Source organism: Xiphias gladius, chromosome 3, assembly GCF_016859285.1.
Source record: "Xiphias gladius isolate SHS-SW01 ecotype Sanya breed wild chromosome 3, ASM1685928v1, whole genome shotgun sequence".
Lineage (NCBI taxonomy): Eukaryota > Metazoa > Chordata > Actinopteri > Istiophoriformes > Xiphiidae > Xiphias > Xiphias gladius.
In genome coordinates, this window is record NC_053402.1 from 380,164 (window position 1) to 517,509 (window position 137,346).

Below are 137,346 nucleotides of genomic sequence, written 5' to 3' on the forward strand. Positions count from 1 at the left end.
TTGACGAACACATGCAAATAAAAGAGACTACTACACACACATAGACACACACAGACTCATACTAACAATGGAAACACACCATGGTCACTCCCCGGAGGGCATTTTAGTCACAGGGCATCATTATGTGTTCACTTTTCCTTCACCACAGGAGCCACAGGTTTGTCATTGAGCAATAAGGGAGGAAGAAGAGAGGATGAACAGAGGGGTAAAGTAAACACTGTGAAAGATGAAAGAAGGAGGAAAACAACCTACAAAACTATACAACTACATAAGTCGTGTGGAATGACCCATATGAGCTTTTTCTGATGGGTTTCTATCAGCAAGACGCCATCATTTGTTACAAATGGCACAGAAACTACTTGGTAGAGGTTACAGAAGGATCACGGCTTATGGAGACAGAATGCAAACAGCTGCAAATATGATGATCGATTATTGGTTAATCCCTGTTAATAATTAAATAAATCAAAATATATTAAGCATCTATGTAGAAAATGAGGGAAGAGCGGTGCAAACTGAAAGAGAATAAACCTTGGTTTGGTGTAACAACTGGTTAAATCACAAGGTGGGGCATCTGTACACCTGTAAAGCCGTACACAGGGAGTAAACAGCCACTTACACTGCACTCCAAGGATGAGTTACCAGTTCGTCAGCGACTCCTTCAACATAAAGTGAGACTGTAAATCCCACTGAGTTTTTGTCTGTTGGCTAACCAACATCAAAACAAAAGTCCATGAACATGAACATGAGGAGGAGGTGGAAAAAATGCGCTGAAAGCTGTGTTGAGTGGAGTAAAAACGAGAAGGGAAGAGAGCTAGAGGTGACAAATTCATCAGTGTGGCAGTGATCATGGCCAGGAATAAGCCAGCGCTGGATTAGAGAACAGACTCAGAGCTGCAGGCTTTAACACGACAACAACAAACAACACCAAAGCCTCATCCTGCTGGTTTACACCCCCTCTTCCTTCCCTCCGCACCCTCTCATTTCTCCATTCTCCATTTCTCTGCGCTCTGCTATCAATATCTCCTCTATCTGACTCTCCCTCTTTCTCTCTCCTCCTCTCCGTCCCTTTATTATAACCCAACAGCGTGGGCTCGGACTATTATGGAATACTGTGATTGCTGGCTACATTTAGACTGTGAGAGGAGGAGAGGGGGAGGTAAAATAGAGAAAAAGAGAAGGAATGAAAGACAAAGATAGAGATGGAGTGAGATTAAAAAAAACGTGTACGACCTTTCATGTAAAGCTAGTCAGCTTTGGGGCGTTAATAAAGCAGAACAAGGTGTGTGTGTGTGTGTGTGTGTGTGTGTGTCTGACCTTGCAATGCCGCATTAAATCTGCCCCTATACAATAAAAGGGCAAGGACTGGGAGCAGTTGAGAGGAGAGGAGAGGAGAGGAGGGAAGGGGAGGGGAGGGGAGATGAGAAGAGGGGAGAGGAGATGAGAGGAGGGGAGGAGAGAGGTTTGGTTTTTAAAAATCCCTTTATTAAACCATTACCAGGAGAAGACATGATCATTGTCACTTCACCACCCAAGATCAAAAGGGGAAAACAAAAAGAAATAAGAAAACACCAGTGTTTCTCTGATCAAAAATTAACAAACCCCGTGTACAACCATCCACTGGAGATCTGCTGTTTGCTTTTCAACGGGCAGCTTGTACAGGGACCGCCAGCTGCCTTTCGGGGAAGCGTGTGGACCCAAAAGAATCAGTCCATCTCGAATCCTTCACCCCTGCCAGAGATTACAGGTTCAGAACCTTTACGCAGATTTGATAGACTGCTTTTTTCTCCACAGCCTGAAACTCATCCAGGTGGGGGGTTGTGAACGATAGCAGCTGACCTCCTCCTTCCTGCCACTCCCCCACAGCTGGGGTGATAGACGGAGAGGGGAAACTGTACTCACAGCCTTCGCTCCACTGGTCATACAGAGTACCGTCTCCTGCGAATGCTCTCAGGGTTTGTGGCAGGGCAGCACAGACTTCCTTCACCATTCTGTTGATCAGCCTGGTAGTGGTGATGTTGCTCTTCATCCCAGGGCGTCCACATATGTTGTCATCACCTTCATCAGATGTCCCAGTTTGGTGCAGCCCACCTATCTGAGACTGGTTCGCAGGCTGGCAGACTGCAATGTTTGGGTCTTTATAAGGTTGTTGAAAAACAAAGGTTCCTCAAACAACCACATGCCTGGAGTCTCATTTGCATCATGTGCTATCTTAAAAAACTGCCATGCCTGCAGTACAGAGCTGTAACAAGGTGTTAGTCCAGTGAGGTCCACAGTCCCGGGTTGAAGGAGGAAAAGCTGTTTATCATAGCCCAATCGCCCAGCTCTCCTCAGCAGCAGACGAGCTGTATCGAATCAGCTTGGGCCACAGTTGTACAGTATTCTTTGCGCAGTCCGAAGTCTAAATGAGGCAATTTTGGACTGGATGTTGATCAGCCCCTGCTCCCCTCCAACCACAGGCAGGCAGAGGGCTGCTGCCTGGACCCAGTGGTAGCCAGACCAGAAGAAGTCCAGGATGGCTTTCTGAATGTCCTCTATCAGGCCTCCTGTTGGTGTAATAGCAATGAGTCTGTGCCAGAGAGTCAAGGCAACCAAGTTATTGGCAACCAGAATCCTTCCCCTATATGAAAACTGGGGTAGCAACCATTTCCATTTAGACAACCTTAGCTCCCTCTCAGTTCTTTTTTTGAAAGCCCTTGCTGCCCAAAAATACTCCCAACACTTTCAGCCCCCTCCTTCCCCCACTCAAGTCCTCCAATGGCTCAATAGCTAAGCTATATAGTTGACCTGAGATAGGACAACCCTGTCTTATCCCTCGCTCTACAGGGATTGGCCGACTCAGCCCTGTCCCCATCTTCACCATACATTGAGCACCATTATACATAAACCAACCCAGGCCAGAAAACCATGACCAATACCAAAAGCCCTAAGTGCAGAAAAAAATACGAGCGATCCAACCAGTCAAAAGCTTTCTCCTGGTCCAAAGAGACAATACCACAATTAACATTATAGTATTTACACACAAGAATAACATCTCATATAAGAACAATGTTGTCTATGATTGTCCTTTCAGGTACACAATAAGTTTGGTCTGTGTGTATTATTTCCAGGATGTCCCTGAGTCTGTTTGTTTAGGCTCTGGAAAGCACTTTACAGTCTCTACAGAGGAGGGTAACTGGCCTCCAGTTCTTAAGTAAGGCCAGGCCTCCTTTCTTGGGTAGCAGGGAAAGCACTGCTCGCTGACAAAAGACTGGGAGGGATCCTGTTCTGAGACACTCCAACAAAACACCATGTAAATCAGGTCCTGTGGTATTCCAGAAATGCTTATAAAAGTCACTGGAGAGACCATCAGTCCCTGGTGCCTGTCCTGAGGCCATCTGGTTAACGGCAACCGTCAACTCCTCCAGAGTCAGCTCACAGTCCAGAGCAGCTTTCTCTGCTGGGCCCTAGTTGAGGAAGCCCTTCCAGGAGCTCCTCGTGGCACTCCATGCTGCATCGCTCTGCACCAAAGAGGCCAGCGTAAATCTGTTGCATGGTTCTTCATCTCGCCCGGACTAGTGGTCACTCTGTCTCCTGGCGGCCTAAGGCAGGTCATCTGCTTCCCTTGTTCCACCAATCTCTCCAGATTGAAAAAGAAGGAGCTTGAAGCATCCATATCCTTTAGCTGGAGGAAGCGGGACCGGACAAGGGCTCACTTCACTCTCTCCTGCAGGAAGGAGCTAAACTCCAATCTTTTCTTGTGCAGCAGTTGAGCTGTATTGGGTTCTGAGTCTCTATGCAACCCCTCTTAAATGTTTCTAATGTTGGCTTCAAGTTCCTGAAATGCTGCCTTAATCATAGCAGTGGAATGGGAGGTGTACCACTGGCAATAAACACAGATTTGTGCCTTACCAATCTCCCACCACAGTTTCAACAAACTAAAATCAGTTTTTTAAATTTCCCACTGCTCGTAAAAGTGCTCAAAGCACTGGCAGAAAGTACTGTCTTGCAGGAGTTTATTGTTAAAAATCCAGCAGGATGTAACCCTTTCACCTGGAGAAATGATCAGGTCTATGCTGACTAGGTGGTGGTCAGTGAATCTATCTGGGCTTATGTTACCATAGACTAGTCTGGTGCTAAGACTTTGTGTGTGTCGAGCAGATCCAGTCCTGTTATGATGCTGTTTAGGCTCTGAGATGTCTGTCGGTGGGTTTCCTCACTTGTCCTTACCACAGTAAAGTCTACAGTACAGTTGAAATCCCAACCAATGATGAATTGATCCTGATGGTGATTCCTTAGCTTGCGGTTGCTCTAAACAGAACAGCTACCCCTGTGCTAAAGTTAGTGCCATGGCTAAGGGCATAAAAACCCCTCCACCATAATCCCCAATCTACCTCATCCGTTGGATTAGTATGTGTCTCTTGTAAAAACAACACATCAATCTTCTCTGAGAAGAAACTTCAGAAATTAAAGCCTTTTTGTGCCTGTCTCTCCCTATACTCCACGGGCCCACTCGCCACCTCGGCATGTTTGTTTGTAACCGACATCTCCACACTCTAAACATTTCAACTGTCCTGAGCTGGCATAAACAATATAGTAGCCATCACCATGCTTTACTCCGAAAGACACCTCTAGTGTTTGTGTAGGTGAGTCCAGGAACATGAACTCCTGCTGCCTCAGAGACTGAACATGCTTCAGTTTGGGATCCTTACCCCCCCAAACTCACTGTTTAAAATCCGCTGGCAAATTTACCAAACCTAGGGAGCTTTTTCTCTAACAACTTGTTATGTACAAACGGCGGATACGGTAATCCGTGTCGAGGGAACTGACAGCAAGGAGACCTGCACAAAAGTCCCCTTGATAAAACACGCCATTCTCAATCAGATGATGAACATGAGGCTCATCTTTCAAGAACACAACCGCTGCTGTGGTCATTCTTGATGCAAAAGATAATTTATCGTGTCCTACCTGTTCACCTACAGCCAACAGAACCTCTTCCACGGTTATGTTACTATCTGGCAGGACTATCCTTACCCCCTGCCGGATGGACGCAGGTGGCATCTCAGAGGACGCCATCCCTCCCGAAAACCACCTGACAAAACCACTCAGCAAACACTCAATGAAACTATTAAGAAAAAGCTTACCTGATCATGTACTCAGACAGACGAAGAATACACTGGAAAATCCAGAAACCGGTACAGAAAACAATTGGATGCGCCACTCGCACGTCCACCACCCTCACTCATGCTCACACCACAAACAGGAAATGGGAGGAGGGGAGAGGAGGGGACTGTTGTGTCCCAGTTTTATTTTGACCTCTATCTGTCTGTCTGTCCCTCTTCTCCCCGATGACACCACACACATTATGTAAAGTTCCAGAAAGGCCTTTTGATGCCCGGGACGGTCAGTGAGCTGTTTCCCCTGCGGCATGCAGCCTCCCTGGGCATGACTCATAGTGAACACCCCCCTTTCAAACCACCACCACTACTCCTCCTCCTCCTCCTCCTCCCTCTTCTACCAAGGGTCCTCCACTCCCCCTCATTCTCCAATCCAGCTTTCTCCTCTGCCCATCCTCTACCACTCTCATCTCACCCTCTTCTCCTCTTTCTAATCCTGTCTTCATTCTTACGGCCCTGCTGTGCTATCTCTTTCCTCCTCCTGCTCCTGCACCCCTTTTTCTTCTACTTCTTTTCCCCACTCTCTCTCATTCTTGTCTTGCTGCTCTCTCCATCATCCTCTTATTCCATCCCGGTTGGCCTGTAAACTCCCATTTCCTCTCCTCTTAGTTGCTTTTTTGGTGCCCCTCTCTGTCATCCTCTTACTCCCTTTCCGAGCAGTGCTGTGTTATCTCCCGCTTTCAGGCTGGAAATTGGCTCTGGAAGACAGCCAGCACTAGGTTAACCCCTCCCCACACACAAACACACACACACACACACACACACATACACACACACACACACACACAAACATAAACACAAACACACACATTTACATGCATACAACAAATCAAACACAATAATGCAAACACCTAGCACGAGTGCATGTTCGCAAACAAGCAAACATACATGGGCAAATTACCGTTCGCTAAGCCCAGATACACTTGGCTACCATTGCTACGCCTTCCATTCTCACACATCACGTATAAAGAGCCGAAGTGGAACACACACTTCCAGGTTCTGCTCCAGAAGCAAGAACAGTACAGTACATGTACACCACCTCCACATGTGCAGCTAGTTGCTAAGCTATGATTAGACATTTGCTGTTCAGGGCAGGGGTTAGCGAACAGTCAATTAGGGAAATGTAATCACTCGCACACAATTTAAACATGCACACACACATTCACTTACACGTGACCCTGACATCAACGGTCCCTGAACTATCAGAGCGTCCCATTCAGCAGAGGGACTCTCAGAACAGACTCCTAATATAGCTCATAAACCAGGCTGGCTGCACTGTATCAACACTGGATCTCTGAATCACTGCATGTGTGTGTGTGTGTGTGTGTGTGTGTGTGTGTGTGTGTGTGTGTGTGTATGAGTGTGTAGATGCAAAAATGAGTCTGCTAGCTGGTGTGTATCACTGATTATTGTGCAGATCAATTACCCAGCAGTAAATTACCCTGCCACTATAACCACATGATTACCAAAGACACAATCGACAGCGGAGTCTTTGTGCAGGCGTGTGTTTGCAGGGGTATGTCTTTGCATATTGACTGAAGCATCAAATTAATCTGACAGACAGACATAGATAGATAGATAGATAGTCTGAATGAGATAGATGCTAGATAGATAGATAGATAGATAGATAGATAGATAGATAGATAGACTGAATGATAGATAGACAGATAGATGGATAAATAGATAGATAGTTGGATAGACCAAAAGAATAAAAAGAAAGGTAAAGAGTAAAACAGAGCAAAAAAAACAAAACTATATTCATCAGTCAATATATTCCAAATATCATCAGGAAATCTTCACATTTGAAAAGCTAGAATTGTAAAAAAAAGCTAGAATGTTTTTTATTTTTGTCTTCTGCTTTTGTTGCAGATTAATTTTTGTCAATCAAAGAATCAATTTACTGACTAATCATTTCATTAATCTAATTGTTTGGTAATATCTACAACTAAATATGTACAAAAGACTGAAGCAAAATGGTTAGGAAATGTAAATGCTAGATGTAGCAGAACAGAGGCACAAGTAGTGATGAGTCATAAAGTCAGTAGAAGTAGTTTCTACGGTACAACATACTTATCTAACACTAGCTAACATTAGCCACCATGTGCTACTGGTCATACCAGACCGAGTGAGGCTGTAGCAGCTAAACCCCGGTGTGTATTGAATTGAGCAGGGCTTTTTTTTATTGCCTAAGAATTCAACTTTTTATTTCTTTTTGAAGACTGTGTTATTTCTATTTTGAAAAGTTACATAGTGTAGCTTTAAGTCTAGAACTTAACTGTGGCAGTGTTGACTAGATATACATTTTGCATATATGGAGAAGAATATATTGACACAGTCTGTACCACGGCCAAAAGGGCCCTGGGGCCGAAATGAGACTTTGAGCCCTGTTCCTCCAACGTGTTGTGAATTGTGCATGGATCCTGTTGAGATTGAATACCCATCATGTTAAGAGCTCACGGCAGACTACACACAACAGCTTTGTGATGTTTTGCCCAGAGCCTGAAAATCCACCCCATGCTCCGAAGCTGAAGTCTGACCCCGCTCACGGTTTATTGTGCGTCAGTCAGTTTGTGGCAATTTTTTAAAAGTGAATTTATGTAATTTATTATAGTACAATAGCAGCCTTGAGGCCCTTATCACTTCAGTTTAATATTTTGTATTTTAGTGGTGCATATTACTAAGCAATTAAAATTACTTCAAGACCATCAAACTACCACACACTAAAAATATAAACCTTCGGGACCTCCAAAGTTGTGGAGCCACGGGGAAGGTTCCCATTTTGTCCAGTTGGTAATCCAGCCCGAGTGTGATGTTATATAAAATGATACGAGGCCATAAGGTTTTGGAATACGAAACTCCCAGGCACAGATGCACACAAGTATTAATGTTGTTGCTGTTTTCTCTCCTCGAAAGCTTAGTTTGTGCAGAAAGGAGGTGATATATAGACAGCGTGATAGAGGAGTGTATCAGAGCAATAACTGACCTGAATAGTTTAATACAAAAATAACATGCTCGGTCCAAAAAAAAAAAAAAAAATGCATCTCAAAATAGCAAAAGTCTGGTGTTAAAATTAACAGAGAATGTGGGAGAGTGAGAAAGCCTAAGTTTAGGAGAGCTTTGATGTGCAAGATGGTGCATCCTTCTCAGGGTGTAAATGTCAGGTTTCTAACAGAGAACGCCCAGGGAGAAAGTCTAACCCTGTGTGTGTATGTGAGGAGAAGCAACATGTACGCACACACAGTGAGGTCCTGGTATGGATCTACTCCAGTTGGATACTGGTACACACAGGGCTATTTCTGTCTGACTGCTGGGAAACAAGGACACAAATGGATAGATGAAGATTGAGGGAAGGAAGGAAGGAGGGATGGAGGAGGACATGGATGAACTGAAAGAGGAAGGACAGAATGACATGGAAGCAGAAGAGAAGTGGAGATTAAAGCCCGATATCGAAGCATTTAACGGTGTTGCATTTAAACACCAATGAATTATTTCCACCAGCATTTTGAGACTTTGTTTCAACTACAGTAAATAACATGACCGACACAGTGGCCTGCTGTTCTGATTGATAGTGACACTTTAAATAGATGTACATACTGTATCAACGGCAAAGCTGAGCCTGTCAGAGCTGAGACCCTCCGATATGACGTTTCTACCTAAAAATATCAGAAGCAGCCCTAAAAAGCCCAAATTGGCCAAATCGTGTCTCAGAACAAAAATTAGGTCAGAAGGGAGGGATAGAGAGACATGGACATTTATGGTGGCATATACAGAGAGGTGGGTGAAAAAGAGGAAGGAGGAGAGTGTTATAGAGAGCAGGAAGGAAAGGGTATTTATGGGAGATGAGGTTTTTCAGGAGTTACAGTCATTGAAGGAGCGGTAGAAAAAAGTTTCCAGCCATGCTAGCAGCTCTGTGTGGTTGAACGGAGGAACAGTGGTGCTTTGAGCTAAATGCTAGCGTCAACATGCTAACATGCTCACAGTAACAGTGATAACACACTGATGTTGAGCAGGTATAACGTTGACCACGTTTTACTATCTTTTTTTTAATTCAACCCATCCAATAGTTATTGAGATATTCAAAACAAAAATGTCAACCTAAGAGAGGATCACCAAAGTCATTGAGGTACATCCTCTGGGGACCATGAAGCCACTCCTAAGGGCCAGGTAAAAACCATTAAAGGAGGAACTGCATTGCCCATAGAATAGCTCACACAAATTCACTGTAATGTGCATTTCCACGACATGTAGTCCGTCAGTCCAACGAGAGAGTGATGTCACACTCGCCATTCTGCTGCTCTGTGTTTTCTTTTTTTACAGAACAACTGTTTTCCAGTAGCTTCTGCTTTGCCTTTTTTAAAAAACATTATTAAGGTACCGTCAACAAAAGTCAAAACACCTTGCAGCTGCTTCACACTAAAAGCATGAAGAGAGCACATAGTTATATTTTTATCACAAGAGCTACAAGAGGAAAGGCTGCACCCTGTCTCCGTAAATTGATTTCTCAAAAGTGGACAGCGTGTCCATCCCAGTCGGATCTTTGTCAGATTTAAAAAAGCAAAGGCTTTTGATGTGACACATCTGTGTTGCCTCTTATTGACAAAAGATCAACAGCAATCCAAAAACACAGCCCAGCAGAAGCGATTGGGGAGGATTACTGAATGAAAACGGTATTTATGTCAAAGCAGAGCACCTCGCAGCAGCAGGGTGGTGAGTGTGAGGCGACCCTGCTGTCGTACTGAGGGAATTTACTTAGAACTGACTCTAGACAGGAGGACAGGAGGTAAACAAGTGTTGAGTAGGCAGTTACAGCAAACACCATCAACAGCTAATTACAATGGGAGCAGATGAGAAGACAGATGTCTTCATAAAATATGATATAAAACAGGAGACTTAACATTTGAGACATGAGAGGGAAAACAAACAGGTCTGATCTGAAAATTTTGATGACACACAGTGATCTCTCTCCCTCACACACAGACACACAAACACACCTATCCATTACAGAGCAAGGGGATACATTTACAATCACAGGAAGCCGATCCCACAGACACAGAACCACCAACCTCCCCCTGGGTCTGAACCTGATCCAACAGAGTCAAGTCCAGGCCTACATAACACTGCTCTTTCTCTCTACTGCATTATTTACTTTACTCTCATATATAGTCATTTAATACTTACTGCAAAAAATACATCTAGGTATCTGTAGCATGCTGAGTGCACACATACAGATAGCCTCGTTCAACAGTAGCTCTTTTCCTACCTCAATTTTAACCATACCACCAACATTTGGGTTGCAATCCCATGTCTCACTTTTCACTGCCCTTATTTCAACAAAACCAGTGTCTCAAGGTGAAAGAAAAACATGTCTGTAGATGAATATTAAGCCATTATTTTTGAGATTCAGAGTTGATGCAGGCCACATGAGAGGTAGGATCCTGCCAACATAATCACAGTGCAGTTATTGTTTCCTTTTGTCTGAGCTGAGATCTGAGGAACAAAACATGTGGACAAAGCCTTTTTCATCTTATATAATTACTACAGTTTACACTTGAAAAATTATTATCACATACAAGTGCTAATGTGGACAAATGTGGCGATACCTAGAATTCTTCTCAGCTAGAATTATATTCTGTAATATTCAAATAGAAGTCACTTTTGGGATGCAGAATATCTTGTTTAGGAAGTTTATCTTTAGAGCCCCCATGTGTTGGAGAGGAGAGGAGTGAAGAGGAGAAGAAAGGAGGATGTGATAGGCTCTGAGAAAACTGTATGTAGAGTCCACTGGGGCATGAAATGAACTGATATCATGCAGAGTCAGCAGCAGCCCCCTAATCCACTGCCAAAGATGAACCCTCAGAGAGAGCTACGCGTTGAGTGAGACAGTTAAAGGGGAAAAAACACAAGCAGAGGTTGATGTTTCTCCTCCAAATGGATGGAGGAGAGAAATGTTGAGGTGCTGCAGGTGCATGAACACACAACTCTGAACTGATAATGTTCTGCACACCTCTTATGATGGTCACCCATTTGGCACTTTTGAGTTATAGAGGATAACATATATAGATCATAAATGTTGCCCCCCCCCCATGTGTTGGATCACATGACTACTTGCATGTGACAGGGGTCACTCAAAGTTATGAACCTACAGAGAGTCATCACCCAAATCAGCAGTTTTTAAGCTAATTGTTTTGATTTTTCACCCCCAAATTTAGGCTACTGTTTTGGTTGGTTTTGGTTCTCATACCATCATTTGTGACCAGCTGTTTTCAGTGAAAAAGCTCTATAAACACACCCACTGTCTGCCACCTACTCAGCAGCAACCAGCATGTCAGAGACCAGCTGGTGAACATAGTGGAGCATTTAGCAGCTAAAGAGCCAGATGTTTCCTTCAGCAGCTGGTGGAGACCAAAACAAGAGCTAAAAGAGAGGGACTACAGGATTTAGATTTGACAGAAGAACAGTAACAGGTCTCCAAATGAAATGTCACTCTGTAACTGTTAGATGTGTCAATAGGAAACTTTATGCTAACAAGTTGAACCATATCAACTTTAATGGTGATAACAGGTCAGTGCTGTGTTCACAGCTGGTTTCTGCTGCCCCCAAGTGGCCCAAAAATTTGGTATTCCAGGGTCAAGCTTTGCATTTTAGTTGAGCCAGAATCCTATACTGTATTTTACATTGTCACAACTTTTAACGGTCACTTCTCTAAAGGTAGAGTAACTCAAGTTTGTACATTGTACCCACTTGGAAGTTTTGCCTTCAGATAAGGCTTGATTTTTAACTCTATTTAATTTGTCACAATTAAAGTAGAGACATAGCTGGTCCCTTTTAGCTTATTCCCTTTCACTGTCACAGTTTTGGTTGCACTGCTGGCAGCCACCTTCAGAACGGGGAAAGTGCCCACTATTATGTTACCCATGGTTTAAGCGACTGATATAAAAAGACAGCAGGGAGTGGTTGAAGTGGATCGCTAGCTTCTTCATGACTTGCACTGTTGTCATTTTGATCAGAGAGAAGAACGTGAAACTATTTGAGATACATGTAAAAAAGACGCATAACAGACATCCTATATTCCCACTACACTGATTTAATGAGAAAAACTGGGTTGATTTATTATCACTGACAATGAGTTTTTACGGTGTAAAGGAGTCTGGTATAAAGTACACATGGAGTGAACTCTGAAAGTTTTAAGGTGCTGCCGACGCCGCTACAATAAAATGTCATTGTGACTTTTAATGAGAGATTTTTATGCCTAAATGCAGCTTTATGATATTTTCTTTTTGCATTTTTATGTATATACTGAACTACTTTATGGGCCTCTCTGCGCCTTGACACAAACAGAGAGAAATTTTAAAGAGCCTGGAATCCAAAGATGAGCGTCTGACTTTCTCATTGGACTTTTTTCAGCGGTGAATGTTAAGGAAGCAGGCTTTTAAGCTGATATATCCTGAGTTTAAAGACCACACTGGATCTTTGAAACCCAACTGCTCTCTTTCTTTCATTCTCCCTCTCTCTGAATTTTCAGCCTATTAAATGTCTCTTTGTATCTCGCCTATTCATACCCTTTAACCAATGGAAAGCGTTGGACTGTTTCTCCGACAGAGACAAAGTGTGTGTGTGTGTGTGTGTGTGTGTGTTAGATTGTCATAACAGAGCTGTCCCAGTTTTTTCTGTGCAGTGAGTGCACTGATGTGATTTTACCAGTTTAGAAACTAGATGCACTGCTTGTGTGTGTGTGTGTGTGTGTGTGTGTGTGTGTGTGTGTGTGTGTGTGTGTGTGTGTGTGTGTGTGTGTGTGTGTGTGCGTGTGTGAAAGAGAGGGAAAGAGAAAAAGAGAGAGAGCGAGAGTTCAGTATGTGAGTGTGACATGGCGATAGAGAGAGGAAGAGAGACTATGAGGACTAGAGTGGTGTGTGTGTGTGTGTGTGTGTGTGGTAGAGTTACACGAAGAACAATAGCCTTATTGTACCTGTGTCTACAGCTATTGTCTCCCTTGTGACGATAGTCGAGCTCTGCACTGAGCCGATTTGCCTCTTCCTCTATATAACATATCATTTTTAACGTTTGTGATATATTAAGATATTTTCTTCAACAAGAATAACGTTAGAAATTTCTGAAACATGTTACACATGTGAGCTCTACTGCGACTTGAGCATCGCAGGTTTCCCCCAGCATATTAAAGCTGGATATTATCAATGTTGTCATTTACTGCCCAACAACTGTTAGGCAATTTAAATAAATAAATAAATAAAAATTTGAAGCATTCGAGTGTCTATAGCATTTTCAAATGTAGCATAGCATGGCACAGCACAGGTTGTTTTCCTGTTCTGTCAACATATTGGCCCCATTTCCACCTGGTTTTAACAGGCGATCTGTACCTGGATACGTTACCTGCATAATGACATCCAATCCATGGACCTTGGCATGTACACCGGCTATTAATAAGTGTTCTCTTTATCTTGGTTCTGCCATATAGTGATTGGATCTCAATTTGCAACTTAGATATGGAGGGCTGGCGAATTTGTCAACAAACATGGTGCATCCCACGTTACTCCTAAGGGAAGCAATGCTGCTGTATGGGCTCTACTTGTTTTTCCTTTGCTGAGGAAGGATTGGGCATCATTTTTTAATGACTTTTTGTGAGGGAAGACTTGATTTCTAAAGAACGTGGTCACACTGTAAAGACTGTATAACGACTGTTGTAACAACCAGTCTGACAGCTCCTGAATCCAACAGTATATACAGCAGCTCAAGGCAGACAGCCGTCCACTCCCTGTCAAAAGGGAGTTTCTCCTCTCTACTGTCAAGTGCTTGCTCGTGGTGGAACTGTTGGGTTTCTGTCTCTAACATTGTCAGGGCGTTGACCTGACTCTGTAAAGTCCCTTGATATAATGTGTGTTATGATTTAGTGCTATATCAATAAACTGAATTGAAGTGAATTCCAATCTACACCTAGTTGAGATCACAGTGTGACTCAGACCCCCTTCAGCTGTGCCCTGACCCACTCAATTGTATTCTGATCACAATGCAATACCTTGCATTAACATGCATTTTTTATTAAGCTGAAAGGATTCACGTGGTACTGTAATGCCAGCTGTTAATGGGGTCATATTTAGAGAAGTCTTTCATTAGAGCTTCCTTGCCTGAGAAATCCCATGTCTTTCAAATTTCACATCCAAATAATGTTGATATTGTTGTTGAATCGATAGCCATGTAAAAAATCCAATCTAAGATGACACCATCAGGATCAGGGTTGCTAACATTGCCAACGAGACGACAAGTTCATACAGTTTACTGTATTAAAAAGAGGTATATGTACCAACAACTCCTGCATCATAACTGTCTGCAAATGTTTCCTCTTCTGTGGAGCAGTTTACACTCTGACAGAGGCAGTTAAATAAAACACAGCTAAAATACAGCTGTTCCCTCAAAAGTCTGTACTGTCGAGACAGCTTGCTATTGTGCAACAGTGCAAATTTACAGTACAAAGTCGAAGTGGATCGGAAATAATCTTGGATATTTACTCTGCCCAACAAGTGAATCCATTAATCAGTACAGTTCCATTGGAACGAACTGAATGCCGTGAAGTTACACCATTTTAAAAGCTTGTGAGACCAGGCCTTTACGCCTGCTCCCTCCTCCAATAATTTCTGTTGGATCCCCAAACTCCTCTCCTTCTCCTCCCACTCTGTCGAGGGTTTCCCTTATAGTGGAGGCACCTCGCCTCAACTGATATAAAGAAGTCACTCCATTAACTTCAGAACAACGAGGGAAAGCGCTGCAGTCATACCTAGAGTACCTGCAGAGGGAGGTGGCATCCGTATACAACCCCTCTCAGCTGACTCCTCTCAGTGCAAAGGAGAGGATTGCTCAAGATCCAAGAGCAAGGTCCTCTCAGGTCACTAAAGCCCTCAATCCTTCACTCTGATCCTCATGGAGAACTTCTCATCTCAGCGACTTTTATCTGCAGTCTCTGGGGTGGTCTCTCCCCGAAACTCATGACCAAAGGCAAGGTTCGAGAGCTCTGCTCTGTAACTCACCTTTCTCCTCACCACCACGGTCCAATACATCATCACAGACTATCACTGCAGCCGATTAAAGTAATGTTATTTATGTTTTTCATTTTAGACCACTTCATAAACCAAATTAAAGAAAGAAAGCTGATGAAACTACAAAAAGGTAGAAAAAGTAAACAGGAAATTAAGGTTTCTGTTTTATACTACTAGTACTGTTAAGCATTAACTTGACTTTGCCTGCAGCATAGAAACCCGTCTGTGCATGGTGAGATTTCTCTCCTGACATTTTAATGATCCATAGACTTGTTATGTTGCATCTTTGTGCAGGAAAACACAGCCAAAGGAACTAAATAATGAAAGAAAAAAATGAATGAACAGAAATTAGAGCTGGGATCTACAACTGCACTGAATTGAACTCAACCTACCAAAACTGCACCATCCCCCAACCCATCTTGGTACTTGGGCCTGCAACCATAGCAGCATGCGGAGAGGGCCCAGGGTTCCCTCACTGTGGTGGGGGTGAGAGAAAAAGAGAGAGAGAGAAGAAAGCAAAGAAAAAGAGATGATGCACACTAAGATAAAAGTCACGAGATCAAGAGTGATTAGGAAAGTGTGTGTGAGCAGGAATTTCTTTTATCCAATCCCATGAGGGTTGAGGGAGATATTTGGATGAATGAGAGATTAGAGGAGAGGAGTTAGGTAAGGAGGGAGGAGGGAGGGGAAGAAGACAGGAGGAAGAGCCAGATGAGAGTCAAACTGTAAAAGGCAAATGAGGCGAGCAAAGGATGAGAAGAGAGGGAGGGAGGGAAGAGGGGGAGGGATGAAAAGGATGGATGATGGATGCAGAGATGAAAGGGATGGACAGCAGGAAGGGAGGGAGATGTGTTGGGAGGGCCAGGAACGACAGAATGGGATGAGTAGAAAGATGAGAAGGGATGAGAGAAGCTGGTGAAAAATGATAAATGAGAAGAAAGAGAGAAAAAACGTGATGGAGGGATGATGATGGTGGTGGTGAAAATTATTGTTATTAGAGAGAGAGAATGAAAAAAGAGAAAAAAGAGGAAAAAGATTCTGAATGTATAATAGCCAGGGGGCCAGCAGGTCTGCTGTGCTAATCTGTATTGTCAGATTATAGTGTAATCCCATGATAAAACACACACACACACACACACACACACACACACACACACACACAGTGCGCAGGGCTAAAGTGTCTGACTGGACCCTGTGCTGCTGAACTGGAATAACCATCAGGGACCCAGAAATGTCCTACTCGGCACTGCGTGCTTGTTTCCATGGTGATGGCTCCAGAAAGAGGGAGAGAGATAGAAAGAGAAAAAGAGAGAGGAGAGGGAGAGCAGGACAGTGAGGAAAGATAAGGTAGGAAGAGAGGGGGGAGGGGTGGAAAAAATTGAAAGAAGACTAATACACACACATACACCGTACATGCTGATTGGTGTTAATATTGTAAATGGACTGCACTTATATAGTGACCCCTCAAAGCACTTTACACTACACGCCACATTCACCCAATTACACGTTCACGTTCATGTTTCACATTCATGCAGCGCTTTTCTATACGCACACACGATCACACGCCCATGATACATCTGGGGCAATTTGGGGTTCAGTATCTTGCCCAAGGACACTTCAACATGCGGACTGGAGCAGCTGGGGATCAAACCAACAACCTTCCGGTTAGTGGATGACCCGCTCTAGCTGCCCCTGTGTATGCATGCACACACACTTAGCAGACACAGGCATGCAGAGCCAAACCACATGTTCTGCATGTGTTGAACAGCTGCATACAACCAGCACATTCGCCAGAACATACGAGCAGCGGTGCTCATTGGCTCTTGGATGCCACTACTTCGCCACCATTGGCTGACACACTGCAAAACAACTGTCTGATTGGCCTGGAGTAACGCACACCCACTGTAGCAGAGGGATCAAAGGAAAGGAGTAAACCTAAAACGGATTTTAGTATCATGCTATATGAACACACACACACTCGCTGCACTGAGCTCAGGTCTGCTCACACTTTTGACACTCAGGCGCAAAATCCTCAAAGTATTAATCATTATGAAGTCTGCTTGCCTGAAAGTGTTATGTTTGTGAACCATCATTTCTCATGTTGTATGGTTACTATATATGGAAAGCGAAACTTTCCCTGGTTTTATATCGCCTCTTTCTGCAGTCTGTGCTGGGAATTTACCCTGACTATGCTTTGATTTTGGACTTAAAGCAAAGCCCACTTCTCGTTTCTTTGCGCTTTGGACTCTCACAGCAATAAGACAGCGAGTCTCCAGCCATGCGAGCAGCTCTGTGAGGCTCTGGTACTACAGTCGTACTTTTGAGCTAAATGCTTACAGCAGGTATACCGTTTACCATGTTAAACATCTTAGTATAACGTGTTAACATGCTAACATTTGAATGGCACTTAGGAAAAAACTACAGATGAGGCTGATGTGAATGTCATCACTTTTGCACGTTTGATCATAAACCTGGAGTTTTGGATGAATAAAAATCTTAAACCTCTTGGTAATCCCACCAGTACTCAGGGACAGTCGAGGGATCACCAGAGTCATTGGACTACATCCTCTGGGCACTATGAATGTCGGTACAAAATCTGTTGTCAGTCCATCTACTATTTATTGAGATATTTTACTGACTAAGAGAAAATTCTGACCTGCTGGTCTGCAAGAAACAAATCACCAAAATCATTATAATTTATCCTCAAGAGACCTTGAATGTCTGCAGCAAATTTCATGGCTCTCCTTCCAATGGTTCTCAAGATATTTCACTCTGAACCACAAATGCTGACGTCATGGTGGCACTAGAGAAAAAGTCAGGGAATCACCAAAGTCCTCTGGAGACCACGAATGTCTCAATCCGTATGATAGTGGTGGACCGAGTGGTGGACTGACCGACTGTCAGATGCAATCCCTAAAGCCGTGCCGCTAGCGTGGCTAGAAACACACGTATGCGGATGTTCATATGAATGTATTATGAAGGAGTTGTATGGACAAATGCACAAAAAAATACATTTGCATCCATCCTGTTATTCTGTTATTCTGTTATTCGCAGTCCAGGAACCAACCATTAGACACACTAAGCTGCAGTCACATGCACCCTTAACCCACAAACACATGCTCTTTCCCCGGGCAGAAAGAGAGGCACCTTTTATCCAGATGAGCCATCTGGATAAAAGGTGTGCTATGACCAGAATCTGGTCTGGGACCTGTTCCGCATGTGTGCTTTTTCAACATCCCCTCCTCCCTCTCTCCCATGCTGTCTTTTCACTGAAATACAATGCAAAAAGAAAAAGTAAAAAAAGAGAAGGAGGCAGCTATTGCTTTGGTGGAATCTTCCAGAATCCCTTCTTTCCTGTTGTCACCGCGAGACGTCCAGATCCTGGCCCAGTTCGACATGACTAATCACCCTCACCGGCTCTGTGACAGCCACACACTGCCAGCCAGACTGATTCATTGGGCAGCCAGAGACGAACAGCGGGTGGGGAGGTGGGGGCAGAAGAAACAGAAAGAGATGTACAGAGAAAAAAGGTGGATGCAGGCAGTGCAGACCACAGACACTCTGGGAATTTATGATGTGTGCAACCACACTAACAAATGCAAATGTTACCAGTCCCCGGAACATATGTGACAACGTGCGCTTTTTCACGTAGTATTTGTCATTTTGGCCTGTCTTTGCTTAAACATGGCTCACCAGAGCTCAGCACAGGGAAGAATATAACCCCAGCCTTGGTTTTTCACTGTTACAATCAATGTTTCGGCAGAGTGTGTAGATTCCTATTCATCATGTAGGATACAAAAATGTTTTTTTACTTAACCTGCTCTCTTGTACTTTCAACCTGCCATAACCTTGCAGCATTAATCAGACATCCAATACACAATCCATACATTCTCTTGTTTTACAATCATGACACTCTACTCCACTAAATTCATGTGGCTTGATGTATTCAGTGCTTACTTAACTTAAATGTAATCAATTCAAGTGTGAATTTAAACAAGACTAAGAGTCTCTAGCCATGCTAGCAGCTCTGTGAAGCTGCACCTGGCCACAGTGGTGCTTTCAGCTAAACGCTAACATCAGCATGCTAACACGCTCACCGCGACCACGGTGCTAACATGCTGATGTTGAGCAGGTTCACCATCATAGTTTAGCGTGTTAGCATGCTAACATTAATTTATAGGTATTTGGTCATAACCCCAACTATGAGTGTTAAATACATTTCACTCAAAACCACAAATGTGAACCTTATGGTGGTTTTTAGCACTGCATGTGAAATGTAGCAGGGTAGGTGCATAGATAGATAGATGATAGATAGAGAGATAGATAGATAGATAAATAGAGTGATGATAGATTGATAGACAGATAGATAGAGAGAGATAGATAGAAAGATAGATAAATAGATAGAGAGATAGATAGATTGATAAATAGACGATAGATTGATAGACAGATAGATAAATAGATAGAGATAGACAGATATATGATAGATAGATAGATGATAGACTATTAGATAGATAGATAGATAGATAGATAGATAGATGATAGATTGAATGATAGATGATGAGACTGAAATAAGTACAGAGTTATTAATCACTGTGTGTGTGTGTGTGTGTGTGTGTGTGTGTGTGTGTGTGTGTGTGTGTGTGTGTGTGTGTGTGTGCGCGCGCAATGGATCACATGTGTTAGCATGAGGTCGGTGGTGATTTAGCAAGCGAACAGAGATGCTTCAGTTGAGTGTGACACACTAAAAACACCAAGGGCAAGATTCACTCTGCATACAACTTTCCATTCTCTCTGCACTATTTTATCCTCCTTGTAGTTTGATTTGTTACTTTTTCCATTCTGTCTGTCTTTCTTTCATCTCTTTGTTCTTTCATGAAGAACGGGAGACTGGCGGCTTCACACTCACTCAATATGCTCAAGTTTTCCCAGCTGCTCCAAGGATTGGGTTCAGATGGTCTGCAAGTCTTTCAGTCACAAGTTCATCATCTCTAACCATCAGTCTATATGCATATTTTAGAAGAGTTCGACCTTGCTGGAAAAAAAATGTGACCCAGATATCTGCCTCCAGATCAGCAGGAGAGGCTTCCTCACAGCCAAAGAGACAACACAAGGAACGGCTGAAATATTTCTGAGTTAGCTGAAGTCCAGGCCTGAGTCAACAGCTTCATATCCTGCTTTCAACATTACACTTATTCACTACCAATGGACGCTCATGTACCCTCTCATGAGCGTCCATTGGTAGTGGTTAAGGTTGTGATAACACGACCTTAACATGAACGGTACATTACACCACGTGCTACTGCTAAAACACGGTGTTAGGAAGGATCTGATGCTCCAGTTTAAATAATTCATAGTACATTGTAAACACTGGAGATTCATACAAATAAAGTCACCTTCCCACGGTTTCATGTTTCTCAGAAAAAGTAGAAGTGGCACAATAACAAAGCACATTTCATACTATACAATAATGCTACCAATGTTTGGAATTTTTGTTCCTTTCTCAACCCTGTGGAGCTGCTTTCCCGGCAACAGTAAAGCACTGACCAGCGTCCATTACAATATGTCTACATTTAAATTAATCAGGTCTGTGTCAGAAAAAAAGAAAAAAACACTTTAATGAATGAAACTGCATTTTTTTTCAGTAGTCGTGTTCACCATAGAACTTCTCCGCAGCAGCAACTGCTGTAGCTGACACACCTGCCGCCAGGCTGCTGCAATGGTGCTCCACCCCGAAGAGGACTCGTCAGTGAGGTCCTGCAGCGCTTATGCAGCACAGCTGAGTTCTACAGTCATTATCGGTGCATGACTCAGGTGCTGGGGCTCCTCTTTTAAAAGGGACTGAGGAAGGCAAATATTCACACTGCTGACTTTTATGAGATGGAAAAGCATCCAGCCGGATCAGGCAGAGAGAGACCGGGAGTTAACGGCAGTTAAAGGGACAAAATAGAGGAAAAAGGGGAACGGATCTGGGTCAGAATAGTATTTCATGACCTTCAGAAAGTAGGTAGAGTCAAAGCTGGGTTTGGATGAATTTGCACGTACATGTGAACCTTTGTACACACACAATATCACACACACACACACACACACACACACACACATTTAGTTCAAACTGTAATAGCATGTTAGGAGGTCAGATACATTATATGGAACCTTTTGTAAATCTGCAACTGTGTGGGCAACGATCCAGGATCAAACATCTGTTCAGCCGCTGGATCACTAGCCTATGTATGGGGACGGACACACGCACACACACACACATACACGCTAGGCCGGACTCAACATCTGTGCTGTTGGCCAGTCCTTTCTGGTCTGTGATCGCTTCCTCCTGTATGAGGATGCACACACATGCGATATGAAAGATGCGGTTGTGCTGATATTTTGTTACACCAGATGGTGACGTTAGTGCATACAGAAGTATTAATGGATCGCTAGCTTTTATAGAGCTGGAGCCACAGAGGTGGGACCACACAGCCCATGTCTAGGATAATCATTTCACAGATGCATCTGTCACAATCACTGTTTGGGGGAAACAGCCTGAAACCGATATTTGGAATTTAAAGAATGTGGAGGCTAATGGCTTTTTTTTCAGTCTCTCCAAAACCACAAGAAGAAAAGTGTAAGGAATGGATTAAACAGTGTGTTTACCGGCTCAAATGTAAGCTAAAATGATTAGCATCATTACAATCAAGTCCTGAAAACTAGCTTACTACCTACAGTAGCCGAGTGTTACCTTCAATGACGACAGCAGGTCTTCTACAACCAACTAGTACGTCCGCTGTACAGTGAGACGGTCCAGGATGCTATCACAGTCTAGGTAACACCAGCAACTCTGTCCTGCTCGTAGTTAGAGCTGCAGAGTTTACACTCTAGCAACACCACCGTTAGCCAAAGTAGCGTTAGCTACGTATTGGCAAAACACACTGGTTAGCTCTCACCCTGACAGTCTTTACTCCTGAAATGTTAAAGATTCCCTCCATGATCATTTGGGACTGATATATATTACCTAGTTTCTAATTCTTCAAAATAGATTTACTCCTCCCTCACTGAAAAATCCAGAATTAAAGAATATACAAATGTTTTTTGTTTCAGAAGTTTAATATGAGACACAAGATGGACAATAATGATCAAAGTGCATTATATGCTTCAAGTTTCCACATCACACTGTGTAGGCTGCACACGGGGCCACGGCTGGCCCAGAAGTGGCCCAGCCGTGCAGCCACATCTTTCGTACCTTAACTGGATTTGTGACCATGATGTTTATACGCATCCTAAACTGAGACTGAAGATGAGGAGAAAGAGAGAAACTTTCCGCCTTCAGCAGAATATTGTGAGAACAGCCTCCTGGTGTCAAACTCTGCACATACACCATCAAGGTCAAACGTCCACAGGAAGGAACAATAAGCAAAATGAACTTTTCGAGAGGAGGGGGACTTTAAAAATGAAAAGATACAGTTTGCAAATATGGTCAAGTAGCTTAAAAGCCAAATCAAGTTTTTTTAGAATCAAGTAAAAGTCTGATCTAAAAATTTTCCTCATCATACATGATACTTGGCCCAACTAGCTCTAAACTGCAATACAAAAACAAAGCAGTTTCTTTATTTACCTTTCCTCTACATGGGTCATCCACTGGTGACGATGCTAACTTTTTTTCCGGGACATTCAGTTTAAGCCTCAGTCTTCTAGCACGATATCATGTACGTGACCATGAAATGCATACTTAATACCTTTTTCATTTTTACAGGCTTCCTAATTTAAAACAAGACAGCAGGAAACATGAAAAAAGTCCACGTTTTAAACTTAAGGAGTTAACAGCAGCTTATTTATTTAGCTAGCTACAACTGATTTAAGCCGGAAAAATCAGCGGCCATCTGCTAGAGATGAGAAGAGTCGATTATCCACCCACTGGTGCTGGGCAGAAATTTGTAGAAGTTAGGGATCAGTTTAGACTACTCTCTGTACTGTACTGTAGCAGAAGACATGTTTTAATCTTTCTTTAAAAACAAAGCACTAAAGTAGCGTAGATTGCACAGCAACGTTAACCCGCCAAATATTCTCCCACATATCAAAGTCCTAAGGGTGTGTCAGTGTACGGCTCTTTTGGCCAGGCCGTGAGCCCACACCCGTAAAAATTCCGTCACAGCCCTTTTTTTAGTGGCCTCTCGCATAGCAAGAGCCCCAGCACCCATTCAGAAAGTCCCAAGGCGATGCTAAATGTATTCACTGTCGGCGTAGAGCAGAACGTTTTTAAAGGATTCTCACGGAGGATACAGTAAAACCTTGTCCAGACCGTGTTAGTTTAAGTTTAGGAGCTGAGTCTGAAAAATGCACAATTTCCTGCCGTTATTAGCTGCTCAAACATTAATTTGAGGCAGCAGGAATAAACTCAGGGTTATGAATTACGGGATGTTGCAGGCTAACTCACACATACAGCTACTGTATTAGTTGTATAAAAATTCTCAAATGACAAATGGCTCAGATCTCTGTTGTTTTTTTCTTTTCTCTTTCTCATACCTTTGAGATTCAACTCTAATGTTTGCAGAGAATTTTGCCAGCATGCTCTATGTATGTAGCACTGTATACAGTATGTGTGATTGAGTGTGTGTGTGTGAGAGAGAGAGACAGCGAGAGAGAGAGATATAGACAGAGAGAGAGAGTGTGAAAACTTTTGTCCTCTGTCTACAATGCTTAACTTCAACTTGAACAATTATAACAAACACACACACATCATTAATTTAAATTCCAACAGCCTGTACCTCTCTGTGCCAGTCCTATGATGGTGGGGAGAAATTTGTGTGTGTGTGTGTGTGTGTGTGTGTATAAGCCAGTGCAGTAGGTGGGTAATGCCACCTCTATAATCGGTGCTGATTGAGCAGGGGTGGTTCCACCCCGCTGCCCTTCTCATTTTGTGGGTGGTCTTTAGATCCAGATTAAACCACTTAGTCCCCTTCCCATCTCATCCTGTTAATCTGCACTGTAGCTACAATAGAATAGAATAGAACAGGTGTACCATTACCTGTCATATCACACTTCACGGATGATAGAGCACTTGTCCTTTTTTATTTCGGCCCCACCTTCGGGCTGGTCTTCTCTCCTTATTACCACCTCTACCCCCCATCTGCATTTCGTTTCTTTTCCTTTGCTGTGCTTTCTCTCTCTTCTGCAAATCACTTTTCTTCATCCTTTCCTTTTCCTTTCTCTGCTTCCCTTCCCTAACCTTTCCCATTCTTTCCTTTCCTTGCTGGGGGACTGTCAGGGAAGGAAAGTCATCTGTACACTCTTTTGCTTGTTTGTCCTTCCCTTTCTTCTTATTTTCTGTCCTTCACTTTAATGTCTTTCTTTGTACTTACCTTTCCTTGTATTTACTTTACTTTCTTGTTGTTTCCTTTCTTCTCTTCCTTTTCCTTCCTTTTCCTTCTTCCATATCCAAGCGTTTGCTTCCTCCCATCTCCTTATCTCCCCCGTGCTCCCTTCTTCTCCCTGAACTTGCCACTGACCCATTAAACTATGTGGATGTTATTTTTGGTGCAGCGCATCGTGCAGGAGAGTCAGTGTGCGTGTGTATGAGAGAGAGAGGGAGAAGCCTGATGTGTGCGCAGCAGTTGACAATCAGAATAAAAGTGAGGTGGAGTTGTTCAGCTATCCCTCCGTTTCATCACCTCGTTCCCTCGTTCTCTCTTTCGTCATTTTCAGCCTTTCATCACCCCTCCTCCATCTGTTCCAGTCCCTCGTCAAAAAACATCTTTCCCTCCTCTTCTGACTACAAATACCCTTCACACTTTTCCTTTCTTTTCCTGCCCAACTCCTCTCGCCATTCCCTGTTTTCCTCAAAGAAAAAAATCCATCCCCTCTCCCTCTCCCACATCTGTTCTGTAATTCAATCATGGAGGCAGCCAGCAGCAGCAGGAGAAGTGACTGATGATGTTTTGGAGGAAGATGTAGTGAACTCAGCTGGCCAATCCTCCACTCTCTCAATATTATCATTTGTAATTCAGTTTTCAAGATAAAACTCAGAACCTATAATACTGCCGCACCTTTTTGCCTTTATACATCTGTCCATATATGTATGTATGCAATAAAAACGTTCAGTTATGACATAACAATCACCTTGTCAAGGCACTCTGATGATATGAGGGACACACTTTCATCATGTCGTTTACAACTTCTTCTCAACCAAAAAGTTGGTCAAAAATGGACCATTTTGGAGAAAGGTGCTAGTCTTTGTGTTACGACACCTCTTAATTCATGTTCAATTAAAAATGACTGCCCAATACTGATAATCTGAGCTACGCTGAAACTGAAACACAAGTGAATCTATGGCATTCAACCAGCTTTGAATCACAGTGCATCGCATCATTATTATATCACTTAGCAAAGTAGTCTGCTCATTTAAGTACAGTGTTAAGGTACCTACTTTACTTGAGTAATTCCATGTGATACTACTTTGTTCTTCTACTTCACTACATTTCAGAGGGAAAACATGTACTTGTTACTCTATTACATGAGCCTGACAGCTTTCGTTAGTTGCTAGTTACTTAGCTTTTTTACTAACACGTACAGTCTGAGCTTAGAATTATCTTCGAAAGTATGACACAATGTTATAGATTAAAACCGAGAGTATATAATGTAGTTCAAAAAAGCTTCACATTCTTTAGCTACAATATTAAAATGCTGTGTATATGTTCATGCATCAGCAATAACAATCCACTGCCATTATAGGTAATAATACAACACTGTAAAGGGGCGTTCTGCCTGCATACTGAGTACTTTCACTTTTGGTGCTTAGAATAAATTTTGCCTACAATACTTCCTTAATTTTACTTGAGCAACAATTTAAATGCAGCACTTTTACTTGTAATGTAGCGTTTTTTTTCATTGTGCTTTTGTTACCTTTGCTTAAAGCAGCTTTAATCGATACTTCTACGATAACAGTGGATTTAATGACTGTGTCTCATGTGAAAGGGGTCTCTCGTAGAGATGAAAAGGATCATCTGACTCCGCGGGTCCTTTCAGCTCTAGAAGCATTTTAGTGTCTTCCAGGTCATTGTTTCGGATTTCTGTCACTAAACTTCACTTAGACTGAATCTCACCGCTCTCCTTGCGTTGTTTTAGGCCACATCAGGTGACTGTCTTTAACAAAAAGGCTCTGAAAACTCGCTGTACCTGACCTGCAGAGGATGATGTCCCAGATGATGTCATCAGGGTTGTAATGAGTTGGCAAACCTGCATTATGAACTGGGGGTGTGGAGTTTGAAAGATGAGGGCATTTTAAGGTACGGATGGTTCAGTGAGAGTAGCACTTCTTAAGCTTGGCTCACACTAAGGACTAAAGCTCAAGATATCTTGGCATTTGATGCTTCGATTTCATCCATTTGCAAGTCCCCCAACTTTATAGATGTGCAGTACTGAAGGATCTGAATACTTCTTGCAACAAGGAAATTAAACAAACTGGTTTTAACCACCACTTGTGTTTTTTAACATTGATCTATTTGGTGTTCAAAACACAGCGGCGGTTCAAAGTTTCTGAATGTACAGGGAAACATGTAACCCTTTCACTGAAGCTAAAACATGAAGAAGCTGGAGAAACATGACTTTTTTGTTTGGTTTGCTGTGGCAGATTCAATTTAGAACAGCACTGCAGTCCTGGCCACTACGGCTTCTATAATCCAATGTACTTTAATTATTATGCACTGTGCTGTATAATAGGAGTGTAGCAGCCAAAAAAAATGCAAAATCAAGCTTCTACACACAATGTTTTTCTTTGACTGAAGCATTTAGTTGCAGACAGAGCACAGCTGACCAGTATGAAGACTCTGGCTGACAGCATGTGAAGCTTCCTCTCTGCCTGCCTGCCTGCTCCTTTGTGAATGTGCACTGGTGTGGATGCAATCATCTGCTCTACTCCTCTGCTCTGCCCTCAACACACAAAGATGGGGGGGGGGGATCTAGAATGGTCTGTGAGCATTAGCATCCCTTCTGGCTCCAACGACAGAAAAGGACGGAGACAGATAGTGCCGTGTAGCGATGTAAGCAAGTTTCTCAAGGCAGGAGGGGAAAGGGGGTAGAGTGCCAGAGGTTGAGTCATTCCAACAGACACAGACTCACACACACACACACACAAACACACAGACACACACACACACACACACACACCCTTTAATGACACAATAAACAACCATCAATACAGATTACACCACCCGCCCTGACACACAAACACTGAAACAGTCCATTAACAAACACAGACCTCAGGTCACACTCAAGGTCTGCTACGTGTACACAAACACACACACACACACACACACACACACACTCACGCTCACACTCACACTCACACACACACACACTGCTAAGACCTCGTCTGGTGCCATGTGCAGAAGGCGAGTCGAGTGACAGCAAACTGACGATGGCTCTCCAGATGTGTCTGCATGAGCGTGTGGTTCTGTGTGTAGTTCTGTTTGTGTGTGTGTGATGCAGGTGAATATGTGCAGACTGTGTGTCTGGCCTTAGGAGGAGTAAATGAGTTGCAGCAGGGCAGAGCCTTTGCCAGACCCATTAAACACACACACTCACACACACATACCAAACCCAATCTTACCTTCTCCTTCACACACATATTCGCATCTGTGAACACACAATTCAACCACATGTCCACCCATTACCACCACACACACACATTTCTTTGCTAACTGCACAAACACACACACTCACACACAGCTGTCCTGCGAGCTTTGTGTTTAATGCTAGATGACAAACAGGTCTGTGTTAACATCAGCCTAACGTTAGACTCTGCTGCTGTTTGTCTTGGTTTCGAAGCTCCTCTCTGTCATTACTGCTTGCTCCTTCTACCCTGTTTGTTTAGCTTTTTTTTGTTTTGTCTGAAAGGGCCGCCCACAGTCCGCCTCATGTAATCAGCGTCCCGCAGACACTTCGCAGCCAATCCCCCAAAACACTCTGAGAAAACTCTGTTTATTTTGCATTTCATAAAACATATCAAGCAGTTTGTGTTGCACAAAGCAGTTTCTGTGGTAGCGCTAGCTGTCAGTCGGACAAACAATAAACTCCAGTGTAATGTTGGAAAGACCGGCCTTTGCAGCAGACCGACGGGGAGAGGGACACTACAACAGGGCTGAGCAAACATCAACCTTGATGCTGTGTTTCAGCACCTTCAGCTATGCCGAAGGGTGCTTTCTATCAGGCATAAGTGTACATCAAATGTTCCAGTCAGACAATGAAATGACAATGATGTCGGGAGATCAAGTGTTTACTGAGGCACGATGGTGGTCTGTGTCATTTCTGCAAAAATGAATGACCGATGATCCAACGTGTCTGCCTGCACAATGCTCAAAACAGAACGAGGGGAGTGGACAAAGCAGCAGGAAGACCTGAAAATGGAATACGGTCACACTGCAAGTAATGACACGTTTGGTAAAGCCTGCAATGTTATAGCTGAAATCCACAACTTTTCACATGTTGTCCACTCAAACCTCACCTCGGGTCTCTAATTTCTCTTTTAATTTATGTTTTATTTATTCGGTTAGCTGTTTAACTGTATTTCATGGAAGTTTTATTAGGACATTACTCTGGAAATCAACAACTGCTTATAAACTCAACTGACCAAACTTCTTAGGTCACCATCTGGAAATTATGGACACATGCAACAAAGTATTCCTGTTTTATTTCGGAACATGTACAGAATTCCATTGGGGAAAGTCTGAACCCATTATTTACTCCTTTCCTTGTACTAAGTCTATAACAGAGCCTACAAAAAACCCACCACATTCAAGTTTTCAACTGTAGACTGTCAACTCCCACAAGGTTGCTGAACAGTCCCAATTCCCAGAGAAAATACCGAGGACAAGACCTCAGTGCTAGTTATCACCCCAATTAGAGAGATATTATCTGACCGTTACGCAGTGACGGAAGACGTATTCAGACCCTCGACTTAAGTAAAAGTATCAATACCACAGTGTAAAATACTGCATTACAGGTAAAGTCGAAAAAGCACTAAAAGTGCTCTTTCTGCTTGTTCTGGTCGAGATTTAACTACTTTATATATTGGTAGCTTAGTCCAGCGGTTACCAGCCCGGTTGGAAGGTCCCGTCCAAAGGGTCACGAGATATACCTGTGCATTGTAGCGACACCAAAGCGGTTGCAAAATTTGCCATGGAGAAGAATCAACACCTCTTCACAAAGGTAACTGTGCTGCAGGTGTGTTACACTATATTATATAATATTATATTAGAGGCTTCCCTGCTATAGACAGCAGAGGTTTAGTTTTGACTAGACTGCCTGTAATTATGATTATAAAATATGAATGATTCCTGCAGGGATTCGCTCGCTTCAGCTGCACTACTGCATTCAACCATTAGAGCACAGATTATAAGAAACAGAGGGCACCTTCTTTGTGCTAATAAGCCGCATGTATTGTCAAGCTACTGCCTCTCTCACCCGACGAATCTGCTTTAACATGCTGTAGCTGCTATCCGTATGCAATGCAATCCACGGAGGATTAGCTCTACTTTGGAGCCCAACTGTACGTGCCGCAAGCCACCGGCTGGTGCCTATAAAAATTAGTTTGAGGGCTCACCTGTCCTCTGTATTTGATGTACTAAACAGGAGTCTGAGAGGGGCTTCCAGCTGAAGTGCACTTCACTGTGGCCTAAAGGCTGTTTTGTGATGTGCTCTTGTAGATAATGTACTCCACTCCGTTCCACAGAGACTATTTTCAGGCACTACCTATATGTGCTGGACCCTACCAACCCTGTTTTTAAAACGAGATGCCCATATTTTGCGGCAGACAGTCTGCATAATGTCTTTAATCCAAGGGGTTTCCTTTATGTGCTCTATGCCGCTGTTCCCTGCACAGTCGGTTTCAGCACCTACCAGCATACAGTGCGCCCCGCTTATTCCTAAAAAACTATTCCGGCGCCATGTGCTGAACTTCACTGAGTCCTGCAGCGTGAGCTTTGCCATCTGTGGCACTGCAGTGCACAAGTTCGCTTAGAACAAACCAGGTCCTAATCTAAATGCTGTTTTCTGTACACCTGAATTAAAGTACATGGAAATAAATGTACTAAATATTTTCTCCCTTCGGAAAATTATGTCAGATTCAATAAGCAATTTAACCCAGAAAGGTATTGAAGAAAGCAAGAATGATAGCATCCCAAACTTAAATACAGATACCAGGAGTAGCAGTTTGAGTATAGGTCTGTTTGTCTCATGAGAACATTTTTTTCTGCTGATCTGAGATGATTTATTCCTTCTACTCCTGGGATTTCCGCAGTTATGTTTCCAGCCTCAATCCTATTCAGGAAAAATAAAAATCACAGGAGAAGGACCGAGTATCTCGGCTAGACCAGGTCACCAGAATTGAACCTGCATTGAATCTTTTATGGCTGCGTGAAGGATTCAATAAAAAGGGCCAATCTAGCCAGAATAATTGGAAACACCTGTGTGGGTTTGTGGGGTAGCTCAGAAAAGGGGAATTTAAAGGCTTCGTGTCGGCAATTAAAGCTGAACTCATCAGCTGAAGTCATCAGATGCCAGAAAGCCACAATTCTGGACCATTATTTGTCATCAACACCGGCTCCCCTTATTCGGATGAGACCCACCTGCTGTTTGGAGCCTTTGCAGTGAGAGCACCGGGTCAGGTGCTGCACACCTGTCTAACTGGAACAATTTTAGCAGCGGGACAGTGAGGGCAGCCAAGTAAGACCAAGTCAGGAGATAATCTAGCCTGTCAAAATGGCTTTCTTTTAAACTGCATCTTTCAACCGATTTACTCAGTTTGTCTACGCTTTGATATTTTTAATCATATCTGCAGAAATTCTAATTCCTCCCTGTCTGTTGATAGAGGTATCAGCCAGTTGCACATCAGTGTGGCGGCTCGCAGCCTCTACAGAATGATCTATGTGCAGCTCTCTGGCTTCACTCGGCAATGCCCACACATTAGAGTGGGCTGTGGGAGCGAAACACTGTTGGATGTTGTAGAGCAACATCGCCTGCAGAAAATAAACAGTTAGAAGAGCAGGGAGGAGCGGTACAGAATAGAACCGAACAGAGGTTTTACTCCTCACCACCCATGTATGCATATCCCTGTGTGTGGATGTGTTGTCGTGGAAGCCGATGTCGAACCTTAACGATGGCAAGGCCACTGGCATCGTCTCTCACGTGAGAGACGGGGTCACACAGACCACATCCCTCTCTTTCTGCTGCAGTGCTCTCAGACAGGGGTCTCAAGATGGGCTGCCACTCTCCAGTCACACTGATACACCCTGATGCATACACCCCCTCCTCGCTCTCCGCCTTCCTCTCTACATTTAGCTCTCTCGGCCACACACACGTCTACACACATACACTCACACACATACGTAGGAATCCTCATAGGAGGCCCCACAGTAGCATCGGCCAGCAATAGTATGTGAGAAACAGCCCTCTATCTGCTGGTCTCACACAACCCTCCGGGGTAGGTTTTGTGTTATCACCTTTGCGGGGGAACACAACAGAGTGGAATATCTTACTTGCTTTCCCGGGCCGAGGCCTTTGCAGCAGCTTCTGCACGGTGAGCAGGTCCTCGGTCTTCACCGCCTGCAGCAGTTCCTGGTCCTTCCCCATCTTCCGCTCTGAGCTGCTCTACTCCCGCAGCATCCTCCGACACACCGGTGCTTCAGCCCAGCCTCACAAGGCGGAGGGTGCGTCTACGGCGGCCGCGGACAGCCTCCCTCCTCCCCCCTGCTCCCTGACTAGATGAGACCCCCTAGAGCTCTAGCATATGACGGGGTGAGAGAGGCTGAAAGAGAGAGAGAGAGGGAGGGATAGGTTAGGAGGGATGGAGGGATGCTGTCGGGTGTCCCCGGCTAAGTGCAGCGCCTCTGGATAGGGATGGGACCGGAGGCTACTGGGCCGTTCCTGATCCTGGCGTCGATGACGGTGGAGATGAATGGTCTCGTTCTCCTCATCTGTGACACCGGCTGGTTGGTCTCCCCGGCAGCTGCTCGCCGAAACAGCGATTAACCGAGAGGACGACGGTTCAGGATCCTCGCGGACGGCAGGAGACGTCAGACCCGCCGGTGTAGCGAGACGCCTCGCGGGCTCACCCGGAGACACTGCGCGTAAATGATTGTGCGTTTAAGGGTCGGGTGCGCGCGGGGTCCGTTCCTCCCGGGGCTGTGCCGCTCTCGTGCTCTGCGTCGTAAACAAAGTCCCGGGCTGCCGCTGCAGCCATCGTTCAGCGTGCGGTCGGGCTCTGTATTTGGTAATGATTTTCTGCGCGTGGGGGCAGGGGTAGTGAGGGGGGCACGTACACGCGCCCGCGCGCTCTACAGCTGGCCCAGCTCGCGCCGCTAAATGGCTCGTGCTGCAACTTGGGGGCGGACCAGGAGCGCGGTGCTCTCCCGCCTCCTTTCTCATCTCTCTCTGGCTCCGTCGCTATGGCGCTCTCTCTTTGCTCTGTGGAGAAGCTGCAGGGATTCATTCAGCTGCCGAGCAGGTGAACGGACAGTGTGGGCAGCTCTTCTTCCTCTCACTGGGGTCAGAGTTGGATGTAATGCAGCACAGATGCTGCATGTTAACCGAGACAAGTGATCCGAGGCTTGTATGCAAACACATGGTCCTTGTCCTCTGTGAGGACACATCGGCCTCCTCCTGAGCAGGGGTGCAGCTAGGAACTATAGTTCCCCAGAAAGAATGGACCCCACCCCTGAACACATAGTTTCTCAGAAGTCAGGCACACTCCAGATTTCAAACTCTGGTCTACTGCGAAATACAGAGAGATTCGCCCACCTGGCACTGTTGCGCTTAGTCCGCACTGTCCGAACTCGTTTGGCAACAGAGGGTCATTTGTATAGAAAAGTCACGAACTCCGGCTTTAGGAGGGCTTATGTTTGCCATGTTCGCCATCTAAGTTTGGCGTGTACCACTGAACATACAGTACAGCTGAGGTTGATGGGAATACCATTTAGTTTTGCATGTATTTGGTCATAAATCAAAGTAGTGGACAAGCTGAAATTTTGACCCAGTGATGACGCCAGACTGAATTGAAGTTCATTCAGAGGGGCAAATATATTTCCGTGCCAAATTTCACGGCAAACCTTCCAATTGTTGACAAATTTCACTCAAAACCACAAATGTCAGCATCATGGTGGTGCTGGGGGAAAAGTTCAGCAAAGTCCTCGGGGTACATCTTCTGGGGAGCATATGTGCCTATACGAATGTCAATACATCCAGTAGTTGTCGAGATATTTCAGTTTCAAAGTGGTGGAGCAACCAGCCAACATGCTGCTAGCGTGGCTAAAAGGCACACACATTGGACTTCCTGTTGTAATTATGGGAGTTATGCCAAATTTTCATTGGCTCATTTCATCCTCAAAACACACAAAATTTCAGAAGTACCAACAAAAATGGCTGCACAACCATAGCAGGTCTTTGTAAATATCCAATGTTAATACTAATCCACTCAGCTGATTAAAAATAAGCCCAGCTGTAGCCTACAATGTATACTTGCAATTGGTTCAACTTGTGTGCTTACCCCTTCACTTTCCACCTAGCACCATCACCAGGTCAAATTTAGTATGTCCAGTACTTTGGTTTATGACCAAATACCTGCAAAACTGATGTTTCCATCAGCCACAGCTGGACTTGGTGTTTAATGACAATCAGCATATGTTAGTGTGCTAGCACACTAAACTAAGATGGTGAACATTATGTCTGCTAAACATCAGCCTGTTAGCATACTCACATTGCATTTAGCTAAAGTACTTGTACCTACAGTCTCAAAGCGCTGCTGAAAGGCTGTGGACTCGTATTGTTTCTGTTCTTTCAACATGGCGTGAACCCAGTATGCCTGTCGTGTCCCGGGCAGCTGTGGTCGTCCACTAACGGGAACGTTCGGTGGTTTGATCCCCAGCTCCTTCACTCCGCATGTTGAAGTGTCCTTCACCCTTGAATGGGTGAATGTGGCAGTAGTGTAAAAGCGCTTTGGGTGGTCGATTAGACTAGAAAGGTGCTATATAAGTGCCGTCCGTTTACCATTGTCATTCATTCATGGACATTTACTCATTGACTACCTTGATGGTCAGTCATTTTTAGGTTCTCATTAACTGGTGGAATCAGGATGGCCAACTAATTGGCTCTCCTGATTTTTGAAGACAGTCGTAGGGATAAAAAGACTTTGCAGAGACAGATTATGCAGCAATATTTAAATGGCATTCAAGCAGCAACATCATACACCTAGATCATCCTGTACAACTGTCTTAAAAAAGGTTCCTGTACATGTTGCTGTTATTGAATGGCAACAATTGGAAACCCTGTTATAATAACTGGGTACAGGAATGTAGTACAAACTCTTTCACCTGGCATTCCATCAAAAAGGAATCAACCATTCAGTGCCCTGATCAAAAGGTAGTATTCCAGCTTGTGAGTAAATGACAAGGAACGGCTGTGTCTAAAGCTAAAGCAGAGGTGTACATTTTTATTGCTAACTTTTGGAAGGTCAAAAATGATTGTTTGATCTTACTACATTTTTAATTTATTTTATTTTGAGTTTAACTTCATTGTTGTCCCGCCCACTATGGCCTCTAGAATCATTGTCCCCATTCACCACAGCACTAACGCTGTTTGGCTACACATTTTCAATTTTAAATGCATTTCCTTCATTTTCCCATGATTTCTTTATTCAAGGGTTCAACATTTCAATAGTTAGCCTAGATGTGATGATCAATACCACTCTCACTGTTCGGTCAAAATGAAGCTACCACCAGCAGCAGGCTAGCTTAGCTTAGCATAGAGACTGTGTGTTATTTTGTTCAATCAGTGAGCTTCAGAGGTGTTGGCAGTAGGTATTGTTACTTTTAGACATAGGCAAGCCAGCTCTTTATGCTAAATCAAGATAGCTTTCCATTTGTGGTAGCTTCATATTTGCAGTACAAACATGAGAGTGGTATTTGTCTTTTCCTCTAACTTTCAGCAAGGAGGGGAATGAGCATATTTCCCAAAATGTCAAACTATTCCTTTAACATCCATTTTTAGGTGACATACCTGAGTAGACAAAGTTTATGAATTTGGAATATGTAATGCCTTTTCAAGTAGTCGATCTTTCCATGAACCCGCTATCCTGCATTTACACAGGAACCGTCGCCTAATGTACATGTATGCTGTGGTCATAAACACAATCAGAGAAGAGCACACATCAGTGAATTCGACAACATCTAGCATGTCTTCTCTCTCTGTCCAACCTCCTCCAGATTTTTTACTCCACTCTCCCCTCCATTCTGTGTGTGTGTGTGTGTGTGTGTGTGTGGGCAGTATGCAGTGTTTGGAAGCTGCTCTCTGCCTCCTCCACATATCCAGTGTGTTATGTAACAACACTAAAAAGTAGCCCATATGGTACTGAGTGAGTATTTATAAATCTGTCCCTGTTAACGCAAAAGCAGCTCACTTACCTTGGAGCTGTGTTAACACTAACACTTGATATACAAATGTTCATTTTAGAGAGTTTACCTGCCCCCCCCCCATCTCCCTCTTTCTTCTTCCTTTCTGTGTCTTTCTCCTCGTATTGAACAGGAACAGTGGGTTTGAGACAGGATCCAATATACGAGCAATATTCACGAGCCACTTAGCCATATCTATTACAATCAGACAGAGTTCTGTTCTCTTTCTGTCTCTCTCTCTCTCACTGTGTGTGCGCGTGTGTGTGTGTGTGTGCGTGTGTGCGTGTATGTGTGTGTTTGTGTGTGTGTGTGTGTGTGTGTGTGTTTTAAGGCTTGTGTATTGGTGATGGGGGGGGGGATTCTTTACCCTGGTGCTTTCTCTGGAGAAGTGAGAAGGTTGTGCACATGCAGATGCCTGCAGACACACCCTTTCATCAAACAGTCAATCAAACAAGCAAACAAGACGGGGACTGAGTGATGTGAAGCAAACGCTAGACTCTGCAATGCTTTGAAGGACAAGGACAGCTTGAATGATAGAAAGCAGATGAAAGGAAAAGGAGGAAAAAGAAGCAGCAGCGGGAGAAGAGCTCCTCAGATGCATATTTAATGGAGGGTAGTAGTAGTGGTGGTGGTATGGGAAAAGAATTTTGTTTGAGTATTACATTCTCATTACTGCATGAGGTTTGTTTGTACCATCTCTTTATATCTCAAGCCAAAAGCATCTCTTTCTGCAGGGACTCATCCTGACAGTGTTTTGGGATATTTCCAGTAGTTGTTCTTGTTTAATGTGTAGTTCACGGGGAAAATATCATAAATCTTATCAGGCAAACGTGTTTACATATAAAAACCACGATTACTGGACACTTGAAAGTCCCTTCATTTATCAAAAACTGAAGGATGTTGTGTGAAGCATCCACAAAAGAACACTGCCCCCAAGTGGCTAGTCGCAGGGCATACAAGGAGGGCTTTGGTGTTTATTCTCGTTATCAAATGTTGTTCCGTTATGTTAAAATGATAAAAGTTACTGAGAGACTATGCCAAGAGTAAAATTCTGTGCCCATTTAAATATAAAGCAGCGGCTGAAGTATGCATATACAACTGGTTGTTGTTATGACAAGTTTTAAGTAAGTAGATTATCACCATCAGCAAAAGAACCAGTTATTTAATAACACCTGTTAGCACAACACTGCTTTCTGATATTTTGGAAATGATGTTAAACTTTTGAAACACCGGAGAGAGTTGAGTTCAAAATCTCCGGAAACTGAGCAAACCTCACTGAACGTATTGATGATAATACATCACTTCTCTCTGGTGAATTTGTTGTTTACGGGTTTACAAAGAACCCTTGAATGCACCTTAAGACCTACCGTCAGCATTTTCTGGCCCGTGATTGGTCGAGCTGTACGTCCATCAAAACTAAACCTCGCAGTCGGTCGGAGAACAAGGGGAACAGGTTGAAAAGAGCTGCATGCTTGTAAAATCAAATACTGTCGGTTGCAGGTTGTAACCGGACCTAACACACAAGCTGGTGAGGATTTATCATCGTCCTGCATTTTATTTGATACTCGTTATCGTGTTTTCTACCCGCTACATAGACAGACTTGCTTTCTGGTGCATGAAAAATCAACTCGCGCATTCAAGAGCTTTGCCATGGCAAGATTATGTCTTGCGAGCTATCGCGTTAGTGATTGTCTGTTAACGTTAGCTGACGCTATCTCGTGATGTCACAGCCAAACATTTAATACGAGCTTACCTAAATGCCTAATTCATCATTGTGACAGATTTTATAATGATAGTCTTTACAACCACAATTTCAGCCCACAGTTTAACCCACTAACACATTCATCGGAATCGAGTCATGGACAGCGCTGTCGCAAAATCCAGTGATGTCCCGTTAGCTTAGCTACGTGAGGAAGCTAATGTCGTGACTGATGATAGTTAGGATGAACGATTTCTTCCCATCTACTTCATTGACTCCACGAAGGAAATTCTCTGTTCTAAGCTGCGTATTTAACGCAACGATTGCCCATCCAGTTATCGTAAAGCGTATATATTATGGTAGCACATGGTGACATATGGCATCTGATTGTTGCCCAGCCTTTTTTGTTTGCGGTGTTATTGTTCTACAAACTTCCTGAAGCGTATGTTTGTGTGTGTGTGTGTGTGTGTGTGTGTTTGTGTGTGTGTGTGTGTGTGTGTGTGTGTGTGTTTGTGTGTGTGTGTGTGTGTGTGTGTGTGTGGCATAGACTGTACACGCTCCCAGACACAAAACACACACATACAGCCTGATAACGCTACACAGACCTGAAAACAAAATACAAAGTAGCCTCAAAATCAAAGATAATTGGAAACACTCGGGTTAACAGAATAATACATATACACAGCGGATTTGTAAATCGGTACAAAGAGAGGTAGCATGTATGAAAAGGAAGGTTGTGAAAGATGGAAACGGTTGTTAAAGGAGGTAGGACGCTCCAAAGACTGGCGGCCCTTCACAGTAAAAGCTCATTAGCTCTCTTATGATTGGTTTGACTTGGCATGTGTTAGGGTCGCAACCACTGATTATTCTATAAAATGCAAGAAAACGGTGAAAAATGCTTCTTCAAATGACTTGTTCTGTCCAGTCAACAGTCCATAACCCAGTGCCATTAGAAGGTAGTTTTTAGAAAAGCATAACATGCTCACATCTGAGAAGCAGCAGTTACCAAGTGTTAGGCATCTTTGACTAAATGATAACAACTAAAAGAATTAAGTGACTTTCAAAGTAGTTTGCGCTTAATTTTGTGTTGATGGACTAATTGGTTAATCGACTAATAATTGTGTTTATGGATTACTTCACAGTAGGAAGTTGATATGTAATATTAACTAAGTTCTGCGACGCACATTTGGTTGTACTTTTAGGCTTGGGAGGAAATGCATTGTATGAGCTCTCTGAAAGGAGGACAGCCATCCTCTCCCCTCCAGGATTTTTTCACACTGTATATTAGGTATGGAAATATACAGTATAACCTATAACTATAGATGTGAAGTAGCGCTAAGCTTTTTCAAAGATGCAAAAGCTTTTTGGATTTACGCCTCATTGAAAATGCAGAATTTCATCTGCAGTAGTGTGTTGTTGGACCATGCTGTCATTCAGCATGCAGGAATCTTCTTAAATAACTCGGTCCCAATCTGAGGTACGAGGAACGTTTGTCCGGATCGAAACTTTTAAACGGAGAGTGTCTTAAAGATTGTTATGCTGCAGATTGTGTTTGCGCGTAAGTTCAGCAAAGCCAAGAGTTTTTTTTTTTTTATATTCCAGTTGTCTTTCATGAATGTGTGTACACTGAGGAAGAATAGATCTTTAAATATTAAACATCCCTCTATCTGAAAACTGCTTTTTTAAAAAAAAAAAATGTTTATAATAAGTGTTCAGTTTTTTATTGTATGCTTTTTAAGACTGACCAAAATGTGTTTCCTGTTCCTCCTTTACTTGAGATTCATGACACAAATTTGACACACAGACTTTAAGGGAAGTAACCGCTTCTCCCCCTCCACTGCAGGAAGGTCTCAGCGCAGCGTGGGTGCCCAGGGATCCACTGCCTGAGTGTGGGGATAGCAGCGGCCGAGACCCCAGAGACATGAACCACACCAAGGGTGGCCTGGTCATCTTCACCGCCAACTCGCACCCCTCCAGCCGTGAGCTGGGCAAGAGGATTGCAGAGTGAGTAAAGGAGGCATAGCTGACATACTAAAAAGAGACAGACAGACAAACAAGTGGAGAACTGTTTATTTTATAGCAAACCTCCCACATGAGCCCTTTGGGGACAGGTGTGCTGCCTCCTTAGTCTCAGACAAAGAGAAGAAGCAGCTTGTGCAGCTGTTGAATGTACCAGGAAATTTTTTGTGTGTTTTTTTTCACATCTACTTCCTGAAAGATACGTTTGGATGTGCCGTGTTTCCATCTGAGTAGTTGGTTCTGCATGCGCCAGTGCATGTTCAGTGTTTACAATATGGCCGACCAGAGCTAGTGTGGCTCAGCTTCACAAAAGACAATAATCTTAGAGCAAAATATCATCACTGTGCAAAACACACTTCAAAGGCAAAGTGTTTCCTGCCGCTTGGTAACAGAATGCAGTGGGTGTCTTTTTTTTATTTATCTATTTATTTCTTCCCACCGCCGCCATAGCTGCAGTGATCCAAAAGTAGCTCATGCTAGTATGAGTATGCTTTACTGGAGAGAGAAAGTATTTTATATTATTGTTGTTGAAGGATACCATTTTTTTCTTAGTTAATAAATGAAACATAAAGAAACACAAATCTATTGTAAACATAAACAAAATAAGGGAGTGAAATAATAATACAAAATATTTTCATATTACTGTAAGTGCTTGTCACACAGTGCTCCCCCGGCAGACTTAAAATAGACAATAAAATATATAATAGCTGATTTACCAGTAATTAGATTGTGCTCATGGAGGTAAGTGGCTCGACATGAGCTACTACAGAATGTCATCTCAGTAATAAGATAGCAGTGAAACCCCTTAAGTTGTACTTCAGTTCTTCAAAATGTAGAGAGACAAGAAACTCTCCGGCCAGGGGGAGCCAAAGGGTGGATATGGAAATTCATCACTGACCTCACCACCTGTAGCCCCATGATGAGCTGCAACACTGCAACAGATTTCATCATGTTATTTGTAAACACAACATTCCTAAAATGCTGAACCAAATGCAAATGCACATGATGCAGTCCTGGACTCCACAAGGACGTTAGAGTCTGTGCTGCATGTTTAGAAAACAAACATGTGACCTGGCTTATCAGACAGTAAATTTCATGCTCTGTGTGCGCGTGACAGGAGCGAGAGTAAAACGCTGCATGGTAACAGCTATCGGGGAGAAAATGGGCAGAATGCAGACTGAGCAGATCAGCCTGTCACAAGCTAAGAGAGGCAATTTAAGAACAGAGAAATCTAAATATACTTATCGTATGTACATTTTTTTTTTTTTTTTTTTTTTTTTTTTTTTTCCAATTTGAAATGTATGTTTTCATGTTCTGGAGAAAATAACACAAATGTTGCTCCTAACAGTCCTTCTCTCTGTCTGAATATTAACAGACCTCAACCTTATAACTTGTAGCAACAAGAGTTTTTTTAAATTATTTTTCTGTTGATTCCATTGAAGCACGGTTTACTTTTAAAACCTAAGCTGAAGCTCTCTCTCTCTCTCTCTCCTCCTCTTTGTCCCTCTCTCTCAGGCGGTTAGGGGTGGAGCTCGGCAAAGTGCAGGTATACCAGGAAGCTAACAGGGGTAAGATGATGTCTGACAAGGAATGACTGCTTGTGCATGGGTAGATATTTACATGTTAGCACATCCTTGATTCACTCAAGTAGTCTCAGTGCGGGCGAGCGTTCAACAGCAGTCAGTACAAGTTTGAGTCTCTGCAGAAAGCGTGAAAGGCAGACTCAAGTAGACGTACTGAGTTGGAGAAGAGTCATATGCATACGAGCCTGCGTCACCTGCATAAGTCTGTGTTGGAATAACAGTATTGTTTATGTAGATTGTAGACAACAAAGGATCAAGCACAGGACCTCGTGGTAAACCATTGGTTATTAATAGGGAAGTTGGGGTGATCAGATTGGTGGTACGGATCACCTGGGTTCGAAACAGACAAATATGCATGAGACCTGTCCTGAGCAAGATTATCCAAGCAAAGACCCCGTCATTTGTATAGTGAGATTAACTGGTTAACAGTATCAGAAAACCAACAATGCTGCAAAGTGCTGTATTACAGCATTTGCTGGCACAATAAAGATTTAAAAACTGTGAAAAAGGGGGGGAGGAAAAAATGGAAATTTTGTCCTAAATCACACAAGCAATGTCTGTAAAACACTGTTAGTTAACAGTTTCATTAAACATCGCTCAGCCCTGCAAGGCAGCGGATGCACGGTACACTGGACTGCTAGTCTGATGCTGCTGGTGTGGTGGGAAGACACGGATAAAGGATTGACAGAGTTGTCTTACTGTCTGTGTCACCAGGTTGATTGTTAAACGGTAAACTGTGTGAATGTGTGCAGCTGTTGGAGTTGAAGCAGCACGTTCTGTGAACCCACTGAAAGTCTGTTACATAACAGGCTAATGTTGGATGATGTTTGCCTGCTGTTAGGACACTCTAGCCTACAACGGGATCGGCTGCAGACTTACTGTTTGAATGTTCATCCACAGACTTGGCATTCCTCTGCAGAGGGTTGACTTGTTTATCAGCATCATAGTAGTAGTTTTAAGTCCAAGTCTGGTAAATGTAATACTTTGACTCTCTGAAAGCAAAGTGGCAGAGAGTCAAAGCCCATTAACCTCAAAATTTTTTTATTTGACTTTACTTGTCTACATTTTACCAAATATTCCATAAGCTTTAAATGCGCTACCTGTCACTGTCGCAAGAAAACAGTCATTTTCGCTACAAACCTAAATTACAGAAATATTGTAGAATTGAAGATTTAAAGTTTTAAAGTTAAAATGTCTGTCAGGCAGGTTTCCCAGTAGAACAAAGGCTTTGTTTGTTATGTCACACTGACAAAGTCAAGACCAAGTTTATTCTAGGTTTTGCTGCTCAAGTCAGTGGCTACACTTTTTAGTAAAATGAGATGAGAGGTTAATGTTTATTTTTCTTTTCTGAAAAATCACCAACATTTGAAAATCGGAAGATGTATAATTTCTTGTTTTGTTTTGTTTTTTTTTTAAGACCAAAAAGTTTCAAATATTTGCTGGTTTCATGCTTTTCTTCATCCTACATAAATAATAAACTGAATATCATTGGGTCCAGGACAGACAGAACAAGGCGTTTGAAGATGTCACCTTGGGCCACGGGAAATTACAACTGCAGTTGTCAATATTCTCTGACATGTTCTACATCAAACCAAATGCTCAAATTAAGTCCATGCGCATGACACGAGAGACGACGACCGTAGCGACAACCAAGAAATTACAAAGTGTACGTTATATTGTCCGTGTTTGCTTATATTTGAATTTGTGAATTAGATTTCTTACAGAATACCCGGTCGGTGCAGTGCTTTCGCAGGCAGACTACTCAGGTAGACTTTTTAATGTCAGAATCAGAAAAACTTTATTGAAAGTTTAAGAGTCAAGCATTCAGCAGGCTACGTATCTCAAGCAAGGTTCAAGTACAGGCAAGATAAGTTAAAGGGATACTGAAAGACTTTGAAAACGGTCCGGTTTGTACAGTGGAATATACACATGTTGTAGTTAAATCATCCAAAGCCACTATGGCCCTTCTTAAATTCTGTTTAGTAGCACAGTATTAGAGGTAGTAAGCTAAATATTCATCAAGTCGGTCAGAGTTTCAGATTCTTAGCTCCCAAACTACCTTAACTCTCTAACACTCTCCAGACAGAGTCACACTGGCAGCCGTGACTCTGTCGGGCCAGAAAGCGTTTTGTTTTCTAATCTCTTTTCCATGGGAGGCACATTTTTGGAATGCTAGTATCTACAGTTCCACACTGTGTGGTGTGTGAGGCACAAAGGGCTCAGCCCTCAAATGAAGCTGACAGGCCTTGCAGGCTTTGTTATGAGGTAGGAGTGTGTGTGTGTGTGTGTGTGTGACTGAACTAATGTTTACGTGTGCATGTCGTCTTGCTGCTCTCCTTCTCACGCCCCGTTTGTTTCCATAGAAACACGGGTACAGATCCAAGAGTCAGTGCGAGGCAAAGATGTCTTTGTGATCCAGACAGTGTCCAAGTAAGAAAGAAAACACACAAGTTTCGGCTGTTTTCCTCCCGACACGTCTCCGATCACGTTTCCTAAAACTCTCCTCCATCTTTTCTCTCCAGGGATGTGAACACCACCATAATGGAGATGCTGATCATGGTGTACGCGTGCAGGACGTCCTGTGCCAGAAGCATCACGGGAGTCCTCCCCTACTTCCCCTACAGCAAGCAGTGTAAGATGAGGAAGAGGGGCTCCATCGTCTCCAAGCTCATTGCCTCCATGATGTGTAAAGCTGGTGAGTGGGAGAGGATTGCTTTATAGCACAACACAGGAGCAAAGTAGGAGAGTCAGAAAGCGGCGGAAGAGTCACCTGTAGTAGGTTACAACAAAGGAAAAGCTGTGACCACAGCATGCTCGTAACATTTATTAACAGGAGCTTTCAAATATTTGGAAAGTGAAATATGACAATATATTTGCCAGGCTAACATGAAAGTGTGCTGCTGTCATGGCTGCTGGGGAAGAGGTGTGTTATCATAACCGGAAGCATCAGTGCTGTCAATCTGACGGTGTGTGTGTGTGTGTGTGTGTGTGTAGGTCTCACCCACCTGATCACCATGGACCTCCATCAGAAAGAGATTCAGGGCTTCTTCAACATCCCAGTAGACAATCTGAGAGCCTCGCCCTTCCTGCTGCAGTACATACAGGAAGAGGTAACGCCACTCGCACACGTGCACAACTTGATTTGCATGATGCAGCTGTTTTCCTACCTTGCCCCCACGATATTTGGGGGACCATGCTGTTGTCAGCGACCATTCCCTACTGGCTGACCATTCAGTCAGACCCACCAGGCCTGCTGCTGCTGTAGCTCGGAAGCTAATTTTTTTTTTTTTTTACGAGTCGATCCGTCTGTTTTCCGCTGCTTACCCAGGACCAGGCTCATTTAATTATGTCATTAGAAATAGTTTTTTTCCAAATTGAGATAATTTGCTTGCTTTTGTTGGTCTGACCATAACAGGCATTCAGTTTCATTTTACATGGGATTCATTTAATTTTTTTTTTTCTCCTTCTGAATCAAGAACCATATGAAACTGGTCTTAAATATGCACTTGTTGGCCGCACACGTGATGCTGTGCGACTGAGGCTGAAGCTACACGTCATCCACGGCAGCTGATACATGGAAATAAAGAGAGCGCATTGTTCTTGTCTCGCAGCATAGAGCTAGTTGGCCCTGGTGTTGTAAGTAGGATGAGGAAAAATGTAGAAGATCAGCCTATTATTTCATAACCATGTTTGGCTGGTTAGTTTACATAACTGGACCAGCAAAAACAGTAGGTTTCGCTCTCAGCGTTACAAGAGAAAAGGCTTTCAGGATGTGGACTAACAGATGTGTTTTGGCTGTTGTCTGCAAATCTGACCCTTCATTTGCATTTACCGCATTTTATTTCCCATGAACCTCTAGATCCCTGACTACAGAAATGCTGTGATTGTGGCCAAATCCCCAGCTTCTGCCAAAAGGTGGGTTCTCTGCACGCCTGTGCTGAGCTGCTGAGCTGCTGAGCTGTAACTCATTATATCTGAAGCGTTAATGACACGTTCATCATAAACCTATGTTACAGCATTGCTGTCTGCCACAGTGTCTTTTTCGACACCACCACTAGGGGGTGCCAAAGTCAGAGCTGTTCATGTTGTACGCAGTGACTTTTCCTCGTATTAGAAACAAAGGTTATTTACTCTATTTCTGTGCATTTCTTGTTTTTGTACTTGATGCACTACATCCTCTTAACAAGCGAAGGCCTCAGATAAAGGAGCATAGCTACTATTTTTCCACAGCCATTGAATTTCCATTTTTCTGTGTGTGCAGGGCTCAGTCGTTTGCAGAACGGCTGCGTCTGGGTATAGCGGTGATCCATGGCGAAGCTCAGGACGCAGAGTCAGACCAGGTAGACGGGCGACACTCCCCACCAACCGTCAAGACTACTGGAGCCATTCACCCCAGCATGGAGATACCATGTAATTCGCGCGCGCGCGCGCACACACACTCACACTCACTAACAAAGATAAGGCATGTAAACACCGAGCCATCTAGCGGAATATACCGTGTACAGGTAGAACCACTGCCAATAATAAATAGCATTTGAACTCCTTAATAACAGGAGTTCAAATACAGCGTGTCTCACTGCGTCTCTGCGTCCTTTCATTTTTGTTTCCAGTGTTGATCCCTAAAGAGAAGCCTCCCATCACTGTGGTCGGAGACGTAGGAGGACGCATCGCCATCATAGTGGTGAGAGTATTATCAGGGCTTCGCTGCGTGAATACACCTTGATGTATTTGTGAAAGTTACTGCTCTCGTTACTCTAACAAGATTGTGTTTTTCTTGTTGTGCACTGTTTTTTAAAAAAAAAAAAAAAAGAGAAGATTTTATTGAAGTCTTCTTCGGCGGCAGAATGTTTTCAGGTCTTCCCTCTGTCCATCCTCCCGTCTGTCCCATTCTAGTGAACACAATATCTCAGGAACAGGTCGAGGGAATTTCGGCACAAACATTCACTCAGACCCAAGGATGAACTGATAAGAATTTGGTGGTCAAAGGTCAAGGTCACTGTGATCTCAAAAAACAAGTTTTTAGCCATGAAAATACAGACTGTGTGAAAGCATGTGGTTAAAACCCAGGTTGTGTAATTCACACTGGTTTAAAGCAGCCAGTTCTTTAAAAGTCATCCACGAGTTGTCTCTCACACAGCTGGTAATGTGAATGCTCTGCCATGAAAATCTGCATCTGCAAATGTCTGTTTGCATAATATAACATCTACTGTACTGGACAGGGGCAAATCCCAGTCAGTCCATTCAAGCGTCGTTTTGTGGGGGTTTTTTTTTAACTGCTGTTTCTAAGTAAAAAGGCCCCGAGCTTCTAGATAAATGCAGAAATAATCCCAGCACAGAAAACTGGAAATGTAAAACAATTCAACTGAATCTCCATCAAGAAGCTTCAGAGAAAGATGCTAGAGCTCACTTCAAGTCTGAAAATGACAACCTAATGTGAGCATGCTGTCACGAGTATATGTTGACATGTTAACGCAGTGCAGTAGTAACTGACCCTCTTTTCACTGGAACGACTTTCCGGCTGAGTTTTACCTGAGCTGAACTAATTAATGCTAAGAGAACTGTCACTAGGTCAATGAAGGAGGAGGATGTAGTAAACGCACGTCACAAAGTCATGACCAAAAGTGTTTGGGTGCCATGCCGCTTCCGCGGGGTGAGACAGATCCGTTTGTGCCGCAGGATGACATCATCGATGATGTCGACAGTTTTGTGGCGGCAGCGGAGACGCTGAAGGAAAGAGGGGCCTACAAGATATACGTCATGGCAACACACGGGATCCTCTCCTCAGACGCCCCCAGGTTCATAGAGGAGTCTGCGATCGATGAGGTGAGTTTGTACCTTTTTTGTGTCTTTGTTTCCTTCCAGGCTCCTCCCCCTCCTCTCCACTTCTCCCGTCTCTCTCGTCTCATATTTCTCTCGCTCGCTCTGGGTTTTTTTTTTGTTGTTTTTTTGTTTTTTTGTTTGTTTTTGTTGTTTTTTGTTTTTGTTTTTTGTTTTTAATCAGGTGGTGGTGACCAACACAATTCCCCACGAGCTCCAGAAGCTTCAGTGTCCGAAGATCAAAACGGCTGACATCAGCATGATCCTGTCCGAGGCCATCCGCCGGATCCACAACGGAGAGTCCATGTCCTACCTGTTCCGCAACATAGGAGTGGATGACTAGACAACCTGTCACATACATACACTAACACACACACACACACACAGAAACAGAATCATACCAACAGGTTCCCTTTTGCCTTCTTAGACCTCTCCAGACACAGCGATGAATGAGAAACAGATACACACAGAAATATATCATAACGTACATTACAAAATGTTAAACCTTTCCTTTGAGTGCAGCTTAACATAGAAGATGACTGAATACACACGCACATAGATGAGGGAACACCTCCATAAAGTAGTCTTGTTTTATAGCTGTGGCTGAACACACACACTGGTCTGTGTCCTAAACGGACTCTACTGCCTGTCTCTCCAACGGCTGCCCTCGTTTTTTTACTCTCATCTTTCTGAGTTCCTCCGTTAGTTACTTCTCCGTCTCGTCTGCTTTTTTTTCCTCATATGTTTCTACTGAAATTAATGTCGCTGTTAAATCTGTGCTCGTGACAACGTGATATTTGTTGGCATCGAATGTCTCTTTGTGATACTACTAGTAAAGGAGATTGTACTGCGAGAGCGCCGGTGCCTTCTACGGGACGTACTCGCAACACACAGGCCTTCATCGCTGCGATACACGACGGGGTCTCAGCTGATGATACTAATTCATAATGGCCCTTGTAATTAATCCAGGATTACGCAGGTTCCCAGCTAATTAACTTGCGTAGAGTATCAGAGTGGGTGTTTTAAATCCAAACCTCTGTCAGTTTTTGTTTATTTATGTTGTGTCTGATCGTGCTACTAAGATAGTTGGTTGAGACTCGACCAGTCAGCCGTATGTCTGTGGGGTTGCCATAGCACTTAGATGCTAATCTGGTGTCAAATCTTCTAATTGCTCAAGATCAACTGGAAATAATGCAGGAAACATTTTCTCGGTTTAGTCAGTTGGACGCTACAAACCTTTTCTGGCAGCACACCCGTGGAATATGTATTCACGTGTGCCATCTTTTCAATGCCTCCTCATGTCATGCCACTAATGAGCAGTTCCCTTCCAGCTGGAGGACTGTGGATCCAAGAGAGTCACATTTGAACTTCAAAAAAAATGTCACTGAGTTTAACTTTGTTCACAGTCATTTGGAAATGGGTAAATTCATCCTCGATCCACTGTGAAAGAGACAAGACGAAGTTTGTTAGAACACGTTACACCGGAGTTTCAAAGACTGAAATTCTGAACCGCAGGTAAAGCTGTAAAAGTAAATTGAGGCTTTTTCTGACAAGCAAAACCTGACAGAAGCAGGTCTTTGTCACTTTACCAGATATGTTGCAAAAAAAGTTTTGTATTTATTTTCTGCACTTACTCTGAATAAATATGATATATGAAAGTAAAGAAGGCCTTGTTTTGTGGCTTCATACTGGATTGTGTATTTACTAGCAAGCATGGTTATAACAATGTTAACATGCTGATGTTTAGCAGCTGTAATGTTTATTGTGGTCACCATCTTAATGTAGCATGTTAGGATGCTTACACTTGCTAATTAACACAACACAAAGTTCAGCTCAGGCTGAAGGAACAGCCTGAGCTTTGCAGGAATTTGTTCATAAATCGAAATATTAGACCTGATAAAGTTATTACAGTTTGTCCAGAATGAGACATCATTTCAGGGAACCAAAGTTCAACTGTGGAGCCATTTCACAAAAAAAAAAAAACAAAGTTCACCTCATGATGGTGCTAGAAGCAAAGTCAGGGGTTATTTTCTGACTGTTCAGATTTAGCTTGTGCCAGAGCCCGAGGTTAAGAACCTCTGGACCAAAATACCAGACTGAAGAGCAACAACTAGCTCTGCTTTGAGCAGCTACAACAGCACAGTCCTGCCCAGTACCAATAATCTAATGTCATATTTAGTAGGATAATATATCAGAACGACTGTTTCTACTTTTGATAATTTAGGTACATTTGCTCTTAATACTCCTGAATACAGGACGTTTATTTGTGGTGGAGTATTTTTACATTAATGTGTGGTACTGAAGTAAAGGAACAGCGTGTGGCTCCTGGAGACAGACATCGTCCCCGAAGGCAGCAGGTTGGGACCGTAATGGACCGCTTCCTCCTCCAGTACTCTCTAAGTACAGCGAGAGTTGGCGAGGGCAGGGTCGTAAGGCCGCGGGTGCATAAACCATTGCAAAGACGAACAGTAAACAAATGAGGTTTCCTCTTGCCTTCTTGTTCAACATGTTTATTCATTAATGCTGACAGACAGGTATCGGTTCAGACAAACATGGTGGCATCAACTGAAGAACAGAACCAGGCAGAGAAGGAAATCGATTTCAGACCTGAGACGCACTCAAAGGTCGGCTCACACACCGTCAGATAGTCCCGCTCACCCATGGTCATTCGTTTAGCGTACCACCTGACGCCTAATTCTAATTTCCTCCCTGTATCTGAAGAAGTCAAGCCATGGGTTCATATTATAAAAACAGGACTGAAATTCCTCTAAAATGCCATGGAATTGGGGTCATCATAAAACAATGCAAATGGAAAATTCCAACAAAAAAATAATAAAAAATAAAATACCACATCTTCTGTATTTTCTGATTTTTGTTTGCATTTTGAAACTTTCCCCCAGTTTTTTCCAGATTCTTAAAAGTCGCTGTGAAACACGTTACGCGAGCACGAGTCTGTTCTTGGTGCCACAGTCGTCCGTTCTACTTGTTCTGCTGGCTCTGGCTGTCAGGTGTTCAAAGAGTGGGTACCGGTGAATACGGCAGCTGTCCAGATAGGTCTCCACCCCGAGCATCAAAAATGGCCTTCGCATCCACAAGGTCAAAAGGAGCTAGACCCGTCAGCAGGTGTGATGGGCTCCAACCACCTTGATGCAATTCTGACCAGGAGGCTCACTCGTCAAGCCAGGGCGACAGCGAGGCCCAGATAACAGGGTGCTGGCGTTGGAACGCCTGGACAGGCTACTCTCAACAATCATTATCCTTAACCCTTAAGCAAGGCACTAAACCCTATCACCTGCTCCAACAGAGCTGCTCAGAGGCCACCGGTGGGAAACTGGTTTTGAAAGCGAGGCTCCAAGAAAGCAGTTTCATAGATAGTTAAAATACGAGAAGTAATGACAAAACACTGGAGAAGTGTCACGGAGAAAGGCATCGGTCTGTCTACAGTCTGTTACAATAGTTCAATGCTGCAGTGCTACAATCTGTCAGTCTTCCAACATGGCCGCTTGTCTGTAGTCACTGGCAAGCACTCTTTAAACGCTGGTAACCCTTCTTCCGTTTTTGAATGCAGGTATGAGCGATGGGCTGGCATGACGTGTAACAACTGTGACAGGCGGCTACAGCGAGCGCACATCTGAAGGCTTTGTAAAGGCAGAAGCAGCATGTCAACTAAGAAGAAAAAGTCATAAGGTAAGGAGGCAAAGTGATCGCTAGCTGTGACCAGGACTTGATTTGGTGATGAAACGGCAACTATACAGCTCACATTGGTTTGACACGGAGATAAAACTGTAGTAAAAATAATGAAAAATACCCTAGTGGGTTGCTTATGGCTGATTTTCACTCCTTTAAAACTGCTCTCTCTCAAGCAGCCTTTGTTCCCGTCCAACAGCACTAAGTAAACAGACTGAAAGTTTTGAGCAAATACTTGGTGTTTTTTTTTATAAAGAAAAAATGTGTTTCTGTCCCATTCAATTGTGCATGAAAACACGACCTTTACGCTGTGAGTGTGGAGTTGCTCCCCCTTGTCCAGTTCGAACAGAATTACATCGGGGCAGGCGGGAAGACTGCAGCACAACTTTAGAAACAGGAAAATGACATGTCTTTTGGTCCAAAGTTCTCCTATTCCTGTTTGTGACTAAATAACTCCCCGACCGTTCTTGAGCGGAGCAGTACACAAATTTCACTCCCACGAGTCACTGAATGTCTCCGTCAGAGGTATCGATTCAGACGCTTCAGCTCAAACACATCAGAGGGACTTGTCATTAGGGGGGTGGTGAAGACAGGGACATGTTGGAGAGCAAGTACATCAACGTGCGAAGGGACAACAACCCATGACTCTAGCTAACAAGCCGCAACCTTGGAAACGCAGCATTCAAGCACAACTGCTTTATCCACATGTTGGTGATCTATGAAAGTTATTTTGTGTTTGCAAGATATTAAAACAAACAAAATATTTTCCGTTTTTCACAAGTTTAACAAAACTAGAGGCTACAGCCATGCTAGCGGCTCTGTACTGTAGTTAGACACAGCAGCGCGTTGAGCTAAATGCTAGTGTTAGCATGCAATTCTGCTCACAATGACAATGCTAACATGCTGATGGTTAGAAGGGGTAAAGTTTACCATGTTCACCATAAGCGTGCCAACATTAACCACATAATACTAACAGAGGTCTGCTGGTATGCTCGTAAACCCAGGGAATGGACGAATCAATATTTTTTACCTGACGGTGGCGCTAGATGGAAAGTCATTAGGCGTCATCCTCTGGACACCATGAATGTTTGGGCAAAATTTCATGTCAATCCATCCAGCAGTTGCTGAGAGATTTCAGTCTGGACCAGGGTGGTGGACCGACCGACCGACAAATTTGATCTCCACACAGACCTTCAGCACAACGCGGGAGAAGTGGATTTTCACTGTCCTTAGCTTCTCTGGATCTTACAACAGGGGGAAAATCTTTCTGAACCAAACCTGGTTTTATTCAGGATTCACTAGAACTTAAGTAGCCGAATTCGGCATTTTCAATGAATGCAGCCTAACGGGAGCTTGCCAGCAAGCTGTATTGTCTCAAACGACACATACACGAACTCAGAATAATCACCGTGGTGAATGACAACACTAGAGCAGCAAAATACACATCTGGCCCGTCCAAAACTTTGTGTAAGTTCCTTGTGTTGAACACTGTCTTACTGAGCACCATTTTGCCATCCACATGCAAATATGAACTTCATATGTGGAACATCAACCCGCCATCATCAACCACTGGATAACAGTCAAATCAGAATAGTTAAACATACAGACTGTAATGTTTCCACGGAGTCACAGTTCAATCCTTAACCGTCATTTTCTCCATTCTCCTTGTGGGGAATGGAGAAATTGCCATTAACTACCATTTCCACTGGTACGTTAAGACAGTTCTGCATTAGCCAAGTGACTCAAGTTTTAAGCCTCGCGAGCCTTTTTGACCACTTTTCTTCTGCTGTGTCCTAACTTACCCAATTTACCTGACTGAAGAAAAAGCTTTGTTGGGGGGAAAAAAAGGAGTGTGGATGGACCTGATGCACGGCCAGTGTTTCTCGGGTTCCTCAAAATGACCTGTCCTTTAATGACCACACAACATGTTCGGATTGGCATCTGGACGATGACGGGCATAATATACAGTGTGTATCACTAACTTAAGTTCACTGTCTAAAGTCATAATACTGGCACCGGGACCCTCTACTCATGTCCTAATGTAAGATGTGCGGGGTGCGTTTACATGCACGTTGCTTTCGGAGTAACACTGCAGCTGATCTCCATGTGAAAGGTCTAGTTAGACAAACATTTCTCAGAGGCAACTATCCTGGTACGCTAGCACAGAAAGGCTCGACTAGCTAAGACAAATGCTGATTGAAATATCAACACAATTGTAACTTGAACTTTCTTAGGAAGACTTTTTAAAGGCTGACTATATAACCTAAATTACTTAGTATGGCTCCTACAGCCTGACAGGCCAATATGAAATCCAAGAGAGGCCATAATCATTTGAGTTTTATAAGCACCTGAAAAGGTTGTTTTTTCATATTTGAGTGCGTCTGAGTATGTAATTGAACTGAGCTTGAAATACCGCTACGTTTATAGCAGTGAAGTATTTTGAAATCCGTCTGTCGGACAGTATTTGGTTTGAATCCCCCTTCTGAAAGTTCCAGAAGGTACTTTTAAGTTGTACAATTGCAAAAACTTGATTTACGTTGTTTGTTTTTGTTTTTTTTGTGAGGGTTCACAAATTCAAAATTCAAGCTTCAAAACTCTCCTCATATAAGTCTGTGACATTCCGATCGAAGAATTCAAATCAGGTCAAAAATCAAGTCGTTTAAAAATGCATCGGTCACAATAAGACACCCAAAATACAGATTTCAGAATTTCAGACTGCCGAGGATAATCATTCGAACCTGAAGGAAGAAATTCACACAGATGGCATGAAATGAAAACATTTCAGCGACATTTAAAATGTAACATTAGGTATTCAGTAGCTGTTACATTTCAAAGTGACATATTCAGCTGCTTATATAATTCAATTATTTTGGCCTTTTTTTGCTTCCATACCAGCCCGTCAATTTACTGGTCACGCTCTAATACATATACTAACACTTGACTTGTGTTTAAAAGTTCACAATTAGGTACATTTGAGTTGCTTACAAAAAAACCAAAAACAATGCTTGTAGCTGTTCTTTGGCCGCGGCCGGTATTATCAGCTGATATTAGCTGATAAGTAACAGGGAACTGGCACACACACTGTCATAGATATGTTTGAGGTCACGTTGCTGTTTGCAGAGCACTGACAAACTTATTTTTCAACTGTAAAATGTCCTTCAGTCTCGTTCAATACATTGTTATCAGAATATCTGGCTCGAAAATCCACTATTGGTTGGGAAGTTTTTGCTACTTAAGTTTAACTCAACCAATTTGATTATGTCCAGAGAAGTTCTGTCTCCGAGAAATGTTTTAACTACTGACCCTGTTTCTGAATAGAGGAATTAAGTGAATATTCTCAGTTTACCCTGTAGCCTGAGCTCTGGAAAGTGTGCAGCGGGTGCACAGTGGAGGCCGTACACACGTTAGCCTCAGAATACCAGCATATTCAGCTTTTTTTTTTGGTGACCCTGGATTAGAGCAAATTTCTGAAAACAGAAAGCAACGTTTCCTTGCACCAACTGAAGAATAAAGTACACGACTATGCTGAACGAGGGGATGCTGGAGTGCATGTAAACCCACAGATACTGCAGTAAACACAACAACAAATATACACCATCAGAAGCTCTATAAGCACATATGAGAATATTGATTGACGCTGATAGAGAAGAGATGAGCTGAATCTGGGCTGCCGAACCGTGCCACCTTCCACAGCAAGACGTTGTCATTCACCCATTGCACCTCCTCGCTCGCCGCAATCAGACCCCCTTAATAGCTTAAGCCATTTAAACACTTTTAAATACATGTATAGAATATATACAAACAGTATGAAATGCACGCTCCCGCCTGATGCCTTCCATCGCGAAGAGAGAGAACAGAGGCTGGAGCGGGCCTTCTGTTATTTCCCGGTTTCTGTCACTGATCGGAAATTTGTCGGCCATTTTGTGTCATAATTTTCATAGGGTGGTGGCTATTTCCTTTTCAGAGTCAGTTTTTGTCATGGTTTGTCATTACTATCCACGTCTTTAAAAATGAGGCGGCCACTTCTCCTCATAGTTTTTGATTCGAATGGTCGACGCCATGTAAGAGAACACACGTTTGTCCTCCTCAGAAGACTCCAGTCCAGTCCCAGAAAATAAAAGAGATGGTTCGGCAACCACCTAGTTCCAAAGTAGTACAACGGCAATCAAATGACCTTCGCCCTGTCTTTGCTTTGTTGCTGCCCTTTTGCCCTCTGTCGCACTGTAAAGCACTTCGTGACGAGCCTGTTTGTGAAACGCGCCTTTTGAAAATAAAGTTGAGTCAAAGACAGAGTCTCGGGAAGATACTGTCAATGAGGAGAGCAGAAGTGAAAACAGATCATCCATAAATAAAGTACAAGTTGTTGAAGTTGGTTTCTGTGCTGATTGCCAAGCCGGTTGCCAGGAAGACACACAAGGAGGATTCTGGGTATTACAGAGGGTGCATTCTGGGATTGCTTATTGACTGACGGAGCTCTAAGCAGCTGGCAGATGTCAGATGAGAGGGTGCTTTCGTCTTTGTATGTCACCCCCCCCCCCGTCCTCTCTTTTCCCACTGGCTTCCGTGATCATCTTCTTTTGCCCCGTTCCCCGTCTGTGCAGTAAATGGTCGGTGGGAATAAAACACAGCCCCGGTCAGAGTGAAGGCAGAGCTCCTCCTCGTCCAGTCACAGAAAGGAGGTAGGAAGTAGCAGCAGTCTAGGAGGCTTTGGGGGTCTTCAGGGCATCCACTTTGGTCTCCAGGTCTGTAATCTGTGGAAACAACAACATAGTGGATGATCAAGGGCTCTACTACACTTCTGGTAATTTGTGGCCGGGCTTGCCAGGCGCACCTGTGCGGCTCTAGGCTACGGGATGGGATCAGAAAGAATAGGTTATAGGCGGGCGCCATCCTCACATCCGTTACTCTTATCTCCCTCAAATGCAGGGCTTTTTTCGTCACGATGCACTGCTTGGGAATCCCGAGCGGCGTTTTATGAAGGGGAAACTTGTTGTTGTCCAGGACGTGCAGCCGTAGCGGCTCAGTTATACCGACGAGAGACGGTTATGTCTCTTTTAAAGTGACCAAGAGCCAACGGTCACCACATTTTCTATGGTTGTAGTCGCCATCACAAACATCCATACAATAACCCTCTGCAGTTAAACAGTGCCAGAAGTAAAAATGAGGTCTACCCTTCTTCACCTTGATCCCCCCCCCCCCCGAATTTATTTTGAAATTATTTGAAGTGTCTTTTAAAACAACAGTCTCTTCTGTCTGGTACCACCACTATAAAACTGAGCCCGGACCACCTCCAACAGCTGCATCGCAGCACTGGAATTGCGGGGCTCCAGGCTGTAGCTCGGTCAGACTCATTAAAAGGATGACTCATGCAGTTGTTGCTCCCAGGTACCTGCAGTTTCTGGACACAGACACCAGGAGAGGACTGACAGGAGCAGACATGAGTGAGTTATCAGCAGATTTCATGGGATTTTCACGGGATTGTGAGAACTGTTATCAGTACGTCAGTCTCCAACAAAACAGAGTTCATTGTGGCAGCTGGTTTTGAATCAGTTTTAGTTTTTTGATGAAAATGTGATAAGTTTCAGTCAAATTTTAGTCGTCTGTCTCATTTTCCTCACACTTTTTTTATTTCGATGTCGCCATCTTTGTCTACAGTTACCGTGGTTACAGGTGTCTCTCTGCTCTGCGGCAGCGCAGACTGGCCCACCTCAGTAAATCAAGTTAGCATTTCGAGACTCTGAACAGAACCGCTCTCCCTCATCTAATCTAGTCCAGCTGTTCCTGCTGACCCGGCATTACTGCAGCTGCCTGTGCTGTTCACTCACCTGTTCACTAAAAGTTCGTTTTCTGGGTTTAGTCTGAGAGGAGACGCTACATCAATCCCGTGATTTTGTTTAGGGAACATCCGGAGGAATATTTAGATGGTAACTGCCGACAATAATCCAGGAACAGGACTCACTCCTCCTGAGAGCAGCACCACGTAAACGTCACCTGCACATCCAGAGCACCCGATGGTTACGTTGTTGTGGTTGTTTGTCTCAGCGGTTTTGTTGCCGCCTCTTGTCTAAATGTCAGTGGATTGTGGATGAATTTAATCCAAAAATCTTTTTCTTCCGGGACCAGGTAATGTCAGATAACATTATTGACAGACGCATACAGTCACTTTACAAGGTGTTTCTTATTAACTGTGGGTCAAAAGGTCAAGCAGCTAAATCATCTTCTGAACAGCGGAGGAAACTGTTTCACTAAGCAGGAGCTACAGTGTTTGATTCCACAGATGCAGGTTGTTGCGTTGAAACGTGTCCCTTCGTCCGTTATGATTTGTTGATGAACGATGTAAAACATTTTGTCACAGTTCTCGTTTTTAAAGGTTCTTTTTATTTCGTTTTAGTCTCGTTTTCTGTTGCAAAAAAACAAAACAGTATTTTTCATCATTGTTTTCATTAACAAAATTAACAGTGCAACACACCTCTGGATTAGCAAAGGATTTGCTATGTGTAAAAATATTAATGGTATTTAAAAATAAGAAGACCAAGAGGGGACCCTGGGGAACACCACGGGGTCAGTGGGTCCACAACTATTGCTGACAGTTTTGAACCAGACCATTGCAGTATCCTTGATGCCATTTTCAAGGTGATCCAAAAAAACTGTGCGTTTTTCGGTATCAAATCTGAGCCGAGATCAAGTAGAATTGAAACTGAACAATCAACAGCATCAGCTGTTAGTAAAAGCTCATTGGTTGCTTTAATGAGGGAAAGTCATGGTGTTTTTGATCCTGGGACAACCGCCCTTTAAAGAAAAAGGAGAACCTTGTTTGGATAAGCGATTTGTTTCAAGTTGTGTTATGTTCCAAATGCCACAGACTCTTCTAAAGAATAAACTGGGTCAATGAAAGAAGGACTGGGGCTTCTTACTTGAGAAAAAGAAAAAAAATAAAAAAGAAAAAAACAGAAAAACAAGGCAAAGTTAGATTGACCTTTTTCTTCCAGGTTCTTCTCTCTCTTCTTTGTGTGTGTGTGTTGCTTCTCTTCTTGCGCTCGACGCTGAGAGAAAACAAATATAAAACTAAAAAAAAAAAAAAACAAAGGCAAAGTTAGAGGAGAGTAGTTTGACCTTTTTTCCTGCAGGTTTCTTCTCTCTCTTGTGTGTGTGCTCGTCTTCTCTCTCTGCGCTCGACGCTGAGCTGTCTCCTTCTTCAGGTACTCAATCTCCCTACAGTGCGCACACACACACACACACACACACATTAAAGTTTTGGTAGCCTTTACTCCCTTCAAACCTCTTTTGTCCCTCCTTCCTTACTTCTGCTGGTACTCTTTGATCAGTCTCTTGGCTTTGCTGTATTTCCTCTCTAGGGTTTGGTACTGAGCCTGGGTTTCCTTCAGGTGTTCATCCACTGCCTGGAAACACACACACACACACACAGTCCGTAAATGACAACAACTAGCACTGATCTCCTTATTGAATTCAATTTCGATTCAGATAAATAAATACCAATGTTGCATAAAAGGCATCTCATATATCCTCTCATATCTCATACTTCAACAAGTCAGCCACACTGTTAATTCCTAGAATATAAAACTGTGTAAAGTCCACACTATAGGGACAAACTGTAAACACATGCGGCGGTTATAAAACTGTAGATCAAACGTAAAACGACTGAAACATGACACATCTACACTGAAAACCAGTTACCGGTTTTAATGTTGTGGCGGAATGGTGCTTCCTTTTTAGGTCTACATGTGCAAGCCAGTTGAGCAAGAACGATAATGGCGTCATCAGTCTGCATACTTTAAAAAGAAATGCTGTCCCATACAGCTACACACGGACTGTCAGCAGCAGATGTTCCGGCGTCGGCTGTAATGATCGGCGTGAGCGCAGGCAGGACAGAAGCTGAAAGTCTGCGAGCAGCTCAGGTCTGCTGCCAGCCGGGCAGCTAGTGGTGGCTGCCCGGCGTTCCAGTTGAACTGGTGCTGAATTAACTGGTGATATTCACACGCCTGAGGCTGCGGTTACAATGGTGTTGGAGACGGCAGGTGACGCCAGGTGTTCAAAAACACCGCGGACGTCGTTAAATCGCCAATCAGCCCACAAGTGAAGCCCAGTTTCGTGCATATTAACACACAGTGTGGAGGTAGCTCCGAGCTGCAGCAAACATCCAGATTACCTTGTGATACATCTGTTTCTGCTATCGATCTGTTTCACATTAAAGGCTAGAGACCATAGACTGTATCTGTGTCTACACTATTAATTACTAGTGTCCTACAACAGCAGCTGACAGTAACTGATACACAGGGAGCCTCAACCTCAGAGCTCTGAAACAGATGAGCCAAGTACAAGGAAGTTTGGCAGCTCAATAAAGGAAGTTGTTGTTCTCGGGATGTTGCAGAGCAGCACGACGTGTTGTTGTTTTTTCACAGTGAATTCATGACGATGGAAATAAAAGAGGAAAAAATAATTTTCTGAAGCCGTTTATACGACCTCATCAATCTAATCCTGTCGTTCTACTATATCTCATGATGACGCACAGGATTCATGAGCTCCGGTAACCCGACGTCTCCCGTATGACGGGCAGAGGACTGAGCTCTAACCGACCATTGCGTGTGTAGTTATTCTGTAGCAGCCTGGTGTCATTTTCAGCTGAGTTAATCGAGGTAAACACGGCGGTCGGCTTCAGACTTCTCAAATCAGAGGCTGAAGATTTATCACCCTCTCTCTCCTGCTGCCTTCAGATGCTGCAGGGGTTTGATGAACTGAAGGAGAAACGTTTCATACAGTATAAAGCAGCTGTGGACGACATACTGATTTATATTTTCAGGTGTCCCTGCTTTAACCGCATTAGACGTTCAGTTTTGATGCTGAATTAAGCGCATCCACTGGTTGGAGAGTGTTTGATTCAAATACATTATTTACATTTTAAGCATCACTCCTTCATTTCTGTACATTTACGGTAGCTTCAGAAACAGACGTGGCTCTGAGACGTCTATTGTCAGCACAGCGACACCGACAACTCGCTTTGCACTGCTTCATCTGAAGAGGCCCCCCCAGGTTTGCAGCTCTCCTCCCACCTGCGCACTGCACAGTAACTAGCTTCGGTCCGTCCCACCTGGTCTTTCGGCCGCCTCTCTCACCAAAGTGACCTGTTAGCTACTGCCTCCGAAAAACAATCAGCAAGCCAAGTCATTCACAAAAGCTTCAGCACCATATTTCCACGACGGGCTTGGGGAGGCTTAGGCCCCCCTCGCCTCTTCATAGCACCGTCTGCGAGTTGATGCTTGTATAATATTGTAATGTATTTCCATATATAACACAATGCGCTTTAGATGGTCAATACAGGCACGACCACAACAAGCATTGTTCTTGCATAAAGAGTTTAGAAGCATTCAGCTTTTATTATTGTACAGTGTTTATGTCACAACAAGATGAACTGGGAGTGCTGGTTGGTCTGCTGTCTCCCCTGGTTCCTCCAGTGTCTCAGTCACCTTCCTGATGCTGTAACGATCCAAACTCCAGTGGTTCCGATCCACCACGTGGGGCTTTTTGTCTTCACGGGATCAGAAAACACGTGGTTTTTTTCATAATGAGGACGGCAAATATTTTCATGCATTTTTTTGTCGAGACCAAAATGAATCTTTGGGCAACCTGTTCTGTTGTTATATTTAAAAAGGATATGGAGCAAATAATGTGATATAGAGACCAAAGGAATGAATAATGATTTTTAACTTCAAATAACAACCTTATTGTGCACATCGCACACAAAGTAGACGTTTTACACATCCTGCAGTCCTGACTGAACCACTCCAGACAAGTGACCACTGCACATCCTAACACTTAGTGCAGATGTACGTGTTTACTGAGAAAAAGCACAAACCCAAAGATCGATCTCAGAATTTTAAGAATCAATATCGGGTCAAATAAAAATAAAAAAAAATCACAATTTTTTTTTAATGCAAAATACTTTATATCATTATATCATCTGAAAAAACCCCAAAACAAAACAAAACGAACCTTCCAATTACGAATTGCCTCTTCAAGCTTTGAATCTTTAATCTTTAATCTCTTTTAAATTACCTTACACAAGGACTGTGCCTCCATCCAGTAGCCCTCCAGTTTCTCCATCCTCTCTTTACTGTCCCGGATGTTTTGTTCCAACTGAGCGCGCTCCATCCGCCAACGCAACTTGTCCTGCTCTGCGTGAGCCAGCTGCAGGTAAGGGGGTCAGTGTGGGAGGGAGGAGGCGGTAAGTGGGAGGAAGAGCAAGCGTTAAGTCATCGTTTAGCCAGAAAAAGAACCGATGTTTTGCTGGTGTACGTTCTCCTCTGTGATACAGTAGAACCTGGATATTTCAGTGCATTTCATTTCTGCATGTAAAAATGGGACTGAACCTTAAGCGGTCTTACCTTTCTCTTTAGCAGCTGGATCTCCGCCTGGGTTACTGCATGTTTAATCTGGAGCTATGGACAGAGACAGATAGAGGATAAAAACAAAGATGAAAACAGCCCCGTCCTCCAATCGCTCGAAAAAAACCCCAGGAACAGATAAACTACGAGTGAAATAAAGATATAAAAGAATTACGATCGGGATCCAAATGAAAATCCCATTTACCTCCTTGAATTTGTGGGCCAGCTTCTCGGGGTCCAGCTCCACAGGAGACAACATGTCCTGGTTCTCTGCCAGGTCGAAAACCTCAATGGAGTTCGGAAACACCGGACTCATCTCCTCCTCCTCGTCTGTTGCATATTCACCTGTCTGCAGGCAGAGATGAGGACAGACAAAAAGAAAAATGCTACATTTGTTAATAATTGCGATACTTTACAAATCTTGGGTTTTTATTTCATTTATTTTTGTATTGTGTATTCGCTTTCTCTTCAAGAGACTTGACAAAAAATGGATACCAATCTCCTATGCGTTAGGTAAATATGACGCAACAGCCAGCAGCCAGGTAGCTTGTCTTGGTACAAGGACTGGAAACGGGGCGACGCGGCTGGCCCTGCTCTGTCCGGAGAAGCTGTCACATTCAGCCTACCGGAACGTCTAAAGCTAACTGTTTCATACGTTACAAAACAAATCCAAAGGCAAATAACACATGGCTTTACAGGGGGGCTATAGCTGCTGAGTGAGCGTTAGAAGTGCTGGTAGCCCAATTTTGTTAGCTTCGCACAGAGCTAAGCTAGCTGTGTCCCCCATTTCCCGTCTTTGCGCTCAGCAAACAGGCAGCTGGCGTTTGCTTCGTATTTACGAGTGGTATGGAGAAAACAAATAAGCGTATTCAAGGGTCACACGTGTTCTTTAAAAAGTAACTTGCAGATGGCGGTGATAGCAAACTCCCAGCTCTCAGTTGCAGCCCTTTCTCGCTTCATAAGTTGCCGTATGGTTTCATTTGAAGGAGCACGTCTCATATGAAATGGTAAAAAATGCAGCTAGCCTGAAGCAGACCACATGGGTATGAAATTACAAATTGACTGAAAGAAGCAAGCTCCTGCTGGAGGTCTGACAGTTCAGATGTAACCTTCTCAAATCTGACCATGTCCCAGTCAAAGGATCAACACAATCAATGACAGTCTGCTAATCATTTGTCTTCCTCTTCTCCGCTACATGACAAAATAAATTCGCTTCATATTAACTCACGTGGGCCATGTCTTTCCACCTTGACAGCAGCTTTTTTTCCCCCCGCATTAACCAAAATGTGATATTGCACTCGATATATCACTCTTTCCACTCTTATACAAGGACGGGCCAACTGGTGCGACCTGACAGCCGAGCGGTTCGGGCGCATCAATGCCCTGAGCAGCGAGTCCCGGGTTCGACTCCCGGCCGGACGACCATCTGCTGCATTTCGTTCTTCTACTCTCTTTCCCCATATTTCTTGTCTGTGCATCCCTATCAAATAAAGGTGTGAAAATGCCCCAAAAAAACGATTATAAAAAGGCAAGCTAGCTGTCTGACTGCGTCTATTGGTCTATATTTGGTCGGAATCATGAAGTTGAGTTTTAAGCAGAGTTTCTAATCACCAAGTCTCTCATTGGGTCGTCTTTGGAAACGTTCAGGAAGTGTGTGTGTTGTTGTAGAATTATCAAGACAAGCTGGAAATCACTGTCTAGATGAGTCGTGAGCTGGGCCCTGGCCAGGAGGCCACAAGCCCCATTCAACGTGGGCAGTACATGTGACTTTGGTGTCTGTCCGCGCTCACTGTTGTGCTGGACATAAGGAATAGCAACTTTAAGTCTCTGTTCAATTGCACTGCACTGTTTTATTTAAGCTCTAGTAGTTATGTTGTCATTATAGTGAGAAAAAAATGGAGTGTGCCACTGGAATAGGTAAACACTGGAATTTCTTTTTCAGGGTGTTGAAACAATAAGCCTACCTAACTGTTTGTTACCCTTTCTGACCACAAGATGGAGAAGCTGGACTGAGTATGAAACTACAGGCCACGTGGTGGCATACAGACGACATTTTGTCACACACACACACACACACACACACACACACACTCACACAAATACAACACAATGTGTATCTTTTCATCTCGCTCTTGTCCCACTCTCAATCCTCGCTCCTTTTTTTTAATTTGCTGCAGCTAATGAAGGCTCATATGCTGACAAAGCAGCATCAGCTGAAGATCTTCGGAGTTAATAAATGTGTTGTCTCAGAAAACCGGCTTCATACATACACATCGGAGCACCTGGGAATTCCTTTAGTCTTGTTTTAATCAATTGTGTGTATGTTTGTGCGACCACTGTGTATGTTAGACTTAGCATGTACCTCCTCATCATCGTCCATGTACTGTTTGTATCTCTGCTCCATCATCTCTCTCTGCCATCTCTCCTGTTCCAGAGTTTGCTGGATCAGCTGAGCCACTTCACTCTGCTCCCCTGGCTTCTCCCGGCCAATCACAAACCTGGAAAACATTCAACAGGCACCAATCATAAACCTGAAAACATTCAAAATCCATCATTCAAGTTAAAGAACTCAAAACACAAAATTATCAATGTGAGAAGTTCAAACACAGAGCAATTGTAAAGCTGCAAACGTTTCACACCCACAAATCACAAACAATAAAACATTCAAATGCATCAAACACAAACCTGAAAAAAAAAATGCACCAAACACAAACCTGAAAATTATGCAATTTATATCAGAAATCTGCAAAAAAAAAAGCACAGTTTCAAAACCCCCAAATAAGTAAATACACTTTATGTTTGTTAAATTGATCAAATCAAAAATGCACTCAAATAAAGCACGTGTATGAAGGACGGAGAGAGTATGTGTGTGTGTGTGTGTGTGTGTGTGTGTGAGAGAGAGAGAGACCGACCTGACGGTGCCCGTGGTGTTGCGGAGGACAGAGGCAGCAAAGCTCTGAGTGACGCCAACCAGGCTGGTCCCATCAACCTCCACTATCAGATCGTTGACCTGGATCCTTCACGCATGGACACAAGGAGAATTTCCATGCGTGGAAACACGGGAATGAACAGAGGAATGTGACAAAGGGAAAGCGTCACACACAGATGGTCATTTTATATGATCCATACATGGAGACAAGTGAAACTACTAGACTATTCACTTTGACCGAAGAATTTTAAAGGAATACTTCCACATTTTGGGAAGTACGCTAATTTGCTCGCTGTGACAACATGACTTCAGGAAGTTGTGCGCATTCACTGCACCCAGCTATCGTTCACCACCAGCACATTAACTCCTCCTAAAACTACCTATTGATGTTTTTAGCCTCCCGTATGTCTACTAGCAAAACAGAGGAGATTGACTGTGTAAGAAAAACAGCTTTGGAAGCCTTGTCACGGCGGATTTTTGAACTTTGGACAGATCCAAGTCAGCCATTGTCAAATTACAGCATATTGTCAACATGTCAGTGTTGTGTTAGCTCCTTTCCACTGTCTCCAAGTGGAAATGGGAAAATCCTGTCATAGTCGAACAGTTACATGGAGAGCATTAAGTGTTGCATGTAGGCTATTAAAGAGATCACTGGGAAGAAGAGAAAAAAACGGGATTTTCCAAACAATACGACCTTTGAAGTATTTGTAGCCCAGCTAACCAGAGCGCTACCAAAAACTAGCCAACCATTGCCTTCGGCTGCGTTCCACCTGTCACATGACAGTTGTCTTGTCTGGCGCCCTGGTCCCTCAAGAGTCTCGCCTCCAGCCAGTCAGTTTAGGCTAAACTCAACTTCGTACATAACACAAACACACATATTTTCCCAAACTAATGAAGTGTTTCTCGACAATGCTTTTTTTTTTTTTTTCAGTCAGATTTCTAAACATCATTAATAGACAAAAGAGCACCTGTATGAAACAGGGTGTGTAGGACACAGAGGAGGACAGGCATAAAAGACGTGTATAGACAGTGGGAGACCGTACCTGCCGTCTCTCTGTGCAGCCCCACCCTCGGTTACTGTCTTAACGAAGATCCCCAGTTTCTCCAGACCCATATCGGCTCCTGCACCCATACCTATGATACTGATACCCAGGCCATCACTGTCTGAGAGAGAGACAGAGAGGGAGAGAGAGAGAGAGAGAGAGAGAGACACACACACACACACACACACACACACACACACACACACACACACAAAGACAGAGATAATAATACAATTACTGAAAATGAAAATATTGATGTGTACATTCAATTTTATTTTTATAGATATATTATTTCTACCATTAATCATACATACACTACCGGGTCAAAAGTTTGAGGACACCTCCATTCTTCCAGCTGTTATGTAAATTGACATAATTAAGTGTCTCAGTGTTTCTGAAATTTAAGGGCACAGCAAATAAACAATGGGAGATTTTAGAAACGAGGAATCCTTGAATCTTCTTGTTGAATTAAATTGAATCTAAATTTCGGACTCATCCGGCAGCTGAACTCACTCCCGACGTTTCTTTCTACAATGGAAACCAAACATTGTTCAGAAAGTTGGTCCCAACTCTGTTGCAGAAGTTCCCATCGACGTGTTGCACCTGCAGGTTGCTTTGCTTTCACCTTCCGTCCACTTCATCCCACACCAGCTCCACGGGGTTCAGGTCTGGAGACTGTGCTGGTCTTCCATCATGTGAAGCCGCCGTCTGGTTCTGTTCTTCTAATGTTCTGGGTCATTATCTTGTGTCACTTGTCTTTTTCTAGCCAGTCTGACACCAGTATACCAGTAACTACTTCCCGCAGCCCAGTGTCGTCCTCATAATGCATCAGAGGCTGTAGAAACACAGTTTGCTCCAACACTGCCTTTGTACAGACAGAGGGTTGGGAAGTCATCAACTAAAGTTGGGGCTCCTGTTGGATTTGGTTGCATTTACTAACTCTGAAAAAAGCCTTTTTTCTATTGAATGTACAAGATTTTTCAGTTTTTGATGACTTAAACTTTTTTTTTTTTTTTGGTGAAAAGTTTTGAACGGTAGTGTACATCCACATTTATTTTTGTTATTACAATAAAGAATCATATTATGACACAGTATCCGCACTATACATTGAATATATTTTATATCATTGCTCGGTCGACTGATACGTATTTATTTTTGCTTTATCCATAACGTAACCTCGCAGCGAGTGACGCCTGGTAACCAAAACAATTTTATCTTACGTTCGGATTATGAAATGGTGACCATATTATCGTTACCAATGGTAACATCCAGATCTGATTATTTGTTCGTTTTGTTTTGGTGTTTCTTTTGCGTATTTATTTTTGCTTTATCCATAATGTAACCTCGCAGCGAGTGAGCTGTGACACTCGAACCAATAAATACATTTATCCATTTTCAATGCCATTAAACATTAGTCAGCGCTATAGCTATTATGCCGTTCTAAGAGCAGCCGTCATTGATGGTTGCTGGTTCAAATCCACTGCCTCCAGAATTACTTGCTGCTAATTAGGCTAATCCACGCTAAATTTAATCCCGTAAAGGGGATAATGGAGTCACAAGCGGACAGACAGAGTGTATGTCCACTAACAGCACCCTGTCAGTTATGGTGTGCACGTGTGTGAGTGTGTGTGTAGTTACATAAGAGGCTCGACTGAGTGACTCTCAACGATTGTAAACGTGTGTGTGCATGTGTTTGTGTACCTTTCTCCAGTTCGACAGGAAATAGGTCCAGCTTCTCGACTCTCTTCTCCAGCTCGTACTCAGCTGAGGCGGCCATGGGGTCGACATCATCGTTACGTCGATCATAGTCTTCGTTAGAGTAGGTGGTGAAGACCTACACACAGGGCAAAGGTCAAAGGTCAGACAGCCTTCCACACTCCTTCATGAAAGCTTCGGGAACCCTTATGTTGTTCTCAAGGACATCTAACCTGAGCTTGGTAGATATGGAGCTGTCAAAGATCTCTATCTTGAGCATAGTGATTTATGGTAGTGAATACTGTGTGCCACAGTGACCGTCACGGCGCGTCATCATTACTGTCCAACATGTTCATTCGTAACACATGCATTGTGTTTAATTTTCTCAAACACAAACCTCGATCTCAAACATGACTCTGGGGTGGACAGAACAATAGAAACACTCCTCAGTATGATGAAATACTATTCAACAGCACCACAAGGTACAGCCTCCCAAACTACCAAGAGGTTGGGATGTTGTATTAGACTGCATTAGTTTGAGCTAGCTGTACCTAATTAACTGGCCAAGCAGTGTTTGTATCTCACCATCCGTGTGTGTGTGTGTGTATGCGGTTAAATATAAATGTGGCTTGCTTAGTGTATACCCAGTATGAACATCATACGCCTGGTAACCAAAACAATTTTATCTTACGCTCGGATTATGAAATGGTGACCATATTATCGTTACCAATGGTAACATCCAGATCTGATTATTTGTTCGTTTTGTTTTGGTGTTTTCTTTTGCCCCTTGGGGGCAGTGGAACGACCTGTATTACTGCAAAAGTGATATCAAACATTTGCCTATTTACACATCCGGCAGATGTGGAGCAACATCAGCATTTATTTATGGTCATGTTGCTGTCCACTAAAAAAATGTAAGTCCAGTATTCCCTCTCTTTTAGCTCTGCCCACCAGCCCCTGAGGGAAACATCTGGCTCTAGAGCTGCCAAATGCTCCTCTATGGAAATAGGGCTGATGAGAATGGCGAGAGTAAACCAAAACAATAAAGTTGTGGGCCAGAAAACCAAAAACTGAGCTGAAAGACACTATAACGCTTTGAGGAACTGCGGAGTCACGATTCTCACTGTGCTCGCCATAAGTATTCACAGCACGCAGCGGTCAAAGTTCGACGAGGTTGAAGGTTGAAAGCGTGCGCTCTGCCCCACACAGGGACAGACCGAAATGGTGCGTTTCAGAGTGCAGTGGTGCCGTCGTCGCGTTAGGTCTGAAATTAGCGTGAAAATTGTGTGTGGGTTTGTCACTAAGAGTGACAACTTTGTTAGACATAATCATTGGACCGATTGCTGGTATAAAAAATATTTATTGGTGCAGCTTTAATTTCTTTCGTCCATTTATTCCCTAGCCAGGGGTTACAGGTATAAAGGACATATGGTCTACATGGGCACTGACTTACAGTCTTGTGAAATTTTATTGCAGTTGTACGTTTCTAATTTTGAGAATGAGAATGTAAGTACTTGATTACATAATGTGCATTCTGTACATGTGTACTTTCAAATCTCCTTTAATGTGTGGCCTTATGAAGCTCAGGCAAACACAGGCACAGTTACACACACTTTCCATGTTTAAATGGACGTACACTGGTTCTTCATTGTATATCATTAGCATACATGTCCTTGTCAGCCAAAAAGTGACCTGTAACTAACCATCTCTGTAGGAGCTCCAATACCAGCACTGTCAGTGTGGCAACACGTGTGGATTTGACCGCAGGGATGTTTAGAGGCTGAAAGAGGCTCAGTCCCACTCTGGTAAACACACTTTTAGCAGTGCTGACTTATATTCCATTGCGATCAAAAAGAAGAGGACGTAGGAGAAAAAGTGAAGCATGCATACAGTAGGTATCGTTCAATGGAATTCGTCAACCTTTTCTTTCCCTTTTATGGGACGGACTCACAAAATACATGCGAATTCACTTTCACTTCTTCCCTCTCCCCATCCCCCCGCCCCCCCACCATAAGGTCAGCAGCATCTGTCTCCCCGCTGACCATCTCTGATCACGTGGCTTGGTTTCCATGGCAACCGCTGGCTTGCCCAGCGTGAGTTTGGCACTGCCACTGATATGCTCTCTCTCTCTCTCTCTCTCCCTCTCCCTGTCTGGCAGATATGCTAATGTGTGTGAGACAGAGATACATAGAGACACAGAGCCAAAGGCCTTTATGTGTAGGAGGTGCTTGTTACAGTATTATTTACATTACCCCGAATGTAACACGCACGCACCCACAGTGACACAAACGGGGTCAGAGGGCGTGATTGTTAAACTCTTTCCTGTTGTCGTGTTTCCTTCCTGTTGAGTAACTTTAAAGCTGTGTGGAGGCAAGTGTGTGCATGAAGCTTCAGAGCTTTCCCCGCAGACGTCATGAACACACAATCTCTCGATCTCGATCTGGGCCCTGTTTATTTAGCCAATATTTGTTTACATCTTGGCCAACTAAGTATTGGTAGTTCCCGTTACTTTGATTTTGTAGGAAACTTTAAAAAATGATGATTTTCAGGTAAGTTCTGGAGTTATAAGGAGCATCTTTTTTTCCCTATGATTTCTAAGTTCCATTCTCACACGTGTTTGCGATCAACATCAGAAATAATGCAATCCTCGGAAATTTCAAGTCACATCGCATCTAAAAATATGTTAAACACGGCTGTGTGTTCAGATTTGACTGATTCATGACTCAGATTAAATGCAAATTGTGACAGGTTGTTAAAGTACCATAACTGCCTCCACGAGCTGTGTCACAGCAGCGGCTGCTGCTCTAACTGGTGACCACATTGATGAATGGGCCAAACTATACTAACTAACATCCCATTGTTTTTAGAACACCGCAACACGCCTGTCCCTTTCTCCCCACGCAGTATCTTTGACTCATCGTTATCCTTCTGTGCCCCCGTTTCAATTCTCCTGGGGAGGTGCACTTTACAGTCTGAAAACCTCTGCAATACTGTAATCAGGATGTCAGTGATGTGAATATAATGATCCACATTAACATCAGAAAAATATTAATCAAAGATTTGGACACGATAGCGGTAAACAAGCATTTCATCACTTATTTGTGATACTTTGTATCTCAATACACTTTGTAGTTATTCATTTTTATGGTGTTTGCAATGCTTCATCTTGTCTTCATCTTGTATATAGTAAAACCTCCCCACCAGTGAACTCTCAAGTTAACGGAGTTCAAATATCTGCACACATGAGTAGCCAAGTGCACTAAATAATTATCACTCATCAAGAAAACAGCTAAAAAAAAAAACAACTGGTGGACAAACAAGATCTGAAAATCATGTAGTTTTTGTGAGCATCAGTTAAGTTTGCAGGTGCCTTTTTTTCCTGATTCAGGCTACCAACACACAAGAATACAGAGGAGAACCTCCGAATAATGGATATTTAGTTTAACAAGAAACACTGCTACCAACACTGGCTTGGTAATGGAAACAAGTGCTACCAATTAAAAGCCAGGCCCTAAGGTAACATCTTTAAGTCGAGTAAACCTAAAGGTATTCAGCTCACAATTAAATAAAAGGGAGAAAAGCTGCAGTTCATCATTTCAGTCACAAGACCCACATCAAGGATTTACACTTTTATTGCTACACTGATATGCACTTTAGTTTGGCAGTGCAGCTCTGCTCATGTGATGCTCCAGAACAATTCAGGGCAAGCTTGAAACGCTCCCACTCCCAGACACCCTAATGATTCAAATATGCCAGAAAGGGGTATTAATGACAAGTCATGACCCGTTATATATCAGCGCAGGGTAGCTCAGTCTCAGCCCTCTGCATCCTGACTTTAACTAAGGTGCCTGGGTGTGAAAAATGCTTTTTAGCACAGGTCAAAATTAAATTCTGACAAATAGACGACAAGAAAATTCAGATTGAGTCATATCTGGTGGAGAGGTGTCTTGGGGCGTTGGCAGTCTTCTGGGTTATAATTTGGCTGTACTGAGGGAGCAGCTGGCAGAGGAAACCTTCTCACTACTCATGTCTGGGCCCTGATAAGATTGTAGTAGGAGAATTTATTGGTTAATCTGAACAAGCTGAAAAATTGAGTTGAATTTGCCACATAGCCTTACAGTCCCCAGTCTGAACCAGGTTGGGGACCTTTAGTGGGACTCATTTCATCCTTCTCTCTTTGAATGTTTTCTTTCATCCTTTTTATTGACATTTTGAACATGAACCACATCTTAAAAGTGTTGAAAACTGTATTTGTGATTTTTTCCATGCTGGAGTTAAAGATAGGCAGAAAGCCTTCCAAACCTTCCGGCTACATCAGATCTACAATGACACTTCTCTCTCCTCTGCATGGCTTTAAAAGAGTAATATACCAATTTAGAACAATATATTCATATAACATTGTCAGGAAACTTAAAATGTGGGATCATTTCGTGAGGGTGAAGGACGACCCGAAGAAGGTGACATGCAAACTCTGCAGTGAAACATTCGCCTATAATTTGTTGATCCCAAACATGCCTCGTCATTTGAAACACGTAAGTAGCCTAACATTAGCCGCTTCACACGGCCACTCGCTCTAACATTAGATAGCCTAGATAAATAAGCGCTATTAAGCTGATCAACGTTGTGTGATGTGTTGAAGTACATCTACAAAATGTTCAGTCCCATTGCTGGTTGTTCCGACACCTTCAGAATCATCGCCCCTTTTCTCGGTGCCGTTAACAGGCGGTCGGCTTCGTGCTGTCGCCTGTAAAATGTATAGTTTAAAGGCTCATTATTACGGTTTCGTATTTCTCTGTAAGCACAGTTTCAACGTTTTCTCTCAGCCCTGGATCCCAAACCATTTTCTGATGCCCCCAAAAATATATATTTAATAACTAAATCAATATCATAAATGTGCGACTAATGGCTTGAACTATGGACAACTAACCGACAGCGAAAATCTTTGTTCTGGGGCAGCCCTAGTAAGCTCCCTTCTTTCCAACTCCAAATCCCCAGGCGTTTTTCATTTCTAAACTAACAATTTATCAGACCTTACATAGCTCCCTCCGCGGCCACAGAAGGCTTTATACAACTTTTATGCAGTATTACTCCCCAATACCTGTAAACAGAGTGCGACGTGTAGGATCAGGGGAGTTTGGCTTAAATTATTTCAGTCAGGATCAGGTGCATCCCTCACCTCCGTGAGAAGGGTGACTTTTTAAACGGAGCTTTTCAGCTCACATAAATACACACACCAGGTGGGTTTTCATTTCAATGCTTGTGTGCGTGCGTGTGTGCGCTGGCTTTTTTGAAAAGAAAACAAACACACCCTGCCGCATTTCAACTGCTTTTATACAGACTCTCAGAGGTAGCCTTGTATACAACTGAGTGTGTGTGAGTTAAAGAAAGATGCAGGACAATCTAGCTTCTTCATTAGGCTTTCTACAGCCTGTGATGAACCATTAATTATTACTCATTGCCATTATGCTGTCTTCATCATCATCCAGATCTTTCCAATAAGCCTCTAACCAGTGTTGTAATCTCATGGCGTTCCTGTTGAAGGATGAAATGTGGAGGAAATTTTATTAAATGATGTGCTGTTGAGGCAGGCTGGAGCCTTGCTATGTATACACGGAGGTTTGAGCTCTCCTGGCTAATATTTGATTGATGAAGTAACTCAGGATGTCAGAACGACAAATACCAACTAGTTCTGGAATTGAACACCACCACCCGACATGCCCGGACACTGAGTCTCTTCATCGTCTTTTTGTTCCTTGCAGCAGAACAACTCTCTGAACGTGCAAAACAAGTTATTGGTTCAAATCCAACAAGGAAGGACAGGCATATTGTCTGCATGATGCCATGTTGAACCCTTCATGGTGGCTATTAAGATGTAACCTGTACTCATTAAAGTATGAATTTGCAGTGATGTACACAATGTGTTTTTATTCCGACAAAATGACTGAGTCTGACTCTTGTGGTTTCGGACCGAAAAAATGAATAACATGTACTGTTTTATGAGAATTATTTCTAATTACCGCTGCAGTTGTTGTTATAAAACATATAAATGTGAGAGGATCTGTCAAGGTATCATTCAAAAGGATTTGATATAAAGTGACATGGACACTGTGCCCCCCCCCCCCGGTCAAAATTTCAAAACCTCCAAAAGGCATAAAATTAAAGACAAAACATTGTTTTCAACATTTTAAGCACAATTAGTGTATGATTTATGTTTTGTACGATTTTGGAGTGAAATAAAGGAAAGGAGCACCTTACAAAAAGTCAGGGCCCCCCCAAGAGATTTGAGCTCTCAGATCATTTTTACCAAGGTCTCAGACCTCAATTAGCTTGTCAGGGTTATGACTTGTTCACAAGCATTGTTCGGAAAGGCCACGTGATGGAAATTTCAAAGCCTTATAAATACTCTGACTCCTCAAACCTTGCCCCAACAATCAGCAGCCATGGGCTCCTCTAAGCAGCTACCTAGCTCTGAAAATTAAAATAACTGATGCCCACAAAGCAGAAGAAGACTAGAAGATGATGGCAAATTGTCATCAGGTAGCAGTTTCCTCAGTTTGTAATGTAATTAAGAAATGGCAGTTAACAGGAAAGGTGGAAGTGAAGTTGAGGTCTGGAAGACCAAGAAAACTTAGAGAGAGAACTGGTCGTAGGATTGCTAGAAAGGCCAGTCAAAACCCCTGTTTGACTGCAAAAGACCTTCAGGAAGATTTAGCGGACTCTGGAGCGGTGGTGCACTGTCCTACTGGGCAGTGAAACCTGCACTAATACAACCTTCATGGAGGAGCCATCAGAAGAAAACCTTTCTTGCGTCCTCACCACAAAATTCAAATGCATTTTGGAAACAAGTCCTTTGGACCACAATGGGCAAAGGGATGTTTGGAGAAAAAAGGAGCAGGATTTCATGAAAAGAACACAACTCCAACTGTTCAGCACGGGGGTGGATGGCTCATGCTTTGGGCTTGTGTTGCAGCCATTGACAGGGAACATCTCACTGGTAGAGGCAAGAATGGATTCAATTAAATACAAACAAATTCTGAGAGCAAACATCAAACCTTCTGTAAAAAAGCTAAAGATGAAAAAAAGGGTTCGGCTTCTATAACAGGATAATGATCCTAAACGGACCTCAAAATCCACAATGTACTACCTCAAGAGGGGCAAGCAGAAGGTTTTGCCATGGCCCTCAGTCCCCCAACCTAAACATCATGGAGAATCTGTGGATAGTCCTCAAAAGAGCAGTGCCTGCAAGACGTCCCAAGCTGGCTTCAAAAAGCATTTACAAGCTGTGATACTTGCCTCAGGGGGTGTTACTAAGTACTGAACTCGCAGGGTGTGCGAACTTGTGTTTCAGGCCCCTTTCCTTTTTTGTTATTTTAAAAAGTTTAAAGATGGAAATAAAAAAGTAAAAAAGTAATATTAAAGAAATTTTTCACCTTTAGCTTTTTTGCCTTTCGGAAATCTGTTCATTTTCTACTCACTTAACTATTCACAGTAACAGAGATTTTGACCAGGGGTGCCCAAACTTTTTCAGGCCACTGTACAGTCATTGTCTTCAGTATTTTCTTTCTGTGATTTGAAAGAGTTGAATAAAAACTCTGCACCAATTCCTTATTGTTATTCAAATAATTTTCTTATTATACAACAAACAGTGGCAAGAAAAAGTCAGTCAACACTTTGGAATCACCTGCATTTATGTAGAAATTTGGCTTAAAATATCTTCAGATCTTCATCTAAGTTCTAAACAATCTGTTTTAACTAATAACACACACACACTCAAACATTTTGATTCTGCTATTCACAAGAAGCATCTGCTGATGCGAACAATCTCAGAAGATTTAGGATGAAGAGTTGTTGATTTGCATGAAGCCAGAAAGGTTTAGAGACGTCTCAAAGAGTTTAGATATTGATCAGTCCACAGTCTGACAAACTGTCTACAAATGTAGACGGTTCATTTCTGTGGACTCTCTCCCTGGAGGTGGACGTCCAGCTGAGACGACTCCAAAGGCAAACAGAGGTTAAAAAAACAAACAAACAAAAAAAAAAAACAGAATCCCAGAGCAACAGCTAAAGGCTTGAAGGAATCATTGGCGCTGGTTAACATCTGTGTTCATGAGTCTACCATACGCTCATGATCATGGTTCGTGGTTGCATGGAGCATGGAGTCCATGGCAGGGCATCATGGAGGAAGCTCCTGCTGCTCTCCAAAAAAAACATCATTGAGAGCCTGAAGTTTGCCAAAGAGCAGTTTGACTCTCCAAAACACTGCTGGGAAAATGTTCGGTGGACTGATGAAACAAAGTCTGAATTGTTTGGGAAGAACGTGCGGCACTACTTATGGCATGAAAAGGGCTCTGCATACCAACACGAAAACATCATGCCAGCAGAGAAGTATGGTGAAGTACCACATCGTTGTTTGGAGCGTTGCCGCTATGGCTCCTGGACAGCTCACCATCATCCAGGGGAAGATGAATTCCCAGGTTTATCCAGGTGTCTGACGGGATAACGTCAGGGTGGCTGTCGCCAGATGAAGCTCAGTAGAAACCGGGTGAAGCGGCGGGACAATGACTCTAAACCCGGAAGTAAATCTACCACAGAATGACTTCAGACAAAGAAAATCTGAGCTGAAGCAGCTCTGTAGGAAGAATGGTCCAGAGTTCCTCCTGAACGTTGTTCAGGTCTGTTTCACAGCTACTGAAGAGCTTGTTTTAGGTTACTGCTGCCAAAGGAGGTTCGACCACTTATTAAATCCAAGGGTTCATTTACTTTTTCCACCAGCACTGTGAATTTTTAATAGGTGCGTTCAGTAAAGACGTGAAAGATTAGAATTCTTTGTTTCTTCATAGCTTAAGAACATTGTCTTTGTCTATATTTGTGCTGTGGATGAAGATCAGATCACATTTCATGGGCATTAACAAAGTAAACCAGTAATTCCAAAGGGTTCACATGGATTTTCTTCCAACTGTATGTGGTTGGTTTGCATGTTGGTCTAACACATTACACTAACTAGTTTTTCCTTAATTTATTTCCATTAGTAAGTTATTTAGCTACTTTTTGCTGCGGTTTCCACCAGAATTCAACATGTCATGTTAGCCAGCCTGAGCAGATCTATCAAAGTGTGGCATGTGGTTTGAAAAGCCACATACAAAGTTAACTCTATACACAAATTTCTCAAGCAAGTAATTTTATTTCAAAATACCAAAAATGACCATTTATGTGAGTTTATTAGCGTTTTCTTGCTTAAACTATGGGAACTGTTTACTACTGATTTCATCACATTACATCTGATATCCTGGATCTCACTTCAGGCTTATTGTTGACTGTGGCTAGGTATGGTTAATGTAGCTTTAAAATAAATCTCACTCGCTGTTGCACATTGTTCACAGTGAAATTACCCTCTGAAGAGATGAGACCGAGATAGAGAAAGAGCTGAGGGAGGCAGCTATAGGAAGTGTGCCTTTGCAAAGCTAGTTTCAAAGCAGCAGCCAGCAAACACCTGAATCATTTTGACTAAAATCACCAGCAACCAATTCTTTATCTTCACTCTGTCTTCAATACATATATCTTCTCTGTATTTTCTGTTAACGGCTGAAATTAAGGACATTTTAAGCGCAACAAAAATGTTGGTTTTCAACATGGTGTTTACACACTGATTATAAAACATCACATGTGGACAAATGTGACACTTTGTGTGTGATTTTTTTGTGATACTAAACAAAAAGGTCTTCTGAATCTAAGAACAGGTGGCTGCACATCTGTAGCACATTCTGGTTTGACATGGTTGGCTAGGCAGCTAACCGTAGCAGTTACCTTAGTAGCAAACAGCGCTGCCTCAGGCCACAAATCAACTTTTAGCTGCACTGTGGCTAAAGAGGTCAGTGGTTAAATGTTTCAATGTCCAGCAAAAAGAAAAGAACTCCTTTTTGACCTGGCGCCTGGCCTGAAATAAAACAAATTCCTCCTTCTACCACCTGCATAAGTGGACATGATGGAGCAGTGTGATCCTCACTGTCAGTGTCCATTATGCAGTCTTTGTCCCGCCTAACGACATTAAATCCTGCCGTTTCCTATTCTTCACTGTTTGCCACATGGTATATTATCATGTGATACTCGTTGGTATGCTACTCAATAGCCTTACTCAGGAAATGTGTTGTTAATGTGACAGCTCCATCTCTGCACGTTGAGACATGTTTCACAATCCACTGTGCTCAACCAGCTGACTGCTGAAGCGGGGGGGGGGGGCATGCCATCCGGTATAGAAAAGAGCTTCTGTTTAATCAAGATCTACGTTCAAACACATGCTGACAGTTTGAGCTAGAGTCAGCAGGATATACTGTGGTGAAATCAGAGAGTGAAAATCCCCCCAGCAACCCGTGTGTGTGTGTGTGTGTGTGTGTGTGTGTGTGTGTGTGTGTGTGTGTGTGTGTGTGTGTGATGTTAAAAGAGGAAGTCAGTAAGTTTTTTCAGTCATTTCCTTACTCTTTCCATTTTTTCTCTTTTAGTTTCTATGCTATCTGGTAGATAGCAGAACACATGTACTTCTTTATGAAGGCCTTCACCAGTGTCCAAATATTAATTAAACAGCTACAGAGCAGTATGTCATAGTCTGACATCATTAAAGCTGGGTTAATTGATTTGACGAGCTGTAAACACAACCTACTATCACCTTATAAAGCTGTTGAATGTGTTAGCAAACAGTCGCCTATCAACACATCCAACAGACACGGGGGCAACATCTACTGTTCACTGTAAAGTTGCTGGCCACAAAACACACACTCATTTGATCCATTGTTAATATAAAAAAACACTGATCAGTGCAGCTTTATATTTTCAGAACATTCAGCCTCTTTTTAAAGGATATTGTTTTGCTGTAGTTCTAATTAAAGGAACACAGGACAAAAATAAAGGATTACTTTTAATGACTCTCACTAAATAAGCAAGGACAAATAAGTTAAATCTAACAAGAGAAACAAGCAAACTTATTCTTGCTTTTAGCCCCACTAGCAGACTGCCCATAATGTTTATACGTCCATTTGTCATGAAATCTGCTCCAGATATTCATGGTCTCCACAAGATGAATCCTCATGTTTCTGGTGACCGTCAGATCAAAGTTTCCCCGTTCTCCATTCCCCCCCCTGTGCTCGAGATATTCACTGTCCCCAGAGGACAAATCCTAATATTTTTGGTGATTCCTTGGCCTTTTAACTCCCATGCCACCATCAGTCTAAAATTTCCACATGTACAAAGGAAATATAAACATCTAATCAGACAGACTGCACTCAGTTCTGGCTCCAGCACAGCTCTGCAAGTACTGACATCCACTGGAACCTTCAGAGCTACAAATCCAACAAGAGGTTGGGGACACAGTAGTTGTGATTACTTTTTCAAATGTGTATGATGATGACAATTGGGAAAATTACTGCTCCACTGAGGAGAAATCAAGAGTTGTGAAGAACTCACTCACCTTGATTGGCTCAGTGCTAAATCGAATCTTCCTATTTAATGGCGCAGGCTCCTCTTCTTCAGGGAGACCCATGATCTCAGAGCAACTGGTCTCCGGCTGATACGCCTCTTCATCTTCTTCATCCTCCTCATCGTCCAGTTGGCTCCCCCCAGAGTCCTCCTCGCCAAGCCCGCTGTATGCACTGATATCCACCAGATCCCCCTCTGAATAATCCTCCTTCCTCGAGCCATCCTCATCATTCTCCTCTTCCTCCTCCTCGCCCCTCCTCTCAAAGTCCTCTCCTTTCTCCTCCGAGGAGGGAGAGGAACCCGGAGGATCTTTTTCTCCATTTTCCAATGAGGCATGAACTTCTGCTTGCACAAGCCTTGCTACGGCCTCGGACCCCCCAGTAGAGCCATCCTGCTCATCAGCTTGTGGCTCCCGCTCTGGGGCAACCACCGTACTTGAGCCCCTGGCTTCAGTCGCTGTTGGCTGGGCCTCTGACTCCAGTTTGGCCTCTGCAGAGGAAGAGGAGGAAGTGACAGCCACTGAGGACGACGAGGAGTAGGAGGAGCTGGAGAGCTGGTCTCCTGACTGTCTGAACCCCTCCTTCTCCTCGCTGGCCACCACTCCTATGCTCCCCTGTAGAGAACCCGTCACTTCTGGTAGCTCTGCTGCTTGAGTGCTCACTAATTCCACTGCCTCCTCCTCGGGGTCCTCCTTACTTGGAGGCAACACCTTCTCCTGAGAGAGTAAGAGAGAAAGACAAGGAGACATCATCTATCAATTGATAGCTTTTGGTTTATGCACTTTACTTCAACAGGCTTCCTTTCTTGATTTTCTTTTAAAGTTAAGCACATCCGCCACACCTTCCTGCCGACAGCCTCCGCTCTGGCTGGAGGTTTGGGCTTTGGTGCTAGGGCAGGGGCTGACCGACGCTGGGGGAGGTAGAGATTGTTTTGCAGATCACCCTTCTCGAACACGGCACTCAGCTGGCTCACGGTGGGGCTGACGGCCTCACCGGGCCCGACTGAATCTGCAGCAGCAGGAACAGTAGCGGAAGAGTGAGCAGGGGGGTCGTCCAGCCTGTCCAGAGCCTCAGTGGAGCCGTTAAAGCGAGCCACAACGTCTAGACGGCTGCCCTGGAAGCCTGATGCTCGCTCCTTCTTCAGCAAGATCCGGTTAGTGGCCGCTTGCTTCTCCTGCAGGAGACAAAAACAGTCAGTCGGTCAGTCGTTGATTTCTTGCTGACTGGATGAAATAAAAATCAAGTACGTACACAAATATTAATACGACACACAAGCAAGTAAAACAAAGAGCTTTCTGACCTGTAGAGTCCGCTGCTCGAAGATCCTCCTGGTCTCCTGCAGTTTGGAGAGACCCATGGAAGAGCACACACCCTCCCCGCTTGCTTTAGAGTCAAACCGGTTGACCCTCTCTGAAACCGTGCCCCCGAGTTTGAGCAGGGCGCTGTGGTCGACGTTCTCGTTGAGGCTGGATGCCCTTGGTAGGGACAGTTTAACCGCCTGCTCTTTACCTGCCAGTGACAGCAAAGTTCATTGGGAAAGGGAAACATTCAATTTTCACACAGCGTAGGTTTTGATGGCATGATTTTCACCATTGTTTCTAAGACTTACACTAACACTGTACAGACCAAGTTGACCACAGTGAGAAATGTCCGATAGGAAAATGAAACATGAGCACCTGGACTTTAGGGTAGCAATGTTGTTGTGTGTCAAATTTCAACAATTACTTAGTTGACTACTATAAGTGACTGAGATGATGGCCAAAGCTACAAAACTACATTGGGATAAACCAGAATGGGCCTTTAAGAGTAGGTGAGTAGAGTTTGTCCTCCTTCCGCTTACTGTATTACATCAGTGTAGATGGTTTTTTTCATATTGTTTTATGATTGTAGACATTTTTCATTTTCTTTCACCTTAAAAGGTTTTTCATCCTAAACATTCTGATCAAATACTTTCTAAATATTCCATATTATTCTGAGTACAAAAGGACAGCATCAATTTAAAGAAGTGACTTTGTGAGCTCTCTGTTTTGTTTTTGCGCTTTGGTTTGTCAGTTGGTTTAACTATGTTGTAATGGACAGGAAGTGAAGCCTCAAGTAACCATAGGTAATGTAACTAAAACTTTATTCTTCACTGCACACAATATCACAGTATAAATACAATTAAAAGCAGAAATTTGAGGTATGACTCCTGATTCCTCCTGAGTAAATGAGTCTCAGATGTTCCATTCAAAGAAAACAAAATTTAAATATGTAGTACATAGTTCTCTACTGATGTGAAAACAGCTCAAACAGTAATTAGAAATTAACTTTCTTTACTTCAACTACTGCATGAAAAAACAGGTTAATTAAAAGAAGTTACTCAAGAACATTAAGTACTCTTCACCTACTTTGACCTGAGAAAACCACAGAGTTTAAGCAGGTATTACCAAAAGAAAATTGGTCCTCGGTGAATATTATCTGTTGTCCATTCATTGCACAATATTATGCTTAAAATACGCCCAATTATACTGTCTCTTTCTGTGTTCCGGTCTACTCTGACATCAGCAAACATGGCTGAAATGTCACTGAAAAGTGTTACAGATTTGATTTTAGCTTAGCTTGCTAGATAATTAGGTTAATGGTAGCTCTGTGTATTGGTTAAAAAACCAACTGACTCGTGTTAAAACAAGAACCCTGTAAAAGGGCATTTAATCTGATGGCTACATACACGATGTCATGCTAAATGACTGAAGGTAAGGCTGCAGGTCCCGGGCAAAAGTTAGCATCATCCCCAGTTTATTATTCATGTTGAAGACATTGAAATAAAGGAACAGAATTGTTCTTATGCCGCCACGGAGTGCTACTTTGCCCTAGTATTACAAATATGAAGAAGAGAAATTTCAGAGCATAATTTTGTTCTAAAATAACCCTGTTTGGATGCTTAGCTTACATTCTTGGACAAGCAAGACAGAGGTTCAGGTTTATCGTTGCAGGAGATGAAGGCTTTGAGCATGTGGACTACCCAGAGTATTTGGCAAACGTACCACTCAGGTAGTATCTCCGGTAATGAGTTTGGCTGGGGTTACTGGAGTGTCAACTTCACAAATCCACCAAAGAGCAGATGAGAGTCATGAATGCGTAACCTGTTACCCCACAAATAATGTACTTAGCTAATAGTATGCTAACTTTCAGACTAGTAATTGGTTACAGCTGAGGATGTGAAGCTAGTTAGCCAGACATGCTTACATTGCCAACTTATATAAAAGGTGGGTAGACTATTTCATTCATTAAACTACTCCCTTCTATGTTTTTGGTTTTGGAAATTCTCAAAAAGACAAGACTCTAAACTCTTAGACGATGAGTATAGTTCTTACTAGAGCCCCCAGCGCATCGCTGAAACGTGGAGAACTCAAAACTTGACAGACCTGACTGTGCCTAGTTACAGCCGCAAAGCTATGATTGGACAATCATTGTTCAGAGAAGCCGTTAAGCAAATGGTTGATTCCAAGAACTGCTCCACCCAACGTCCACTGGACTACCAGTCTAAACAGCCAGAGTATTTCAACACTTGTGTGGGTGTGCGGGGCCTTTAAAAGCCAGGACTGCGGACTGACTAGGAAGGATCAAGTTGAAGATCAGGAATTATAATGTAAGTAGTGGCTGACAACATAATTATCACCATAATCTCGTTCTAATTCTCCTAACGCTATTTATTTAAAAGCTTTAGCAAAAATCCAACCGGTGAGACACCTTACCAATCATTTTGGCTCCGTCCTCCTCGTCGCCAGGAGACTGCATCTGCATGAACATGTTCTTGATGCGGTGAACGTTTGATCCATATCTCCGGCCCCTCGCGGTCGGGCGGGGCAGCGGAGCGGGCTTAGAGGCGGGGTCCGAGCCTCCGTTGGCGGCATTGTTGAGGTGGTCGGTGGCCTTCTTCAGTGCCGCCAGCCCCGCCTCATAGGCGTTGCGATGGGGTGAGGGGCTCCGCAGATTCGAGCTCCCGCTTCCCCCACTGCTCCCACTTGATGCCCCATTGCCCCCCGTGGCCGATGTGGGCTCAGTCTTCATCATGTTTGGTAAATCAGATACCCCCTGATGAACAACAGGCCAGCAGGGATGAGGACGGCAGCATCCTGGAGCTGTTTTACATTCACCTCCTGAATCACACACAGAGAGACAGACGGATCGATCGTTTATATTTGCGATGAATCATTTTCAATGATATCTAACCAATGATAACAGATGGCTGACGAGACGAGACGAGACGAGACGAGACGAGACGAGACGAGACGAGACGAGACGAGACGAGACGAGACGAGACGAGACGAGACGAGACGAGACGAGACGAGACGAGACGAGACGAGACGAGACGAGACGAGACGAGACGAGACGAGACGAGACGAGACGAGACGAGACGAGACGAGACGAGACGAGACGAGACGAGACGAGACGAGACGAGACGAGACGAGACGAGACGAGACGAGACGAGACGAGACGAGACGAGACGAGACGAGACGAGACGAGACGAGACGAGACGAGACGAGACGAGACGAGACGAGACGAGACGAGACGAGACGAGACGAGACGAGACGAGACGAGACGAGACGAGACGAGACGAGACGAGACGAGACGAGACGAGACGAGACGAGACGAGACGAGACGAGACGAGACGAGACGAGACGAGACGAGACGAGACGAGACGAGACGAGACGAGACGAGACGAGACGAGACGAGACGAGACGAGACGAGACGAGACGAGACGAGACGAGACGAGACGAGACGAGACGAGACGAGACGAGACGAGACGAGACGAGACGAGACGAGACGAGACGAGACGAGACGAGACGAGACGAGACGAGACGAGACGAGACGAGACGAGACGAGACGAGACGAGACGAGACGAGACGAGACGAGACGAGACGAGACGAGACGAGACGAGACGAGACGAGACGAGACGAGACGAGACGAGACGAGACGAGACGAGACGAGACGAGACGAGACGAGACGAGACGAGACGAGACGAGACGAGACGAGACGAGACGAGACGAGACGAGACGAGACGAGACGAGACGAGACGAGACGAGACGAGACGAGACGAGACGAGACGAGACGAGACGAGACGAGACGAGACGAGACGAGACGAGACGAGACGAGACGAGACGAGACGAGACGAGACGAGACGAGACGAGACGAGACGAGACGAGACGAGACGAGACGAGACGAGACGAGACGAGACGAGACGAGACGAGACGAGACGAGACGAGACGAGACGAGACGAGACGAGACGAGACGAGACGAGACGAGACGAGACGAGACGAGACGAGACGAGACGAGACGAGACGAGACGAGACGAGACGAGAAGAGAAGAGAGGAAAAGAGACAAGACATGACGAGACATGACGAGACGTAACGCGACGTGACGAGACGAGACGAGACGAGAGAAGAGAACTGTTTCAGGTCAGAGGCCGGCTTGAAAGAACTACTGTAACTAACTTGTTCAAACCAGTGATGAACCGACCTCTCTTTGTCCTGAAACAAAGTGCCGCAGTGAGTGACACTGACCCTATAGCTAATCATCGCATCTAATGCGACCCATTTCACTTTGCTGATTGGTCCAAACCGATAAAACGATTAATCAATTGTCAATTTGCTGATTGACAATTGATTAATCTTGATAAGACTGCAGGGATTGTGATGCTTCATATGGAAAAACATGTTGTGTTGTGTCAGTGCAGCAGTTTTGTCTCTGAGCTGTTGGTACACTATCGTTGTTAAAAATGACAATTTTTACAATGAAAAATCATGAAAGTAATTTTTTTTTTTTTGTGTGTGTGTGCTTTGGCCATTTATGCCTCTTTTTAAATTCAGAGACAGCTGACAAGGAATGAGGGGAGAAAGTGGGACAGAGAATGATGTGCAAAAGAGGTCCACAGCTGGAATTGAACAGGAAATGTTGCGGTTCACAGTCAGAGCCTCAAACCACAAGAACACCAGTTTGTCCCATTTAAGTAAGATTTTAGGCAGAAATGCCAAAAGATCTGACTGCAGCTTCCCAAATGTGAACATTTGTTGGATACACCAAATACCTTCAGGTTTTGTACTGTTGGTGGGATGACACAAGTTGTTTAAATATGTCCAGTTGGCATTTCTCACCATTTTCTGGCATTTTATATTGACTAATCCATTCATCAAGAAAACAATTGTCAGATGAATCTATAATGCATATAATCGTTACTTGCAGCCTTAGTATAAACCTGCAGAAGAACAGAAAACAGGGGAGAATAACAGTGTATAAGCAGAAAATGAGCAAACCTATTGCCAAAGATGACATCAAATAGCAAATAGCACCGACACTGCTTCACTGTGTGTTTCATAAACACCCACATGGCGCCCCAGGAGCCGTCAAAATAATCCAATTAAAACGATGACGCACTGTGACCTCACATGTCGTGTGTGTCTTCGTGTTGCCGCTCTGAATGCCAAACCTACTTTGTGACACGGTCAGCGTGTGAATGCGGAGACTCCCATGGTCCCCAGATATCAAACGGTTTTCTCATGATCACAATCTAATTTTCCGGGTGACTGCGTTGCAGCTTATGCTTTCAGATCCGCGCCACAGTAACGAACGATGCGTTCATCAGGTCTGAATTCTAGTTCTCCATCTTATAGCAGCGCCCTGCAATACATCAAAGCCATAATCTCACAGACGCACAGAGTTCAGTCAAATCACACAGAGGACATTTACTGACTGAGACCAAATTCCAGCAGGATGATCTGAAAGTGTGAGCACAAAAATTTGTGACTACAGAAATCCTATGTAGATATCTAGAGGTCTCAGGAAAATGTTTATCAAATCATGATAATTGGATAATGAAATCATCATTAAAAAATGTAAAGCTGCTCTCAGCCTCCGTCTTTCCAAGCATGTTGGCGCTCTATTTAGCTCAATATCTTCCCTAAAAACTCGCAGACTTTCTTCTTTCTTCTCTCCTTCCAGCTACCTGGTTTTGGGTGATTTGAGGTCATGCGAGCAGTTTTGTGACTAGCTTACAAAATCGAGACTATGAGCTTAGCTAAGCAAAACACATTGAAAGGACCAGTTTGACATTTTGAGAAATATTCTTATTCGCTTATCGGCCGACGAGAAGAGCGATACCTCTCGCATGTCTGCACAGTTAGCTTAGCTTAACGCAGAAACTGGAAACGGGGAAACAGCTGGCCCGGCTCTGTCTGTCTCATCTCTGGCAAGCACAACTCCACAGCAAAAGAAAAAATGGTTTTGCAACTCAGACAATTCCTTAACCAAATGTGGACAGAGCCAGAGGTGACATCTCATTTTTCCAACAGACTGTGGGATTTGTGTGAAAATTCACAGCTGAGGTGTGAGGATTCATACTGGAGCTAACTTACACTGTCATGTACTTCCTTTAATTCAGTACTTTCAACACAAAACAAGCACAGTCCGAAGCAGTTAGTGTGCAGCCCTGCCTTGTAATTTAAACAAGCCAAATACTAACGTCACATTTTCCACCGCGACCAAAGATCCCAAATGAGGATGCCCTGCAACAGCGCTGAGTGATGTCATCAGTGCTTAATGTTGCGTTCGGTTGGTCCTTATCAGCTGGGAGTCAGAGATACGTCACCACACATTCCTCTGAACAGACCGGCGCATACCGGGGAAATTCTCCAAACATTTTGAGATCTGGGTCTGTGTGTCTGGGGTATGAGCCTTTTCAACCGCTTTGAAAATCGAGTGGAGCGAGGATGTACATCACAGGGTTTAAAACAACCTTCAATGCAGTGTGGACAACATTGCACACCATGCAAGGGTTGCTCCAACAATTTAGCATTTAGCATAGACTTACAACGGAGAGTCTTAAAAAGAATGGTCAAATTCGAGCAGCAGTGGCTGAGATATCCTGATTTATTGTCCCTAATGTAGGACAAGTTCAGAAAACACTGGATCCTACTGGATCAGTAGCATCTCTGCCTGCTAAAAGTTATGTCTTTCAAACTCTACGCGTTTGCAATGCAGACTTTCTGTGATAATTCTGAAGTCCCAAGCCTAATCTGAAATAACCCCTCGTCAATTTTCCATCCAAATTTTAACCAAATGTTTCAGAAAATCTGCAAAGAAAATGTGAAAAAATGTGCGTTTCCATCCACTACTGTTTATGTCCAGTAGGGGGGCGTTGAACCACTGCGGATGAAACGACTGCCACAGGACAGCACTCTGTCCAATCGAACCCACCTCAGCCCAGAGCACATCTATGCCCTGCTCGACCTCTGCCTGACTACCACCTATTTCCGGTACGATGAGGGTTTCTACAGACAGAAGCACGGCTGTGCCGCGGGCTCACCGGCGTCTCCAATAGCGGCCAACCTCTATGTGGAAGCAGTAGAGAGCGCAGCCCCGGTCTGCTTCACAGGAACTGCTCCCGGCCACTGGTTTAGGTACGCGGACCACACCTGGGTCAAAATCAAAACACAGGAAGTGGAAGCCTTCACAGAACACATCAGTGCGGTAGACAACAACATCAGGTTCACTGGGCAGGATTTCAGAGGAAAGAGTCTGGCCTTCTTGGACTGTGAGGGGCACACTGGAGATGACAGAAGCCTCAACATTGAAGTATACAGAAAACCCACACACACAGATCAGTATGTACTCTTTGACTCTCACCAGCCACTGGAGCACAAGCTGGGGGTTATCAGAACCCTACACCATCGGGCCCAAAACGCGGCCACGAGGACCGAGGGGAAAGAGAAGGAGGAGGCGCAAAAACACATCAATTAAGCACTTAAAACGTGTGTTACCCAAACCGGGCCTTCGTCAGAGCCACAAAAAGATACAGAACAGACAGAGGGGAAAAGAACGATTAATGGAACAACATTGTTATTCCTTAACGACTAACACTATTGCCAGGTGGGTCAATGACTCACATCTGACCTCAACGAATCTCAAGGTACTAACGACCCCAAAGAGGTTAAATGCCTGGGACTCCCCACCGGTCCGTTGGAACTGAAGAAGCCTTTCTGGTGGCAGGTGGGACGTCTTCAAGAGCCTCAACCCAGTCCAGTGTCCTTCGTAGAGCTCAGCAGTCAGACCTCAAACGGTAGAAAATCATATCTGACGTTTTCATCTGCTGCTACTTTTCCTCTCTCCACTGGAAACTTACGTGACAAAGAAGTCACATGCTCACTTTATTTCACAAATTATCCACTTAGTCTTTTTTCCATTTCACTTTGTCGCATTTTGTTTTTAAAAATCGATACACCAACATTTACACCTCAGCCGAGCGCAAAAACTATTTTTGCAACATTTGGACCCCCCCCCTTCAGATTTTAGAGAGCTCCCCTTAGAGCCACAGAGAACAGGTTGTGTAGTACCACTAGAAACTAATAAACTGATCTTCCTGGAGTGCACCTTCAAACAGATATTTAAACTAGAGTTGCAACTAACAGGTATTTTAATTACTGCTCAATCTGCCAATACTTTCCCAAATTAATTTGTCTTTTGGTCTGTAAAATGTAAGAAAGCAGTAAAGAAACTCACTCAAGAACTCCACTCTTTTATCAGTACAGCAGCTACTAGTACAAACACTATGCAACAATATGCAGAAATATAAAAGTGGATAACACGTTGGATCATGTTGCTGGCAACATGGCAGCGCTAACAAACTGGATTTTCCATTGTTTACAGAATTACGCCGTTTAGGGAGGTTAAACTTGAAGAATAAACTAAAAGGCTAAATAAAATAAACACTGGCGTAAACACTACTGAACGGCATCCTGGGGATGCGACTCCAGGTGGCGCTGACGACCACAGTAGGACCAACACACACACACACACACACACACACACACACACAATGCAACCACAGTACGTCTTGTGACACTGTCTTGCCAAACAGTAGATTCTCACACACTGATCATGTGAACTTCAGAGAGCAGATTCAATGTAAAGCACAACACGGACAAACAAAATCTGACCCCGGTCTCCATAACTCCACCTTTACATGTCGGACTATCCATCTCTTCTTTGGTGGTATTTGCTACCAGTTTAAAAAAAAAACAACAACCGACAGCTAAATACAGTAAGAGCCCAGGTTTCATTTCATCTGTCTCCTGCGACCCCCAATCCCTCGTGGTCCCTCGGATTCTCACTCCTGACTATGCTCTTTTGGTTGAGATACAGATGTTTTTAGGAGCCTTGGTGCCATTATTTGGTGAATGCCATCACTCTCACCCAGCCAAAAAAATAAATAAATAAAAAGGAGGAAACTGTGCAGGATTAAAAGGATGATCCTGGTTTATTAAAACCGGAGTCTTAAAAGCCGATATCAGTCCATTAAAGACTACCACGCAGTGTGTTGTGCTTCCAGCCGTGAGCATTTTTCTGTCACTGATTCGCCTCAGTTCCTCTGATCAGCCTCTGGCACTTCTCTACAATCACTTCTGCCCAACCTTACCTGTCTGTTCTGTAACTAGATTCCTGTGCATTGTATCCAGTCATCCCTTCCAGATACGGATGAGCAGCCTCCTCCTGCCTCCCACAAACATTATACAAACACTGTCTCAGTCAGGTCAATACAAGCTAAAATAGAAACATCCCGGCACAACCGCCGCTCGCCCGCCTGCACCAATCATCCGAACCTCAGGGAGGCAAATGACTGCTGACCTCTCATCTATTGATGGGAGCTCCCCTAAAAGCCCCTCCCTCCACTAAATACAGGCTACACACAAACAGCTGACCCTGTGTTTTTCTAAATGACAAATGTGTGTGAAGGTGTGTGAAGTGTTTGGGTGGTTAGGATGGCAAGATTGACCTTGTCTCATCAGGTACTGTAACAATGAGGACTTGAGCTCTGTGCAACCAGTCACATCTGTCTTTGTGTGTGTGTGTGTGTGTGTGCGCGCGCTTGCTTGCTTGCTTCTACTCTCACATGGTAACATGCTGCCCGCTCAGACATGAGTAACAATAAGTCTTAAGTCGTCCATGCCTGCACAGCATCTCTGCATCACTGCATGTCTATGTGCGTCACGCACGCAGTTTTCAACCAAAGGTACATTATGGCAGCAACAATGACTCCGTCTATTCCCACCACAATCCCTGCATCTGTAGGGGAGACTCCCAGTCCTGGTCTAGTGCTAAAGCGCATTCTGGCAGACACACACTGCGTGCTTCTGCTTCTGCTTCTGCTGCTGCTGCTGCTGCTGGCTAGAGACAGGCTTTGTTGGCATACCCGACATATGCTGTTCGCTACGAACTTCCATCCAAAAACAGTGGTTTTTTGAGGCGCTGTTTTTCTAGCAAGTAAATGTTTCTCGGTGACTAACGTTTAAGTTACTGCGAATCACTACGTCCCGCTCATTAATTCGGCGTGTATGTAATAAATAGAGAAGCGTTTACTAGAGTTTAAAGGTCAACTATTATCTGTGGTTCGCGTGTCGTCCCTCTATTCACCTTCAGTCAAAATACACTTAGGGGGAAAGCGACGTGCACTGTGCGCGCACAAAAAGATTGGATTTTAATTTTGAATTAAACAGAGTTTTATCGATCATTCGGAGGCCGAACTCGCCAGAAGACCTCGACGAATGCAAAGCAGCCTTGGTTCACATCCGTAGAGGTGTTTACTTCTGCAGGGAAGCGCGGAAATGTAAAACAGCGAGTTTTGCAAAGGAGTTCTGCGTGACGTTCTTTCTGGAAACGAGAGAATTCCGGATGTTTTCCTTGCCTCGATTTATCGTGTCGGTAACACCCAGCCCATACCGACAGTGGACAGTGAGGAGTGAACAGCTGAAGCTGTCTGAGCTCTAACGTGTCACTGGCCGGTTTAGGACCCAGAGGCAGGCGGTGGGTTCGGCAGGCCCTGCTGGCTGTCTGCTGCGCCGCGCTGCGTCGCTTCCTTCCTGCAGCCCCTCCTCTTTCGCGGACAAACGGCGGATTTTAACGCAGGGTTAACACGGTCTGGACCGAGACTACCCGAGACTCTGTCCCGCTTCGCCCCGTCAGTCGTACCTTGTGTTGCAGCTTGTCGGAAACCGCCCGGCGCCCGTTAGGATCCGTGGGGGAGACGCTCCATTGTCCTGCTGCCGCTGATTCCTCCTGCGAGTGAACAGACTGAGTGCCTGCCTCCGCTCTGCTCCTCCCTCTCCTCCTCCTCCTCCTCCTCCCTCTCATCATCTGTTTTCCTCAATCCCTCTCTCCTTCTCACCCCTTCTCCTCTGCGTCCCTTGCCTCACACTTCCCCCTCCTCCCTTTTCTGTTTTTCCCTCCCTCTCTCATGCCCTCCTGATCTCCTCCTTTCCTTTCCTGCTTTAATTTCCCTTTCCTCCTCCACCTCTCTCTGTCTACCTACACCCTTTTCCCTCGCCCCTCTGTCCCATCAGGTGTGTTGGGAGTTGCTCTTCCCTTAGGTGGTCCACATTTAAGACCACTTGAACCGCAGTGACGCCATTTCGACCTCCAGTTGATGCCCCGACGGACTGTGGGGTGTCCCCCATGTGACCAGCGAGCCAAACAGCCAGTGGGCCTCCTATGAGAAGCATCATCCGACCTATTGTTTGAGCTCACTCTTTACCCGATTCGGTGGCAACTCGGTCCAAAGGGGCTTTTCGGTTCCAACATGGAGATAAGGCGACGAGTGGTCGGGTCAGCCAAAGGCGAAGAGCAACACCTGTAGCCCTGCAGCTCTGCAGGTGAGTGGGAGAAGAAGAAGAACGGCCCTGCAGTCGAGGAAAATGGAAGCACTGGTAACTCAAGCCATTACCTGACAACAGTACGAGAGTTAATGCACTTTCCACCTCTTCGCGTTTGAAGCGGCGGGTCGAAACCTTTGAAGACCTACAACGAGCGCGGGAAGTGAGTTTGAAGGACGGAGGCTATATTAGGACGGGAGGGTCTTTCCACAGGTGCTATCGAGTTGCATTGTGGGAATTGTAGGCTAGACCCATTCTCTAAATCAGGTTCTTTAATTCTCTAGCGCAGTGGATTTGATGACGCTTTACCACTTTAACGTCCAGGTCCTTGTGGTCAACACTTCTGACGACTGCTCAGAAACGCCACCATAGACGAAGGACAGGAAACTGTGTTCAGCGGTTTCTGTGTGACCAATATCTTCTGTCATTTCCATGTCAGGGGTTTTTTTTAAAACCTATTCCAGACAACTTCACTAGTATAAACACAATACATTCACTAACATAATATCACCATGGCTCCACTATGCTCATCTAAATAGGACAAAAACCAAACACAACAGAGGGTGTTTTATTTTGAAACTTTTCAGCGGATGTGGCACTGCGGTACTTCCGTCACTGAAGCTGCTTAACTAACCCGAGTGTGTTAATAGTTAAGAGCAGTGTTCACTGCCATCCGGTGGTCACAGCGAGGAACTGCAACACTAAATTCAATTGGTAGCTAACGCTCAGAGGCTAATATCAGAAAAGTATTCACAGCTCTTCAATAATGTCATTATTATAATTACCAACAGTCACGGGGCCTCTGGTTATAATTTTATTTATCGAGAGCTGTGTCTGATGTGGAGCACAGCATACTGCTGATTATTTTTCTCTGAGAAGTGTCAAAAATTGCGTTGATGCCCATGTTAGTGTAAGTAACAGTAACGCAGTAGTAACTGTGTATTAAGATACATTTGTTCAATCAAAGTATATGAACCCCGCACCACGTCGGGCTTCCCAGGTAACGACCTTTGCGTGGATAGATGTTTATTGTATCCGGTGACGAGATGAATCGGGTGAATTTGAATCAGCTACCAATTGTCTGCTGGAGCTGAGTATAAATGTGGGTTTGTCTTAGTGGTCACAAATGCCACGTCACGCAACTCCTTTGGTTGCCGTTGCAGGAGAAAAGGCCCACGCGAATACCGGTAACAAAGCTAATGGGTAGCAGGTGCGAGTTGGATCTTAGCCTACGGAAGCTCCAGTGGCTCCAAGTTTACCGTGACAGTTGGGTGACTGCGCTGTAAAAATGGCTGCCGCTGGTTTTCACACTGACTGCAGACGCTCAGCTCCCAGTAGCATCGGGGTCAGTCTTTTCCGTTTCACATTTGCGGTACTTAAATTTCAATTTGGAGTCTGACGATATCAATGTTCAATTTCCTTCCTCAACTTCCCTTTTCATTTGAACGTTTAATTATGCGCCGATTATCCGTACAAATAAAATGTGATAATAATAGATTTGCCATCTCTGTTTTAATTTTCAACAGTCAAAAGGTCAAATTACCCCCCCGAGTGAAAACGATGGATGGCTGCGAGCAGAGAATCCAGTCTGACCTCTGCACTGTTCGTCGAGCTGCAGTAGACAGATGTGGCCGGAGGAGGGCAGCAGACTGACGGTTGGCTGCGGTAGACATGGCAGATCCACTGCATCAGACGTGTCGCAGGCCTGTTAACGTTGCCCTACTAGTGCAACAAAGTGCCATGCGCAAGCTCATAAATGAATTACCCGAAATTCACTTTTTCAAAGTAGACTTTCCTCAAAATGTTGAAAATGAATCTTGTCAGTGATCTGCACTGAACGTATAAAGCCACTGGTACTAAACTCGTTCTTCTTTTACTCACAAGTGCAAGTTTGGGACCCTTATGGGACCTTTATTTCCAGTTTTACACACGCCAGCCCAGTCCATCACTGCAGGAAACACTTTTTCACAATGATGCATACAAAGACGTTTATCATTAATTAATTAATTAACAATAAAATAAATAAATACATAAATAAAAGCAAATCCACAAAGATGTACCAGTTGAAAATGCTTTAATTCACTCATATGGCCACCCACAAATGGTCAAAAACAGATGATCGATTGGTATAAGCAGGCACGAACAGAGCTGGAGCGTCTCCAGGTAGAAGCAGGCACACGCAGGTATACCTGCCAGACGTAACACGCAGCACTTTTACAGCAGCGTCTGTTGTTCGACGCTTCACCAAAGCAAGTTATTCTCAAATGCCGCAAAGTCGTATTGGGGTTTTCCAGAAAATGAATCATAACAGCTGAAGATAATTTCCTCATCAAATTAGGTAAAACTTCAAAACAACTAACGTCATGTTTCAACACAGGGCTCTAAAAAAATCTAAGCAGAAGGCTACTGTAATGCTCTACATCTGTCTATGATAAACATTTCTTGCACCGTAATCATTCATCTATTCATATACCAGTTAAAGACAGTCACCCGTTTCCCACGAAGGGCAGAGGAAATCTCCCACTTTTCACCACAGCTATGAGATGGCGGACACCTCCCTCCATGTCACCTCAGGACGTTGGTCGTGCCTTTCTCCGATGTATCCCAGCTGTGTCGGAGCGTGAAACAAGGAGGACCGACGAGATTACCTGGGTTTCCCTCTGCCCCCGCTCCCGGACAGCCCTCTGTTTCAGTTCTCCCCACCCAATCCTCATCCTCTTCCTCTCACCCCCTCCGTCCCTCCCCATTTCCTCTGTGCCCCCCCCCCCCCGAGGGTCAGCATTCAGCTGCTGACAATGTGTCCTGCCCAGGTCTCGTGTTTGGTTCCCGGGTTGAGATGGGTTATGGTCACCTCCACCGCCTGGACCTTCTCGTGTTTGGGAGGGATGGAGCAAATCTTGTAGCTCATCTCGTCGCCCTCCACCGGCACATACTCGCCCTCGATGCTGGAGGAAAGGCAGAGAAACAGATTCCAAAGTGACAAACTATGGAATAGTAAAAGTTATTCTTACACTTTCCTCTGCATGCAGACATTTGCAGCTGAAAAGTGCTGCAAACAGAAAAGTCAGAGCGTTGGACTGCCACTGAATTTCAACAGAATTTATAAAAAAATAAAAAAAATAGTTTCGTTTCGGGGGGGGGGGGGGGTGTTACCACAATGCTAACACAGATAAAGAGGAAAAAGGAAATGGTTCTGTTTCCTGGAAAATAGCGCTAATGCAAGTCTAAAAAAAATGGAACTGTTTACTTTTTGTGGTTTAGGTGCAAATATCCACATGTTGGATAATAGTATTGAGGGTGGCCATTTTGGCAAAGCGTCCATTTGGGTCATGTGATCCAACCCTATGGTGTGTAAACCACCTTCAGAGGTTAAAGGACAGGTAACTAAGCCGGCAGTCTTCACTTCCAAAAGGACCGACGTCATAAGTCTGCTACGACACAGGCGGGGACGGCGTGACAGTAAAGGTAAAGGACAACACATTTATTTCAAGGGTCTAACTACAGTGCCTTCATGCCCATGTGTATGCTGAAAGAGTTACTGCTTACCGTAACCGCTCCTACTCTCCACACAGGCTCTTCATAATGTGATTCAAATGTCAGTTTCCTCATTCAGTCTAAAAACAAATTCTTACCTTCAACTGGAGTTGAAACGAGGCTTCAGCCGAACGTGTTAGACAAACCAAGTGGATGTCTTCCAAAATGACAGCCTCTGTGTTACTATCCCTCCACCTGGGCTCAGTAAAGAAAGCAGAGTATGGGGGAAGGCTGAAGCCTTTCTAACCTCGGCTGCCGAAGCCTTGTGTTAGCCTCAGCTGAACTTCACGATGTGTTTTTACACAGAACCAGAACCAGAACCAGTACTGTGCCCCATCACTTACATTAGAATCACGTCAGGAAGGGTTTTTTCTTCACAGCCATTATGAAGAGGAGGAATGATCACAACCAGCAATCACTCTATATGTATATGTACATATGGGCACCTGAGTATTGTATTATGGCCCAACCTTTAAGAACTCTTTGTTGTCTCTCATTTTAAATATCAATACAGCTGAGCCCGCTGCAAGGCTAGTGTCAGACACACAAACACACACACACACACACACACACACACACACACAAACACACACACACAAACACACACACACAAACACACACACACACAAACACACACACACACACACACACAAACACACAAACACAAACACACACACACAAACACACACACACACACAAACACACACACACAAACACACACACACACACACACAAACACACACACACAAACACACACACACACACAAACACACACACACACACACACACAAACACACACACACACACAAACACACACACACACAAACACACACACACAAACACACACACACACACAAACACACACACACACACAAACACACACACACACACACACACACACACACAAACACACACACACAAACACACACACACACAAACACACACACACAAACACACACACACACACACACACACAAACACACACACACACAAACACACACACACACACAAACACACACACACACAAACACACACACACACACACACAAACACACACACACACACACACAAACACACACACACAAACACACACACACACACACAAACACACACACACAAACACACACACACAAACACACACACACACACAAACACACACACACACACACACACACAAACACACACACACAAACACACACACACAAACACACACACACAAACACACACACACAAACACACACACACACACACACAAACACACACACACAAACACACACACACACAAACACACACACACACAAACACACACACACACACACACAAACACACACACACACACACACACAAACACACACACACACACACACACACAAACACACACACACACACACACACAAACACACACACACAAACACACACACACACACACACACAAACACACACACACACACAAACACACACACACAAACACACACACACAAACACACACACACAAACACACACACACAAACACACACACACACACACAAACACACACACACACAAACACACACACACAAACACACACACACACAAACACACACACACACAAACACACACACACACACACACAAACACACACACACAAACACACACACACAAACACACACACACACACACACACACACACACAAACACACACACACAAACACACACACACAAACACACACACACACAAACACACACACACACACACACACACAAACACACACACACACAAACACACACACACAAACACACACACACACACAAACACACACACACAAACACACACACACACACACACACACACACACACACACACAAACACACACACACAAACACACACACACACAAACACACACACACACACAAACACACACACACAAACACACACACACACACACACACAAACACACACACACACAAACACACACACACAAACACACACACACACACACACACACACACACAAACACACACACACACACACACAAACACACACACACAAACACACACACACAAATACACTTACTCTGAGATGTGTACAAAGATGTCGTTGCCCCCGTACGATGGCGTGATGAAGCCATGACCTTTGGAGCGGGAAAAATATTTACACACACCAGTAAACACTGGGCCCTCCGATGCACGAGCTGTCCTGTATAGATAGAGGTAAAGACAGAGGGATGGAAGAAATGGAGGGTGGTGGAGAAAAAAAAAAAAGTGTAAGTGATGAAGGGCATTCAACAATGCAAGTGTTTCAACACAATACTCTGATCCATCAGTTACTGAAAACAGGCCTTTTGATTGGATGGCAGATGACGATTTCTCTCTTTTTCTGTTACACTTTGATCCTGTCAAACATTTTGAGTCATGACAGCATACAAGAGGTGAGTTCATTTGTGATCAAGTTTTTAAATTCACAAAGTCGTCAGGTTCTTATATTTTAATTAACAATAAAGACTTTAAGGCTTGCATTAATTGAATTTTGTGAGGCAGTGGAATTGTTTAGCAAAACGTTGCCGGTTTTCCATTCAGGAGACACAGAGCAACATTAGCATACATTTGGAGATGTGTTTCTGCACAATGACAATTGTAAGTCTAATATTCCCTGTCTTTTGGCTCTGTTTTGGTCTCTACCAACTCCTGAGGGAAATATCAGCTGGTTGCTAGCTTTGTGTGTCCACTGTTTGGTGCAAGGCAGGTAGATTTTTCACTGATTATGAGCTTCGATTAGAGCAGAGTTTTGGGCCAGAAAACCAAGACAACAAGCTAAAAGAGGCCAAAAAGCTCTGTGGCTCTGAGGGGTGGATGCTGAATCAACTGATAATTCTCTGTGGGTTTGTCACAATAAATGACCCCTTTGACATCACACATAATCATCTGATCCACTCTTCTCTCTTATTCTTCAATGCAGCTTTAAAGCAGAGCAACTTCAGAGGATTCATTGAGGTACATTGTTTTAATATAGACGACCAAACAATGTGATCTGACACAGTCAGACTGAAGTATATATAGAAATTGTGTATAACAATATGAAACTTAGCCTTCTGCAATCACATCCAATACATGCACGCAGGGCTTCCTGTGAGTCCCATGTGTGCAGTTTGAATCCCTCGCAGGAAAGGCGCAGCCCGCCAGTAACAATGAAAACAAATATATATAGAAGCAATTACAGAATGAAAATAAGTGAAATGGCTATGGCTGGAAAAAATGCTGGCCATAAAAAAAAAAAAAAAAAAAGTCAAAAGAAAAAAAGTGGGATTTAATACACTGTAAATCTTTAATTAGTTGCCTTGACAACACGTATAATCGTAGGGGAGAACTTGCAGCTTGTCTCGAGTGCAGGGTCGCTAACCAATTAAATTTAGTGACTGAACAGTCCCGTGCTGATAAAGTCTTGGAAAAGTGAGAGTAAACCTGACTATATTCTTCAAACAAAGTGCTGAACCAGTGTAACAGTCTTCAGTAGAGTATAATACAAACAACACCTCCGCTTCATCAGTCCTGTGAATACTTTGACAGCCAGTGATTGAAAACGTAGCTGCTCTTTCAACATGGAGGACGATACATTGTTCGCCCTTGTTTTGACTGAGTGTAGAGTCACCTTTACGCTTTTACTTTGTTCCTACAAGTAACTAATAAATTCAACAGCCTTCACTTACTATACTGGAAACATAGATGCAAACATTAAACTCACTTCACATGCTCATAAGGCTGTTTCATCCTGTGGGATTCTACAGTGTAGTGTGCATTTGTGTGTGTGCGCGTGTGTCTCCTCACGCTGAGCAGGTCCTGTTTCTGCGTGTGGGCAGAGGGCTGGGGATGAGGTAGCCTCTCATGGGGGAGGGCGAGCGGTCTCTCTGTCTGCAGGCTGGTGGCTTAAGGGACTCTGATGGGACCAAAAAAAAAAAAAACTGTAACTGCGTTACATCATGAAAAATAACACGCCAGGATAGTGCGTTGGTTATGTACTGCACTTCGAGGTTATCGCCTTTCAGACAGCGTCACCAGTGGTGACTAAGAATGTGCTGATATACATCTTTACGGCATGATAGTCTTTGAGTATAGTAACATCTCTGCATTTAATGAAATTAGACAATAAAGAATACTCTGCTTTTTTACCTGTGCTTTGCACTCCGTGTTGCTACTATCCCCCGCTGTTGGCCCAGGAACGGTGTGGACCGGCAACGTCACCAGCTGCTTCTTTATACCAAACTGTGGGAAGCTACCTTCCCCAGATACTAATGGGCCTCATGTCTGGGTTTAGTTTCCCTTTAAAGTTATAATCCTTAAGATTTTCATGAAATCAAACCCTCTTGGATAGTATTTATGGTAGTGTGTTTACATTCTGCCAGTGCCTTTCTAGTCAGTACTTTTTATTATTATTGGTGGGGTCCTCTCATTTCCGTGCTGGATGGCAGATTGAATCTACTGCGTGTGTGTGAAGGCAAAGAAAACAACGCAGCATGTAATCCAGCGTTAATGTTTAATTTGACCTAGAATAAGAATTAAATGGACAGTTGAAAATGAATGGATATCAACCTCACTGTTTATTCTCTATGATGATGCTATATTATTAGGATCTGTTTTAAGTGACTGCTAACGCTAACAAACTATTATCTACTGCTGCTGCTGCTGCTTCACATTAAAAGCATTCACCTGGCAGAACAGGGTGGCTTTTATTGTGGAGTAGTCACAGGAAACAAGTATTTGTCACCATGGTTAGCACTGACTGCAATTGTTCATCAAAAATGCATCTACAAAACAAGACAATGGTCGTTGTGGGCACTTTGTGACAGCCCATCAGTATGAAAAATTTTAGGGAGTAATGGAAGAAGGAGCAGCCACAGTGAGCTGTTGGATGAAGAAGTGCAGGCCTCACACCTCCCAACCTCTCAGCCAGGTAACCAGCTGCTGTCACTGTTCCCTCATATTTGGAAAACTACCCCACGTGCAGCCTGAAATCAGACTGCGGTTGCTCGTGCATGTTGGAAAAGGGCCGGTTTCTGACTGGCGTCTTTATTAAGACTGTAAACAGACACACCAGTTGCTCGTCTGTTGTTTTTCTTACTTAAAAAAAAGCTTCTCCAGAGTGTTCGCTGTGGTATTAACCCACACCTGCTGTTACCATGGTAACCACCAGTGTCACCAAATAAACCGGGACTGACATCTTAAGGACTAATACTTTAAAGGGGTAATGCATGGCATATAGTGGCATTACATACTGTAAAGTTGGCGGATTGATGAGCGACAGATTTCAAAATCAGAACAGCAGAGGTCATTTATCCTGACTTTTACCTTCTACTGTGGGCTCCAAAAGTTCTGGATTCTATTACACCATCATATTTCCCATATGCCCACATCTTTAAACTCCAGATCCACGGACAATACTGTACAAGTGTTGTCACAGGCTCAGTGGTAAAATGATCTTCACGTGTACAGTCAGTGGACTGGCTGATAGGATACAGTGCTGTAAGTCGTGTCAACAGTCTCAAAGTAGCTAAAAAAAAAAAAAATGCCTTTACCTGGTGACACTGGAGAGCGTGGGGATCCTGCCGAGGCCTGCGGAGGGGTCACTGGTTTGGACCCCTGGATGGTTGTGGCATGAGAGGACATCACGAAGGAGGTAGACTCAAAGTGTGGGGAAGAACACCTGAGGAGAGCGGGACAGGAGGAGGGCTATAAGGTCTTTGAACTGATGGTAGCAGCACGCCAAGATACTCCCTATCCCCTCGTACTAAATGCACGAGCACACACACAGAAGGAAGAGCATCAGTTTGAGTCAGGTATCATTTAAAAAGCTTTTTCAGACTCTTAAAAAGCAGCACCTCTACCTCAGGCCTGAGGCATAAAGAACCCCCCCCCAAAAAAAAAGAAAAGGAAAAAAACACGGAGTCAGTGACCTGCCAGTGGCATTAACACAACGCCTGTTGTCATGGCAACAAAGTTTGTGGACAAGCGGGCACCGCCGCAACCTTACAGGGATGGCGAAGGAGAACAGTCTCCTCATTCATCCCCCGGACTTACATCATCAGTCATTATATCACCAGCTATGACAATAAATTAGGGAAAGGAAGAAAAGAAAACCTCCAATGATTCATCCTCCCCATTACTGGCTTATTGTTAAAACTAAAGCTATAGAGAAATGAGATGTGGGGGGGGGGGGGCTACACTAATATAATAAAAGGCAACAATGAGAGAGGCATCGCGAGCAGGTCAGTGAGCTCCGGGACTCACATACTGTATTTCTCAGTGTGTCTGTAGCTGATGACAGAATAAGGGGGAGCAGACTGTCCATTTGTCCAAAAACAGGATTTAAGACTTTTACAGGTACGAGGTTGCGAGTTCAAGACTAATTATAAAAAGGGAAAAGAGCTGGATGTCCCTGATCTCATGCATCGTAGCCAATCAATATTGAAAAAAAACAAACAAAACAAAAAAAATCGGAATTTATATCTGCACTAGTCAATATTTTTCTATTAACAATGGATCCCATGATTATATGTAACGCATAAGGGGAAATCTCACTGTTTTGGTTATTCAGCCCTCAGCAACCTCATTGCCAGCAATTCAAGTTCAGATAAACAGACTCCATGCTTCCTGCCCAGCACCAGAGGGTAGACAAACTCACCTGGTGACTCGCTGGTTAGGAAGGAGGCACATTTAGCATCTTAAGCCACATGTATCCATGGGAAGCTGATGAAAACAATGTCGTGTTTTTAGCCGTTTCTGCTGCCCCTTAATGCAGCTCTTTACCTCAGGGAATGTGAAATTACGCCCTAATTTTAGAATTTATTTTAATTATTATAATGATTTTTATCTCTAGGGATGGAAATATTGGCCAGTTGGTCAGTCGGTCCACCGGTCGATTCCATACACATCTCAGCAGCTACTTGACATATAAGTTTTTTTTCCTATTGCCAACGCCACAATAAGGTTGACATTTTTGCTGAAATTCCTCGACAACTATTGGATGGATTAGCAGGGATAACGACAAACTCCAGAACCCTCCTGCCAGACTCTCCGAATATCTGCAGATTCACAGGCGAGTGCTGAATCTGAGCAGGTCACTTAGCTCTGGTAGCGCTGGGTGAGAGTTTTATTTTTTTTTAAAGCTATTTATCCAGCAAGACTTGCTTAGCACACAGTGGCTTGTTTAACATTCATACAGCTACACACATTGACATCAGGAGCGTGAATACATTTTACAGTTTCAAAGCACAGAGCGGAGTGAACATCCGCATCTCATCCATTTTAACTGAATAGAGTCACAGCCTCTCAGAACATCTTTCCTGCTGGAGGAAGGCAGGGTTTCGACTGACCACACACACACACACACACACACACACACACACACACACACACACACACACACACACACACACACACACGTCATTTATTTACACTGTGAGCAATTCCCCATTTTAAAAATAAATAAATAAATTTGGAACATGGCAAAAATCACTGAACAGATCTAAATAAAACTGGAAAGAAAAATCATTAACAGCAGTGGAGAGAGAGCAGCTGCTCTAGGACAACAACAGAGAAGAGAAGAGGGTCTTCACAGGGGGAGGGAAAAACGAAATGGAAAAGTGGCCGATAAACCAGAGATAATGCCTGAAGGAGGCTTGGAAAATGTGATAAGGTGAGTACAGATTAAGCCTGGGAAGTCTCTCTCTTTATTGCACGCTTTTTTCAAGGGCTGCAGGGATGGTTTGCCATGTTTTGGCCAACTAACTACAAATTCCATACTTTGTACTTTACATTCCTGCCGACTACTTTCCCAAGCATACTGTAACACCTTTCAGTTTATCCCGGAACGGTATGAACATCGACCCTAGACTTGCAGAAATCGTAAACTTGGCTTGTTCATTTTGAACATTTAACGGTATCATCTTTGTATTTACGTCGCTGTTCTGTGGTGTTGCAAAATGTTGTCCAAACTGTGTTTGGTGTTGCACTTAAGGATTCTGCTGCCAAATAGTTTTGCACTCCTGAGCCATGTATGCTTTTCAGAATTTCATCATAATAAAACCCAGAAGACTAGAGCTGCAACTACAATTCTTCTCATTACTGATGACAATTTGAGATTATTTGAGAAAATAATCTGCCAATATACTTTGTAATCATGCTCCTTTACACACTTTGTTGGCACAATGGTGGCGTCTGATTCATTCAGTCTGTTCCACTTTGCTTTGTTGTCTTTTAATCCCGTCCGGTCGTTGTTGCTTATGGTATGCCTGTAAATGTGTCACAATAAAAGCTGTTAACAATTATAGATATACATGAATATATAGGCACGCACACACACACAAATATATAAATAAATATGTGTATAAACACCTTGTATAGCCCTTGAACACATAGTGCCCAAAGTTTAGGGGTTTAAACGTAACTGGACAGACACACTTGAAGTCAAACAAAATCATCATATTTAATCTTTAGTGGAAAGTGCTTTAAGTCAGTGACTGCCTGAAGTCTTTGACCCACAGACATCAGCAGACACTTCGTATCTTCCCTGGTGACGCTGTCCCAGATGCTCTCCACTGCGGCCACATGTTACACATGTTAGAAGGGTTACTGGATGTTGTTAAGATCTCCATCTCAGGTGATTCTAAAGCATGTTAAGGCAGAGCAGTTTTGATTAAATCTAAAACTTCATGTATTGGTAGAATATTGCATAATTTCGACAGGAGGTTCCCAACTTCACACCAAATCACCTGTCCCAGTCTCTCTCACACACACACACACACACACACACACACACACACACACACACACACACACACACACAAGTAGCCACTAACTTCCTTAGTTTTTTCCTCATTTAATATGAGTTAAACAAGGAAAAAAAATTCAATGTGAGCAACAAAATGTTTGGGGACTAAAGAGAGTATGGTCATTATTAGATTAAAATAGTATCGAAAAAGTACTTTTTGGTATGAAATCAGGCTTGAGTTGTCTGGCTGCCTGCACTTTAACAACAGAATCTATAATGGCTGCTACTATAGGAGTGGCAATTACAAATAAATGGCTTTGTTTCTCTTTATTTCCCTCTATATAAACACTAGCACGCACGCACGCACGCACGCACGCACGCACAGGACTAGACTTGTGTCCTACAGAATTTTCCATGATAGCGCTCTCTGGACAACACGCCACCCACAGACCCTGCTGATACAGCAAATACCAGCGCCCAGTGGGGCACAACACATGGCCGCGCATATATACATGCATACATTCGTTTTTTAAGCCAACACACACCCATGGCTTTGCTGAGACAATCACTAGCAATGCGAGGTGGCCATTATACTGTATGAGGCAGGATGACACATTTCATGAATCTATGGTTTAGAGTTTCAGCGTGGCAACCTCTACAAGCCTAGATCCATTCATCTGCAGCTGTATTCACAAGGAGAGGAATCTCATTTGTAAAGGGATAGTCCTTGAGATTTCTCTATCAGTAATTGTACATGTTGCTACGTTGTATTTTGGATCTATGTGAAAGTAACAGTAATCATCCCACTGAGAGTTTATAAAATATAAATTTCCATCCTAGACACAGATTTTTCTGCTGCACAGGATTTGTGTTGCATGTAGCAGTTAGAGCAGGTTTTTAATCTAAAAGGTAGAAGAACTGATCGTATGAGCAGGGAAGAAGAGAAAATTGTTAATGCTGCTTTTCCATGGGCCGGGTTAGTACGCTTTAAAAAAAAGGGACAGTTTAACGTTCTAGGAAATACCGTCATTCGCTTTCTTGCCAAGGGTTAGACGAGAAGATACAAAAAATTACTTCTACGCTTATAATCCACAAACACACCAGAATCAATGTTTTACTCCACTACACTGGTCTTTGGTAAAAAGTCTTAACTGGTGAACGAGGGTGTCTTTGTGTGTATACCAGGAAGTCCTGTCACCTCCCATCCTGCTGAGGGCTTACCGCTGGACGAGGCACAGAAAAACAAAGTCATTGTGAGAAGACAAATGGCTTAGATACTGTAGTCACAGACTGAACGGGAAAAAGAATTAAAGAAAGATGACATATTTGGTTTAGCCACAATTTCAAATTCAACTCAAAAAACCTTTTATGGAAACATCCGGCCACTTACGAATCAATGCTGAGCTCAAATGTAATTAAACTGCCTTTTAGCCAAACAGGATATAAGAAAAGGAGATGGAAGCGGCGGCCAAGGAATGCCATGGTGCAGCAGCCATCACCCAAAACTGAACATGCTGCTAGTTAAAGGCCAAATGCTAGTAAATAGACGCCAAGCTATCCAAAACTGATTAAAGTATTAAGGTACACGGTCTACGCAAACATAAAATCACACCAATGCAGACTGGGAATATTGTCCGTATTTTAAGACCAAAGTGACAAAAGCACAGAAAAGGTAGAGAGATGCGACAGATGCGAGTGAGCTAGAGTGGAAGGAAAAAAGCAAGAGGGAGCAGAACAGGATGACCGTGTGAGGAACTGAAAGCAACAGTACCACGGCTCTCTGCCTCATGAGTCCTGGCGTTGGCCTGGGCCGCTGCACTGAACACACTGCATGACACGCACGAGTCGCACGACGTCACTTTCACTGATTGAAAATTAAGTGTAGGTCAAGCTGAAACGAGCGAATAATTCGACAACCGCATGGCAACGATGGTAGAGAGTTCACAGCCCAACTCGGTCACAGAGAGAGTGATCTGCACTACGATCAATCTAAAAAAAACCCAGCAGACGGCAAAATCGTGGAACTTCGAGGCAAAGTTGTGTGCAAGCTACGTATGCTACAGTTAAGTCTAGCGTTCAAGCACTAGCAACCTGAGGGCACCCAGGTAGTCATGTCTGTCGTTGTCTTAGAGTAAGAAAGTTTCAAGTCTCACATATGGTAGAATATACAACATAGCTGCTAAAGCATCAAAAAAGGTGTAAAAAGGAACCAACAAAATTACTTTTTTTTTTTTTAAATACACACATTATGTCTGGAGAACTAATCAGCCTGAGTATAATATCTTCTGTAGCTCTGGTAGAGTTTTCTAGAGTCTTAGAAAATATCCCTGATGATGTCAACATGTCGTCTTTAAACCCATTGGTTTGCGCTCGAAGACTACAAAATTTCAAACAAGCTGGGGCCGTGAGGTTTGAAATATGTGGGCATTTACCAGGCAAGAGAAGTCAAGCAAAAGATGCTGCTAAGCGCTGCTTTAAACTAATTCTAATTAGGCAAGGTGGGACTCGTCAGTGTGGCACCCCCGCAAAATAAAGAACTTCAGCTGTATTGGAGAAGAACTAAAAGATTGGGATGTTTTCAAGTCTTGATACAACACTCAACTGCAAGGGTAAAAATTTCGATTATTTTCATAGAGTTTTCCGATCTATCTATAATCAATTAATGTAATCAGTCCCCGTGAGTTAGCTGACATAAACCACTGTTACATTTCCACATCTGCACTGCAACGTTTTATCGTTTTGAACCAATAAAGGGGAATTCGAGCCTTTGTAGCTGGTGGTCGCCCGGTCTGCGTGCCATCTCTGTATCTCTCTAAAGCAGATGAAAAAAAAAAACCCCAGAGGATGGGGGTCGTTCACGGCTCCAGGCAGGTTATTGAGGACCTGTATGCAGTTACACAAAGAATGAGAGAAGCTGCTTTAGATGTATTATGCAGCCAGTGTTCAGCACTGAAGGCAGAAAGCATTAACCTTAAACACAGACAGCCTATTACATTAAGCCCTGTGTGTGCCTGGAGGTCAGCGTAGGGGGGTGTGTGGTCCTGTGTATGCGTGTGTAAGGCCAAATGCGATATGCGTGTGTGTGACATCAAAAGATAGTCCTGATCCTGCAATTTGATGACTCACCCTCTGATGTGCATCGGTGCAGCATTTCCCGTATTTCAAATCACGCACACATTCACGAAGGCTGAATGTGCACTGTGATTCACACATGCAGCATCCTCTCCTGGACTTGTTTGTATGAGCAGCACTGGCGATATGTCCAGTTGCACGTACCGTTCCAGGTCCAGGTCTTTCCAAATTTAAAACAAATCATAATGTCATCTCAGGGTACAAGATTACACTACACTACACTAATCACACAGAGTGGCCAAATGGGGCCCAAACCGACATCTTGTTGCCCCGTTTATCCACAACTGCTCTTTCATTTCAGGGCTGTTGTACTTTCGCTCTTTGTGCCATCACAAAAAAGTTTCCTCATGGGAAGCACTCGTCTCTCCTGCCTGACTATCCAAACTGTGATACCGAAACAATAGCATGTGGCGAGTTTAGCCAACTCAAACAGCCTTGTTGTACCTATTTTGGGAAGGGGGCTGTGTTTGTAAAACACCCCCATAGAACTGTTTAGAAATGGCTTTGTCTTGGGTTGGCGTTAGTATTATATGTGAAGCAGTGAAACTTATCAACAGTATTAGAGAAGCTTCTAATTTTGTCATTGAGCACATTTTCTATCACAATCAGTGTTCATATTGTTTACGTCTCTTTAGGGCGAGGTCTCTGATGGACCAGCTATGCAATGGAGACACTATTTAAAATTGTATCATTCTGGCTGATTTATCCACTTGTTTAGACAACCAAGACATACTGATCAGCATCTACTCTGCCGACACATATTCAAATTCTTTGGGACCCAACATAATACTGCACAGTCTGGCGGGCAAGACCCTCAAACATTTAAACAAACACAAATGATGTAAACAAGCCAACAATGTAGTCTGATATCCATCTACTTTAGTTCAAAATTAAATCCAAAAGTAAGCGTGCCTGTAATGTCGGCAATAAACCCTAATTAAACAAGAAAGCTGTGTGCACAACATCCAATGCAGTAGCTCTAAGCTGAACGAAGAAATCAGACTGATATTATAATAAAAATAATAATAATAATGTGAACTAATATTATAGAATCTGGTCCTTAAAGGCCTTGAAAACCTACTCTCTCAATCAGCTTCCTACTATAAGTGATGGGGTTCTACATGAACACACAATTTACTGCCAAAAGGTAGAGCTGTTTTGGATATTTCACATGTGAGATTTCTGTATTTTATCTGTGCTCTTCTCACTCAGAATTTAGCAATATTTGAATCAAAATCTGATAACTGTTGATGGGATGTTTGCTTCTGTTGAGATGCCATTCTGATCAGACACAGTGTTGATGGAACAAATTAGCTGAGTTTAAGTTTTATACTCATAATGAATAATAACCAAGACTGCTTTTTTCTTCAATTGTTGTTTATTTTGTCATCAATATAAAATGTTAGCTAAAAAAAAAAAAAAAAAAAGGCAGTTCATTTGATATGATTTATTCATACTAGTGCTTCTAGTAAAGAAGTAAAGAATAGGTGAGAAGTCAAAGAATGGTCTTGATCAAATTAATTTTACTCACTCTTTTGTTATTAACCTTTTAGTCTGTGTAAATTAAACTCCTCTCAGCCAAATTGAAACAAAACAAAAACAAATCATGTCAGTACAAACAAAAAGACAAGCACACTGGCATCTTTTTGGGCTCCAACCAGTGTTTTGTCTTGAAGCTGAACTTCATTATAGCTGTTCATGAACATATCCTTCTTTCATTCTTTTTGTATACTGAAGTATTGTGAAACATGTGCAGTCGGAGAGTCTATACTCTGCTACGTAAATCTGTCCACTGTTGATCTGCTTGTCACGTCGCACCGGTATTAGCTCTGAATCGGTAATCCAACAACAACAAAGTGAGATGTAACAAGCACGATACTAGGCGCTCCAACATCTTTGGTGTAGTTTTAGAACAGCAGCATGACACATTGTTCTACATTTGCACTAACTGTAGTTAAAGGTGCCCTGTGGAGCTTATGACCACCAGTAGTGCTACGGAGCAATGTCTTTACAAGTGGGTCCTCATTTTGTTTGTACCGTGCACAGGCACGAGGACGCACACACACGTAAACCCAACTTTGTGTAAAAGAAATAAAGTTGGGTTTACGTGCACACCAACAATACAGTATCTTGCCCAAGGACAGTTCGGCATGCGGATCGGAGGAGCCGGGGATCAACCCACCGACTTTACGGTTGGTTAGTGGACGACCCGCCCTACCTCCTGATCCACAGTCGCCCACAGGTCACCTTAAAAGGTTTTTCTTCTCACACCTCCCAGTCTGTCCTTTGGTCTCTTCCTCTCCTCACACACTCTGACAGCACCACCGTGTCCTCAGGGTGTCACAGCCACAGCCAATGATCACCACTTTCTAAAACAGCAGGAAAAAGGAAGCAGCCAGGTCTCATCCTGTGCAACCACCAGAGAGGGGAAACACTTTAGCTGCTGCAGGTGTGATTTGATTGTTTTGTTGATCTCTTACAGCTCCCATGTGTAGAATTTGTTTAGCTATGCTAGTGTTATGGCTCTATGGATGGCAATCTTTGTGCATCAGTCACGCAAAGCGTCAGTCCGCCACTTTGGTCCAGACTGAAATATCCCAACAACTACTGGATGGATTGTAATGAAATTCTGTACAGACATTCATGGTGCCCAGATGATGAATCCTAATGACTTTGAAATTTCGACTTAATGATGGTCCTTGATTAAAAGTCAGAAGATTTACAGTTTGCCCAATACTTTGTTTTATGACCGAATACCTGCAAAGCTAATGCCACTGACATGGTATATGATTAGAAACTCTTAAGTTATCCTGCCAGCATATAGCATAGCTTTTGTTTGCAAAAAATGAGAGCATCTCGGTGAAAACTGATGCAATCTATTATCGGTGTTCCATTTCATATTGTACATAATAATGCAAGATATTTAAAACATTTAAAAGTAGGGTTCCTCCAAAAGGCAGGGTAACCCTCTGGACAGGTCACCAGTCCATCACAGGGCCAACACTTAGAGACAAACAACCAGTCGTACTCATATTCACACCAACGGGGAAATTAGAGTCACCAGTTAACCTGCATATCTTTGGACTGTGGGAGGAGGCGGGAGAAAACCCACGTAGGCACAGGGAGAACCTGCAAACTGCACACAGAAAGGCCCCGTGTGAACAAGGAACCTTTGAGCTGTGAGGCAACAGTGTTAACCACTGCACCACACTGCCGCCATGAGGTACAACAACTGATCAGTCATCACCTCATCATAGATTTTGTATGCTTCTTGGCAAATAATCGGAGCAGCACATTCCAATGTGGGAAAAACTAAAACCTGAGATGTTCCAAGTTGGTAAAAGTCAAAGCAAACTGCTGAATCAGTCATACTCAGGTTGGGATATGTGTGGAAGAACTTACTGCACAAGCAGAAGAGCACAAATACCAGATTGAAATTCGAGGAAAAATTATAAGGAGCAATTGGTCAGTTTAATGGATCCCGAGAAAGGTGTTTTATTTCATTTGTTGAAATGAAAAAAAAAACAATGTGAAGATATTACTTCAATAAATTCACTTAATGGAAGAAGGTTGGGTTTCTCTATGGTAGCGATCACTCAACTATGATCATAAAATGCTGTGTGTGTCTCAGCAGTAACGGGTCCATCACTGCTTTAGTCTTGGGTGTTTTACAGGATCGCCTCCATCATAATATTACACTGCATTAGGCGGTGAAACAGAAGCTTTGGTGAGCTGTTACGGAGCCATTACAGCACCATGTACACTTCATCAGACAAACAAGACAGTCTGAGGCAAAGCTTTATGCCTGCACCGCTGAGACCGCTGAACCTTGAACACCACAAGAAAATCTTCTGTCTCGCCTATCTCATCAGTCTGTAAATTTTACTGCAGTTAATTAGTGATAGTGTTGAAATTAACTTTTCAGCAAACCCATTTTCAAACAACCAACCTAATATACTTCTACTGCGGTTAATGCCATTTACCAGATACAGAGCATTCATCAAGAGCTGTATTTTATAGGTGGAGAAAGCAAAATGAAAAGCCTTTTTTTTTTTAAATTTACTTTTTAGGAAAAAAAGGAACACTTCATTCAAAATTCAGCATGTCTGACACATAAATTTACCAATACATCCCTGATGATTTGGACAGATTAAAAAAAAACAAAAACAAAAAAAATTTACCCAGAAGGGCAAAGTACACTGTCCATCAACTGGTTTTAAACAATGTTAAAGCAAGCAAGCAAGCAAGCATGCATGGGTCTCACTGGGCCCCCTAAATCGCAACACCACTGCTCGTTTTTAATCTTTCTGGTGTAGAGGGGGCATACGATGGTGAGCGGCAACAAAATACCCGAGCTTTGTTACAGTTTCCAAGTTTATCCAAAACATCTGTTTTTATCAGCTTTTATCAAAACCTCTAAACATTGCAACTTTTCCACCTTAGTCAAGTATGTATAATTGTATACCCCGTTAATTAGACTACTCTTGCTGTCTTTGCTAACGTAAAATAGACAAAGCTAGCAAGCTGGGCTGGAAGGATAATTATGACACTAAACATTCTTCAACACATTATTGCACATTAAAAAGAAATGTGGTGAAGTATTTTGGATTTGATACCAGAGATGGAAAATTTGGGGATAAAGATAAGGCCGTTTGCTGATGTAAAATGCAACTGCCTCACAGTAACATTAGCTTTTTGCTCAAAGCAGCGAAAGTACTGATATGGTTCCTTCCCTAAATGGTGCACTGCATAGCTTTCCATCAGGCACTCTGGACCCAGCTGACTGCTTAAAAATTATAATGGCTCCTTTTATCTCTTCAGTATTGTGTTGGTTGAAAATGAGACAAGATACTTATGTTCCTAACTGGACCTTGAATTGGCCGATTAGCACCATTTTCATTGGGTTACAACACAGATTTGTACGACTTTTAAACTCATATCCCCCAAAATAACTGATCCACAAACACCCATGTGTCATTTTGGAGTTTTACTTTTAAAACCAGCCTTATTCAGTTTCAAAATGTCCAAAACCCTCCCATTTCCATTTTCCTACAGAGATTATTGGTTGTGAAATCCATGCCTTTTCCCTATATGGGCTCTTGTCAAGCCTGGGCCAGGGTGACCTGTTACATTCTCACTGTGCTGGTGGGAGTCATGGACTATAGTAAGCAAATTAACCAGCAACTGTTACTTAAACAATATAATTTAATAACCAAATTTTATCTTCATAACCCTACAACCAAGATATAAAATCCATTTCACATTGACAGGGAACACCAAAATGTTATCAGTAATTGCCCTATAACATTTGATACAGTCTGACTTGTGAAACCTCTCTATCTCTACAGCAGATTCATAGCGTGGACCAGTGTTATTATAGCTAACAAAAACTAAGAAAACTAACAGTGAAAACAATAATTTTCTGAGCTGAAATAAAAATTAGAGTTTTAAAAAATAAAAAACTACAATGAATAATGCAACATGAACCTAAATTAAACAGAACTGCAGGTAAAATCAGTGCACTGTGGTTTCCACATTACACTTTGACCTGTTCTGTTTGACTTCTTGAGAGACACTGGCCGATTAAAAGGACAGAGAATGACGATAACACAGTAACGGACTAGTTCCAGAAGGTCGCAGATATGCAACATAGCGGATTCAGGCTGCAATAATAATAATAATAATAATAATAATAATAATAATAATACTAATACTAATACTAATGATAGTGATAACAACAACAACTGGCTAAAGTTGCAGGCAGAAAGCGGCACAGTCCTATATGGGAATACTTTGGTTATGACCCCATAGTAGACAAAAGTAAATGTGTCATGATGGTAGATGGACTGCATTTATAATAGCGCTTTTCTAGTCTTTGACATGTGGACCTGAGGAGCTGGGAGTGTAACCACCGACCTTCCGGTTAGTGTAAGACCCACTGTACCTCCTGAGCCAAAGCCGCCTCTAATGAAGAACAACAGTGACATTTGTGGGATTCAGCTAAAAAGGGAAAAATTCAACTAATTTGAAAGTTCACCTGAGAAGCTCTCACAGAGAAGTACACGAAATGTTCCAGGGGTCGAGGGAGCAGGAGACTGCCAACTTAAACAGCATGACATCAAGACTTTCACACACACCGCAAACGTTACCTCAGTGCTTTCCACAGGAGAGTACATGATGCGCTACCACACAGGAGCATCACAAGCGTGAGCAGGTAAAGGTTCAAATGTTCATTGACACTGGGCTATCCACAACACTGTGCAACAATACTTCATTCAAACAATTCTGCCAATTAATAGAGCACAGGTTTAAAACTCCAGGGTCTGCAGCAAGTATGGTTAAAGCATGTATTGTTAAATTTGCATTGTTTAGCTCACCCACACGCTTCCCGGCCGACTGCCCACTACACTGACCTGGCGTCGCATGAAGCCTGTCGCTCAGTTGCTGCTGAGGTCTATGAGAGATCGGTTTGCTGGCATTCTCAACCCTGACTGTTGCAGGTTCGATGCCACTGCAGCAGGAGCCTGCCTATTGGACCCCAGTGTTTCATTTGTTCTGCAGTCACCAGAACTGAAATCTTTGCAGAAGGCAGCATAGTCCCTTGTACAGACCCTAGCAGGACAGTCTCATCCAACCACAGATGGAAATGCCTCAATGGACATTTTAACTGCTTCACCAGTGCCCTATGGCTTCAAGAGATACTTCAATCTTGCATCCTGCCGGGGAGGGAGCAAGTCAGGCAGTAATGTCACAAACACTCCATGAAGTGAGATGACAAAGTACGTGGATGACATCCGACAAGGAGTTGTCTGTGACACCCCACTGGAGTTCTGGAGGGCAAGGGAAGCCGTTTATCCAAGAAACGCCCCAGAGGCAGAGGCATTTTCTCCATGTGTGGGCAACGATCATCTGGTCTGAGAAATCAGACAATACTTCAATCAATACTTCCCATCAGGGGAAGTATTGTTTTCCTCAAGTAAAACATCATTTTAGACACAAGTTCCCAGGATCCTGGTATGTCTAAGCAAGATTTGTTCTTCCAACAACAAAGTGGGCAGAATGACCGATGCCGAAAGAGAAAAAGCAGATCAGGGTTAGACTGACAAGCAGAGAGAGGCACACAGCTAAAGAAAAACAGAGGCCAGAAGAGACATGTTTAATCTCCTGGGAGCTTTTAGGACACTAGCCCTGCATTAAAACAACACAGGGGGGTGCATTGGTGGGGGCGTGCTGCTTCAGGTACCAGTGAGACAGTAAAATACGATCTCAGAAGTCCAGTTTGAGTAACAGATCCATGAGTTTGAGGGCTGCATCACTCCCACTGAAGTGACTGAGGGGGACGAGTGCAGCTTTCTCTGAAGAGATCACACATTAACTGCTGCTTAGGAGACAGTTTGGATTTCAGTTACAACTTATGATTTGTCACAGCCTGTGGGTGAAGGCTTTCTGCCAGTAACTGTATCCCAAACAAAACATCAAATAAAAAAAACGTATGGCAGCTCAGGTCATGGGGGGAGGGGACCCTTTTGTGGTGTACAGTAGAGAGATGAGGGGCTGGGTTCAAGCTCTAAACGTTTTTAGTGAAACTCAAGAAAAACCTGAAATTCTCCAATGGTCTACACAAAAATGAGCTGAAAATAACACTGCATTTAAAATGGACAGATTATTGTACTCTAGATAGGGTGTAATTTTAGTGTAGAACTCCATCGAGGTATTCTCACTTTTGTGCACGTTGTGTACTGTAAAAACTGTACTGTACCTGCTGCGTACACAAAAGACATCCAACACAGCAATCCCCACACAACCCAATTACAGTGAAACCTGATCTTGTGTGTGTCCTGTCCTGACTTGTGCTGCACCATCATCCAGCTCAATGCTACTTTACTACATGTTTATGAGACTTAACGATATGTTTACACGCTGCTGGCAGAGCAGTACTTCTCTCCCACAGTGTAACATGACCCCTCTGAAGGTGACCTCAGGGTTAAAGGTGAGGAGTTTTGCGAGATAGGAGGGCACACTTGACAAACACATGAGGAACATAAGCTGAGACTGATGTTTGTCATACAAGTACAAGTATGCTAATTTCTCAAACATGGTGTAGATGAGAAATCCAGTTTCCTTAATGTGAGGGAATAAGAGAGAAAAACCAGCGAGATTACACGGCAAGATATCTGCTCGGTAAACCAGCCATGTATATGCCCTCTGAATACCATTGTAAAAAATAATTATATGCAACAAGAGCTAAAATAAATGTCAACATTTATTTTGCTTATTTATATAGACAGCTAAACACAAGGTTAATGTCTTAAATTCACACATGTTCACTTTTCAAAAAACTGTGCGCTCTCTCACCACAGGGTCTGTTTTCTCTGCACAATCAGTCCAAATGTTGGAACAAAAAGTTAAAAACACTCTTCAGGTCCAGGCATCATATATCACTAATACACGGCAAGGAGTGAAGAGGAAATGTAAATGTATTGCACTGATGCATGTAAACACATTCTCTGATTTTGCTACTTTAACCTGGTTTCTCCCAATAACCTATTTTTTGTGTGCATGTAAAGGTAAACTGATGTTGCTTGTGCTAATCCAAAGCGGATTTTTAACATTTCTTAATGAGAATGATCACTTTCTCTAGATCTAAACATGGAGGGATTACTGATACAAAACACAGTCATAGATATAGAAGCCAACAATCTCACCGTGGGCCACCACTGCACGGAGGTGCTGCTGAAACCTATTTTCTTAGCAAAGCAAGCAGTTATTTACATGCAAATATTAAGGATTATCACTTTACAATACCGGTTTAGCAAAGTGTGACGTTGTTTGGTGATGTCCCTTCACACACGTTTCCCAAAGTACAACCTTGACTGATGTGGTGATACGCACAGAAATGCCTCCTGGAGTCATCCCAGTCATATTTCAATGGGAGTGAGGGGAATTTGGCCAACGGGCAACCAGCAGGTAGCAAGTATCCACACACTATTACATATTCACATGCATTTGGTATATATGCATTTTACAGAGGTGAATGAATGCAGATAGGCCGTAACACCGTAACTCATTCTCTTTTATCACATTTTATCTTGAAGGCTACATCTACATATTTTCTCTCCAAACTACCATTTACATTTTGCCTCTTTCACTGTGGACTGTTTTTTTCCTTCTGCACAAACACACACGCTTTGCCATCACACAATAATGTCCTTTTGTTAATTGGTGCTTTTTTGATCTGAAAAATTAGGCTAATAATCATTTATGGGATTGACAGAAACTTAGATGGCAACTATTCTGATTATTGTTAAGGTAATTTTTCAAGCAAAAACGCCAAACAATCACTGGTTCCTGCTTCTCCAATGTGAAGATTTGCAACTTTTCTCTATGTCATTGTACATATGGATATTTTTGAGTTCTGGGAACAAGTAATGTGAAAATGATGCCTTGGGCTTTGGGAGACTGTGACCGAATGATTAATCAATTAACCAACAAAATAATCAGCAAGTTGAATGAGAATAAAAACATTAATTGAGGACTGGTTTGATATTTGCTTTCTTGTTGAGAGTTAGATGAGAAGACCGATACCCCTCTCATAACTGACATCACTAGTGTTCTCTTTTCTGAATGGGAGCAACTCCCTGCAGCCAGCTTCCAAAATCTGATAGAAAGCCTGAAACCAGAGAAGTGGAGGCTGTTACTGCAGCAGATTAATGTACACAATTAGGAATGAGATGTTCAACGATCACTTAGGGTAATGTTGAGGTGTCCGTATACTTTTGTCAGTGTAGCATCCATCTTTTCTTTTTTTCCCTTCCCGGTCTCCCTCGCTCTTTTTCTGTTATCAAATCTTTGAGTCTACCTGTTCACATGTTTATGCTCAAACTTGTTTTCCAATTCAGTCGCTCTCCGTCTTCCTCTGTCTCTCTCTCTCATTATCACCGCTTTTACTGTCCACAGCCAGCGCTCACAGGGGACTATTGCAGCACACCATATTGCACAACAACATGTACGCCCTTCACAACAAGCTCCATCTCCCGGCTTCGCAGCTGGAAAAGGCACGGTCATTAAAACCACGGCGAGCCTTTAAAGTGGCTGAACAGCACAGAAAACAGCACAGTGGACATTTTGAAAAAGAGCATTTATGATAGAGCATACAAACAGGAGGATGGTGCTTTGCAGATTGCGTAACTTTGGCCTTGTTATAATACCAAGGCCTCACCTGAATTTTGCAGTGTCATGTAGACTAGATGAGAAAATGTCATCTAGTACACGAGCAGTCTGAGATCTGACACATTTACTCACCTTACTGCTCACAGAAGATATGAGCAAATGCAGAACACAGCTCTTAAACTGACAAGATGAAATGTCAACACTACACCGAGGGCCATGAAGAATCATCTAGTGGTACATGTTTTCATTTATCATTCAAATTCCGCTGCTCTCTCAGTTCAGTAGGTAAGGAGAAGACAATGCCATTCAAGCTGCTGGTACAAATATTCTGTACTGCGATGCCTGAAAACGTCTCTGAGCAGCCAGCTGTAAAGCTGTTTGTCTGCAGTGGGAACAGGTAGCACAATGACTGAAACAAGGGTTTTATGGGTAAAAGTAGAGCTAGACCAATAAATCCTCCAGGCTGGTACATCGGCTGATATCTGTTTGTTTATATTATGTTTTTTTTTAAAATTATTATCAGCTTCTACACTGATATCGATAACAGTATCGGCCGCAAAAATCCTGCATCAGTCAGTCTATAGTAAAAAGTGGCGGATGTTGAAATTTCATAGCCACTAGGCCCGCTGCTGTGCATATTACGGACTGAGCCATACAGTATGTCTCTACATTTGCCAGAATGAATTCTTGTCAACCCTATCTAAAACGAAAGGGTATCTGCAGCCCGAGATTAGCTGCGACCTTCTGGTTGCATTAGGGCCATGTTCAGACTGACTTGAGCCCTGCGTGAAAAATGCAGCCCTCTCATCTATTTGAATGGAGCTAATCCAGCAACGCAGAAGGGGTACCCACGCAGCAGGCTCCAGCAAAAACAATGCAGGGTCATCAGGCAAGGATGGTGAACCAGGCACAGCAACGTGATGTCATCCAGCACGGCCCTGCGTTAACCAACCAAATAAATGCCGGCGCGCAATCCCGGTAGATTACTTTATAACGTGAACACAACATTTCTACTGTTTCCCTCACGATCGTCATGAAGAGTTGCAGCCCTGGTAATTTTCCAGAGTTGAGCATTACAAACCCTTGTGCAGCGTTCTGGCATGTGATAAGCCTTTAAATACATTGATCTGTACCAGTGGACTTCAGAGACCTTTATAGTATTTCCTTGTCTCAGCAGTACCTTAAGCAACACGCCCCAAGCAACGCAGCCCCCTGCTTGGTTTTAAGGGAGGTCTGAATCCCTGCTTAGTCCTCTGCTGGCAACAGTGGAGCTGTGTCCAGATTCCAGACTACATACTAACTGTAAGCAGGTTTGTAGTCTAGACTATGAAGTCAGTTCACACTGGAAAAGTGACAAAGTATAAACAAAACACTTGATTTTTGAGTGGACTGCTGATGCATACTAATCTCCCACAATGCAATACTCAAAGAAAATGGGGGGCCGCTCCTGCTACAGTAGCTAAAAGCTACACTCAGTAAAAACCTAGTACGTGGCTGGTCCACGCTTTATCTGGCAACACTGGTGACTCTGTTCAAAGGAAACTAGCTCTAGTTTGACCAAAAAGTCGCTGGATTTGTCACTAGGGGCTTTTTCGAGGGGGGGGGCTTGCTAAAGGGGTCTGAAAAGTTGGTACACCTGATGACAAAGGTGCTAAGTTGGCAACACTGCCTGTAAACAACCCCCTGATGATGAAATAGAAACTGTTTACGCCAATTCATTTTGAAACAACAGCCCCCAATTGGGAAAATCCAACACTCGGCCGGCCGATCAATGGTGTAACTTCATTACTCCGTCACACGGCATTTGGCTGACCAATGGTGTAACTTTCTCAGTCAGTCAGTCAGTCAGTCAGTCAGTCGTGGACATTTGCGTTTACACGGCTGGCCGGTCCAGCCAACAATTAAAAGTAAAAAAGGTGGATGGTGGTGAAACAGCTCAAGGAACCCCCAAGAAAAAAGGGAAGAACTAAAACATTTTGCTGTCTCTTTGTGAGGTTTATCCGGCAGCGACATTTCAAAGTCACAGTTTACGTCCGATTAACATCCAAATGATCACAGTCATGTCCATCCCACAATGGGATGTTTTCTCGATGCAATGCATTCTGGTCTACATAAGCTACTGGCGGCGCCTTTTAAGGCTATCGGTAGGATTTTTAACTGCTGACGCAAATTGATAAATCTGGAGAGAAGTTCTCGCTCTTTATGTTAGGTGGACTACTACTAAATACAACGTTAATAGTTATTATTTTAAATGGTTAAAATCACATCTGTTACCATACTCCACTTTGTCTAAATTTGAGAAGTAGAACAAGAATACCACACCGAAATACAAAATGGGCGGATGCCATTTAGGCCCCTTTCGTTTGCGTTAACACTCGGGGCTGCTGGAAAACAACATCCACTGCTTGTAAAAGAGGCCTCTTCACTTGAAGTTACACAAAGTCTCGTCAGGCCCTGAACAAGCTAAAACATGCAGAAACTTTACACGCAGGTGTTCGACAGCCACCACCCAGTTCCCCCTCAGTGAGTCCGTTAACTCAGTCCCGGTCCGATAAAGTTCAGACTGTAAATCTGTCTTTTTTTAATGTGTGTGCAGATTGGAGGATGGAGGGGGCACCCCGGCCTTTCAGAGTCAACTACAGACTGACTGAAACTGTGTCATGGTACCCAGCCACAACCGCTCGAAATTTCGACAGACGCACACAAACAACCAAACTCACGGGCACCTCTTTTCCCAACGCATCACCTGATGTTTTTTTTTGTTTGTTTGTTTAACCCAACAACAGGCCTGAACCGGGGCTTAAAAACAAGTGCCCTCCTTCCACCTCTGCTCTCTCTCACACACACACACACACACACGCACACGCACACACTTACTTCCCACAGTGCGCTGCAGATAGACACAGGCAACATCCTACAGCGATTACGCGCCCACAGAAGCTCATCCTTCAGGACTTCATTAAGTCCGAATGAGGGGTTTGTGTTGAGAGGAAACCTGTTCACGTTTCTGAGTGAAAGCTGCTGCAACAGAAAGACACACACAGTCTTTCTGTTGTTGTCGGCTGGTGTCCCCTTGCTTGCTCGTCTGTCCCCACCTTCCAAGGAAATGAACGCCAACCCGTGCCGGGAAAAAACAGTCCGTAACGGAAAGGAAAGAGCGTGGAAATCAAATAACTTGAACGCCATCGATTCGTTGGAAAGAGAAACTAACTGACAACCATGACGGAAGCCCCGTTTTCCACTTTTACAACAAGACATATTTATTTACGTTATATAAACCAAATGTATAACTTGTAATGTAATTTATCCTTACACCTGACAGCTAGCTTACGATAAAAGCGAACTTAGCTAACTGCTGGGGGAGTTCGCCGTGTGGCGTTCACGGAGTGACCGCCGTCCGTTTGTTGTTTTCTAAGTGTCTGCAGACGCCCATCACTCACCTTGTTTCCGTTGACTTCACGACCGACGGATGTTCTCGGCTCGAAGAAGACGAGTCCAAGAAGCTAAAACTAAAACTTCGAGTGGAGTTAAGTCACGTAGACTTGGTTGGTTCCGGCGCTGTTCGGGACGCGACTGTGATGAGGTTCACTGACCAGGAGTCAATGAGAGTAAAATTTTTTCTCTCTCTCTCTCTCTCTCTCGCGCTCTCTCTCTCTCTCTCTCTCTCGCGCTCTCTCTCTCTCTCTCTTTCCCACTCTTGCTTCTGAATGGGCGTGACTGGTTCCATGGTGACGTCACCGGGGGCTCTTTACCGTAACGAACGCCACAGCGCGACCTCAAAACCACGCCGTGTACCGTAAATGAAAACCACCACCACCACCTGTCCCTTGCGGAGGAGGAGGATAAATTCAAGGTTGGCGGTTGGACTAAAGAGTTCTGGATGTGATTTTTATGGAAGTTGATTTCTGCGAGGAAAAATAGAGAAATCCTTGGAATATTAACAATAATAATAAAAAAATACTAAAATGTATGTGAAAAGGTATGGAAGCCAAATCAACCAATCAATCAATCAACAAATAAAAAACTTTTTTTTTTAAAAAAAAAAAAGGTAGGTTTTTACATTTTAATGACGCTTTACTTTGCACGTACCTGTAGATACACATCAAGCACAACGAACAATCATGTCTCCTAGCAGACGATGAAAAGAAGATCCTTTTATAATGATAAGCCGTTATACATTTACAATCACTGGTTCACTGGAGAATGACAGGGTTCACATGAAGTGCCTGCTCACACTCAGCAGAGGGAGACATAACTGTACTTTTTATAGTCGAAAGGGACGGGAACTGGCTTTTTCTGTCCACTGACTTCTGCATAATGCAGTTTTTGCTGGATGAACCCTGGTTACACTCTGAACTCTGAATTACCGTGTGCAATGCGATGCTGATGAATCACAATGCCCAGCTCCAGTGATGCAGCTGTGTAATGGGTATTGATTAGTTTTCCCATTTTAATTGGTCTCTTTTATGCCCAGAGAAGAGAAGTGACTTCTTCATTATAGCAACACTGCCACAGAGGAGGATCATTTTAGGCTGAATTCCAAAAAGCAGCATCCATCAACTATTAAACTCATCTGGCATTTTCATACGTGCTACAAAGCAATGAATGAAAACTAAGAGAAGCCCAGAGAGACCAAACTGTCTGTGCCCAGACTGCTGGTATATAGTTCAGAAAAAAAGTAATGTGTCATATTGAAAATGATTCAAAAATACCACACAGTATATCAAACAGTGGAAATCTTCGGAGGAACCATAGTCGGAGGATAAAACTACCCAGTGAATCCCTACAGTGGGCTCCAAAAGCGTCATTTGTCCTATCGTTTCTTCCTGCAGGATGAAGGAGAAAAGGCTAAATTCATTCATTGACAGTCACCCTTATGTGACTAACCTTGTAGGAGTATTTGCAATGATCTTTTGTCATGAATTGTTTTACATGATTATTTGCACCATTTTAGCTGGAAACAATTTGTGCAAATCAGGAAGATGAAATCCGCCCTAATTTTTTTCTCGAAGGGGCCCCTGCCCAGGTGAAAAATCTAACATGGCTAGACCCGTGTGCTAAATAAAAATGATTGTCGGATCAGATCCCCTGCTCCAAACCTTCTTGTCGTATGCCAAATGTTGAGCTCAAGATCAATATAGTTGATCCCTTTTTGGCCTAAGTCTTTATGACGCAAAGCATAGAGATATCAATGCTTTGCGTCATCTGCTTCGTGGTGACTGTGCATTAATGAGGATCTTGGATCCTTTGCAATATCGAGAACATGACTGTTGAACAGCAGCGCACCACAGATCAAGATGAGGATTCTCTGGGCCTTTAAAAACCCCATTAGTACAGAAAATGTCAATCCAGTCCACATAAAAGGAAAGTGTCTAACAGCTATCCTCAATGCGTTACCCCAGCCTGTGTGGAAACAAACTCCACACTAACGCACAGGTCAGATCAGGAACTTGTCCCAAAATGTGACCGGACATTTTCATTTTGTGGTTGTACAGGTACCAAATCTACAAAAACATCATCAAAAACGTCATATTTACCACAGAGAGGAGAGTTAAACTTTATTTCTGCCTTTTAGAAAATCACTTAAAGAAGTAAATTTGCATCGATTCTAGTATTTTAAACGTGAGTACAAGTCTAGACCTTGTGATGTCTTTGTCTCTCCAGGTCAGCTAAACATTGGAAAATATTGCAAACTCAAACTATACAGCAGCAGTCAACAGTTTATGAACCCTGATGATGTCTTCAGGTTTATTTCTTGGAGGTTGGAAACTAGATTTATTTAAGAGACAGCCTTTAACACTGGGGGTTTGAAAGACATTGGTATTTTACAAAAGGTGCTATCAAGATGCATTATGGGAAGTATAGGATCCAGTGTTTTTGGAGCTTGACCCATACTAGGTACTAAAATTGAGGATGCCGACCGCTTTTTTGGCTGGACCAACGGCAACAGCAGGGCCAGCCCTATAAAAGCCAATGTCCGTGACTGAGTGAGTGAGTGATTAAGTTACACCATTGGTCAGCCGATGGTGTAACTTAATCACGTGCCTAAATGCCACGTGACTAATTGCTGAACACGATTGGCCATTGCTCTTTCAAACTGAATTGTCTGTCACCAGATTTACCCACTTTTCAGACCCTTTAGCGAGTTTTCTTCCCCAAAGCACCAAGCGATAAATTGAGTGACTTTCTGGACAAACCTCAGCTACTTTCCGTGGAAGAGAGTCACCAGCCTTTGCCCCGTGAGCACGAGGTCAGGCTTTCCCTCCGCAGACACACGTCTCCGTGCGTCTCATTCAACTGACCCCACGTCAGCTGACACAGACCCGAATGAGCTTCGAACTTTCTCTCTGACTGATCATTTTACAGGTAAATAAAGCTGAGATCAAAGCACAGCCATTGTTTTTAACCTGTGTGTCTGGAGCCAGCAGCTTGGAAATATCTTGGAAGTGAGCGCTGGTTAACATGTGGTCTCGATAGGCCGTGTTTCAGTCACTGTTTCATACTTGTTCCGTTGTCTGACAACAGAAACAGAAAAACATGTAAATGAGAACAGCTTTATTGGGAATTCGGCGGAATTAAACTACTGTATATGTGAGCACAGAGAGCAGGAGAGAAGCAAACAGAAAAAGGGCGGTCCAGCCAGTGCCTTTTTAAGACAAACAACTGATACCATGATCTATTGTAAATAAAAATCAGAGTCGAGTTTATAACAATGTAATATGATAATCACAAGGAAAATATTAGAACAATACAGCAGGGGCAGTCAGACTGACTCAGTCTTTACAATCAATCAAATGGAACAAATTTATTGCATACACCATGTCTGTAATTAAGTTTTGAGTCACCCGTCCAGACCAGGCTGGTAAAGTGGGAAAGGTTTGCCTTTTAAAAATGACTGCACATTTTGTCACCCTTACCTTGTTCAGTGCTATGTCATGTATAAAATCTAAGATTTGCTAAATGACTGAAACATTGGATCAGGTTTGTTTTTATCATGAAGTGCAACAGAACGCAACAAAAGTTTAGAAACTACAATGTTTCCCACGTACAAAGCTACCAGTCAACATGTTGGGTGAACTTTACTACATTAGTCTTCCGCAGACAGATCTGACCGAAAAATTTGGCACTTACAAGGTGCTAATTTCAGACCCTGTATACATATACAGTATATACACACACACAGACATACACACCTGCATGCGCTCAGGCACACACACGGGTGTATGACGTTTGTGCTTGGGAACATTTCTTCCTTCTCTTCTTATCTCTTCTACGGGCCGACATAAAAATCTAACCTGGGCCATATTTTTAAAATCTGGACAATCAAATGGACGTTGCTCTACATTAGAAGGAGTTTTACAGCGTAAGAGCAGAAAGACAGGACTGCAGCCAGTTACCATTTAAAACCTCTAAAATAAGGACTCGAGAAACTCTCCCCTGCTCCTGTATGAATTATACGTGGCCAACATTATGAAACGATGTAGAAAGGCCATTTTGCTCAGAACTCTAATCATATTTTTTCTAAGACTTTCAAACATTGCTGCATAACTGGTGAGGTGTCGGTAAAACTGCAGTGAGTAGTGACAGAGTAGTATAGTATAACATGTTCACTGGTTTCTGTACTGATGTCACCGGTACAGTTTCCAGTACAATTACTGCACACAGAAAATCAGATAATTTCATGAATTTGCAAAAGGAAAGAATCCTTTTCGAAAACTCCAGTTGCTAGTGAATATACCGTGTTACCTATCTACATTAAGTCTCAAAGGTTCCTGTGTATAATTAGTTTCACTCTACCCTAGTAGTCTATTAACATAGCTAGATTCATAGTCCTGTTTAGCGGAGTGTCTATTTTACAGACTGGAATTGACTCTGGATTCAGCCTATACTCAAACAGAGGAATGGAAGGGTTATCTTCTTCTAGCTAGGCCTACCAACAGCATAGAACAGACATACATACTGAGAGAAATTTATATATTAGTTTAGTATATATAATATACAAACAGTATACACAGTCTCTGTGACAGTAGTGAACAGGATGAAGGGACACCGGAAGATAGACAGGGTTTGACCCTTCAGTCTCTGTAGGGTTCCCAGTGTGCGTCTGTGTGTGTGTGTGTGTGTGTGTGCGTGTGTGTGTGTGTGTGTGTGTGTGTTGCGTGTGCTTGTTACACCCCTTTCACAACAAAACAATGACCTGTGGGTACCAGGTCCTCCACTCTGCTGTGCTACCTGGGTTGAAAGCAGGTCTGACGCTGCTCAGCTTTGGTACGACTGGGCACCAGCCGCTATAGTAACTATGGGATAGAGTACTATATATATGGGATAGTATAGTAACGAAACAACTGAAAGAAATCCTGTGGTTCTACCAGATCACAACGTCTGTCAGTGTAAAAACAACATTGCAGTTTTAACAATGTTGCAATGTAATAACCCTGTTTAGTAGTGGGTACAGAACTACAGCTGCAAACCCGGATCTTGTGTGAACAGTGCCAAATGTGTATTGAATCTGGAGTAATATTCTGGTGTGTGAATGGTCAAACACGGGTTGAACCTGAGTCCTGTGTTATACACAGCGTGTGGAAAGCCATACGTGATCGAGAATGTGAGTGCGTGTGTGCGTGCATCTTGGTGTGTACAGGGGAAGACTGATGAAAAACGGAACACTTGCGCTCCTGAAACAGAGGGAGATAAGAGAGAGAAAAAGACAAAATCAGACACCCTTTGATAGACAAAGCTAGAACCAAAAAGGTACAGCTCCTGTCACCACATCTCCCACCCACCATGTTGTGTCACATCGTCCTGCTGTACTGTATGCCGGTCTTGGAGGCGATGTTGGACCAGGGCAGCAGAGAGCGCAACAGGGACTGGGCCTGTCGGTACAACCTCTGTGGGATGGAGCAGGGGCTCAGGCTGGCCAGGGTCGAACCAATGTGCTGGATATAATCAGTGGGATAACAAGTTAAGGACCACATTTATATTTGGTTTATCTAGTCGACACGTGCGTGCGATTGCCTGAAGATACAGAGATCCGAGCACGATCTATAACATCTTGATTAGAGGAGATCACTAATCAAGATGTTATAGATTCTACTCATCAGGGCAAGTAAAGCTTCGGTGTGCGAGTCAAACAAAGTGAATGGTTGACTTTTTCTCCTGCTTCCACAAAAGGATATAATATTGTCCAAGGGGGATGACCCCCATTGATGTAGAGCACATATGTGAATCCGTCTTTGAGGACTCCTCGTATGGAGTAATAGTAGGGAAGGTAGTGGTGCTGCCTGAAGTCCCTGTTCTCATAGAAGTGAATGGCAGTGTTGTTGGTGGTGAGGACGTGCAGGTAGATAGCCTTACAGTGGTCCTGGGCTGTCGTTGAGATGTGCTCCTTCAAACTGTCCAGCAGTAGGGAGCCTAGACGGTTGGAAGGAGAGAGAGCTTCATCAGAGAGAGGGAGGGGGAGAAGCGGAGGACAGCCACACAGTGTCCCGGGTCACTGGTGAAATGTTTTCTCATCTCTTTGTATCAGTAAGGTTGAAAGATGAGGGGGAGAGAGGGCAAAAAACAGGATATACAGAGAAAGAGGGGACGAGTTTTCTCAGCAGCTGCAAATGAAAGTGTGTCTAAGGATAGGGAGACACAGCATGCATCCGCTTTATGTTATTAACTATTCACGAAAGTTTGGCAGAGGTCCAAAAGGCACAACTACGTAGTTAGGCATTTTTCAATATAGCATTTCAATATGTCTACAGCTCTGCACCAAACTACACCGAAGCAGGGCTTTAACTCAAGACCTCAAAGTCTCAGGAAAAAACTACAGATCGTGTCTGATTGAAATATTAAGACTGTGTCTCATTTTCACAGTATTACACAGTTTGGCCAGTTTTGGCCAATCTGCTTCTTCTGTCAGAGCCTCTCAGGATTGGAGTGACTCACCACAACACATCAGAAACTGTCCCAACTACCATCATTGCCCACAACATTAAGAGCCTGGTTCATTAGAAATCAAACTTGCGAGCCCTAGAACAGTGAGATGTGTTTGTGTTTATTGTCGTCATGCTATTCTTGATTTTGTGTGTCTCGGAGCTAAGTAGTGCAGGCTCTGATTGTATTTGCATATTTCCACTGCTTTTGTTGTTGACTGAATTTTCTATGCTTTTATTCTTAACCTTTTTGATTTTTAACTATTGCCTGCCAAGGGACTACAGATGATAATTCGTTTTTATATTTTAAGAAATGTTATTAATATGCACTGTCCCAAATACAATAAATTTAAAAAAAAAAAACCTGCTTGTGTTCAATCTAATGAATTATTGAATTAACACCCAGCTCCTCCTCTAACAGTAGTACCATTAATAACAAATACATCTGTTGATCTCACAAATAAAAGGACAATGTTGTTTGAGTTTTCACACAGATACCCTGGTGATATTTTCCTGATGATATCACAACTTAAATTATTTAAATTTAAAGGCAGGCGTTATTCAAGTTTACTCTTAGTAAGGTTTTTAGACACTGGACTCTGGTAGACTCAAAAGGCCCACTGTCAACTGATGTCGCCTTCTTCATTTGAATTCAGAGTTAAGAGTGGTCAAAGACGTGATAACCTTCGCTGAAGTTAGACCAGTGCGCTGTAAAATTTCAATCAATTTAAAGGGGCTATATGTGAGTCGGTGAAGGTGGTTTCTTGCCGGGAGGGGGTGGTGTTGATGGTCACTCACCAAGAGCTGCAGCCATCGTTGCGTTGACAGGACAAAAAGTTATAATACATCCACTGAGAAGAGCTACTTCTTCAGGACAAACTGGACACTACAGTACCTCGGCTGGGGCTAGCTGGTTAGCATGCTAACTTCAGCAAAAGAAAAAGTGGTGATAGAAATAGAAGCAAAGCCAGAGTTAACACTGGCTCCTGGGGAGTAAAAGAAGGAAGTTTGATGCTGAACTCACTACTTTTCTTCTAGACTGGTGAGTAAACAGCTGCTAATGCTAACGTTGGCTATGGAGCGGTTGCAAAAACCTACAAATAGCAACTTTAAATCAATTCATACTCTGATATTTATTAAATAATGAAAGATGAGATGGGGATGTAAATGTAAGGACGTAAATCTGTTCACATAGTCACAATGTGATCACTGTTTCAGCTGAATCCCACAAGGTTAACCATTAAAGTTAACATTTGTTTTTTGTTAGGGTCTCTGAAAGCGTAAGTCACACTGACTCTAAAAATATGTGTACCATTTCTGTATGTTCAAATTTGTCTGAGCTACGACACCAGGAACGAGTATGATTTTTGACACAAAATGGAGCAATCGCGCTCTAAGGGTTTTAACGTACCTTAAGTGCCTCCATGCGCTGTGTGTCACAGCCTCTGGTGCAGCTCCAGCTGTTGACTGTGCTGGTGAATGTGTCAAATCGGCAGGACAAGGTACAGTAACTAATCATGTCCCTTTCACCTCACACAGTATTTTTCTCTCACATCTTTCTGTCTGAGCCTCCCTTTGAAAACCTCTTTGTCAGGGTAAAGGATGGGGTTTAGCATGTAGCGGTTACAGTTATGTGGAAAAGGGAATGAATGTAAGTTAGTGTGATGTCCTCCAAAGTGACTATGCTAAGTTTTGTGTTTGTGTGCGTTTGTGAACGTATGAGAGAGAGCCAGTGGGGGGACAGAGCTGTACCTATGCCATGTTTCCTGAACTCTTTGACCACTCCCAGGCTGAGGATGTAGGCTACCTGTGTGTCCACAGGGAAACTGGAGGCCAGGATGTCTCCATCCTAACAAACAGTCACACACACACACACACACACACACACACACACAGAAAAACACAGACAAAGACAGGGAGAAAAAGATGTATTAAGACCCACCATTCTCTATGAACATAAGAATGAAAAAAAAATGACTGGAAAGAATCTTTCAGCTTGATACTTTGGTGTCTGTGAACATGCTCTGTACACTCCCTCTGTGACTGGCCCATTACACTGTGTTACGCAAATTACCCACTGGGGAGGCAGATTCCAAAATGCAAATACCGTTCCATAGGGAAATTAAGTTGTAACACCAGGTGCGCTATCAACTGAGTCAACAGCTTATGAAAACAATAGCCTAAAGTGAGAGGAGCGAATTTATGATACCAGGCCAGTGGAATAAATTCAGTTCCAGTATTTCATAACCTTACAGTCAGTCGAGGGCATCTGGTTCCTCTAATTAGCAGACTAAAAACAGACTCTACTGTGTCAGTGTTCCACTTACGATATTTCGAAAGGGCAGGTGAGCGAGAGTGGATACACTGCACTTACACCATCTCTACAGAGTACACCTTCAAAGAATACAGTTCATAAGAGCCTTGTGTTTTGTGCGAGTGACTGTGTAACAGGGCTGAACATCACACCTCTTTGTGTACTTTGGTCCGGCCTTTGATCTCAGCCACAATCATTCCCACGATGCCTCCTCTGAAGGTGGCAGCGAGGGAGAAGAACTTCTTGTTGGAGGTGATGTCCTGATACCATGAGTCTGGGTACCTAGAGTCAAAGGTCAGACAGATTAGCGTTAATGCATGGACACGTACAGTAGAAGAATCCTACCAACGTTAGCAAAGTATTGGGATTCTCCACTGTATAAAAGTCAGAAAAAAAGTGGAGATTAGCATTAAACTAGGGCGGAATACAAATAATGTATTTCATTAAAAAACGGTATGGCACTCAACGTATTAGTTCCGGTTTAGTCTCTTTAGAATATATAAGTGGATATAAATAAGCATAAGCAACAGGCATACATCGATGCAACTCAGTTAAAAGTAAACATGTTTATCATACTTCCTTTACCTGTTTTCCCCCACAAATTATGTACAAAATCTACAGTGGATTTGAAAGAGTACAAATTAAATCCGTATTATTTATTTGAGACCAAGTTCAGTAATGGATTCGGACGTGATCCCTAACAGGTGCTTTCACTAGCACACTGAATGTGATTCTTACTCGATTGGGAACCAATCCCCACAGAGCAGCTTGACATTCTCTATGTCATCGTGGCAGAGGAAGCGGAGCTGGACTTCACTGAGAGCTGTGGGAGGCACCACGTCACTCATTCACACCTGCACGGATCAACAGAGAGTCACGGTGTCAGTAACTCCGACTTAGTCAAACCATTATGAGACAGTCAAGCATACATGTCTACTGTCAAAGACACTCCATTGGCATTTTCATACACCTAAAACTTTGAAGAGCTTTGTATTAAAACAGGAAACCAGTACGGTTCACCAGTGACACTTTACACATGTATTACATGTTGTGAATTATTAATAGGTAAAATAACAAATAAATGAAAACAAACCAGGAAATTTAATCGGCGATCGACAGGAAATTAATCAGCAACTATTTCAATAATCGATAACCCGCTGACAGGGCTGTAAATAATGATTACATCCATTTTCAATTATCCAAACAGTTGCCAATTAATCTTCTGTAGATCGACTAAGCGACTAATTATTTCATTTCTTGAAAATTCACCGGCTCCAGCCTCTCCGTTATGAATATACACCGGTTTTCTTGGTCTTCTGTGAAAGTGAACTGAATATCTTTGTGGTCCGGACTGCAGGCCAGACAAAAAAAACAAACAAACAAAAAAAATAAACACTTAGACGACGCCACCTTGGGTTCTGCCACTGTTTTATAATTTGCAGCTTTAATCTGTACTGAAAACTCTCTTCTGAACTAGTAGGGCTGCAATTCGTGACTCTTTTCAGTATCAATAGATTTGTCGCTTATTTGTATTCTTGTGAAGTGATTAATTGTCCGTTCTATAAAACATCAGAAAACTTCACTGTAAAGTCACTCTAGTGTATGACAAGGTAAAAGCAGCGCATTCTCACATTTGACAATGAGGAACCATCCACTTTGTGACATTTTTGCTTGAAAAATGATGCAAATAATGAATCAAAATGAATTTTCTGGATAATCGTTGCAGCTCTGCATCAAACACACAGATGATCTTGCACACAACGAGTCTCAGTTAAGTGTGTCGCATACTGTTCAAAACACCAAGCTTGATTTGACGACTTCTGCTGACTACATTACATATTTCTACCAAGGCAACACGACTTATTACTTCCTGCATCTTATTTTGTAGACTGTGCCAGACATGTCTGCTTTCATCTGGCGTTGCTGCTACTACTACTATCGACAGCACCTCTGTTCTTGCAGCGGGTTTAACCACATTTCAGCACACTATCGCAATTATAAGACAATGCCGACAAAGTCACAGCGACGAGACAACCGACGAAGACGCAGTGACCTGGTACAGTAGCCTTTACAAGTATTACAGCTGCCTGCTAATTGGGTATGCGCTAACATCTGCTAACGCTAGCTAATGCTCTGATGCTAAGCTAACGTACCTCGTTTCAACACTCGGACCGGAGGAAAGTCGAGGAGAATGATCTTCCCTGGGTATCAGTGGATACAGCCACTACTCCGGATACAGCATGATAAAACACCAGTTTATCCCCGACTCTCAAGGCCGTTTCATTACTGTTTCAGAGCCACACAGACGGCTAAGCTAGCCCGAGCTCCCTCCGGTTCGCTAACAGCTGGATGTTTTCTTCCTGTTTGTGGCCGCTACACAGAGCAGCGTCACGCTGAGGCGTCTTCTTCTGCTGATTAGTCATCAAAGTAACCACTGCTGCTTTACTGCCACCTACTGGGCTGAAGTGTGGACTACAGACTGAAGAATTTACTCACTGGAAAACTGCCTAACATCACTGGTTCCACCCGTTAAAGTCCAACATCTCAACAATGCGACATCCATCACATCTCCTGCTTGTTTCCCTCCCACATCAAAGTCATTCAAAAATCTTTGTATTCAATATTTTTTACTTGCGTCACTTGCAAAAAACTGCAGTGGTTCCCCCAGCCAGGCCCGGGATGAGGTGACCACCAGCTGATTAACAGAACAGGAAATCAGAAAATGACGCATACTTTCACTGACTTTTTCCCCCATCTTTATTTTTTGCTCGTGAATTACTGGATAATTTTACATCTCCAGCCCCCTAAAAGAAATTCAAATTGGAATCTTTGATTGACCTGGCCACCACACACACTCTAATTCACACTCTCATTCATCCCGTGACGAGGGATTGCAGTTGGACAGACTTTTGTTTGGAGACGGTTGGGAACCACTGAGTCGTATTTGACCAAAATTTTGTCTCGACTTTTAAAACAAAAGTCCAGGAAGCCCTTGACCCTCGACTGAACTGGATCTCATTTACAGTGTCATTGCCTATGCGCTTGGTTTTGTGAAAATGGATGTCATTCGGACCTCCCTTCAAATGGCATTTGACTCGATCCACAGATTAATTATTGGTGGAGTTGATAACAATGTAGCTCAACACAAACCACACACAGATTGTACCCAATACCTCACAAAAAGATATGACTGAAGAAAAATGTGGGGTATAAAAATTAGACTCTAGAGGTGAGACGGTGATTGTTGTCTGGGTGTCTGCAAGAGACACGCAGCACAGAGAAAGTGTCAAAGAGATAGTTTTGAGAATTGTAAATCTGCACAACACACTTTAGTAACACTGCATTTATGGCCGTGCCAGTGAGGCAGATCTGAATTGATGGAGAAACAATGAGAAGCTTTGGTTTCCTTGTAGGGATCGAACTTGCTAACTGAGATTCTGCAGCATCTCCTACTTACAGTGGAAAGCTCAGGAATGAATCTAAGTTTCACCCTTTTAAGAGACTGACCCCTCTACCACCTGGTCTGAACTGGTCTGGTCTGGTCCGGTCTGCCGCTCACAGTGCTCATTCCTCCTTGTTCCCTTCACACGACGACTTGTCTCCATGAACCTGCAGTAGGTTGAATCAAGCTCCGTCTTACCACTTTGGTCCAAAGCAGTAGACTCTGTCCTTACACAATTATAAAATAAAGGTGTTAAAATGACTTTTTATCCTTTTTGAAATACATGATCATTAGTTATTTGTGACCAATCTATCATTAAAAACACTAGAACAAGACGTCGTGGCAGCAAATGTTTATTTAATTAATGGAGGATGTTTCATTTTGGCATGAAAACAATGTCAACTTGGCTCAAAAGAGCAGAAGGTTTCTGTCACAAATGACCGTAAATCAACTCTCTTTATCGTGTATTTATGCCAGCTGTTGCCTTCTCACTGCTACTGCAAACACAGCAGTTAAAAATAGCGGCACACTCAATTCAAGAGATGTGTCCTTTAATCATCTGAATCGGCTCATATTGTGAAAGCAGCGTACATTTTACTGTTTTCACATGGTTTCAGTAGTTTCCATCACTGCTGTGGTAGAAATCATTGCTTTGCATTTGAAGTATCATAAATAAAATTCGATCCAGCTGTTTTCTTTTTCTTAATATTCAGAGCCAGTGTCATTCATATGCAACAATGAGGAAACTCAACAGGTTGCCTCAGGTGCTTTTACATTACATTTTCCTAATTATTATTTCGTCATGCATCACAAGTATATTTTAATGTCGCACAAAGATCACATCTTAAATTCCTTTCCAAAAATTCATTGTAAGTATTTGAACTTTGCACAGTTGTTATTTCCATATTAATTCTGACCGATTTTTAAAAAGTAAACACATATCAAATCCATATCTAAGACAGTTCAGCCGGGGCCTCTTTGTAGGGTTTGCATGTTCTGGGCGACCAGAAGCGTGTTTCTCTGTGTTGCTGCTCTTTTCTGTTCTGATCTTTAGAATAACCTCAGGACTTTATGAACTAAAGCTCTGGATGTGCTCCTGGATAAACAACACTGAAGTGTAAAGGACCATCGCCTTGTGTGACGATCTGCGGGAAGCAGCTTCTCCCCCTCACTCTGTTTTGGATCGAAGGTGTCGGACCGCCACTCTGGATCTTTCGGGCCCACTTTAACCCCTGCATATACCCACTAAGTAACAGGACTAAGAGTCTGCAGCCAGGCTAGCTACTCTCTGAAGATGTACTCTGGCACAAAAGGTTTGGTTAAATGATTCCTTTACACTCAGAAGCAGAGGAGAACCCTCTACTGGGACAGCCACAGCGCGGCCTACAAGCCCTGGAAACAAAGCAGCCCTCTGAGCCAGTTTAACCCGAGGGCCAAGGACTTCCAACATGGCTGCCACGTTACATCACCTGAAAACCCTGCAGCCCCCCCCCTGCACTCCTCCCCAGCCTGAGCCGGTCAGAAGCAACTTGCAGGTCAATAGAAACCTCCAGAGATGTTATCAGCGGCCCTGCTCGTGGACCTGCAGTGGAGCCTTCAGGGATTCACACCAGGGAGCCACTGCGCTGGACTTACAGCAGGTCTACTTCTCTCTCACTCAGACTCACAGAAGCAGGTAGCTACGCGCCTCTGACTCCTCTTTGGCTGGCACTGTGACGGATGATAGGTACGTTTGAAGACGCTTGTTGCACTTGCAGGAATACGCATGGCTCGTCGAGCGCAACAATACTATAAACCTGTTTGCTGTTGAAAATGAGAATTCCTGTGGGCTTTGCAACACTATACACAATACCTGTAATCCAGCTGGGCAGGGTCTGCTTCATTGTTCCATGCTGCCATGTTTCTTTAAAGGCAAAAACGGTATTTAATGGTAAGATGGTGTTTCTCTCACACTGGATATGGTTTTACTCTGGCTGACAGAATGTAACACAGCAAAACACTGTATTAATTCATTAGTAATTAACCAAAAGTAACCTCACTTTTACTGCTGCTTTTTTGCCATATTTTGCAACCTTTGCCCAATAATCACTGGCACGCCAGCTCCAATAAGACGTGCATCCTTGGTAACGGGGTAATATATTCTCCAACTGTGTAATATTTTACCCAGCGTACCAAGATGGATCATGCCTCTGTGAAAAGCATGATGCCAGACACTGAGTTGCAGACTTGCAGTTAAATAAACTGCCAGAAAAAAAGGATCAGGCCGTCACGTGTCCAGGGGTGTAGGTGATCTGTCCTTCGCTCTCTGCCACAATACGGCGAAAGTGAGGAGAGGTTGTCATGGCCATGTGACTGACCACACAACTGGACACGTAACGACACGCATTGCCTGCAATCGATTACATTTGGAATAGTCTGCTGACTCAGTGGTCCTGATCACCATCAGCAGCGTTTCTGTTATTTTGTATTCAGACATTCTTGTTCAGTGTTAATTTGAATGGATCCTCATTGGCCATCAACAGTATCAATAAATGCTTCAAAATACCACTTGTGAACAAAATGGCGCATTTTACGCACGCCGCAGAGTCGCGGTATCTTCATTTATCATTTCAAATTGTTCTCCACGACGACAGGATCAGTCAGATCTACGTGTAAATACTCTTCAGGGTTTGTGCTGTCTGACTCAGATTCCAGGTTTATTGAGTAAAAACATCTGGGACATAGAAACCGTCCTCAGGATGGTTTCCAGTCCCATCAGAGCTGCTGGGACATTGTTATTATAGGTAAAGGTCCAAATTAAAATGATATAATTTTATGAATAATATGAATAATTTTGTGTCCAGTCAAGTTTATCTTTACAGGGAGTTTTAAACGTTGCTGTTTAAATGCAATGTCTCACAATAATTGCAGTAGTGGCGTTGTTGTTGGCATTGAAGCGCACCATCACCTACATTTCGGCCTTTTCTCTAAAAAAATGGCTTCGCTAGTGGCCGATTTCCTTGATACCAATAATTTACAGTAAATAATAATTTGAGAAAAATAATTCACGATTCTAAATCTTTAGCTCCTTGGTCAATTTTCCACTTTCACAATTGTACGAAACCAGATGCACGTCTATGAACTTTGCTTTCGCCAATAAAGCACATTTGAAATTGACAGAGAGTATTTCAAATGTATGTATTTATTGTGGGATTTTGAAAAACCAAGCTAGGCCTAAAGGGTGAAAGTTCTTTACTAAAATAAAACCCAAATGTCAAGAATGAATTTGTTTTTATTTGTTTGATATACACGTCTCTAACTGATTTATGTCACCCCAGTGCAAACAAAATTGTGGAAAACAAATCCCGTCATTGCTAAAGAGGCAGATTAAGTTCATATCTAACTATGACAACCTGTCCAGCTCTGACTGCGTCCTCGGTCAGACTTTTTTGCTAGAAATTTGGTCTAAGTCTTAGCATGAACGGCTCCCTGCGGGCTTTGGCAACATTTGGACCTAAAATCTACATTACAAGCTCACTGATTAAAAACTCTTATTAGGTATTTTTGATTTTCACTCCAACCATATTTCAGGTTTTCCAGGCAGAAGCAGGATCAGTACGTGCATCTACTAATCGAGAGTGTAGCTTGGCGCATTTTACGCACGCCGCAGAGTCGCGGTATCTTCATTTATCATTTCAAATTGTTCTCCACGGCGACAGGATCAGTCAGATCTACGTGTAAATACTCTTCAGGGTTTGTGCTGTCTGACTCAGATTCCAGGTTTATTGAGTAAAAACATCTGGGACATAGAAACCGTCCTCAGGATGGTTTCCAGTCCCATCAGAGCTGCTGGGACATTGTTATTATAGGTAAAGGTCCAAATTAAAATGATATAATTTTATGAATAATATAAATATTTTTGTGTCCTTTCGGGTTTATTTTTACAAGGAGTTTTAAAGATTTTTTTTTAAATGCAATGTCTCACAATAATTGCAGTAGTGGCGTTGTTGTTGGCATTGAAGCGCACCATCACCTACATTTCGGCCTTTTCTCTAAAAAAATGGCTTCGCTAGTGGCCGATTTCCTTGATACCAATAATTTACAGTAAATAATAATTTGAGAAAAATAATTCACGATTCTAAATCTTTAGCTCCTTGGTCAATTTTCCACTTTCACAATTGTACGAAACCAGATGCACGTCTATGAACTTTGCTTTCGCCAATAAAGCACATTTGAAATTGACAGAGAGTATTTCAAATGTATGTATTTATTGTGGGATTTTGAAAAACCAAGCTAGGCCTAAAGGGTGAAAGTTCTTTACTAAAATAAACCCAAAAGGCAAGAATGAATTGTTTTTTTTCTTTGATATACACGTCTCTAACTGATTTATGTCACCCCAGTGCAAACAAAATTGTGGAAAAACAAATCCGTCATTGCTAAAGAGGCAGATTAAGTTCATATCTAACTATGACAACCTGTCCAGCTCTGACTGCGTCCTCGGTCAGACTTTTTGCTAGAAATTTGGTCTAAGTCTTAGCATGAACGGCTCCTGCGGCTTCTTTGGCAACATTTGGACCTAAAATCTACATTACAAGCTCACTGATTAAAAACTCTTATTAGGTATTTTTGATTTTCACTCCAACCATATTTCAGGTTTTCCAGGCAGAAGCAGGATCAGTACGTGCATCTACTAATCGAGAGTGTAGCTTTGCGCATTTTACGCACGCCGGTATCTTCATTTATCATTTCAAATTGTTCTCCACGACGACAGGATCAGTCAGATCTACGTGTAAATACTCTTCAGGGTTTGTGCTGTCTGACTCAGATTCCAGTTTATTGAGTAAAACATCTGGGACATAGAAACCGTCCTCAGGATGGTTTCCAGTCCCATCAGAGCTGCTGGGACATTGTTATTATAGGTAAAGGTCCAAATTAAAATGATATAATTTTATGAATAATATAAATATTTTTGTGTCCTTTCGGGTTTATTTTTTTTTACAAGGAGTTTTAAAGATTTTTTTTAAATGCAATGTCTCTCACAATAATTGCAGTAGTGGCGTTGTTGTTGGCATTGAAGCGCACCATCACCTACATTTTGGCCTTTTCTCTAAAAAAATGGCTTCGCTAGTGGCCGATTTCCTTGATACCAATAATTTACAGTAAATAATAATTTGAGAAAAATAATTCACGATTCTAAATCTTTTAGCTCCTTGGTCAATTTTCGCACTTTTCACAATTGTACAGAGAAACCAGATGCAATCGTCTATGAACTTTGCTTTCGCTAATAAAGCACATTTGAAATTGACAGAGAGTATTTCAAATGTATGTATTTATTGTGGGATTTTTGAAAAAAACAGCTTAGGCCTGGGTAAGGGTGAAAGTTCTTTACTAAAATAAACCCAAAAGGCAAGAATGAATTGTTTTTTTCTTTTGATATATATATATATATATATATATATATTTTAGATCTTG

General features: G+C 43.2%; 5 protein-coding genes across 11 annotated transcripts in view; 1 reads left to right on the plus strand and 4 right to left on the minus strand.

The window, feature by feature from the left end:
• The window catches only part of caskin1 (CASK interacting protein 1), a 111,450-nt gene extending 79,637 nt beyond the window's left edge, over positions 1-31,813 (minus strand). For all 3 annotated transcript variants that reach the window (XM_040124129.1, XM_040124128.1, XM_040124127.1), the window contains exon 1: positions 31,720-31,813. In XM_040124129.1, coding sequence (XP_039980063.1) covers positions 31,720-31,813 — 94 coding nt within the window. The remainder of the gene's footprint in view (positions 1-31,719) is intronic.
• A 5,219-nt stretch (positions 31,814-37,032) lies between these two features.
• LOC120807464 (phosphoribosyl pyrophosphate synthase-associated protein 2) lies at positions 37,033-48,406 on the plus strand. Its single transcript, XM_040159538.1, has 11 exons — positions 37,033-37,153; positions 39,168-39,328; positions 40,859-40,911; positions 43,290-43,356; positions 43,449-43,621; positions 43,921-44,036; positions 44,786-44,841; positions 45,188-45,336; positions 45,537-45,607; positions 46,603-46,749; positions 46,928-48,406. The coding sequence occupies exons 2-11, from the start codon at positions 39,246-39,248 to the stop codon at positions 47,084-47,086; spliced, it is 1,074 nt and encodes a 357-aa protein (XP_040015472.1). The 5' UTR covers positions 37,033-37,153; positions 39,168-39,245; the 3' UTR covers positions 47,087-48,406.
• A 511-nt stretch (positions 48,407-48,917) lies between these two features.
• LOC120807486 (neurabin-2-like) lies at positions 48,918-90,168 on the minus strand. Its single transcript, XM_040159602.1, has 15 exons — positions 89,964-90,168; positions 81,697-82,101; positions 79,263-79,471; positions 78,804-79,136; positions 77,956-78,678; positions 66,504-66,636; positions 64,803-64,923; positions 63,743-63,847; positions 63,193-63,328; positions 61,036-61,179; positions 60,831-60,884; positions 60,502-60,633; positions 57,733-57,830; positions 57,548-57,642; positions 48,918-55,183 (listed from the first exon to the last, which is right to left on the minus strand). Exons 2-15 carry the CDS (start codon positions 82,013-82,015, stop codon positions 55,128-55,130), a joined length of 2,658 nt encoding a protein of 885 aa, XP_040015536.1. The 5' UTR covers positions 82,016-82,101; positions 89,964-90,168; the 3' UTR covers positions 48,918-55,127.
• A 2,532-nt stretch (positions 90,169-92,700) lies between these two features.
• carhsp1 (calcium regulated heat stable protein 1) lies at positions 92,701-119,852 on the minus strand. Of its 5 annotated transcripts, none has more exons than XM_040159588.1 (6): positions 119,660-119,852; positions 102,343-102,438; positions 99,724-99,851; positions 97,979-98,087; positions 96,231-96,353; positions 92,701-93,588 (listed from the first exon to the last, which is right to left on the minus strand). In XM_040159588.1, the coding sequence occupies exons 3-6, from the start codon at positions 99,812-99,814 to the stop codon at positions 93,426-93,428; spliced, it is 486 nt and encodes a 161-aa protein (XP_040015522.1). In that variant the 5' UTR covers positions 99,815-99,851; positions 102,343-102,438; positions 119,660-119,852; the 3' UTR covers positions 92,701-93,425. The 5 variants fall into 5 exon arrangements, with proteins under 5 accessions (XP_040015522.1, XP_040015484.1, XP_040015493.1 ...); XM_040159550.1 differs by lacking the exon at positions 119,660-119,852 and adding an exon at positions 119,097-119,343; XM_040159559.1 differs by lacking the exon at positions 119,660-119,852 and adding an exon at positions 118,940-118,962.
• Positions 119,853-122,785: 2,933 nt separating this feature from the next.
• Positions 122,786-130,855, minus strand: nat15 (N-acetyltransferase 15 (GCN5-related, putative)). The gene is made up of 7 exons (XM_040123795.1): positions 130,607-130,855; positions 129,192-129,307; positions 128,606-128,735; positions 127,892-127,988; positions 125,396-125,630; positions 125,003-125,168; positions 122,786-124,894 (listed from the first exon to the last, which is right to left on the minus strand). The coding sequence occupies exons 2-6, from the start codon at positions 129,299-129,301 to the stop codon at positions 125,012-125,014; spliced, it is 729 nt and encodes a 242-aa protein (XP_039979729.1). The 5' UTR covers positions 129,302-129,307; positions 130,607-130,855; the 3' UTR covers positions 122,786-124,894; positions 125,003-125,011.
• Between the last annotated feature and the right edge of the window lie 6,491 nt (positions 130,856-137,346).

Coding starts and splice junctions, on each gene's coding strand:
- LOC120807464 (XM_040159538.1), top strand. CDS start 39,246: ATGAACCACACCAAGGGTGGCCTGGTCATCTTCACCGCCAACTCGCAC. Junction 43,622..43,920: donor CTCCATGATGTGTAAAGCTG/GTGAGTGGGAGA, acceptor GTGTGTGTGTAG/GTCTCACCCACCTGATCACC. Junction 45,608..46,602: donor GACGCATCGCCATCATAGTG/GTGAGAGTATTA, acceptor TTTGTGCCGCAG/GATGACATCATCGATGATGT.
- LOC120807486 (XM_040159602.1), bottom strand. CDS start 82,015: ATGATGAAGACTGAGCCCACATCGGCCACGGGGGGCAATGGGGCATCA. Junction 63,848..64,802: donor GCTGCACAGAGAGACGGCAG/GTACGGTCTCCC, acceptor CCATGCGTGAAG/GATCCAGGTCAACGATCTGA. Junction 63,329..63,742: donor AACACCACGGGCACCGTCAG/GTCGGTCTCTCT, acceptor AATGTTTTCCAG/GTTTGTGATTGGCCGGGAGA.
- carhsp1 (XM_040159550.1), bottom strand. CDS start 119,164: ATGAGCTTCTGTGGGCGCGTAATCGCTGTAGGATGTTGCCTGTGTCTA. Junction 98,088..99,723: donor ACGCTCTCCAGTGTCACCAG/GTAAAGGCATTT, acceptor TGGTCCCATCAG/AGTCCCTTAAGCCACCAGCC. Junction 96,354..97,978: donor AGAAACAGGACCTGCTCAGC/GTGAGGAGACAC, acceptor CTATCTATACAG/GACAGCTCGTGCATCGGAGG.
- nat15 (XM_040123795.1), bottom strand. CDS start 129,301: ATGAGTGACGTGGTGCCTCCCACAGCTCTCAGTGAAGTCCAGCTCCGC. Junction 127,989..128,605: donor GGACCAAAGTACACAAAGAG/GTGTGATGTTCA, acceptor ACTGTTTGTTAG/GATGGAGACATCCTGGCCTC. Junction 125,631..127,891: donor GTTCAGGAAACATGGCATAG/GTACAGCTCTGT, acceptor CCAACCGTCTAG/GCTCCCTACTGCTGGACAGT.